At 39.3% G+C, this 144,179-nt stretch overlaps 1 protein-coding gene across 3 annotated transcripts; it reads right to left on the minus strand.

The window, feature by feature from the left end:
• Positions 1-2,357: 2,357 nt before the first annotated feature.
• RFX8 (regulatory factor X8) lies at positions 2,358-121,164 on the minus strand. Of its 3 annotated transcripts, XM_036758203.1 has the most exons (15): positions 121,048-121,164; positions 112,674-112,735; positions 109,628-109,714; positions 88,178-88,180; positions 71,591-71,653; positions 63,721-63,832; positions 63,025-63,102; positions 53,842-53,955; positions 52,788-52,938; positions 44,080-44,138; positions 42,442-42,598; positions 39,052-39,146; positions 21,106-21,220; positions 18,299-18,609; positions 2,358-2,534 (listed from the first exon to the last, which is right to left on the minus strand). In XM_036758203.1, the coding sequence occupies exons 1-15, from the start codon at positions 121,117-121,119 to the stop codon at positions 2,358-2,360; spliced, it is 1,656 nt and encodes a 551-aa protein (XP_036614098.1). In that variant the 5' UTR covers positions 121,120-121,164. The 3 variants fall into 3 exon arrangements, with proteins under 3 accessions (XP_036614098.1, XP_036614099.1, XP_036614097.1); XM_036758204.1 differs by lacking the exon at positions 88,178-88,180; XM_036758202.1 differs by lacking the exons at positions 71,591-71,653; positions 88,178-88,180; positions 109,628-109,714; positions 112,674-112,735 and adding an exon at positions 91,665-91,684 and having other exon boundaries at positions 63,049-63,102; positions 63,721-63,807; positions 121,044-121,119.
• Positions 121,165-144,179: the final 23,015 nt, after the last annotated feature.

Here is a 144,179-nt window from a genome sequence, read left to right on the forward strand (position 1 = left end):
GGTATCCCCAGCTTACTTACTAACTTAGTGATTTGGGGGAGTTTCCCCTTGGATGAAATCTGGGATACTCTTAGTTGAGCTAAGATAGTTCCCTCCCAGTGACAGAGGTCATTTATTCTGTATATTGTCTAGTATATGTTCTCAACCATATACTTTCTATAAATTCTATTTGTTATTGGCTTGGATAAATGTTTTTATTTGCTATTTGCAGTGTGTATTCATTGTGGAACTGGCATTTGGTGGGAAGGGAATAAAGCCTTGGATATAGAGCTTGGGCCAACCATTCCTCATTAAGGGATACTGATCAGGAGATCACTTTGAATTTAAAAATCATTTCCTCTAGACTAATGATATTTGGTGTAGGCGGCAGGTAGAGATAATTCTTGCCTAATACCCCCTAACTCTGAGGAGGGAATATTGGGAAGCATCTGATCTCATCCTCCTAGTTCCCTTCTTGGAAGGAGATCAGACTCCCTTGGAGAAGGGTGAGGAGATAGAGGTAGAGGTGGAAACTCTAGAGATATCTATTCATGCCTCTTTATGAGCCACATGTAAAGACCCCTATGTGGACACATATAACTGACATGGACAAAATATACCATGTACCAATCCTTACATATATAAAATGTACATACACTAAAATGTAAGCTCTTTTGAGGGCAGAAACTGTTTTATTTATCTTTGTATTCCCAGTGCTTAGTACAGTACAAGAATAAAGTAAGCAATGAACAAATGCTTAATTATTATAACTATCACCTTAACCTTTATAGAAACACGGCATTTTAGAAGTGGAAGAGTCCTTTGAGATCATCCAGTCCAATGCCCCCATTTACAGATGGTAAAACTGAGACCCAAAGAGGTAAAGAGATCTTGCCCAAGGTCACACAGCTATTGAATGGTAGAGATTCGACTAAAAACCTAATCTGATTACAGATTTTCTTCCATCTCTGCCACTGACTAGCTCTATGTCCTCTGATAAGCAATTCAACCTTTCTGACATGCATTATTGTGGCTAAAGATGGGACTACCAATGGTCTTGTTTGTAGTACTGAATCAAGTTAGGTTGTGAATCTTGATGTTGTTATGTGATGATTTAATGATCTTTAAAACAAATGAATTACTGAGGATAAACCCAATAACAACTGATTGGGCACATGGAAAAACCAGCATGCTCTAGAAAATTGGCAGCTGAGTTTGTAGTGAGGAAGACTTGGGTTCAAATCTCACTTTTGATACTTAGTAGTTGTGTGTGAGGATTCCTTCACACTTTAGGAGCTTGGTGAAGGAGCTGGCACCAAAGTTTCATATGTGATAGAGACTAGAGCTGTGATTTTTTTTTTTGGTGTAGAGACCCTCCAGATGAAAAAACTTGTTCTACTAATTTGGGTTGACCCTTTGATGAAATTTATGGTCTTAAAATGTTTCCTAGAGCACTGAGAAGTGAAATGAATATGTATCAGAGGTGGTACTTGAACCTGGGACTTCCTGGTTTGGAGATCAACATGCCACACTATTTAATATGCATTTTATCTTTGATAGCATTACAATTAAGGATTTATATAGGTTTAAAATGTAATTTTATGCATCACATGTGAAACAATTGAAATTATGCTTTAGACCTATATAAATCCTTAATTATAACATTAGCAGACATAAAAGCATATTCATTAAATTGTTCCCTTTAAGATCATGAGCCAGATACAGGGGAATTTGGACATTGACACACTTCTTGGTTTCAAATGGTTTTAATGCTTTGGCTATAGAGAAAAAAGAAACAGAGATAAAAGAGGCATCATTTGTTACAGATTTTTGCACTAAAGTCTACCTCATTTTCCCCCAAATTGTTACAGTAGAGAAAAAGAAGTTCTTTGATCCAGCGAGTCCCAAAGTGAGATCTGATTATTTTCTTGCCATTCTTTGATGGCTGAGAATCTCTTTCTACACATTCTGTCTACCTAATGAAACAATGCTGAGGAGAAGGATTTTTTTTCTTTTTACTCGGTTATACTCTTTAAAACAGTGATATCTCCCATGAGTTTTGTCTTGTATGTAGCTTGCTTCCTGGAAAGATGTTTTTGTTTCACAAGTTTCTCAGCTGTTGAGGACAAAAATAGAGTTTTCGGGAAAGACTATAAGAAATAGCAAGGAAGCAAAAATAATTGAAATTAGTTTATGAATTTAGTCAAAGCCAACCACTGGAAATACATCTAAACATAAAAAGTCAAACAATGCTACATCTACTATGTACAATACATCTACTATGTACAATAAAGCACCTCTCGTTTTCATTACAAAAGTTGTCCAGGTAGTATATTTTAAGAGTAAAAATACAGTTTCCCTGTGTGGTTTACACATTCTTATATATCAGCATTGGTTTCTGTGAAATAAACATCTTCAGGACTCTGTGGCACATCTGAGGTGTGAATGACAAACTTCTGTCCATCTTTTAAAGTTACAAGGGCTTCTTGCCCCACAGGAAGGTCTAGTTTAACTGTGCTTTTAGTGGCTTTGTCTTCCAGTAGTACCTGGATCAGCTGGAATGGAAAAAGAAATCAAGCTTAGTACAATGTTCTTTATTACACTGAGATCCTTCCTTTTTGCTAGAATGAAATTCCAAGAATATGTTTTTTGTATTAACCATTTAGTGAAGTCAAGTCAATAAATATTTATTAAGCATATACTATGTATAGTAGGGCTAAGCACTAGGGATACAAAGAAAGGGGGAAAATAATCCAGTCCAGTCTTGAGGAGCTCAGTCTAATGAAGGAGACAAAATGAAATGACTATTGCCTATGTTTGTGGAGGGAAGGTATTAGCATTAAGGGTTAAGACTTCTTCCAGAAGGTAGAATTTTAGCTGTGACTTGACAGAATCTGGGGAAACCAGATAATGGAGATGTATAGGGAGAACATTCCAGGCATTAGGGAGAGCCAGTGAAAATTGACCAGAGTTGGGAGATGGATGGTCAAGTGATGGTAACAGACAAGAGGCCAGTGTCACTGGTTGGCAGAGTCTCTGGTGGTAGCTATTAGTTTGGACTAAAGAACACTAATGGTAGACTGAACACTCTGAAGGACCAATCAGGGTCTGGTTGTTATTGTTCACCCTCCCTTTTCCAGAGGACCACTGACGTTATGGGGGGATGCTTTGACTGGCATGTGAATCAGATTTAAGTGAGGCAAAGGTGTCAGCTTCATTCTTTCTCCCAGTCATCAAAGTCAGGGTGAGGAGATGATGTAGCAAAAAGGAGAAGCTGAGGATTTTAGTTATGAGATAGGAACAAAAGGAAAAAGGATTGAAATCTACAATGAATTGTTAAGAAAGAGCTAAAGACATTGTGAAGATGAAGAAACCTTGGTTGTGGGACACAAGAGGAAGTGGATTAATGTAAAGTGCAAGTGATTCCATGAAATCCGTACTGTGTCTCTGTATGGCCACAGGTTATACCTACCATTTTGGTTGTCTTCATGATTAAGTGTAATTCCTATATTTGAGTTGATTTTGTGGCAGTCCACATCAAATTTAAAGCGAGTCAAAATGACTGGGCCATTCCATAGTCAGATAATTTTGCCCACAGAGTTCTGCCCTTTGTTAAATACAAGTGGTACCATTCGTTTTAAAATTTTGGGAACAGTTAGCACACAGGGGTTTTTATTACATATCAAAGAAGTTTAAAGACTTGTAGATTATGTTCTTGAGTTCAACTGTCAATTGACTAGATAGGAGAAGGGAGAAAAATAATCTTGGTAAATTCTTGGAAACTGAAATATTGTTCTTAGTCTAATTTAATCAAAAAATATGCATTATTGGTTATTGGTATTCTTTGTAGTCTACCTAATCCATATCTATGTTATTGTGGGCAGCTAGATTGAGCAGTGAATATAGCACCAGCCCTGAAAATAGGAGGACCTGAGGTCAAATCCAGCCTCAGATACTTACTAGCTGTGTGGTCCTGGGCAAGTCACTTAACCATGTTTGCCTCAGTTTCCTCATCTGTAAAATAAGCTGCAGAAGGAAATTGAAAACCACTCTAATATCTTTGCCAAGAAAATCTCAAATGGGGTCACAAAGAGTTGGACATGGCTGAAGCATGTCAACAATCCAATATTATTATTGAGAATAATAGTAACTGACATCTAGACCTTTAGGGTTCACAAAGTGTTTATATTTATTATGTCATTTGAACCTCACAATGACCCTGAGGAAGGCATTACAGGTATTAATTCACTAAGGATTTATTAAATACTTACTATATGACAGGCATTGTGTTAGGTGCTGGAAATAAAAAAAAAACAAAAACAAAATAGTTCCTGGCCTCAAGGAGCTTACCTTCTACTAAAAGGATACAACATATACACAGATAAGTAAAGAAACAGTATATAAAAATAAATAAATAAAAAGTCATATCTGGGAAAGGGGGATGCTCCCTTGTGATCTGCTCTATCCAACAGTATAGCTTGGGCTAGGCTTTTATGTTAATAACAATGCCTATTTCTATGGCACTTTGTTTGAAGAAGATCTTTCTTCCCAACAACCCTGTAAGATAGATAGTGCCAGCATTATCATCCTCATTTTATAGATCTTAATTATTTCTAAAAATTATTTATTTAATATTTTTAGTTTTCAGCTTTGATTTCCACAAGATTTTGAATCACAAATTTTCTCCCCATTTCTACCCTTTCCCCCACTCCAAGATGGCATATATTCTGATTGCCCCATCCCCCAGCCCTCCCTTCTGTTACTCCCCCCATCCCCTTTTCCCTTACTTTCTTGTAGGGCAAGATAGATTTCTATGCCCCATTGCCTGTATATCTTATTTCCCAGTTGCATGCAGAAATGACTTTTTTTTTGAACATCTGCTTTTAAAATTTTGAGTTCCAAATTCTCTCCCCTCTTCCCTCCCCACCCACCCTCCCTAAGAAGGCAAGCAATTCAACATAGGCCACACATGTATCATTATATAAAACCCTTCCACCATACTCATGTTGTGAAAGACTAACTATGTTTTCCTCCCTCCTATCCTGTCCCCCTTTATTCAATTTTCTCCCTTGACCCTGCCCCTTTTCAAAAGTGCTTGCTTTTGGGGCAGCTAGGTGGTGAAGTGAGTAGAGCACCAGCCCTGGAATCAGGAGGACCTGAGTTCAAATGTGGCCTCAGACAATTGACACATGTACTAGCTGTGTGACCTTGGACACTTAACTCCAATTGCCCTGCCAAAAAAAAAACAAAAAAAGTGTTTGCTTTTGATTACCTCCTCCCCCTATCTTCCCTCCCTTCTATCATCCCCCCTTTCATATCCCCTTCCTCCTTCTTTACTGGGGGGGGGGGGGTAGGATACCCAATTGAGTGTGTATGTTATTCCCTCCTCAAGTCAAATCTGATGAGAGCAAGATTCACTCATTCCCCCTCACCTGGTCCCTCATCCTTTCCAACAGAACTGCTTTTTCTTGCCAATTTTATGTGAGATAATTTACCCCATTTTATCTCTCCTTTTCTCCATCTCTCAATATATTCCTCTCTCATCCCTTAATTTGATTTTTTTTAAGATATCATCCCTTCATTTTCAACTCACCCTGTGCCATCTCTCTCTCTCTCTCTCTCTCTCTCTCTCTCTCTCTCTCTCTATATATATATATATATATATATATATGTATATACACATATATGTATGTGTGTGTGTGTGTGTGTGTGTGTGTGTATTCCCTTCAGCTACCTTAATACTGAGGTCTTATGAATTACACGCATCATCTTTCCATGTAGGAATGTAAACAAAACAGTTCAACATTAGCAAGTCCCTTATGATTTCTCTTTCTTGTTTACCTTTTCATGCTTCTCTTGATTGTTGTGATTGAAAGTCAAATTTTCTATTCAGCTCTGGTCTTTTCACTGAGAAAGCTTGAAAGTCCTCTATTTTATTGAAGATCCATATTTTGCCTTGGAGCATGATACTCAGTTTTGCTGGGTAGGTGATTCTTGGTTTTAATCCTAGCTCTATTGATCTCCAGAATATCATATTCCAAGCCCTTTCATCCCTTAATGTAGAAGCTGCTAGATCTTGTATTATCCTAATTGTGTTTCCACAATATTCAAATTGTTGTTTTCTGGCTGCTTGCAGTATTTCTCTTTGACCTGGGAGCTCTGGAATTTGGTGACAATATTCCTAGGAGTTTTCTTTTTGGGATCTTTTTCAGGAGGTGATTGGTGGATTCTTTTAATTTCTATTTTATCCTCTGGCTCTAGAATATCAGGCAGTTTTCCTTGATAATTTCTTGAAAGATGACATCTAGGATCTTTTTTTGCTCATGGCTTTCAGGTAGTCCAATAATTTTTAAATTATCTCTCCTGGATCTATTTTCCAGGTCAATGGTTTTTCAATGAGATATTTCACTTGGTCTTCCATTTTTTCATTCCTTTGGTTCTGTTTTATAGTATCTTCATTTCTCATAAAGTCACAAGCTTCCACTTGCTCCAATCTAATTTTTAAGGTAGTATTTTCTTCAGTGGTCTTTTGGACCTCCTTTTCCATTTGGCTAATTCTGCCTTTCAAGGCATTCTCCTCCTCATTGGCTTTTTGGAGCTCTTTTGCCATTTGAGTTAGTCTATTTTTTAAGGTGTTATTTTCTTCAGTATTTTTTTGGGTCTCCTTTAGCAAGTCATTGACTTGTTTTTCATGGTTTTCTTGCATCACTCTCATTTCTCTTCCCAATTTTTCCTCTACTTCTCTTACTTTCTTTTCCAAATCCTTGTTGAGGTCTTCCATGGCCTGAGACCAGTTCATGTTTTTCTTGGAGGCTTTTGATGTAGGCTCTTTGACCTTGTTGACTTCTTCTGGCTGTATGTTTTGATCTTCTTTGTCACCAAAAGACAATTCCAAAGTCTGAGTCTGAATCTGACTCTGCATTCTTTTTCACTGCCTGGCCATGTTTCTAGACAACTAATTTACCCTTGAGCTTTTTGTCGGGGTACAATTGCTTGTAGAGAGTACTTTGTCCCAAGCTTGAGGGGCTGTGCTGCTATTTTCAGAGCTACTTCTACACAGAAAGCTCTGCCACAGCAGCGCTCCTTCTCCTCTAAGAACTGCCAACCAGGATTGTGGCCCAGAACCAGACACGGCAAAGCAAGCTTTGCACTCCAGCTCTAATTTGCTGCTTAATTCCTCCCACCAGGTGGGCCTGGGGCTAGAAGCAACTGCAGCTGTAGCTCTGGAAGCAGCCTCAGAGCAGCACCACCTCTGCTGCCCCCAGGGTGGTGGCCTACCCCCGAACTCTTTTTACTCTGTCCCAGCAGCTTTTCCCACTAACTTTCTCTGTTGTCTTTGGTGTTTGTGGATTAAGAAGTCTGGTAACTGCCACAGCTCACTGATTTAGGGTGCTAGGGCCTGTTCTGCCCGGCTTCTGGTCTAGTCGGTCTGGGCATGGCCCATGCCGGGCTCTGCCCTGCTCTGCTCCCAGCTCCGTGGGATAGACCTTACCCAGCGACCATCCAGGCTGTCCTGGGCTGGAGCCCTGCTTCACTTTGCTATTTCATGGGTTTTGCAGTTCTAGAATTTGTTCAGAGTCATTTTTATAGGTGTTTGGAGGGACCTTGGGGGGAGCTTAAGCAAGTCCCTGTTTTCCAGCTGCTGTCTTGGCTCTGTCCCTCCACCCCCCCATCTTAATTATTTATAGATGATTTTTGTCATTTCCTTTTTATAGATAAGGAAACAGAGAGCCCCTAGGAAGTCAAGTAGCTACTTGGAGGTGAGATTCAAACCCAGGTTTCTCTTGCCTCTAAGGTCAAGAATCTTTCTACTGCATCATGGGCCTCCAAGTACTTTCCTCAAAATCACCTAGTGTGGAGGAAGATAACAGGTCTTATTGATCCCATTTTATAGAAAAGGAAACTGAGGCACAGATAAGTTAAATGACATTAAAGGTAGACTTGGAAAGAGCCCATGTCTTTGTATCAGAAAACAGGTTCAAGTCTTAGCTTTGCCACTTAATAGACAGTAAGGAAAGTCAGTTCACCTCCCTGAGTTTTCTTCATCTGTGAGAAAAGAATGAGAAGCAGGGTGGCCTAGTGGATAGAGAGCTGGCTCGGAAGTTAAGGTGACCTTAGTTTAAGCCCTACTTCTTACACATACAGGCTATTATCATAGGATCATATGTTTAGAGCTGAGAAGGGACCATCATATTACAGATGAGGTAACTGGGGCTTCCAGAGGTTAAGTGACTTACCCAGGACCCACACAAGAGGAAAGTGATGGAAAAGAAATTCCAGACTAGCTACTCTGTATCCAAATCCATCGCTCTTTCCAAAACTAGCCCTTGGCATGACGCCTCCATGGAGCCTCCTGGTGCTCCAGGCTACTGTCTGTCTATTAGGCGTAGAACAAATGCTCCATTTTTATTGGTAGAAAAAGTTTTCTCATTAGAGGGCTCCTGACACTAGTCAAACCCCATGTCAGGGCCAAAGAAGGTGAGGGAAAGGAAAAGGAGAGAGAGACAGAGACAAAAAGAGGAGAGAGACAGTGGAGACACAGAGGAGAGATAGTGGAGAGAGACAGAGAAGAGAAACACAGAAAAACATCTTTTTCACAGAATTTTGAGGGTTAAGTGAACTAATTTATGTAAAGTGCTCATAACAGTAAAACCCTACATAACGTATAATAGTATGTAATATATACATGTATATGATAGTAACATTTGTATGACCAAGGACGCAAGATCATTTTGAGAGAATTTCTCATGATGTAATGTTTCTTCCTTCTCCTTAAATTTGTATCATCATTATCTCCATCCTGGGAATACCGTGGTTGTCGTCCCTCTTAAAAAATAATCTTTAGTCAAAGTGCAAGTAATTTTTTATCATTTCTGTGCTTTAACCTTGGAGGACATGACCCAGAAGAACCAACATATCTGTCTTTCATTCTTTCTTTCTTCCTTCCCTTTTTCTCTCTTCCTTCTTTCCATTAATCCTTCCTTCCTTCCCCTTCCTTCCTTCCTTCCTTCCTTCCTTCCTTCCTTCCTTCCTTCTTCCCTCTCTTTCTCTCTTCTTTCTTGTTATTATAGGTCTCACCCTGTTCTGTCATGTTGGCCAATTACTTTGTCTTTTTCATATTTATAGAAAGAATATCTATATACAGAAACCCAAAGAGCACAACTGAAGCTGTAATGAAGGCATAACAGTAAGGTTAAACTATCTAGTGGATTTTTTTGAAGACTAAAGTTATTGTGTGTGCACTCAACCCAATGGAATGTTAATTGGGTCACCAGTGAACTTGGAGAGGAAGCAGAGTATGTTCTCTTGAAGAAAAGTTCAATGCTGAGTAATGAAAAGGAGCTAAACAGACAAGCAGAACTTCTGGGTGGTAGAATCTTGAAGACTTTGTAAGGAAGTTGGTTGCCTGAAATGATCGATGATATTGTTCAAGTTCATTATTATTTGAGTATTGCAGCAACCCTGTGATACGGATACTATGGGTATTGTTATCTCCACTTAAAAAATTAAGAAATAGGGACTCAGAGAGATTAAATTACTTGCCAATGGCGGGGGCAGAGAATAGGGAAAAGGATAAGCATTTATTAAGTAACTACTATGTGCCAGGCACTGTACAAGCACTTCACAAATATTGTCTCAGTTGTTCCTCACAACAATCCTGGAAAGTAGATGCTATGATTATTCTCATTTTGCAGTTGAGGAAACTGAGGCAGAATATATTTAAGCAACTCACTTGTCCAGGGTCACACAGATAGTAAGTGTCTGAGGCCACATTTGAACTCAGGTCTTCCTGACTCCAGGCCCAGCGCTGTATTCACTAAGCCACATAGCTGTTTTTAATCAATGACTTGGATAAAGGCAAAGATGGCTTGCAAACCTATGTGAAAGTGACACATAGCTGGAAGAGCTAGCTAACACAATGGATGGTGGAGCTCGGATTCAGAAAGACCTTGATGGCTAAGAGCAACGGGCTGGACGAAATAGGACAAAATTCAATAGAGATCAGTATAGATTATTTACGTAGATGTCAAATATAGAGAAATATAAAGCCTTAAATTTAGTTGGGTTTTAAAAAATCAACCTCACAAGCCAAAGGCATGGCTCACAGTTTGAAAAAGAACTGGGATTTTTAATGGACTCTAAGGGCAATATGAGTGGCAAGAACTGGAAGCCCCAAAAGCTAATGTAATTTTGTCCTGCATCGAATAGCTTCCAAGAATAATAAGAACCCCTCTGTATTCTGTCCTTGTCAGTTCACATCTGTAGTATTTTGTTTAATTCGTGGAGTTGTAGTTGAGGAAAGTGTCCACAAGACACAAAAGTGTCCACAAGAGGAAAAACAGAATGGTGAAGGCTTTTGAGTCCATGTTGTCTGAAAGAATTTTTTAAACTCTTGAAGCATGCCCCCATGGGTGGTGGGTGGGGGTGGGTGCTGAAGCAATGGCTGAAATTATTGGATATTTTCTGGAACAACTCCTACATAAATACATCCATTTTCCTCCCAATGAAAACAGAATTCAAATCAAACTAAATCAAAAGTGAAACTAACATGGAGAATTTGTTGTGACAGTGAATTATTTATTCATGGTGGTTATTTAATATGGTGCGCTCAACTATGGCCAAATTTGAGTAAGAGCAGATTGAATCTCAATGCTGTCATGATCTGCCACCATCACAATGAGTTGGTGCAGGTTCATGACTCAGAGGAATTGGTTTTTTCCACTTGTTGCTACATTTGAACATAAAATGTATATAATCTTTACATTAAAGTTAAACAATATTTGTGTTGAAGTTAAAATATTATAGTATCCATTATATTTCTTACTGTCATTCATTCTGCAAATACAAAATTATTAGCTAGTTTCTCAAAAAGCTATAACTTTTTTAAATTAAAAAATTTTGTTTCAGTTAACAAGCATTTATAATTTTTGCTCTCACTTCCCTCTTTCACCAGAAAAAAAGGAAAACAAAATCCTTGCAATGAAATAAGCTTAGTCAAGCAAGATAAATTCTCACAGTGGTCTTATCAGAAATGTGTGTCTCATTCTTCGAATTCAGTCTATCACTTCTGTTTCAGGAGGTGACTAGAATGCTTCATCACCAGTCCTTGGGAATCATGCCTGGTCACTGCACTGATAAGAATTCTTAAGGCGTTCAAAGCTGTTCTTTTTTTTTTTTGGAGGGAAGAAGGCAGGGCAATTTGGGGTTAAATGACTTGTCCAAGGTCACACAGCTAGTAAGTGTGTCAACTGGCTGAGGCTGGATTTGAACTCAGGTCCTCCTGACTCCAGGGCTGGCACTCTACTTACCGTGTCACCTAACTGCCTCTCTTTTTTTTTTTAAATGTTGTTGATATGGTATAAATTGTTCTCCTGTGTCTGCTCACTTCACTCTACATCAGCTCAGACTGGTCTTATTCGGGTTTCTCTGAAATTATTCCTTTTGTCAATTATTATGACACAATGATACGCTACAATTTGTTCAGCCATTTTGCAATTGATAGGCACCCTCTTAAGTTTCTAGTTATTTGACATGACAAAAAAGAACCACTACAAATATTTTTTGTACATATGGATCTTTTTGTTAGTATGTTTGAAGGTATAGGCCTAGCAGTAATATTTCTGGATCAAAGGGAATTTAGTGACTTGGGGGCTGTAGTTCCAAGTTAAAGATGAAAGTTTTTTTTTTAATTTAAAATCTTAAGAGCAATTGTAGAGAATGGTCTCAAATGTCCAAATTTACATTTAATTGTCTTAAACTTTTTATTTTCTGTAATTATTTAACCTGAAATAATGTCCCTGCTTCTTGGATAGAAATGTCACTGGTTTGAAGAGAGAATTCACTAAAGGAACCTAAAGTAGCTTAAGTCAAGACAACAGAGGTTAGTTTGAGTGGTGCAAACACAGAAACCTGAAGAAAGCAGCTCAAATTTAGCAAATCTAGTTCACTATATTTATCATTGGGATTCATTGATATTATTGTTGGTAGAAAGTAAAGACCACTGTGTTTGCTTTGTACAATAAGAAAGCATGAAACCCAAGAAGGTGAAATGACATTTTCAAAGTGTATGCACAGACTACATTGTCAAGACAACAGAATTTTTCTGGAGAAAATTAGATACTTTTAAGAAGCAAAGACAAACTTAAAAAAACAACCCATCTGTGACATCGAAAGGACTGCTAGCATTGCAGTACATTGTTTATAGGGCAGTAAATGCAAAAAGCTTCCTGTGATAGAAATATTGCTGCTATTAACATGGTCCAAATGATGCTTGATGAATCATATGTAAAGCAGCTTTGACTAATTCTGTTTTGCAGATAATATGATGGAAAGGAGAATTGACCAGACATCTGAAGATATTTGTGATCAATTAATTAAGAAACTTAAAATTTTCCTAGTTTGCATTACAAGAGGATTAAACAACAGATGTAGTTAAAAATACTCACTTGATTAATATGTATAATATTCTGAACAGACTAATCGGGAGGGAAGATTTGTTACTTTGCCTGTGGGAGAATTATATTGGACGCTGCACAGAGGGATCTTCACTAGTGTCAAACAAAATTCAGGCTTTTAAACACTAGTTTAAAATGTGGCATTTTGTGCTTTGTAGATAATCACTTGAATCAAGAAGTAGGAACCACCACATGCTACAAGAGTAATCAACTTTATGAAAGCTAATCCACTAAGAGAAAAAATCTTTGCAAATTGTGGGATGATATGAGGGCAGAGCATTGGGAATGTCTGTATTACTGTGAAGTATCCTGACCTTTTCAAGTCAAAGTACTTTGAAGGGTATTTTAGCTAAAAGAAGAAATGACCATTTTTCTTGTTGATAGGAATAAAAGAAGCACATTCATTTGAGAGTAAAACTTTCCCCCTGAGACATTTTTGAAAAACTGAGCATGCCAAATAAATCAATGCATTGTCCTCAAATTCATACTCTGATCCAGAAAGATAAAGCAACCATATTTATAACAAAGTTAGAACTATGGATAATAAATTTACAAAAAAATTTAAATATATTTCTCAATTCAAAAAAATGACATTGAAGAAAGGAAAGACTGGTCAAGGATTCTTGTGACTAATCTACAGAATCAATTTTCATCTGATCTTAAAGATTTCAGTATTTCTGAACATTAATAGACAAGGAGTCGAGCTCCCATGGACAAATATATTACATTTGGTCTTATTCCGGCTAAGCAAAACAATAGTTTATAGACTTGTCTTGAGATGGTGCATTGAAATAAGAATTTAATCCAGAAAATATTAGTGTTTTGTCTATGGGTGAATGAAGAGTTCTCTGGTTTAATAAACAGATATATATATATATTCCTACTGTTTCTAACATGTTCTAACATATAATATCTAACAGTTGAGTGAAATGGAGTTTTCATCTGTAGCTCTTCTGAAGTTAAAATATCTATCTCAGTTAGCAATAATATTCATGACAACACATTCTGAGAAACTTTGATCTAAGAACAAGACAAGACAAAACAGTGCACCCACTATAGGAGTATTATTCTTACTGTTATCACTTAAAAATTATAAATATGAAATCTTTGAAGGATTACAATAAATATTATTTGATTAAGATTTGGTTTTTGTTATAAACATTTTAGTAAGTTCCTAAATTTATTTGGATAAAATATGAGCCAAGAAAATTACCTGGATAGATTATTTTATGAAGCATGTAGGAGGGGAGCACAATCTATTTTTTTTTTTTGTAAAAAGTGTGGTTTCACTACGGAAAGTTTAAAACCACTCACATACAAGGATCAATCGAAGGAAATGAAGATGTTTAGCCTGAAGAAAAGAATTTGGCTGGGACATAGTAGCCATTTTCAAGTGTCACAGGAGAGAACAAAGCTACCACACTTCTAGTGTCACATTAGGGAGGGATTAGATTTGTATAGTTTGGCTCTAGCAGCAATGAGTGGAAGCTGTAGAAAGACTAATTTAGGTTTGAAATCAAGCAAATGTTCTTAATAAGTAGAGTTGTCTCATGAAACTGGTCAAATCCAATGATAATGGACTTCAAGAAAGACTTGAAGCAGAGTTGGGCTGGGGGGAGGTTTCCCAGATTACTCTGTTGTGCTGGAATTTTGTGGCATTCCTTGAAATATGTAGAGCAATAATTATGGTGTGGAAGACTAATTGCAGTAAGATGAAACCCTGGCTCTGTATGTATTTTGTACTGAGCATGTGCTGTTGCCTTTGTGAGCAGGAATGAGATGGGATCCTTACATTCTTTGTTTTTCTGTCCTTAGTCCATAGCACAGTGCCTGGCACATAGTAGGTCCTCAATTGGTTGATGGATTGACAAATTCATATTTGATTATATGAATATGGAAAAATCTAGATTTAGTTAAAAACTACATGCTGTAATGAGAATTCTATGGTAGTATCGTTGAACTTTTACCATAATTTCTCTCCCTACTTAGAACACCCTATCCTTCACAAGAGACAACAAAGCCACCAAACTTATAGAAGTACAGCATAAATTATGGAAAATGGATAAGCACCTAAAAGTAGATGAAAATCAAATTTGTTTTCATCGAGTCACATTTTAAGAGCACTTGGGGTCAGGGGTGGGGAGGATATAACTTAAAATTATTCCTGGGGTCTATTAATGCTCCTGTAAAGCAAAGAATCCATTTGCAAAGCAAATACTTACCACCTCAATTCTCTTTTTAAGTGTAGGGGGTTACAGTAAAAAGAGCACTGACTCTAAAGTCAGAGGACCTAGGTTCAAATTTCACCTTTGATACTACTCATTTGACCTTGGACAAATCACTTAACTTCTCTGGGCTCCAGTTGTCTCGTCTGTATAATGGAGGAGCTTGATTTGAATGGTCTCTGAGGTCCCTGCCTACTCCACCTGATTCAATGATATCTAGATTTTTAACATATAATATTAAAACCAGTTCCTGATTGTACATGTAAAGCATCCCTACAGATTTCATCCTAAAAGATTTGCAATAAGATGAAGCCCTAGGGGACTGTGCATGTGTCGTGTCCTATATATGGTTGCCTTTATCGGTTTGGCAGGATTCACTGAAGAAACATGTTGGGCCTGTTTCATTCTTTGTGCCTACTACACAGTGCCTGGCGCCTCGCAGGTGCCTAGTAAGTGTTTGTCTCTGGCTAATTGAAGGATGGGTGAAGTGACAAAGGCAGGAGAGTCTTTCCTAGACAAAATGATGAAACCAGGGAGCTTGACTGTGGTCTAGAGGAAAGAGCTCAGGAAGTTGTATACTTGAGTTAGACTCCTGACTCTGACAAATACTGATTGTGAGATATCAGCCAAATCATTTCATTTGTCTGAACGTCACTTTCCCTATCTACAAAATAGGAATGATTAAACTTGTGTTCCCTACAGGGTTATTTTAGGGGACAGAGGAGGCAATGCATAAGAAAGCATTTTGTAACCACAAAGCAAAATAAGCTATTCTTATTCAGGAATAGGAATGATAACGAACAAGTATTGATTAAATGGGATTTTCTTGACAGCAAGTATTATGTCCTCATGGCTGTGATATTTAGGGCCATCTCCAGTCATCCTGATCTATGTCTTGCCACTGGACCCAGATGACTCCAGAGGAGAAAGTGAGGCTGGTGACCTTGCACAGCCCTCCCTCGCTTAAATCCTATTCACTTGCATGCCATGGCATCACCTCCCTATTGTCATGGGCCTCTTTGAGAATGAAGGCCAAACAATGACAGCGATGCCATCGTTGGTAGACCTAGTTACCACATACACGAAGAGTTTCCTAAATTGATCTGAGAACATTGAGCAAACTCTTCAAATCACCAGATGTGTAAAGTCTCTTCAAATGTACAGTTATCCCTTTCACATCACAACTTTCCCTATCTGGTTTCCATATATCACAGGTCAGCATAAGGAATTAAATGGGAATTTTGGGGGAGTTTGGCCAAAGCCATAGATGACAAGCTAAGGCCAGCAGATGACACAGAAAAAGTTTAGAAATCAGAAATGCAGAAAATATATGTATAGTATTGCATGATATCAACATTTTATCTTTTGATACCATAAATATATACAATTTCTTCTCTGGCATGAAGGGAGAGCTAAAACATTTTACACAGATTTCTCAGATAGTGGCCCTGGGCCCCTAACTCCTGCAATGTAGAATGGCTAATTGTACTCTAATTCCCCCCTTCTGGCGCCAGGGTACGTATACACCAACATGAACCATGGATCAGGAGGGAGAGCAGCTTTGCTTTTTGTGCCTATTTAAGAAAGGCTGATTTTTAGCAAGAGCAGAAATGTCTTTGCTGGAGCTCTTCATTCACTTCCCTTTCTCACTCCCCAGTTGACAGGCTGGAGCTGTTGTTACCTGTGGTGTGGTGATGAACTAGACTTCTCTGAAGGCTCCCTCCTGTATTGGGAAGAGGTAGGAGGGACCCACTCGAGGGAAGGCAAAGGGGATCTTCCCTCTATGGGAAGCCTTCTCTCTGACCTTAGGGTTGAAAAATTGGCTTTAAAGTGAATTCCAGGCTTCCACAGGAGCCCAACCAAAACCAGTTCAACGTGTACTGTTGTGTCAGCATGTGAAAACCTCTCCTGGTCCTTTGAGTGCTTCATTTCCTTCTAAATGAGGGAACAGTTCATTCTCAGAAAGTAGGTTACTCATTGTGGGATTAGGCATAGGAGATCATCACTGCTGTAGCAAGACTGAGGGATCATTTGCCTAACAGGAACATCACAAAACTTTTTTTCCTTCCATTAATACAAATCTAGGTCCCTTCCTCCCTGCCCCTGTAAGGGCAAGTAAAGTGGGACTTTTCACTGTTTTTTCTTTTGGAGTGCTTCTCAGCACCAAGGCAATCAAGTGCCTTTGACTGAGTCTTGCCTTTGTCAGTAGGAAGGCCCACATCCTTTTGCTAATTAGGTCATGAGAGGTGTGAGGCCCTTGAGACGTGTGAAGCTCTCTGACCCTGAAAAAGGGTATATATATTCTGAAGATAGAATTTTGCTTTGGGGGCACACTCATTGGAAGAGCATTGGTGATTTGACCAGACAGGACTCTGGGTAGCCATTAAGGATCCCCCCCCCCCCGCCCCCACCTTTGAAAACCCAGATGTTGGTGCTTTTCTCTATGGTAACTATGCATGTATTGCTACGGTCAGAGAGAAGCCTGTTTGTTGATTTGTGTTATTTTCTCTGTTTGTAATTTCTGTTTGTATTTGCTCCGAAGTTCAGCGTGCTGACTTTTTCCCCTGAACTAAGTGAATGATACATGTATGTTTAATTAAAGTGAGATTGTTAACCCCTTAAAGTTTCTTTCCTTAGAAAAGCAGATCAAAGAACCAGTGCTAGCAGTCCTCCTGTGTGCTGGTGTTGTTGGTCTCACACAGGCACAGGAGTGGCAAGTAGCATTGTTCTTACAGTTCCCAACACACAGATGTCCCATCACTAAGACTCAGATGCATTTAATAATGTCCTTATCATCAAGAGTAAACAAAACCGCACACAGTGGTTTGTACAGGGCAAAGAGCAAGCTATAAAACCTCAGAGAGCACCTTTAGAACTTTATCTGGTCTTATCTGGATTTGTTCCATTCTGGTAGAGTTGAAAGAACACTGACTCGGGAGTCAGAGGAGCTGGGTTCAAATTCTGCCCCTGACCTTTATCTGTGTGACCTCGGGCAAGTCATTTCACTTATGTTTCCGTTTCCTCATCACTAAAAGGAGGGAAAAGGACTAGATGGACTCTAAGGTTTTTTCCAGCTCTAGGTCTAGGATCCTATATCTAACTACTTGTCCATAAATTGAAGAACCTAGAAAAGTCATAGAACACTTCCAGCCATGTGGGGGGCAGCAAAGTGGGGAAGGTTCTGGTTACAATTCTCCTTCTCCGGATGATGATGATTCTAGGTTAGAAGAGAATTAGTAAATTGCAGCCGGCCATTAGTGGTCTCATGTTACATTAAGAAAATATATTTTATTTGTGTCTTTTGTCTTTATATTACAATCATTTCTGCAAAAAAAAAATAACAAATAAAACCTCCCCCTCCAGACTGACCCCTCCCTTAATTTTAAATCCAAAGTACCATCTTGCTGAAAACAAATATGTCAATATACAAAGTACATTTATAGCAACATTACAAATTTGTATTAGAAACGGGCTATTCCACATGGAAGGAATTACAGGAAGGTTCTCCACTGCCTACTGTCTCGTTCTAGTTCTTCCCCTCCACCCACTACTCCTACTTCTGTCCTCCAGCGTATAGATTTTAATTCTCATAATCAGGCCATATGAATTCCTAGTAATGCCGTGCACGGGTGATTTTACCTTATTTCCTGTGGCAGTGTCCACCAGAAATCCCAGGACCTTAAGGATAACGCTGCTCACACAAACGTCGCTCTGGCTGATGTGTTTCATCAGAGTCACATGAGGGGGCTCATCATTTTGGCTTCCGTGTTGTTTGATTGGAGAATCAGCGCTTTGGAGAGGCTCCTGAGTGGACTGGGTGGGAGACTTGTGATTTGGCTGCATTTCCTTGAGATTGCCCCCATCTTCCTCTTCCTCTTCATCCTCTATGCATGACTGAAGTATATGAATCACATATTCCAAAAGTAGCAAATTAAACAGATGCCAGGAGCCTAAGTTTAAATAACCAAAAACAAAACAAAACCAGAAAGTCAGATCTGTAAAGCCAGCATACCAACTTTTTAAAGGTTTTGGCAGGCCTTGCTCACTAAATCTTCATTTGTACATTTGACCTGCAATTTTCACTGACTGGGTACCATCAGACTGGGACCTTTGATACCACCCCCACCTCGGGCGAGACCTAGCCCTTAAACAGAAAGTGACACTGAGTGACACATGAGGTATAGACAAACTGCATATGAGCACAAAACAATTCCACTTATTTAATCCAAGAGAGGAAACAACACTTAATCAAAACACAATCGCTGACCTCCTCCCCTCTTTCCTTCTCCCCCCACCTTTAAGGAGAGAACTATAGGGATAATCAGAGAGAAGCCTATTCTCTGAGGTCTCTCTGGCAGCTGAACAGAGATCTAGGAATAGAATGCGGGGAGGGGTGGGGAAAGGATCCCAGAAGGGATCCTGTTGCCATTTTATGATGCCTCAGATGCAGCCAGCCACCTCTCAAGTCCTTCGCTGGTTGTGTCGCTGCATATCCTTATGTGTTAAATGGGTAAGGGAAAAAGTCTGAAGCACATGACAAAATGAGGTTTATCTTATGCCAGAATCTTAAAGCTATAAATAGGGAGATTTGAGGAGGAAATGTGAAAAAAGCATTCACAACAGAGCTGAAAAACACTGGATTTGTGAGAAGATAGGACAGAAAATGACGAGGACTTCACTAGGAAATGGCTAGCTTATTGTAAATTCTCAGAGGACCCAAAGTTACAGGTATTCAGTGGCTGATAACCAGGGCTGCCCAGGGCAGGCCAGGTTGATCATAGCATCTTTGGGCCAATAACTACCGGCCCATTCAATTCGATGTATTAACTACTGTTTTTATTGATTTTAGTGTGGCATAGTGACTAGTGAGTCAATCCAAAGCCAAGAAGACCTGAGTTCAAATACCTCCTCTGACACATACTGCCTATGTGGCTATGGAGAGGTCATTTCACCTTTCAGTGTTCTGGGCAACTCTCTAAAACCGTAAGTTGCAAAGTGGTGCCAATCCGTATTGGTAGAAGAGATTTCGTCACCCAATAGTTCTTGATACCAATGACATTATATGTCTGGTCCCTGTCTCTACACATCCATGTGATGGGGGAATCTCTGATCAATATGATGTGCCCCTCAATGTACCTGAGATTACAGCATGTTGAGCTAAGAGAAGAAGAGAAAATAAATGTTTTTTAAGTAAAAAAAATTTTTAAAGGTTACAGGGTATGGACCTTTGTCAGAAGGGAATCCAAGAAAGTGAAAGGCTTAAGAAGGAGAGTGGAGCCATTTCTCTTTACTCTGATAGCCTTCTAATTGTTGAGGTTCCTCCAATGAGAGCAGAACTTCTCATCTGCCAAACATTTTAAGGCAGCCTCAATCACTGGGGACCAATCAGGAGTTCTCTGTGCCCTCTCAGCAAAGTGCATGACCTCTACAAGGGGCTTCAGCAGTGACCAGGAGTGGGAGATTCATCAAACTCCCCATGGATTCTCCTGAGCAATCTCTAATACGCAAATATATCCTGAGGGGAGAGTAGTCTGGTTAAAGGTAAACAGGTGTGGGCTCTTTCTTTATTTCTAGACTTGGACTGAAACACTGTTGTAACACTGTAGGGCAAATTTATGACTGTATATAGGCTAATCATCTTGGACACCATCCAAAGAAGTTGAATTACTGAAGTAAGCAAAGTAATTCATTTTAATCTACATAGCAATTCCTCATCACAAACTCTGAGAACAGCATTCAACTGAAACTCCAGTGTGTTTGTGAGACTGATCTAATAACTAGAGGAATAGGGAGGGGCAGCATTGGAAGGGACCCCAGAGGTCATCTAATCCAACACCTGCACTTTACAGATAAGGAAATAGGGCCAGGAAAGTTCATAGGATCATCGAATCATAGATCGAGAGAGGGAAGGGACCATAGCACGAAGTTCAACTCCCTCATTTTATACATGAGAAAACTGAGGCTAGAGTCTTGCCTAGGTCACATAGCTAGTAAGTGCATCAGATGGGATTTTAACCAAGGTCTTCTTGACTCCAAATCCTACATTCTACCTACTCTCTACTACATTCTATCTCCTTTATATTGCCTCTAAGGTTCAGTGACTTTGTCAAGGTCACACTGTTAGGTGAAGAGCAGGGATTCAAACTCCAGTCCTTACTCTGAAAGCAGGGCTTTTTCTACTGAGGCCCATATTATATTCTTTGAACCAAAAAATTGAACACTTAATCTTGTCCCTCTCCGTGATGCTCACTAGGGCCGTGCTGTATTACAATATGACTTCCTTATCAATTGTTCAGACTGAAATTCCCATTGGGATGTCCCAAGAACCACTACCCCTCCTTTCTTGCTAGAGTTATCTTGGCTATGCCTGTATCAAAATGCAAAACCACCTGTAATTCAAGAGTAGCTAACACTCAGTGACTTGGGGGCCCAGGAGGGTGCCTTACCAAAACTATCTGTGTGGCAGAGGGTCATGGCCTTGCTCACGGAAGTTAGGAGGAAGTTCCATCTCAGCTGGAAGCTAGCAGCCAATCTGATAAACTCTTCTTTGCTCCTGCTTGGCTAGTAAATTTTAGGAATGCATAACAAAGGATGTCCCGATTTAGGAAAAATCAAACAGAAAAATATGGCTCATACAATTTTACAAGTACACGTTTCCTGCAACATCCATTTTTAAAGGTATAAATGAGAAATTTACGAATTCTACTAAGGACTGGTGCTTTAATGAGTGCACACTGGGCTGGATTCTAGCTTTTGGCTACATCCCCTGTAGGGTTGATCCATGGTGCAGTGTTCTTTGAAGTTGAGAAAAAAGGAGGAGGAGATCAGATATTGGCCTATTTTTTTCATATACATATTTTTACAAAGAGGTCACTTGTAAAGTATGGCGGAGTAATACTGCAGGGGTAGCACCTATAAAGTCTATGTGGGGAATAAATTGAGAGTTTCTGATAGGCTATTTAAACCCCTAATGACATGTACTTTGATTGTCTTATCAGAGAAAAGCAGATCAGTTGTGGTGCTAAGTTTGATTATGGGGAGGAGCTCTGATTGGAATAATAATCACTCCAGGGCTGGATAGTTGTGCATTCAATAGTAATGAAAACATAATTGTGTTTAATTCAGGGAATATTCATAATCAGCTGTGTGTTAAAAATCACAGTTAGATGGTATCTTAAGAGGTCATCTACACAGCTTCCTGCTGTGAGCTAAGCATAGGCTATCTTCATAGCATTAAAGCTGCAGTTTGCAAAATGTGGTCTATGGACACTTGAGGTTTCCAAGACCCTTTCTGGGAGTTCACAAATTTGAAATTATATTCATAATAATTCTCTCTTATATAATATTTTATTTTCCCCCAATTACGTGTCAAAACATTTTCTCAACATTTTAAAAAAAGTTTTGAGTTCCAAATTCTATCCCTACCTCCTCCCCTCCCCTCCCCTGTCCCTGAGATGGTAAGCAGTCTTTATATAGTTTATGCATATTCATAATAATTCTAAGCTGTTATTTACCTATTAAAATCATCTTTGCTTTTCCAGTAACATATCTATGTGAGGCTAGATTTTCTTTGTATACTTCAACCAAGAATAATACATCACAACAGACTGAATGCAAAAGCAGATTAATGAGATTTGTAAAAATATGTAAAATAACACTGCTCACTTTTTTCTGTTTGTTTTTGACATTTCAAAAATGTTAACAAGCAATGGGTTGATTGTTATTTTAAAATGAATGACAAACATTTTACAATTTATTAGTTTTATTTCTAACATATATGGTAAATATGAAGAGATCTAATCCACATAAATAAAAGCTCTTTGGGTTCTCAATAATTTTTAAGTGTAAAGGATTACTGAGGAGGCAGGGAAAGGCTGGGAAACATTCCATTAAAGGATATCATAAGCCTCTATCCCAAGGAAGTCTAACAAAAAACTACAGAGACTCTATTTAAATGTATAAAACAATGGATGAGATATTTTTCTATTCTGAATTGTAAGCAGCCTTCGGCATTCTTTACATTTACTAGGAAACAATTTGGTTATGGAAAAAAGTGAGAAAAAATTTCTCTGTCCATCAATACAAAAGGTACCTCTGAATAATGGATGTTTTTAGGGTCAAAAGTACTTCTGTGAAAAGAAGATATATAATTAGATTTGTGTTTGTATTTATCCTAACCCATGGTTTCATCAATGTAAGGAGTTCTGGTGAGGGATTCCCTTTACCAATGCAGGTTAGCACCTTCTCTGTGACTTATAGTTCCTCAGCCACGATGGTAAAAGTAGGAAGGTTTGGAACTAATTGGATGTGCAGAGTGAGAATGAGCAGGTAGTCAGGAGACTGGAAAAACGGCAGTGCCTTCAAGTGGAATAGGGAGGTTTGGAAGAGGGGTGGGTTTAAGAGGAATGATAATGAATTCAGTTTAGGACTGTTAAGGTCAAGGGCAAGATGTCTCATATAGTTTGAGACCAAGAGGTTCAAGGGAAAGAGTGCGGCTGAATATAGAGATCAGGGAGATAGTCGTATAGAGAGAACTAAACCCACTGTAGATGATGAGGTTTTTCAAGAAAGAATGTAGAAAGAAAAGATAAGAGAGCCCAGGAGAGAGCTTTGGGGAATGCCCGCAGCGAGTGACTGTGACATTGGTGATTAGCCAGCAAAGGAGACTGAGAAAGAACAGTTAGACAGCTAGGAGGTGAACCAGGACAGCGTAGAGTCTTGATAACCAAAAGAGAAGAGCAAATCTCCTGGAGAAGAAGGTGGGGTCAACAGTGTCAAATGCATTAGTGTGGTCAAGAAGAATTAGGGCTAAGAGAAGGCCATCATATTTGGCAGTTAAGAGATCATTGGTAACTTTGCGGGGAGCAATTTCAGTTAAGTGATGAAGCCAGAATGCAAAGGGTTGATGAGAAAGGGGAGAAAAAGGGGGGACAGTGAATATGATAAACTTTTTTCAAGAGTATGGCTGAGAAAAGGAAGAATATAGGATAATAGCCTGAGGATAAGATAGGGACTAATGATTTTTTTTTAAGATGAGGGAAACTTTGACATGTTTGAAGGGCAGTAGAGAAGGAACTTATTGGTAGAGAGACGTTGAAAATTCAAGAGAGAGATGGGTGATGATTGAGGATGAAGATGGGAGGTCATTGGATCTTGTACATATATGGAAGGGTTGGCCTTGGCAAGAAGGGTCATCTTTTGTCAGAGATACTCGGGGGAAGGAGAGAGTAGGAGATGATGTTAAGGGTTTTTAAGATGGAGAGAATGGGAGAAAAGATTGATTGTTTTCAATACTATCAATATTCTCAGTAAAGCAAGAGGCAAGGTCCTCAACTGAGAGGAAAAGGCAAGTTGTGGGTGGATTAGGAGGCTTGAGGGAAGGGAAGGTTTGGAATGGCTTCTGGGAGGGGGGATAGAGAATTAATTAGGAAGGAACAAAACAACGACCCAGACACAGCGAGGGCACAGTTGAGGTTGGGTAACATCAATTTGTCATGCACTTAGCCAGTCTGGTTGTGAGATCTCCTCCAGCTAAATTCAGCAGCTTTTGAGAAGAGCCAGATGCTAGAAGTAATCAGTGTTATGGTTTAGCAAGAAAAGACCAGAGATAAGATGAGGGAGGGAAGGACAGTATCTACTTGAAATGGCTAACTGCTAGATGAAGGATGGAAAGAGAGGAAGTGCTAAGGCAATGACCTTAAAGTACTGAGAGGTGGTGAGGATGGAGGTCTTGATAAGAATAAAGAACAAGTGTAGGAGAGATGAACATGGGGAGAGGCAAGATGCTAAGAGGCTATAGTCAGATAGGGGAGGTTAAGGTTTCTAATGAGGGAAATGAAATAATCGTGGGTAATGGCAAGACCTAGTATGTGACCATCCCTATATGTGGCCTAGTCGAAGTGAAGAAGTAGGTCATGGGACCTAAGAACATTGAGGAAATGGGAGATTAGGAGCAATTGGGGGTTTAAGGGAGTATCTAAGTATACATTAAAATCCACTTGGATAAGGCTAGGAATTGATCAGTGAGGTGCTGAGTTCCTTGTGAAAAAAAGGAGAACGACCTGGTTGATGGTCAATATTCCATAGTTACACGGCAGCTAGGTGGTGCAGTGAGTAGAGCACTGGCCCTGGAGTCAGGAGGACCTGAGTTCAAATTCGGTCTCAGACACTTGACACACTTACTAGCTGTGTGACCTTGGGCAAGTCACTTAACCCCAATTGCCCTCCCTTCCCCTCTCCAAAATAAAAATATTCCATAGTTACTAAAATTTGGATTGGGTTGAAAATTTGGATTAAGTGGATTTCAGAGAAGGAAAGTTTATTGGGCAACATCTGGAAGTGACAGTGTGGAGTGATGTGCATTCCAACTTTCTCTTCCAAGACCAATGTTGGGGGAGGGGGGGTGAGAGAAGGTACACCTAGTGTTGGAGGCAATGTCATCAGAAGGGAGCCAAGGGAGCCAGGTCTCCAAGAAGGCTTTTAGCCTTTTTGGAAAGTGAAAGAAAGAGGTCCAGGATGACAAGGAGTTTGCTATGAAACAGGAAGTCTGGAGTGTAGTGAGAAAGTGAGAAGTCAGTTAGCAAGCATTTATTACTATGTGCCAAGCACTCAAGGGATACAAAGAAAGGCAAAAATCAGGTCCCTGCCCTCAAAGAGCTCACATTCTAATGAGGGAGAAAACTTGCAAATAACTTTGTACATACAGAATCTATACAGCACAAATGGAAGGTAATTGAGATGAAAACGGGTGGGCTAGGGTTGAGGAGGATGGAAATGAGAGAACCCTGGGGACAGGGATAGAAAAAGGAACAATAGAAACCATAGGGGGAGTAGTGGGGTAGCAGATAATAGAGAAACTCCGTTTCCAAGGGATATTGCAGAGGGGGCTGGGCCAGGCTTGGGTAGAGAGCGTTCTCGAACAATTCTCGAATGTAGAGAGATTTGGATTTGCATAATAATAAATAGTTGCCCAGCTAGGTGGTGCAGTGGCTAAAGCGCCAGCCCTGGAGTCAGGAGGATCTGAATTCAAAACTGGCCTCAGACACTTACTAGTTGTGTGACCCTGCGCAAGTCATTTAACCCTGTTTGCCTTAGTTTCCTCATCTGTAAAATGAGCTGGAGAAGGAAATGGCAAACCATTCTAGTATCTTTGCCAAGAAAACCCTAAATGGAGTCATGAAGTCAGACATGATTGAAATGACTCAATAATAATAACAGAACAATAGATTAATAGTTAAGATTTATAACACGCTTTAAGGTTTACACAATGCTATATATATATATATATATATAACTTCATCTGATTCTCATGGTAACCCTATGAGGTAGGTACTATTATCAATCCCATTTTACAAGCAAGGAAACTGAGACTGAGGGTGGATGATTGACTTGTCCAGGGTCATATCACTAGTCAGTATTTGAGGCAGGATTTGAAACCAGGTCTTCCTGATGCCAAATTCAGCTCTCTTTCAATGTACCAACTAGTTGCCTATATTAGAAGATGATTCTTTCATTGACATGAACATGATTTTGTATTTCCATGGATTTCCACGGTTCATCCTCTTGAATAAATCATAGGATGCTTGGAATCAACTTTTGTTGAGCAAGATTAATTTTTAAAATGAGTTTCATTTTATATCAACCCAATGGATTGATTGGGTGGGAGTACCATGAGATAAAGGACCATTCAAACCAAGTACTAGTAGAGCAGCCAAGTGAATGGGCAAATGCCATAAAAATTACCTATTACTCCTTTTATCAGTATGCCATGGCACTTTGTGTGTGTATGTATATGTGTGTATATATGTATATGCATATATAAGCATACACACAGATAGGTAAATAGATATATGGGTGGCAGGATGGGTAGATAGAATTATTTTTGGCTGCTTCCTGGATGAGAACAGTTAGCATAGAACACATGACCAAGTCTAACATTTCCTTCTCACTGCCAGATGCTAACAAGTGAAACCATTAGTCATCTCTGAGAAGCAGGAAAAACTGTGGTCTGACAGTCTATTTTATTGACAATCGTCTGTTTTTATCAGCTGAACTACCTTATAGAAAGAAGCCTTTCAAAGTCATTTGGTTACAAATCCACCATTTTTCTAGCATGTCTCATTTGTGAAGTCTGATGATATGAGGATTGAGATTTTGGAAACCCCAGATTTGGGTGCGGTTTAAGATGTAGTAGGAAAAGAATACCATGCTATTTCTAAAGAGGATTCATATTAATTATTCCACAAGAACGCTTTCATTAGATTTGGCCTGTTGACTCAGTGCTCCAAGCAGTGACTATTAAAATGTACTGAATAATAACCATGACAATTGTTGTGAGTTGTTATTCAGTCATCTTTTGGAGGTTCCACCAGCATCTCAAACTCAGTATATCTAAAACTGAATTTATCATCTTTCACCTCAAATGCCTTTCCCCCTAACTCTCCCATTTCTAATTAGGAGGCTTTCAGTTTCCTAGTAACCAAGGTTTGAAACTGCAGTCAGTCAATATTGACTCTTCCTACTCCCTCACCTTCCACATTCGATTAACTGCCAAGTCCTGTTGATTCTACCCCATCAAAATTCCAGCCCTTCTTCATTTGTTCTTTCCTTGGGATTCCTGCCACCACCAACCTGGTTCACACTCTCCTCGCTCCTCTCTTAGACAGAAGCTTTCTAACATTCTGTCTCCAGTCTTTACTGTCTATGATCTATCTTTCACATAGATGCCAAAATAACCTTTCTATGAGCTACTATCTTCCTCTAAACCTTCAGTGGCTCCCCATGCACAATGAAAAAAGGTCAGATTTCTTAGCCTGGCATTTAAAAGTCTTCACAGACAAGCTATGGCTGATCTTTCCCACCTTATTTCTGGGTACCCCTGTAAATATGGTCAACGCTTGAGCTAGACTAACCCGGTTCCTGATCTTCCATTTCTTCTGCCTCTGTACTCCTCTGTGCACATGCTCCCTGCCATGGATGGACACTTCCTCCTACCTCACTCCCCCATTTCTGTCTATTGAGAGCCTTTTTACCTGTGCTCAGATGTCATCTCTTCCATGAATCCTTCCCTGACCTCTAAGCTAAAAGAAATCAGTCATTCTTCGCATTACTTCAGTCATTCTATTTGACCTCTCCTTTCTACTTAACCATTCTATAACTCGTATGACAATTGTTCGTTCATTCACCCTTCTCCTCTACTGAATATTACAGTAGAGGTAGTGGAAGAGAACATCTCTATGCCAAGGCAGGAATAGGAATGTCATGAACAAAGGAAGGCACCTCGGTTGGTAGAAGGCCTTGAGCCCATGAAAATGGGTTAAAGGAACTGATAATGTCTAGCCTGGAAAAGAGAAGGGGGGCCATGATGCCTATGTTTAAGTATCTGATGTGCTGTTATGTGGAACAGAGATTAGATTTGTACTGTTTGTCTGACACAATGAGTAGAAGTTGCAAACAGGCAAATTTAAGTTTGATATTAAAAAAAAACTTCCTAACAGTTAGAAGTGATCAAACGTGAAATAGAGTGCCTGGAGAGATGGTATATTCTATATCCTTAGAGATCTTCAAGCAGAAGGTGGATGACTACTAGCCAAGAACCTTATAGGGGGGGATTCTTTTTGGGCATAGTTTACACTAGGGGGCTGTTCAGATAGCTTTTACCTCTCAAATACTGTAATTCTATAACCAGTTTAGCTAAGAACAGAGAGGTTCATCACCAATAGGCTGGTCATGTAATGATAAATTTTTTGACCATGGCAACCCCAGAGGCAGAGAAAAATGACAAAATTATCTCAGTCCCATGTGGGAGAGTAACAGAAAAGGGAGCAGAGGATGCTAAAGATCATGTCATTTTAAACTGGTTTGCAAATTAGCTGCTGTTGCTCTAAATGTGGGACATCCTTGTTCAATGATGAATGAGTGAACGTACTACTGGAGAAACAGAATCATATCAATTTTCAAATTCTTCCTTCTTCACCCCCCTCTCCCCACCCCATCCCCCAGGTCTTTCTGTCTCTGTCTTTCTCTCTTCCTTCCTTCCTTCTTTCTAAATTTCTCTATCTTATCCAGGCTAAAAGGGCCACTCACATGTCTAATCCCACTACCCCTATGCATGGGAACTTTGACTTCATTTTTTGTTGGCACCAGTTTATCCCTCCTTAGGAAGCATGATGGCCTCCTACTCCTGGGGACTTGCTATATTGGTGTTGGACTTAAGTGTGGACATCCAATCAGTTTAGTTCACTACAGCCCAGAAATCCAGTTTGTGATTCATCCACATCAGCCTCACAAGTGCCAGGAATTAGGCATTTGCCATTAACCCTAGTGCCTTTTTTGATGTAAATTAGGCCGGAAGACATAAGGAAGGTTTAGCTAAATGGAAGGATGGCTCGCAAGGTTTCCTTGGAGAGGTAAATAGTTGGTACAGTTAGTTTTATTAATCCAAAGTCAAGAGGAAACAAAATTTCATGGAACATAATGCAGAGGTAGACACAGGTGAGGATGGTGAAAAACATAGTAGAAAGTATAGATCAGGAGGAAAGGACAAGAGAGAACAAGGCCTTGTGCCTTGATGTAAAGAATACATTTTTGCAACAGCAACAAAAAGGGAAGGCATTGGATATGGCAATGCCTAAAAAATTGTTAAAATGAAATATTTTGGGAGACAGGCAACGATCACTGATCTGAGTCACTCCTCCATCAGTTTTCTGTAGACCTAGAAAGGTAAAAAAATGGAGCAAATCATGAGGCTAAACAATGACGGCATACATCTTATATCCTGAGAGAGACTAGTGTCCCTTCAGAAGCCATCAGCATCCATGGGCCAGTGGTAGAACAAAAACCTAACTAGGACTTGGGTCTTGTTTTTTTTTTAGGAAAACCCTAGGGATAGGGCAAGTGGCTGGAGGCTGGGGGCAGGGGGAGGGGGTGTTCTAATTCTTAACAAAGCAAAGGAGACAGGTGGTATAAATGATAAGAAAGATAATTCTGACTACATAAAGTAAGCTTTTACAATAACAAAATCAGTCTAGCTAGAATGAGAAGAGATGCTTTTAACTGTGAAAAATTTTTGTTGCAAACATATCTGGTTAAGGTTTGATATCCAAGATATACTAGAAATTGATTTAAATGTGTAAACAACATAGCTATTCCCAATAGGCAGGTGGTCAAAGGATATTAACAGTTTGAAAAATGTAAGATATCAACAACCAAATAAAAAATGCTCCAAATCACTGATGAGGGAAATACAAAGTGAAACTAGAATGCGAGTTCTGTCTTACATGTATTAGATTAACAAAAGATGACATGGTAAATATTGGAGCCAAAGGCACACTGATGTACTGGTTTGGGAGTTGTGAACTGATCCAGCTCTTCTGGGGGAGGGGGCAGGGGGAACTGAATTTTATCTCCACAATCATTAAATGGTATGTACTCTTTGATACCACTACTGGGTATATACTTGGAGATGATTAAATACATAAAGAAAAGCCTCAAATCTACCAAAATAGTTAGAGCAGTCATATTTGCAATAGCAAAGAACTAGAAGGAAAGTGGATGCCCGTCAACCGAGGAAAGCTTGCACGGATCATTGTACATAAATGGTGGAATATTATTGTGCTATAAAGATAAGTATAAAAATTCAGAGAAGCTTGAAAAGATTTATGTGAGACAAATAAGTAGAATCATGTGAAAAATAAACAACATGTAAAGACAGTAGAACTTTTTGTTAAAGTAGTGGTCAATGGGGATTTTAGAGGACTGGTGGTAAAGTATACCACTTTTCCTTGGACAAAGAAGTGGTAGAAAGCAGATGCAGGGAAGAACCCATGAAACAGCAGAGGGAAGCAGGGCTCCAGCTGAAGACAGCCTGGATGGTCACTGGGTAAGGTCTATCTTGCACGGAGCAGGGAGCGGAGCGGAGCAGAGCCCAGCGTGAACCGCACCCAGACCAACCAGACCGGGAGCCAGGCAGAACAGGCCCTAGTGCCCTGAATCAGTGAGCTGTGGCAATTACCAGACTTCTCAACCCACAAACACCAAAGACAACAGAGAAGGTTAGTGGGAAAAGCTGTGGGGACAGAGTGAAGGAGTTCGCGGTTTGGCCACCACTCTGGGGTCAGTGGGGATGGTGCAGCTACAGAACTACAGCTGCCGTTGCTTCAGGCCCCAGGCCCACCTGGTGGGAGGAATTAAGTGGTGGATCAGAGCAGGAGTGCGGAGCCTGCTTAGGATCTGAGTCACGATCCAGGTTGGCAGTTCTTGGGGGAGGAGGAATGCTGGTGTGGCACAGCTGGATGTATAGAAATGGCTCTGAAAACAATAGCATATCCCCTCAAGCTTGGGACAAAGTACTCTCTACTCTACAAGCAGTCATACCCTGACAAAAAGCTCAAGGGTCAAGTAGTTGGCTGGGAACATGGCCAGGCAGCAAAAATGGACTGAGATTCAGATTCAGACTTTGGAATCATTCTTTGGTGACAAAGAAGACCAAAACATACAGCAGAAGAAGTCAACAAAGTCAAAAAGCCTACATCAAAAGCCTCCAAGAAAAACATGAACTGGCCCCAGGCCATAGAAGAACTCAAAAAGGATTTGGAAAAGCAAGTTAGAGAAGTAGAGGAAAAATTGGGAAGAGAAATGAGAAGGATGCGAGAAAACCATGAAAAACAAGTCAATGACTTGCTAAAGGAGACCCAAAAAAATACTGAAAAATACACTGAAGAAAACAACACCTTAAAAAATAGACTAACCCAAATAGCAAAAGAGCTCCAAAAAGCCAATGAGGACAAGAATGCCTTGAAAGGCAGAATTAGCCAAATGGGAAAGGAGGTCCAAAAGACCACTGAAGAAAATACTACCTTAAAAATGAGACTGGAGCAAGTGGAAGCTAGTGACTTTATGAGAAATCAAGATATTATAAAACAGAACCAAAGGAATGAAAAAGTGGAAGACAATGTGAAATATCTCATTGGAAAAACCACTGACCTGGAAAATAGATCCAGGAGAGATAATTTAAAAATTATTGGACTACCTGAAAGCCATGATCAAAAATAGAGCCTAGATATTATCTTTCAAGACATTATCAAGGAGAACTGCCCTGATATTCTAGAGCCAATGGGTAAAATAGAAATTGAAAGAATCCACAGATCCCCTCCTCAAAAAGATCCCAAAAAGAAAACTCCTAGGAATATTGTTACCAAATTCCAGAGCTCCCAGATCAAGGAGAAATACTGCAAGCAGCCAGAAAGAAACAATTTGAGTATTGTGGAAACATAATCAGAATAACCCAAGATCTAGCAGCTTCTACATTAAGGGACCGAAGGGCTTGGAATATGATATTCCAGAGGTCAAAGGAGGTAGGATTAAAACCAAGAATCATCTGCCCAACAAAACTGAGTATCATGACCCAAGGCAAAATATGGATTTTCAATAAAATAGATGACTTTCAAACTTTCTCAATGAAAAGACCAGAGCTGAATAGAAAATTTGACTTTCAAACACAAGAATCAAGAGAAGCATGAAAAGGTAAACAAGAAAAAGAAATCACAAGGGACTTACTAAAGTTGAACTGTTTTGTTCACATTCATACATGGAAAGATGATCTCTATAATTCATGAGACCTAAGTGTTAGGGTAGCTGAAAGGAATATACATATATATGTATATGTATATATATGTGTGTGCATATATATATATATACACACACACACATATATATGTGTGTGTGTATATACATATATATACATATATATACACACACACATATATATGTGTATGTGTATATATACATACATATATATATATGTATATATATATATATATATATATATATATATATATATATACAGACAGAGGGCACAGGATGAGTTGAATATGAAGAGATGATATCTAAAAAATAAAACCAAATTAAGGGATGAGAGAGGAATATATTGAGAGAGGGAGAAAGGAAGAGATAGAATGGGGTAAATTATCTCACATAAAAGTGGCAAGAAAAAGTAGTCCTGTTTGGGAGGGAAGAGGGGGCAGGTGAGAGGGAATGAAAGAATCTTGCTCTCATTGGATTTGGCCTGAGGAGGGAATAACATACACACTTAATTGGGTATCTTACCCCACAGGAAAGAAGGAGGAAGGAGATAAAAAAGAGGGGACGATAGAAGGGAGGGCAGATAGGGGGAGGAGGTAATCAAAAGCAAACACTTTCTTTTTTTCACATTTAAGGCTTTTATTGTTTGTAGTTAAATACTTATTCATAGTTTACATAGTAAAATAGAAAGGACAAATGATATCTTCTGGATGAGGATTATTCATTTTTAAATGACTCAAATAAAGCAATAGTATGATGGATTATAAGTACTAACTTTTTTTTTAGTGTTTATATTTAAGAATATCCAGAGGCAAGTGATTTACATAGCAGTCGATGATTTCCCAGGAGTACAGCTTGTCTTCAAGGCATGCCTGCCATAACTATTCCTGAATTTATTTTTCTATAAAGTAACTTAACAGATATAAGTATGAAGTTAATTAAATAAATATACTTCAATTAATGCCAATCAACATAAAAGAAAGCAATTACAACATGGGAATTCAACTCTAGTCTATTTTTTGCGACTGATTTTCTAATATTTCCATAGGAAACAAGACAATTTTGGTGGTCTATTTCCAAAACTCTGGTTTATTAAAGTTACAATGTTTAAAAAGTTTCAGAGACACAGTTTCTAGCTAATAACCCAGATAATACTTGCATATTACCAATAAAATGGGTCAGTAACACTCTGGATTACCAAAGATGAAGAGTGGATGTTCTTGAGAGTAGCAATCAACTTTGATTGGTTAATTATTAAATGATAAGAATGAATATTACAATGAGAGGTGGACCTATTTTAATGAGGGGCTGGAGAATGTGACTTTGATTATGTCATTTACTTCTAAATTGCCCAGCCTTGAACAATCTTTCTTTTTTTTTTCCTTTTTTTTATTTAATATATTTAGTTTTCTGCATTGATTTTCACAAGAGTTTGAATTATAAATTTTCTCCCCATTTCTACTCTCCCCCCCACTCCAAGATGGTGTATATTCTTGTTGCCCTGTTCCCCAGTCAGCCCTCCCTTCTGTCACCCCACTCCCCTCTCATCCCCTTTTCCCTTCCTTTCTTGTAGGGCAAGATAAATTTCTACGCCCCATTGTCTGTGCATCTTATTTTCTAGTTGCATGCAAAAACTTTTTTTTTGTTTTCGAACATCTGTTTTTAAAAATTTGAGTTCCAAATTCTCTCCCCTCTTCCCTTCCCACCCACTCTCCCTAAGAAGTCAAGCAATTCAACATAGGCCACATGTGTATCATTATGTATAACCCTTCCACAATACTCATGTTGTGAAAGACCAACTATATTTTGCTCCTTCCTAACCTATCCCCATTTATTGAATTTCCTCCCTTGACCCTGTCCCCTTTCGAAAGTGTTTGTTTTTGATTACCTCCACCCCCATTTGCCCTCCCTTCTATCATCCTCCCCCCTTTTTTTATCTTCTTCCTTCTTCTTTCCTGTGGAGTAAGATACCCAATTGAGTATGTATGGTATTCCCTCCTCAGGTCAAATCTGATGAGAGCAAGATTCACTCTTTCCCCCTCACCTGCCTTCTCTTCTCTTCCTACAGAACTGCTTTTTCTTGCCACTTTTATGCGAGATAATTTACCCCATTCTATCTCTCCCTATCTCCCTCTCTCAGTGTGTTCCTCTCTCATCCCTTAATTTGATTTTGTTTCTTTTAGATATCTTCCCTTCATCTTCAACTCACCCTGTGCCCTCTCTCTCTCTCTCTCTATATATATATATATATGTATATATATATATATATATATACACACACACACACACACACACATATACATACATACACACTCACATATACATATATACATAAAGATATAGATATATATATATATATATATATATATATATATATATGCATATTCCCTTCAGCTACCCTAATACTGAGGTCTCATGAATCATACACATCATCTTTCCATGTAGGAATGTAAACAAAACAGTTCAACTTTAGTAAGTCCCTTGCAATTTCTTTTTCTTGTTCTTTTTCTTGATTACCTTTTCATGCTTCTCTTGATTCTTGTGTTTGAAAGTCAAATTTTATATTCAGCTCTGGTCTTTTCACTGAGAAAGCTTGAAAGTCATCTATTTTATTGATAATTCATATTTTGCCTTGGAGCATGATACTCAGTTTTGCTGGCAAGGTGATTCTTGGTTTTAATCCTAGCTCCATTGACCTCTGGAATATCATATTCCAAGCCCTTCAATCTCTTAATGTGGAAGCTGCTAGATCTTGGGTTATTCTGATTGTGTTTCCACAATACTCAAATTGTTTCTTTCTGGCTGCTTGCAATATTTTCTCCTTGATCTGGGAGCTCTGGAATTTGGCGACAATATTCCTAGGAGATTTCTTTTTGGGATCTATTTGAAGAGGCGATCGGTGGATTCTTTCAATTTCTATTTTGCCCTGTGGCTCTAGAATATCAGGGCAGTTCTCCTTCATAATTTCTTGAAAGATGATATCTAGGCTCTATTTTTGATCATGGCTTTCAGGTAGTCCAATAATTTTTAAATTATCTCTCCTGGATCTATTTTCCAGGTCAGTGGTTTTTCCAATGAGATATTTCACATTGTCTTCCACTTTTTCATTCCTTTGGTTCTGTTTTATAATATCTTTATTTCTTATAAAGTCACTAGCTTCCACTTGCTCCACTCTAATTTTTAAGGTAGTATTTTCTTCAGTGGTCTTTTGGATCTCCTTTTCCATTTGGCTAATTCTGCCTTTCAAGGCATTCTTCTCCTCATTGGCTTTTTGGAGCTCTTTTGCCATTTGAGTTAGTCTATTTTTTTAAGGTGTTGTTTTCTTCAGTATATTTTTCAGTATTTTTTTTGGGTCTCCTTTAGCAAGTCATTGACTTGTTTTTCATGGTTTTCTTGCATCCTTCTCATTTCTCTTCCCAATTTTTCCTCTACTTCTCTAACTTGCTTTTCCAAATGCTTTTGGAGCTCTTCCATGGCCTGAGAGCAGTTCATGTTTTTCTTGGAGGCTTTTGATGTAGGCTTTTTGACTTTGTTTACTTCTTCTGGCTGTATGTTTTGGTCTTCTTTGTTACCAAAGAAAGTTTCCAAAGTCTGAGACTGAATCGGGGTGTGTTTTTGCTGCCAGGCCATATTCCCAACCAACTAACTTGACCCTTGAGTTTTTCAGGGGGGGTATGACTGCTTGTAGAGTTAAGAGAACTATGTTCCAAGCTTGGGGGGATGCGCCAGCTCTGCCACACCAGCACTCCTCCTTCCCCAAGAACCCCCAACCCGGACTGGACTTAGATCTTCAGCAGTCTCTTCATTCCTGTTCTGATCCGCCACTTAATTCCTCCCACCAGGTGGGCCTGGGGCCAGAAGCAACTGCAGCTCTAGTTCTGTAACTGCCCCACCTCCGCTGCCCCCAGGGCAGTGGCTGAACCTCGAATTCTTTCCACTCCCGCAGCTTTTCCCACTAACCTTCTCTGTTGTCTTTGGTGTTTGTGGGTTGAGAAGTCTGGTAACTGCTGCAGCTCACTGATTCAGGGCGCTAGGGCACGCTCTACCTGGCTCCTGGTCTGGTTGGTCCGTGCCGCCCAGGCTGGGCTCTGCTCCACTCTCAGCTCCCTGTGGGATAGACCTCACCCAGAGACAATCTAGGCTGTCCTGGGCTGGAGCCCTGCTTCCCTCTGCTATTTTGTGGGTTCTGCGGTTCTAGAATTGGTTCAGAGTCATTTTTTATAGGTTTTTGGAAGGACTCAGCAGGGTGCTCCCGCTAGTCCCTGCTTTCCAGCCGCCATCTTGGCTCCACCCCCCACAGCAAACACTTTCGAAAAGGGACAGGGTCAAGGAAGAAAACTGAATAAAGGGGGATAGGATAGGAAGGAGCAAAATATAGTTAGTCTTTCACAACATGAGTATTGTGGAAGGGTTTTGCCTAATGATACAAATGTGGCCTGTGTTGAATTGCTTGCCTTCTTAGGGAGGGTGGCTGGGGAGGGAAGAGGGGAGAGAATTTGGAACTCAAAGTTTTGAAAGAAGATGTTCAAAAAAAAAAGTCATTTCTGCATGCAACTGGGAAATAAGATATACAGGCAATGGGGCATAGAAATCTATCTTGCCCTACAAGAAAGTAAGGGAAAAGGGGATGGAGGGAGTGGGGTGACAGAAGGGAGGGCTGAATGGAGAACGGGACAATTAGAATATATGCCATCTTGTAGTGGGGGGGAGGGTAGAAATGGGGAGAAAATTTGTAATTCAAACCCTTGTGAAAATTAATGCTGAAAGCTAAAAATATTAAATAAATAAATAATGATTAAAAAAATGTTTCTTGACCAGTCAAAAAAAAAAAAAAGAATACAGATGCAGGATTTAGACACAGACAACACATTCATTTTTTTTGTTTAAATGTACTTATATTTTACAAGGCATGGTTTTTGTTGGGGAGTAGTGTAAGTTACTGGCAAGTGACAACAATAAAGATAATTTATATTTTTAAAATTATGAGCAATATTTTCTCTTAGATCTGTGACAAGCAGTAGGAAGAAAAAACAAATTTAAAGAAATCTTGGTGAATGACCTAATAAGCAAAGTCATCCTGAGAATATTGCAGGAAGAAACTGGAAGAATAAGAAACAGATAAAATATGGAAAAGAGCTACCAAAATTTTTTAAAGAAAATTATTTTTACTATTAAGGATAGTGAAGCCTATTCACAGAGAAAGTAGAAACACTGAATAAAACAAATTGGGAAAAGGAGCTGGATTAGAACAAGATTCTGCAGAGGACTCTTGGGAATACAAATATCAAGGAGATAAAAGAAGCACTGGAAAATTGGAGTGGTAATAAAATAGCTCCCCTTTCTAGAAGGCTTTAGGTGATATATACATGTCTTTTCCCCCAAGCTCGGTTATAAACCCCTTAAAAGACGAACATCCTTTATGTCTACAACATGTAGCACGGAATTGGGATAATAATTGTTCATTGTTATTTTCTTTTGTTAATTTTTACTATGCCACTCCTCCTGGAACATTTTGGCTAATTGAAACATGTTTTCTGTTAAGATTAACATCACCTAGATAAAACCTGACTCATGGTATAATAATATTAAGGGGAGACTTTTTGGCATTCCTCAGATAAGGAGCCAAAGCGGAGTTTTGAACTTCCTAAGGTGACTTAGTTAACTATTTGTACAAAAAAAAATACTACTGGCTCTAAGTCTATATCTTTTAGGCAAATCTTTTGGGTAAATCTTTTCTCAATCAGCCATCTGTAGGTAGTTTAATCTGTAACCTGACTTAGTTTGTCCATGGAATCTGTTTAACTAGGTTTGTTCCTTAAAGGATGTATGAGATGATGATTCTGTTTAACTGTTTCAATTTATACGGCTTAAGAGGATGTACTAAATTGCTACATATTAAAAACTATTTCTCCATCTCTCTCATGTAATTTTGTCTATAAAAAGTCTCATTAGAATCCTAATTTTTGTTCAGGGTTATTTTTCTGACTCTTAAAGCTATGCTTAAGCATAATAAAAACCTAGGTTCTTAATCTCTAATTTCTGCAATGTGGTAAATTTATTTTGGCAGCAGTAACCTACCAAGTGAACTCAAAGAGAAGATATTTCTCTCACAACAGCATTCTAAAAACAAAGTAAAATCCTTGAAAGCAGGAACCGTTTTGTCATTGTCTTTGTGTCTCCTTTGTCTAGCATAGACAAAGACACTAAGTGTCTGACACACAGTGGGTGTTTTTACTAACTGCTTCTTCAGTTGAATTGCTTAATACAAGTTTACTGATAGAGGTGATAATAAAGGAGAGCAAACAGGGCCTACCGAAAGACTTGCCAATGGTAAAATGCCCCCATGGGCCAATTCAAACATAGTTATAATGTGATACATCTTGAATCTTTTAAATTAAATCAGATACTCTAGTGGTGCTTTCTTTAGGAAACACAAACAACTATTCTTTTTATGAAATATACCCCTTTCCCATCTGTCCCTTCCTATTCCCTCTATCACCCCAACCCCCACCCAAATTCTGCATGTATATACAATACAACAGTTCATTAAATCTTCACCGTGGTTTGGGTTTGTATTCCTTAAACGTTTCTCTATGTTCAAACAGTAGGTGTGTAGAATGGCCAAATGAGCAAGGCTCAGAAGCAGATGAAAACCTGTCCCACAGTTTTTAATACTAGTCCAAGCCTTGACATGCCCCAGACAACTCTGGGCAGCAGCCTCTCTTTCATACTCTTGGGGTAGGAACATTCAGTACATAATTTGTCTATGGCTGCCTACTTTCCTTCAAGAAAAAGCACAGTTAGCTTTGTACCTGGAAGACAAACGCCTGGAGATTTGAAGACACACAGTTCAGGAAGACACTGACGTCCGTTGAAGTTCCCAGCAAAGAAATCAAACTGTTTAAACCTGGGAAGAAAAAAGACACTAGGTGATGATGAAGCTTTTTGTTTAGACATTCATATTGACTTTAAAAATGGTTCTGAGACATCAATAGATCAGCAGGACTTCTTCCCCCCAAGGGCGGGGTTAGTCTTTAGCACAAATAAAGAATCCTTGGCCCGGATTTCTCACCAACTGTGCTGATCTACTTGTGAATCAGAAAGCCACCTGACCAACCACTTCTGTCACCTGTGGAGTTGGAAAGACACCTTTTAAAAGAACAATTGCACCTTGTAATTAGACAGAGCCTTTCTTCAAGTGAGCTCATCACACCTCACAGACGTGATCTCACCAAGGGTGCAGATTTCATGCAAGTTGTAGTTTATTACTGCCATTTAACTGAGAAGGAAAATCAAAGCATTTGAGAGAAGTTAAATGCTTTGCCTGGGGGCTAGAGCAAGCTGGTGAAGGATCTGAAGAACAGAAATCTGCTATCTTGACATTGCAGACCTTGGATCTTTCCACTGGAGCAGACAATGCTGCAGGCAAAAAGAAAAGGCCTTTCGACTTTCTGTATTTCTATACACACTGTGTTTGTCAGTGGCTCCAGAGGTGAGGAGGGTTGGCTTGAGCTTATGCTGAGGTTTTGTCAGTACTTAGTTGGGAAGAAAGCCAAATAAAGGCTACCAAGAAATTCAATAGAATTCCTTCTGGAAGCGCCGCAGAATCCAGAGCAAAGTGGGCACTTGTCCAGTGAACTACAAAAAAGAGGTATAGATTACCCTTATTCTGACAATGGCAGGAAGGTGGAAGAATGCACCAAATTAACTTAATCACATTTAACAGTATGAGAGAGTTTAACAGTATGACATAGTGGATAGAGAGCTTGATCTGCAAAAAAATAAGACCTATTTTCAAGTTAAACCAGAAATGATTACTATCTGTGTGAGTCTGGGCTGCATCACTTACCCTCTCTGAGCCTCAGTCTCTTTAGCTGTAAAACAGAACCTATGTTATAGGACTGTTAGTAGGACCAAATAAAATACTGCAAGTAAATCGCTTTGCAAACCTTCCAAGTGCTATATAAATGTGAACTATTATTGCTGTTCTTAATAGACAAGAATAAGAACAAGAACCCTGGAGTTGACATTTTCTGGTGGCTGTGCAGATCCCCCACCTGATAGAGACTTTCGCAGGGCTCTATCGAAGTACACTACTACGCTTTGATGAAAGGAGATTTTGGAATGAGCAGGGCTAATGACAAACACCCACAGTAACCCAGCAAGCTTGTGCATAGCCACCCACTGAACTAGTATTGATTATGTTAAATGCAATGAATTACAGAAAACATACCCAATTATTAAACATGGCACCATTGTAAATACTCTTTGATGAGGCTAAGAGTAACAATATTGGACTCTGTTTGGCTTCAGGCAAGTCAGTGAACGAATCAAATCCAATTTAGGCACAATAAGTGAAACAGTTTAAATGCTATGAGCAGCAAGTAGATAAAATAAAGACTTCATTTACTTTCCCCCTCCAAACCGGAATTAATGTTTGCTTTCTCATGGAGTAGTGCATATCCTCAGAAGATGATCAAAATCTTTTGATGACTGCTCATTATTTGGAAGAATAAATTTAATTTGTGCCATGATGGCAAGCACGAATACATATCACATAGGCCGGCATTGCAATAACAATGATAGCTAGCATTTATACAGGGCTTCTGAGGTTTGCAGAGTGCTTTACATATGTTACCTCATTTGATCTCTACACAGCCTGGTTGAAATGCTTATTGTCCAGTCATTTCAGCAGAGTTCGATTCAGCATGGCCCCTTTGGGATTTTTCTAGGCAAAGATTCTGGAGGGGTTTGCCATTTCCTTCTCCAGCTCATTTTACGGATGAGGAAACTGAGGCAAACAGGGTGAAGTGACTTGCTAGGGTCACACAGCTAAGAAGTATTTGAGGCTGGGTTTGAACTGAGATTTTCCTGATTCTGGGTCTAGTACTTCACCTACTGTTCCATTTGGCTAGCTAGCATTATGGCATTGGGCCCCAGAGAACTAGCCCTGTCAAATTCTGGTAAGAGACTCCACTAGCTCAGATCATCCCAGAACAGAGCACCATACCCAGAGTCAGAAGACCTTGGGTTGAGTCCTGGCTGCATTTCTTACTAGATATGGGACTCCACAAGTCACTTACCCCTCTGAATCTCACATGACACAAGGACAAAATGAAGCTTAAGCTTCACATCAAATGATAAAATGCAGGTGAAAGCATTTTGGAATCATTAAGTCTCATAGAAACACAAATGATGCAAACAGTGAGATGGCTTCACAGCCGGAGCCTTAAGCTCCCACTAAGGTCTGCTAATACTGCTTTATTGTAGCTGGGAGGTGACTTACGGTTCTTTTTTTTTTTTTGACTTATGGTTCTTAAAGGCAAAGTGAATGGAATGCAAACTGGCAGGGTCTGCCAAGCTCAGAATGCTTTGAGTAGAGGCAAAGTAACAGTCTGTGTATGTCTGTCAGTTGAGAGCCAGCCTTTTTCAGTTCAAAGAACCTCATCACTGGAATGGTTACTGTTGGACAATGAATCTTTTTGGATGAAGGAATTCACAAAGATCACTCTACTAATGTAAACAATGGTTGTGACCACATTGATGAAGGAAGGGCATGCACCAACCAAATTATGTATCCTTATGGTATTAAGTGGGGCAGCTAGGTGGTGGTGCTGGGCCTGGAGTCAGGAAGATTCATCTTCCTGAGTTCAAATCCAGCCTCAGACACTTACTAACTACGTGACCCTGGCTAAGTCACTTCACCCAGTTTGCCTCAATTTCTTCATCTGTAAAATGAGCTGGCTGGAGAAGAAACTGGCAAACCACTCTGGTATCTTTGCCACACAAAACTCCAAAAGGGTCACAAAGAGTCAGACACAACTCAACAAATAGTATTAAGTGAGGCCTGATGCATAATGTTTAAAAGCTATATTGACAATAATTTTAACTTAAAAAAACTATACTTAAGGAAAAAGTCAAAAGTTTGCTAGGATTTTTAGTCTGACATTTAAAACACATTGCTATTCTACTCCAATGTTAATCCCACAAGTCAGAACCAGATGCTAAAAAAACCACCATCCTTTCTATAGACTTTAAAAACTGTTTAATTGGCTAGCATACAACAATTAGCTTTATATAGAAATGAATATAATCCTTCCCACTGGGAGGGATAGCATAAGTAAACCCTTAAGGGAAAGACTCAGCCCAAACAGTTGACAAACACACTAATAAAGAAGAGAGTCATAGAGAAAACAAATTACATTTCAGTTCCATGTTGCTTTCCAATTCTTCCATACTTCTAAAATGATTCTGCAAGGGTTTCCTAGGAATATCCAACGCTCCTTGGTTGACAATCGCATGCAAGTCTGATTTTAAAATGTTGACTCTCCTGTTGTTATTTAATACCACTCTCATTGTCTAAAGATAATGAGATTGAAGAGTTAGTTAAAGCTTTTCATTTTATTCTTTCTACTCCCCTGGACAAAATCCCAATTTCACTGTCAGAGAAAGCAGAAATTAGGTTTAGATATTAACCATTAAATTAAAAACCTCACCGACCATCAGGATGTTAAAACTGTATGCAATATTTACATTGTTCCTTGAAGGAACACAATTAAATATTTAACACTGAAAGGGTTGAACCACCTCCATGGTTACCCAGAAAAATGCCCATGCCGACAGTCTGCTTTTCAAGGGCCACATCAAGGCCGGTGGACCTTCATTTCTGGGCTATGCCCCGACCCTCAGCCAAGGAAAAGTATAAAAGATATATAGGTTATCCTACAGACCAACTCTCAAATGCCTGACTGTCCTCAAACGAGATGTAGTTAGCATGCGTACGTCTAATATTCAACTTTAAAAAATCAGCAGACGTGGCCAATGTAAGACCTCAAGGACCTTATATATAGCTGTATGGCTGTCAAATGGGAGAAGGAATAGGTGGAGGGATGGGCCTATGTTTTAATAGATCCTGAGCATAGGTGTATCTTCTCACAAGTGAAACTGCGAAGTGGCTGATACAACCAGGACATTTCTGTCACATCTGAAGGTTCTCACTTTCAAGGGACTTCCAAACTAGATTTCACTGGTGCCCATATTTTTATGTTTTCTAACTTCCATTTCAAACCTTACTCTGACTTTCTTAGAAGGATAGCTATCTACCCTCCATTCAGAGTGAAAAGACGTATGACTAAACAACTAGGCAAGTTTTCCTGACTCTCTATATAAAACATATGATTATCTATCTATGTGCACACACATATATAACATTACCACATTATCATATTTAGTCAGGAACACCATGTTTGTAGACACATGCATACTTATCCATGTATATGCTTCATGGGTGTGAACATGCATATATATATATACACCTACCTGTATGTATATCTATATGTCTATATCTATCTATCTATCTATCTATCATCTCTCTGTCTATACTGTTGCCTGTTGTGTAAAGCAGATCAGACTCCGATTCTACCCGATGGAGTTTGTCATTAATACTATTCCAAAGATGTCATTAGCATTGTGCCTGTAATTCTGCCTTGTCCTTTCTCTTTCCCTCAACTTAAAAAGCAAGATAAGGGATTATGTAACAATAAAAGACGTTCTAAAGGGGTAGAAAGAAGAAAGTGGTTCCCACCAAACAAAAGAATTCATCGTTTGTAAAATGTTTATGGGGCTTACCAATTATAACCACACACCAATATGGCTCACAAGTTGTATATTTAGAAGGGGACTAGGTAGCCAGTGAAGTCCCTTCCAGCTCTGAAATCATGTGATCTTGTGGTTAATTTTTTCACTTCAAAGTGTAATTAGTGCTGGTTTTCCTGAGATACAGAACCCTCCGTTATTTTGGGGAATCGTCTTGCTCTCTGCCATGTTTGGGGAAAACATACCTTTGCCATGTTGGAAAGGTAAGTCTTCCTTCTTAGTCTTTTGACAAACACAGTAACTTCTGTTGAAACACAAAGAAACAGAAACTTCTGTTCAAACACAAAACAAACAAGTGAGTAGCATTTCTTATTTCATATTCTCAAATTTAAAAATCAAGGAAGATGGGAGCCAAGATGGTGGAATAAGCAGTAAATCGCTATGACTCTCTCATATTCACCTCCAAACAACCATAAAATAGCACCCCAAAACAACTCCCGGAACAATAGAACCAGCAAAAAGATAATCTTTGAGCCCAAGAAACTTGGGGGATTGGCAGGAAAGGTCAGTCTCACTTAGGTAAAAAGGGAGCACATTCCAGAATGGGAAGCATCCCAGCAAGCCAGCAGCAAGCCCCACCTCAGCAACCCAGCAGTAGTAGATCCTTAGCCCCAGTGTGGTAGAGCAGGCAAATGACAGCAACAGGACCCCCCAACATGCCTCAGTATAGCCAGGGGACTGGGAAGATTCCAGCTCTGAGAACCACCACTTGCTTTAGCATAGCCCTAGGTGAACAGGCAACCTCCAGTGGCCAGATCACCACGTGCTTCAGTGTAGCCCCAGAGAAACATGGAAATACCCCACCAGACTCAGCCCACATCAGACAACAGCACTAGGACCTCAGCTCAGCACCAGGTAAGCTACCAGACCCCTATGGCCTCCAACTGCATCAGTCACCCCTATCCCACCCCCTCAGTGCAGCACCAGACATGAGGGTCCCCCGTGGGCCTCAGGACAACATCAGAACAACACCAGGTAAATAGCCAGGACCTGCAGCCCTGGGCACAAGAAGCCTAAGACAGGGCCCCTTCCATCCCAGGAGGAGGGCTCAAATTTAAAAGAAAGGAAAAAGGTAAAAAAAAAAAAAGGATGAGCAATAAACAAACAAAAAAAGATAATCTGACCATAGAAAGTTATTATGGTGACAGGGAAGATCAAGACACAAACTAAGAAGAGGACAACAGTGTCAAAATACCTATGGGCAAACCTTCCCCCTCAAAAATGGGAAGTAGTCTCAGGCCCAGAAAAAACTCATGGAAGAGATCAAAAAGGAGCTTAAAAATCATATAAGAGAAGTGGAAGAAAAATTGGGAAAAGAGAGTGATGCAAAAGAATTATTAAAAAGAGTCTACCTCTTAGAAAAAGAAAACAACTGCTTAAAAAGCAGAATTGGCTAAATGGAAAAGGAGATATAAAAATCCACTGAAGAAAACAACTCCTGAAAAAGTAGAATTGGCCAAATAGAAAAGAAAGCACAAAAGCTAATGGAGGAAAACAGCTCCTTAAAAGTTAGAATTGGGCAAGTGGAAGCTAATGACTCTATGAGACATCAAAAATAAATCAAACATATTCAAAAGGATGAAAAAATAGAAGAAAATGTAAAACAACTCGTGGGAAAAACAACTGACCAGGAAAATACATCCAGGACAGATGTTAGAATAATTGGACTACCTGAAAGCCATAATCAAAAGGGGGACTTGGACAGCATCTTTCAAGAAATTTTCAAGAAAACTGTCCTGACATCCTGGAATCAGAGGGCAAAATAAGCATTGAAAAAAAAATCCACTGATCACCTCAGGAAAGAAAGCCCCAAGTAAAAACGCCAAGAAACACTATAGCCAACATTCAGAACTATCAGGTCAAGGAAAAAGTACCACGAATGGCCAGAAAGAAACAATCCCAATATCTGGGAGCCACAATCAGGATTACACAGGACTTAACAGCTGTAACATTAAAGGATCAGAGGTCACAGAACATCATGACATTCCAGAAGGTAAGGAAGTTAGGACTACAACCAAGAATCAACTATAAAGCAAAATGAAGCATAATATATCAAGGGGAAAAAATGGTCCCAAACCATTCTTCCCAAACAGGATACTGTTTATGGTAGGATCCTAGATTTAGGGCCAGAAGGGCCCTTAAAGATCATTTAGTCCAACACCCTCATTTTATAGATAAAGAAAGAAAGGAAGGTTCAATGTCTCGCCCAAAATCATACAAGTATTATTTGAACCCAGGGCCTCTGACTTTAGAGCCAGTGTCCTCTGACTATTGTCTTCTGGTCTTTCTTGTCTTTAAGAATAATTTCATTAAGTCAAACTTCACATAGAATCCTTAGGCTCTAGAAAAATTAGTTTTCTCTTCAAATGGGAGAAGAGAACTCTGAGCATTTTCCAATTCTGAACCCCCCTGACCTCCTTGTCAATTTACTACTCCATCTAGGATTGAGAAAAGGAGGAGAATTTTTTTTAAAAGTGTGTACTTCCGGGGCGGAGCCAAAATGGAGGCTGAAAAGCAGGTTCTAGCGTGAGCTCCCTGCCGAGTCCCTCCAAAAACTTATAAAAAATGGCTCTGAACCAATTCCATAACTGCAGAACCCACAAAAGAGCAGAGGGAAGCAGGGCTCCAGCCCAGGACAGCCTAGATGGTCTCTGGGTGAGGTCTATCCCTCATGGAGCTGGGAGCAGAGCAGAGCGGAGCAGAACAGAGCCCAGCATGAGCAGCGCCGGACCAACCAGACCAGGAGCCCACCCTCCCTAAGAAGGCAAGCAATTCAACACAGGCCACATTTGTATCATTAGGCAAAACCCTTCCACAATACTCATGTTGTGAAAGACTAACTATATTTTGCTCCTTCCTATCCTATCCCCCTTTATTCAGTTTTCTCCCTTGACCCTGTCCCTTTTCAAAAGTGTTTGCTGTGGGGGGTGGAGCCAAGATGGCAGCTGGAAAGCAGGGACTAGCGGGAGCTCCCTGCTGAGTCCTTCCAAAAACCTATCAAAAATGGCTCTGAACCAATTCTAGAACTGCAGAACCCACAAAATAGCAGAGGGAAGCAGGGCTCCAGCCCAGGACAGCCTAGATTGTCTCTGGGTGAGGTCTATCCCACAGGGAGCTGAGAGTGGAGCAGAGCCCAGCCTGGGCGGCACGGACCAACCAGACCAGGAGCCGGGTGGAGCGCGCCCTAGCGCCCTGAATCAGTGAGCTGCAGCAGTTACCAGACTTCTCAACCCACAAACACCAAAGACAACAGAGAAGGTTAGTGGGAAAAGCTGTGGGAGTGGAAAGAGTTCGAGGTTCAGCCACTGCCCTGGGGGCAGCGGAGGTGGGGCAGCTACAGAACTAGAGCTGCAGTTGCTTCTGGCCTCAGGCCCACCTGGTGGGAGGAATTAAGTGGCAGATCAGAGCAGGAGTTGCACAGCCTGCTGAAGATCTAAGCCCAGTCCGGGTTGGGGGTTCTTGGGGAAGGAGGAGTGCTGGTGTGGCAGAGCTGCCGCATCCCCCCAAGCTTGGAACATAGTTCTCTTAACTCTACAAGCAGTCATACCCCCCTGAAAAACTCAAGGGTCAAGTTAGTTGGTTGGGAATATGGCCAGGCAGCAAAAACGCACCCAGATTCAATCTCAGACTCTGGAATTCTTCTTTGGTGACAAAGAAGACCAACACATTCAGCCAGAAGAAGTCAACAAAGTCAAAGAGCCTACAACAAAAGCCTCCAAGAAAAACATGAACTGCTCTCAGGCCATGGAAGAGCTCCAAAAGCATTTGGAAAAGCAAGTTAGAGAAGTAGAGGAAAAATTGGGAAGAGAAATGAGAAGGATGCAAGAAAACCATGAAAAACAAGTCAATGACTTGCTAAAGGAGACCCAAAAAAATACTGAAAAATATACTGAAGAAAACAACACCTTAAAAAATAGACTAACTCAAATGGCAAAAGAGCTCCAAAAAGCCAATGAGGAGAAGAATGCCTTGAAAGGCAGAATTAGCCAAATGGAAAAGGAGATCCAAAAGACCACTGAAGAAAATACTACCTTAAAAATTAGAGTGGAGCAAGTGGAAGCTAGTGACTTGATGAGAAATCAAGATATTATAAAACAGAACCAAAGGAATGAAAAAAATGGAAGACAGTGTAAAATATCTCATTGGAAAAACCACTGACCTGGAAAATAGATCCAGGAGAGATAATTTAAAAATTATTGAACTACCTAAAAGCCATGATCAAAATAGAACCTAGATATTATCTTTCAAGACATTATCAAGGAGAACTGCCCTGATATTCTAGAGCCACATGGGTAAAATAGAAATTGAAAGAATCCACCGATCGCCTCTTCAAATAGATCCCAAAAAGAAATCTCCTAGGAATATTGTTGCCAAATTCCAGAGTTCCCAGATCAAGGAGAAAATATTGCAAGCAGCCAGAAAGAAACAATTTGAATATTGTGGAAACATAATCAGAATAACCCAAGATCTAGCAGCTTCTACATTAAGAGATCGAAGGGCTTAGAATACAATATTCTGGAGGTCAATGGAGCTAGGATTAAAACCAAGAATTACCTACCCAGCAAAACTGAGTATCATGCTCCAAGGCAAAATATGGATTTTCAATAAAATAGAGGACTTTCAAGCTTTCTCAGTGAAAACACCAGAGCTGAACAGAAAATTTGACTTTCAAACACAAGAATCAAGAGAAGCATGAAAAGGTAATCAAGAAAAAGAAATTGCAAGGGACTTACTAAAGTTGAACTGTTTTGTTTACATTCCTACATGGAAAGATGATGTGTATGATTCATGAGACCTCAGTGTTAGGGTAGCTGAAGGGAATATTCACATATATATATATATATGTTTATGTATATATATGTTTATGTATATATATATGTTTATGTATATATGTATATGTGAGTGTGTATGTATGTATATATGTATGTGTATGTGTATATATATATATATATATATATATATAGAGAGAGAGAGAGAGAGAGAGAGAGAGAGGGCACAGGGTGAGGTGAAGATGAAGGGAAGATATCTAAAAGAAATAAAATTAAGGGATGAGAGAGGAATATATCGAGGGAGGAAGATAGGGAGAGATAGAATGGGGTAAATTATCTTGCATAAAAGTGGCAAGAAAAAGCAGTTCTGTAGGAAGGGAAGAGAAGTCAGGTGAGGGGGAATGAGTGAATCTTGCTCTTATCAGATTTGACCTGAGGAGGGAATACCATACATACTCAATTGGGTATCTTACCCCACAGGAAAGAAGAAGGAAGAAGATAAAAAAGGGGGGATGATAGAAGGGAGGGCAGATGGGGGTGGAGGTAATCAAAAACAAACACTTTCAAAAGGGGACAGGGTCAAGGGAGAAAATTCAATAAATGGGGATAGGTTGGGAAGGAGCAAAATATAGTGAGTCTTTCACAACATGAGTATTGTGGAAGGGTTATACATAATGATACACATGTGGCCTATGTTGAATTGCTTGACTTCTTAGGGAGGATGGGTGGGAAGGGAAGAGGAGAGAGAATTTGGAAATCAAGGTTTTAAAAACAGACGTTCAAAAACAAACAAAAAAAGTTTTTGCATGCAACTAGAAAATAAGATACACAGGCAATGGGGCATAGAAATTTATCTTGCCCTACAAGAAAGAAAGGGAAAAGGGGATGGGAAGGGAGTGGGGTGACAGAAGGGAGGGCTGACTGGGGAACAGGGCAACCAGAATATATGCCATCTTGGAGTGGGGGGAGGGTAGAAATGGGGAGAAAATTTGTAATTCAAAATCATGTGAAAATCAGTGCCGAAAACTAAATATATTAAATAAAAAAAAAAATTAAAAATAAATAAATAAAAATTTAAAAAAATAGCTTATAACTGAAAAAAAAAAGTTTGTACTTCCTCTCTTAACCAAATTGTCCTCTTAGGTAGAAAAATAAGGTTAGTAATAGAATCTATGTCAAGGAGCTGTTGTACCTAAATAAATGATAGCTATTGTTACTTAATCTGTGTTATTCTTGATTCTTTATTCTTTTTTCCGTATTTCCAAACAGTTGCCAAATATCACTGTTTCTGCCTCCATAACATCTCTCACATCTTTCCCCTTCCCACCAGTCAACCACTATGTTAGTTCATGCCCTTGTCACCTTTCACCCGGACTATTGTAATAGCTTCCTAATTGGTATCCCGGCCTCAAGTTTCTCTCTACTTCAGTCCATCCACTACATTTTAGGAAGGATGCTGGCTCTAGAAAGTGTTAAGAGGAGAACAATCAGGATAATGGGAAGTTCTTTCAATCGTGCCATTTGAAGATTAGTTGAAGAAACTGGTGGTGTTTAGACTAAAGAAGAGACTTGGCTTGAATATGATACTTATGTGCAAGGATTTGGAGGTCTGCCATGTGGAAGACAGATTAAACTTGTTCTATTTTTTACCCAGAGATTTGAATTATGAACAATGGATAGAAATTGCAGAGAGGCAGATCTTAGTTTGGTGAAAGGAAAAACTTCCTAATAATTACAGCTGTAAAAAAAATAACATAAAATGAACTGCCTTGGGAAGTAATGGGTTGCCCTGACTGGAGATCTTCAAGCAAAGGCTGGATGATCATTTGTTGGGTATGTAGTGATCACTTGTTGGATATGTCGTAGAAGAAATTTATGGTCATGGATGGATTGGACTACCTGGTTCCTTTGGCTCCCTCCTACGCTGAGATTCTTGGCAAAATATCCCTACTAGGGAGAGGAAGAAAGACGAGCAGCTAATAAGCCAGTCAAAGAGTTATAGAGAGGAAAGAAAGGAACTATAACGGAGGAGTAAAAGCCAGTGCAGAAAAGAATTTAATGAAAAAGGAATGTTTAATAGAGGTCAAGGAGACTGAAGACTGAGGAAAAAAGGCAATGAATTTAGAAAGAAAGAGTTCACTGGTTTTCAGAAGGGTGGTGGGAATAAAAACCAGATTGTAGGGAGAGGACATTCATTGAAAATTTAATTTAATACCATAATGATTAACCATATTCCCTTGGATATCTTCCTCCCCCCCCCATCCCTTGTATTTCTCTTGTTAAGCAGGGAAAAGGAATTGAGAAAGAGGTAAGATAATTTGTTTCAGTAAGATTATTTAAACATTTACATTATGCAGCCAACCCCAGCTTGGCAAAATATTATTAGAATCATGGATAGGGCTTCCCCAACTGATCCCAACTCCCCTCACCTCCAAGGAATACATAAACACTTGATTCACCATCTTGGATTCCAACTTCACCAGTCAAATCCCTAAAGTCATAAAGGTCTCATTCAAGGATTAATGAAATGGGAAACCCTAACACCCTGTGAGTTGTTTCAGAGCTCTCCCAGCTTCCACCACTCTACTATAAGCTAATGATGGTTATTGTCTCTTCTATCTTAGAAAAAAATACAATGGTCAATTTCAGAAACCAGCAATATCGAGAGTATTGCTTCTACTCCATCCCCTGTGGTAACTTTCCCAGGGTCTTCTCCATGGGGGTAGCTGTTGGATGTCCACAGAAATCAGCCAATCAGCAACAGTTTATTAATCACTTACTATGTGCCACACATTGAGGCTACAAAGAAAGGAGAGAACATTTTCCCTCCAGGATCTCACATTCTAATTTATTCAAAAAGAATGAAACACTCCCTATTCTAAGAGATCTTACCTTCTAAGGTACTTCAGGCACAATCTGTGTATCTTACTCTTCCAGATTCTACCTGATCTAGAGTTGTGGCTGTCTTTCTCCTCCAGTAACTGTGTCACTGCTGCCACTATGGGGGAGTCCAAGAGGCTAACGAAATATGGATGATCCACATTATTGACTATCCCATGTGGTCCAGGAGCTATTTATGCAGCTTGGAATGAATGGAAGCTCTTAGAGGGCAGGTGCTGTCTCACTTGGGTTTCTATATATCCCCAATGCCTACCACAATGCCTGGCACATAGCAGGCACTTGATAGATGCTTGTTTGATTGCTTCTCCTTGTTTCCAGATGCAGCTGGGCTATAGGGACATTTGATGGAGAGTCCACAATGGCAGAAAATAGCACTGAAGCTCCCTGCTGGTCTAATGAGCCTGGGGCTAGGGCTATGGCAGTGGGGAGTAATAGCTCAGTAATGCTCCTTGCTCAGCAGCTTCCATTGATTTGGAAGGCTCCTGAAGGGGCCCTATCTATCATCCAATGCTCTGTCATCGGTACCCCTGCTCCCCTCCATTATTGGAGTTAACAGAGTTGATTGTATAGAGAAAACTTGACTGAGCAGGCAGAGCTGCACAGCTGCTACTTATCTCTGGGCTGAGCTGGCTTCATTGGCTAGAGGTCTGTGCTAATGAGGTCCCTGATGAAATGTCCAAGTAGGACAGTGAGCTGTAACTCTGTTTCATGGCACCAGATGCCTACCCAATTGGTGGCCATTTCACAAATTTCTGTTTCTGGGTCACAAGTGGAGTTGGGTGAGAAAATATCTAAGGGAATCCATCTCTCATGTTCCTCCATCCCCAAAAGGCCCTGCTGATGGTGAATAGTGTGACATAGTAGGAAGAGTACTGGATTTGGAGTAAGAAAACCTGAGTTGGAATCTTGGCGATGACTCTTACCAGCCATGTGACTTTGGGAAAGTCGCTTTGCCTCTCTGGGCCTCAGTTTCCTCGTCTGTAAAAGTGAGGGACTGAATGAGATGGCCACTGAGGCCTGCTGTAGTAGCACAGTGCCTGGCATATAGGAAGCTCTTAATAAATGCTTCTTGACTGACTGACTGATCTAGGGATTAATAAGTACTGGTACCTACCCAAATGAAAAGTGATACAACTACAGAACAGTTGTAATTTACTGACCCAGTTTAAAAGAACAGGCATTCTATGCATTTCTATATAATGACTATTCTTGTTGGAATGTACCTTTGGTCTTGGAGATCCGTAAGAGGGGTGGAAAATCTTCCAAGGCATTAAGGAGCCAGAGTTTAAATTTTTTACTAAACAACCTGACTGATTTCAGGTACTGAATAGAGACATCTTCCAGGAAATCATGAAGCAGAATGTCCTCAATTTCCTATAACAAAAGTTTCATGTTATTGCGATTCTCCCTGCAACAAGGAATTCCTACAGCTCCTTGGTGACCAAAGGGTCTTCATTCAGTAGCAAGATTCAAAGCCCTTAGAAATCACCATGCGGATTGTTTCCTGAAGGGTGATGGAGTAAAGCATTAGCTGAAGAGGTCCAACCACAGACATGACAAAGAAGCCTTGGCAAAAATAGAAATTAAGCTTTTTAAAAATTAGAGGCAAAATAATGACTGATTTTTTGTTGTTTGGGGGGGAGTGGAAGTGCAGAACTGTGATCTGTCTTATTATCACAGGGAGCTCCTGGTATGGGAATTCTTTCCACTGCTGCAAATTAACAATTCATCTGAATCTTAGAGAGTTATTTGGGGCACTGAGATGTTAAGTGACTTTGCCCGTGACCCCACTGCTAATACACGTCAGTGGCCAGATATGAACCCAGGTCTTCCTGACTCTAAGGCCATCTACTATGTCATGCTGCTCCTCTTTAAGGTTGTGACTTTAAAAATGCTAACAATTAATTAAACTTTCATGATTTAAATGATCTCCAAAGTCAAGGAGAAAGCTGAGACGATTATTCTGACGACTCTTCCCACCTTCCACCCCCATCACCTCCATTTTGTCATAATTGACCTAAGAAAAGACTTTTCTGTAGTTAAAGGACTCACTAGAGCTCTAGGATCATTCTGAACTGGGGTTTGCTAACTGAGGGAGGACAAACCAAATCTTGGGCAGAGGCTGGGACACTCCTGTTTCATTAACCCCATCACTCTTCAGTGAGCCTGAAGGCAATGGGAGTTAAGGGAAAGGGAGAAGTGGGCTTGTGATCCCAACATTTGGTATCAATTCTCATAGAGGATATGAATCAGAAATTCAACCAAATGTCTGCATACCTTGTACATCTGGGCATCATAGCATTTAAAGAGCTGGCAAACGTCAGGTGATGACATGAGCGTTATGGTATCATGTTGCAGAGACTTCCAAAAGAAAGTCAGCAAGTCTTCAACCTATTGTAAGTAAGAGATGACATGACTCAAAGTTCATTTTAAGTCCATTATGACGAAGCCTCCATGTATATTTAATCAGCTCTAAGAGTTGTAATGGGATAAATTGTTTTCCAATTAATTTAAAAATTTGGCTACAGACCATGACTATCGACTTCACAAAGCTGCTCGCTAAAGTATTCCTTGAGGAAACCTGTCAGGAAGTGTGTGCCAGATGAGTGGGATAATATAGAACATATGTTCTGAATGGGGAGTGGGTGGCCCATGCAGGGAGTTAAGCAAAGTTGCTCCTTGAACACAAGGGCACCCTTATTGGGCACAAGGTGATAAGAGATTTCCTAGCCCACAGCTCTTTTGTTGATTGGCTAAATTACTGAGTAGCCTGATCAGTCAATAATTCTTTATCCAGAATTGAAAGAATTAATATCAGTATTCATGTTAGAAAGGATCTTAAAATAAATTTGGTTGGAATAAACATGATCATACTTGCGAAGAGATTAATGTTAACCCATGAGACTGAAAAAGTCTCAGATAGCAACTTCATGCCAATGATTTATCCTTTGGAAAAACTAATACCTCTCCCTCATCCAGAAAAGTTAAGAATTACGTAGCCAAGAAATCCACTTTTTTTTTGGCCTGAGTGACTTTTTAAACTCCATTTTTATACAGGGCAGGAAATACGAGTCATAGAATTATAGGATTTTAAAACTAGAGGATAGGTCAGAGGTTGATCCATCCAACTCTCTCTCTCTCTCTCTCTCTCTCTCTCTCTCTCTCTCTCTCTCTCTCTCTCTCTCTCTCCCTCTCTCTCTCCCTGGTGATTTCATCAGTATAGGGAACTACCTCAAGCATTCAGCCAGTAGCATCAAAGGCAGGACCTGAACTCAGGTTATCTTGACTCAGAGTCGAGCTCTCTATTCACTGAGCCACAGTGATACTCATTTTAGAGTTGAAGAGAATGAAGTCCCAAAAAGTGATGTTTCAGTCATACATCCAGCAAGGGAATAGGTCTCTGGTAACCAAGTCTCACCTTCTTTTCAAGGGGACCTTGATCTCTGGGATCGTTTGCATTACCAGAAAGGGGCAGGAGGTGCTATCATAAGAATCTGATTTACCAAAGTCAGTGCTGTCACCATCCCTGGTAAGTAGTTATCTTTGGGAACAAGTGGGTAAGTATTAATACAGTTATCCATTCCACATAGCTGGGGTTAGGGGTGCAGAGTGCCCACAGTCTGGAAAATCTGTGTAAAATTTTTTGGCCCTTCCTTCATACCAGAGAAGAAGTCTGAATCTTTTCTTTTTTTATGGGATGTTTACAGTACCTTATTATAAAATTTGGGTTAGGCATTTGGTCATAGCCTCTGTGTCATCTGCTGGCTTTCATGTGTAGTCTGAGGCTTCTACAAAACTCCCCCAAAATTCCCACTTAATTGCTTATGCTGATCCATGATATATTGAAACCATGATGGGGAAAGTTGCAATGTGAAAGGGATAGCTACAGTCACATTTCAACTTTAATAGAAACTATAGCTAATCTAGCATTACCTGGGAAATGAATAGTATGTTGGTCCAAATATAGGTCATGACCCTAAAATAAAATGGCTTTGAAAAGAAAATTCAGGTAGACAGCAAAAAATAATTACAAAAAAAATTCTACCATTTGAAAAAGTCTGATTATCCATTTAAGAGATATCTTTTTCCCCTAAAATTAAATAAATAGGTAATTGCCTTATTTATTTGACAAAGCATATACTCAGGAAGTGAAGAAATCTTTGTTGTTGTTCAGTTGTTTTCAGCTGTGTCCAACTCTTCATGACACCATTTGGGGTTTTCTTGTCAGAGATGCCAGAGTGGTTTGCCATTTCCTTTTCTAGTTCGTTTTATAGATGAGGAAACTGAGGCAAACAGGGTTCAGTGACTTGCCCAGGATCGCGCTGCTAGTAAGTATCTGAGGCCAGATTTGAACCCAGGAGGATGAGTCTGACTGAGTCCAGGACCAGCACCCATCTAATAGATCATGACTAGACTGGTCACTTTCACTGACTTTTCTTGAACACAAATCTGGTCATGCCATTCTTCCATTCAAAAATCTTCAGCAGTTTCCTACTGCTTTCTGAGTAAAGCTCAACATTTTTTTCCTGAGTGACTCTACAATTTCCAGGGTTGTCTCATCTCACTTCCTCTCATTTACTCCACGGCTTAGTCAGTAGTCAATAACATTTATCAGGCTAACACGCCAGGCACTGTGCTAACCCCAAAGTGAACTTTGCTCACTAGAACCCATCCCTCACCCTACCACCTTTCTGAGTTTTCTGAGGCTACTCTTCATTCCTGTAATACCCTCTCTCCTTCTGTTTGATTAAGTACTACCCATAGTTTAAATTTGGATTCAACTGTCTCTTCCTCTAAGAAGCTTTCCTTGGTCCCTCCCATCATACAATAACCTTTCATCTTGGACCTCATATAAAGTTCTTCTTCTTTAAAAAAATAAACTATTTATTTACTTTTAACATTCTTTTTAAAAATGTTCTCCCTTCCTTACACATTTCTCCCAGCCACTGAGAAAGCAAGCAAATGATATCAATTGTACATGTGAAATCATGCAAAACATATTCCCATATTAGCTATATATTTAAAAAAGCAAAAAAAATAAAGAAAGCCACAAAATTATAGTTCAATTTGCATTCAGAGATCATCAGTTCTCTCTCTGGAGGTGGACAACACTTTTCCATCATGAATCCTTTAGAATTATCTTGGATCACTATAATGATTGGAGTAGACAAATCAGTCATCATTACAGTATTGCTGTGATCTCCCAGTTCTTCTTGCTTTACATTTCATCAGTTCATATAAGTTTCACCATATTTTTTTTCCTGAAACCACATGCCTCATTATATCTTATAGTGCAACAGTACTCTATTAAAATCATATGCCACAACTTGTCGAGCCATTCCCCTATTGATGAGCATCCTCTCAATTTCCCATTCTTGGTTACCACAAAGAGCTGCTATAAATATTTTTATACCTATAGGTTCTTTCCTTTTTCTTTAACCTCTCTGGGATATAGACCTAGTAATGATATTGCTGGATCAAAGGGTATGCACTGTTTTATAGTCCTTTGGGTGTAGTTTCAAATTGTTCTCCTGAATGTTTCAACTAGTTTGCAACTCCATCAGGAGTTCATCAGTGTACCTATTTTCCCTTATCCTCTCCAGCATTTGTCATTTCTGATAGGTGTGAGGTGCTACCTCAGACTCATTTTAATTTGCATTTCTCTAATCAATAATGATTTAGACCTTTTTTTTCACATGACTAAAGTTAGCTTTGATTTCTTCTTCTAAAAATGCCTGTTCGTATCTTTTGACCATTGACTAACTGGGCAATGGCTCTTATTTTTAAAAATTTTACTCAGATCCCTACATAATTGAGAAATGAAGCTTTTATCAGAGAAACTTATTGTAAAATTTTTTTATATTGCTTCATTATCTATGGTGCCTTTTAGCAAAATGTAGTTATCTCTTTTAATTAAATATCTTTGCTTTTGCTTTGTCTGAGATCATGATTTGCTATGCCTGAATATTTTTTTTACTTCAACTGAAGCATAATAGATTCTCATTCAGCCTTTTATTTTAACTGTGTGTGTGTGTGTGTGTGTGTGTGTGTGTGTGTGTGTGTGTGTGTTTCAAGTGTGTGTGTCTTGTAAATAACATATTGTTAGATTCTGGTTTCTGATCCATTTTGTTATCCACTTCCATTTTATGGGTGAGCTCATCTCATTCATATTCACAGCTGTTATTGCTAACTGTGTGTTTCCCTCCATCCTATACTTTCCTTATTAATCCTTCTCTCTCTTTTTATCCTGTTTAGATCTTTATATGGGAAGATGATACATGTAACCCTGAGAATGTTATTATTACTAAGGCTGTTAGAGGGAGCAGAAGGCATGTGTGTAATTCAATTATGTGTGATGTTCTCAGAAGGATGGGTGGGAGCAGCAATACTCTAATGCCACTCTCATTTGAAGTAGTCCAAGGAGGGAAGAATATGCACACACACAGCTGGGTATAGAAATTCATCTTAACAAGGAAGTAGGAAATGAATTAAGAGAAAGGGGTCAGGGATAAGAGGGAAGATACATTAAAGAAGACAGTGGTCAGAAGCAATAGAGATTCCTGAGGAGGGAACAGGATAAAAAAGGGAAGGACAGGAGAATAATATGAAGGGAAATACCTAGTAAGCGATCATAACTGTGAATGTGAATGGAATAAATGCATCCATAAAATGAAACAGGACAGCAAAATGGATTAGAAACTGGAATCTAACAATATGTTGTTTACAAGAAACACACTTGAAACAGAAAGATACACACAGAGGTAAAATAAGGGGCCAGAGAAGAATCTATCATGCTTAAGCTGAAGTAAAAGAAGACAGGGGTAGATATCATGATCTTAGATAAAGCAAAAGCAAAAATAGGCCTAAGTAAAAGAGATAAGCAGGGAAACTATATTTTGCTAAATGGTACCATGCATAATGAATTAATATCAATACATATGTGTGCCAAATGGGATAGCATCAAATTCTTGAAGGAAAAGTTAAATAAGTTAAAGGGGGAAAATATAAAATAAAACTTTTACACTTTTGCAAGACCTCAACTTAACCCTCTCTGACCTAGATAAATTTAACCATAAAATAAACAAGACGCAAATTAAGGAGATGAATAGATTTTTAGAAAAGTTAGATACACTAGACCTCTGGAGAATGCTGAAAAGGAATAGAAAGAAATATGCTTATTTTGCATCTGGGTATGGCATCTTCACAAAAATTGACCATATATTGGGGCATAAAAACATCACAAATAAATGAAGAAAGGCAGATATAGTAAATGCATCTTTTTCTGGTGCTAATATAATAAAGATTATAATCAATAAAGGGCTTTTGAAATATAGATTAAAATTAATTAGAAATTAACTAACCAAATCCTAAAGAAAGAGTAGGTCAAAGAACAAAACATAAAAATAATCAATAATTTCATTATGGATAATGATAATGACAAGACAACATGCCAAAATTTGTGAGATGCAGCCAAAGCAGTACTGAGGGAAAAATTTATATCTCTAAATGCTTATATCAATAAAAGAGAGAATGACTAGATCAACAGACTGGGCATGCAACTAAATAAAATTAGAAAAACAACAAATTAAAAATTTCCGATTAAATATCAAAATAGAAATCCTGAAAATCAAAGAAGAGGTTAATAAAACTGAAAGTTAAAAAAAGTAAACTAACAAACAAAACTATGAGCTGTTTTTATTTTAAATATATAAATTATTGGCTAATTTGAATTTTATTTTTAGTTTTCTTACCTAATTTGATTTTAGAAATGAGGAAAACCAAATCACCAGTATCACAAATGAAAAGAGTGCATTCACAACAAATGAAGATGAAATAAAAGCAATTATTAGGAACTATTTTATTCAACTACATGCAAATAAAACTAACAATCTAAATGAAATATAAATTGCCCAGATGAACAGAACAGGAAATAGAAAAAGAAAGTGAACAAGCTATATAAACCTCTCTAAGGGAAAAACAAAACAAAACAAAACAGGACCAGATGTATTTAGAAGAGAATTCTACCAAACATTTAAAGAACAATTGATTCCAATACTATATGAACTGTTTGAAAAAAATAAAATGTAAAAGGAGTTCTACCCCAAATTCCTTCTGTGAAATAAATATGGTCATGATACCTAAACCAGGTAGAGCAAAAACAGAGAAAGAAAACTATAGCCCAATTACCCCAACAAATGTTAATTTAAAAATTATAAATAAAATACTAGCAAGAAGATTATAATAATATATTACAAAGACTATTGCTATGACCAGGTTGGATTTACACCAGGACTTCAGAGTTAGTTCAATATTAAGAAAACTATAAGCAATAATTTACCATATGAATAATAAAAACAACAAAAATCATATGATTATTTCACTAGATGCAGAAAAAGGTTTTTGACAAAATATGCCTATTCCTGTTTAAACAAAAACACTAGAAAGCATAGGAATAAATCAATTTTTTTCTTAAAATGATAAGTAATATCTATCTAAAACCAAGAGCAAGCATCATCATTAGTGGGGATAAACTAGAAGTCTTCCTGATAAGATTAGGGATAAAGCAAGAATTACTATTATCACTATTATTATTTGATATTGTACTAGAAATGCTAGTTCTAACAGTAAGACAAGAAAAAGAAATCAAAAGGATAAGCATAGACAATGAGGAAACAAAACTATCACTTTTTGTAGATGATGTGATGGTTTTACTCAGAGAACCCTAGAGAGTCATCTAAAAAACCAGTCAAAACAAATTAACAATTTCAGCAAAGTTGCCGGCTACAAAATAAATCTACACAAGCCATCAGTATTTCTATATATTACCAACAAAACCCAGCAGGAAGAGATAGGAAGACAAACTCTATTTAACATCACTTCAGACTACTAGTATAAAATATTTGGGAATGTACTCGCCAGGTGACAGGCAGAATCTATATGAACACAACCACAAAACATTCTTCACACAAATAAAGACAGATCCAAATAATTGGAGAAATGTTCATTGCTGACAGAGGCAATACAATAAAAATAATGCATAGGATTGCAGTGGAAACCAATTATATAGCTATATCTACATATCAATATCAGGGGCAGGGGCAGATAAGTGGCACAGTAGATCAAGCACTGGGCCCGGAGTTGGGAGTTCAAAACTGGCCTCAGATACTTAACTAGCTGTGTGACCCTGGGCAATTTACTCAACCCCGATTTGCCTCAGTTCTTTATCTTTAAAATGGGGACACATTTGTAGCCAGAATGGCCTTTGTTTTCTTTGAATGACTCAGTTTACCTCATTGAGCTTCCCTGGACGCTGGGGCTTGCTCTTCCGGGGCAGGACCAGAACTTCCTGTGTGATGAGTCATGGGGCTGGCTGAGGGGAGGTGTTAATGTCTATGCTAGGGGGAGGGGCCAACTCAGGAACCAATCGGCCCTGGTCATTCGGGCGGAGCTTGATGATGTCAAAAGCCCTATAAGAGGGGAGAGGACAGCTTGAAGAGCTTCTTTTCCTTTTCCGGTTGGAGCCAGCGACAGTTACGACAGTTACGTCAGTTACAGCGACCGTTACATCATCAGTTTCAGTTGCAGCTTCAGTTACAGACACAGACACAGCTGAGGCAGGAGCTGCCAGTAGCAGAGCTGATCTACGGGAGGAAGCTGAACAAAGACTTCAGTCCAGTGGGTAATCTTATTACCATAAAAGGGGGAAACATGATTTTGCTTTACGCAATCATGTTTCTCTGTAGCCTCCTGGTTACTCTTTCAAGGCGTACTTATTGGGCCTGGAAGATTATGATCAACATATCAAAATGGGGCTTCTGGTTCATGGGTTGGTTACTGTTGAGCCTAAATAAATGTTTTGATTCTTCTGCCTTCTACTTTGAGAGTTTCTTATATCCGGCGATTCCGAACCTTTCAGACATGTTTATGATCCTCTTTGAGATTATAAACTCTGCCCTCCCTCCTGATACATTTGGCGTCACGAACAGGATTCGAACCTGTGCGGGGAAACCCCATTGGATTTCGATGTATCAGGAGGGCAGAGTTTATAATCTCAAAGAGGATCATAAACATGTCTGAAAGGTTCGGAATCGCCGGATATAAGAAACTCTCAAAGTAGAAGGCAGAAGAATCAAAACATTTATTTAGGCTCAACAGTAACCAACCCATGAACCAGAAGCCCCATTTTGATATGTTGATCATAATCTTCCAGGCCCAATAAGTACGCCTTGAAAGAGTAACCAGGAGGCTACAGAGAAACATGATTGCGTAAAGCAAAATCATGTTTCCCCCTTTTATGGTAATAAGATTACCCACTGGACTGAAGTCTTTGTTCAGCTTCCTCCCGTAGATCAGCTCTGCTACTGGCAGCTCCTGCCTCAGCTGTGTCTGTGTCTGTAACTGAAGCTGCAACTGAAACTGACGATGTAACGGTCGCTGTAACTGACGTAACTGTCGTAACTGTCGCTGGCTCCAACCGGAAAAGGAAAAGAAGCTCTTCAAGCTGTCCTCTCCCCTCTTATAGGGCTTTTGACATCATCAAGCTCCGCCCGAATGACCAGGGCCGATTGGTTCCTGAGTTGGCCCCTCCCCCTAGCATAGACATTAACACCTCCCCTCAGCCAGCCCCATGACTCATCACACAGGAAGTTCTGGTCCTGCCCCGGAAGAGCAAGCCCCAGCGTCCAGGGAAGCTCAATGAGGTAAACTGAGTCATTCAAAGAAAACAAAGGCCATTCTGGCTACAACATTGGAGAAGAAAATGACAATAGTTAGTGGCCAAGGAACTGTCCTTTCTTTCTTCTTTCTTTTCTTCCCTTTTCCTCAGTTCTGTGATTTTTTGTTTGTTTTTTCTTTTTTTTTTTTTGGAGGTAATAGGGGTTAAGTAACTTGCCCAGGGTCACACAGCTAGGAAGTGTCTGAGGCTGGATTTGAACTCAGGTCCTCCTGACTCCAGGGCTGATGGTCTATCCACTGTGCTACCTAACTGCTCCCAGTGGTGGGGGGAGGGAGAGGGGGGAGAATTTCCAGTGTAAACTCCTTTCAATGCAGATTGGCCACTAATTGGCAATTTATCTTAGAGAGATGTCTTGCTCTCTAATGAGAAGTTAAATTACTTTTTTATAGTCACATTGGTATTATTTTCAGAGGCTGAACTGAAGCCCAGGCCTTTCTGACTCCAAAGTTGGCTCTTTATCCACTAAAACACACTGCCTCTCTTAATTATCTTTATCTCATACCATGTTTAAATTGTATATTAAATGGACATATATGAACTTATACCTATTAACTAGCCAAATGACATGGTTATTCATTAAATATCACTTCTGTGATTTATTAAAATAAAATCATTAATAAGTGTGGCCCATGTTGAGAGGAGGAATGCCCATACCCATGAAACCACAGGTGTTTCAAAGTACTATGGCACCATTAATAACTTCATTCTGATGCATAAAATCCTACCCTGTCAAGTTCCTGATTCCTCACATTTTGTAAAATATCTTGACAGTAGTTGCAATATTCATCAGCAAGAAATGCAACCTAGGTCAGAGAAGAATAATGATTTCAGTTCAGTCAGTTCACTCTCTAGGGGCCTGCCCCCACAGCTGGAGTCCTTAGATTAAGACCTTTCAAGCCTGGGCCTTAAAAACAATAAATGATACTTTACATGTGCACAGCTCCATTGGGTCTCATTTCCTATCTGAACAAACCCAATCTTTCCCACCTCTAATCCTCTCATTCTAAATACCCACCAAATTTTGCTCTTCTTTAAGTCACTAACTCTTCATTCCTTTTCTTTCATTGCTCTTCAGTCCCAACTCCTCCTCTTCAGTCTGATTCACTTTCCTTTCACATTGATGCAGCCCCAAACTGGGAGCTGCCCAAAGCACCCCAATTTAGGGACAGCCCTTGGCAAGCGATGGAGGCCGATGAAGCCCCCCGCCACCACTACACCCTCTGAAGGGTAGAGGGCCTCCTTTCTCAACCTGAACCCTCACGGGTTTCATCCCTGGGAAGAGACCTTCCCAGGATCCCAAGATTCAGGAAAGCAAAAGTGAATCTTGCTCGTCTCCATCTGAGGAATAATCAACAGAACTTTACTGCCTGAAGGAGCACACAAAATGAAAATATAATTTCTTTCCAGAAGTTCAAACTTACCATTTTATAAGAGTATTTTTTTGCCAGTTCTTGCTCCCAAAAAGGAAATCTCCTGAATTCACACAAAGGAGATCCAACTGTGTCTGTCTTTGTCTGTGAATTAACATCAAGTTAGAGAAAGTTTAGAAAATATCTTACTTCCTTCATAAAAAAATATTTATTATCCTGTAACAAACTATATGAATAGAAAGTAAACAAACACTATTTTGTCAACAGATTCCATTGCTTTAATCATCTGCCAGAAGGCCAAGACATAGGACTGTTCCAAGGAGGACAACAGCATATCTCACCTCAAATAAACCTAAACTTCTCTATATTGCTGTGATCTGTAGTTATTAGTGCAAGGTTATAGATTTAATATCCTGTGAAAGTAATTTGTGAATCTGGAGCCAGAATTTCTACTCTTGAGATAATCAGCGAAAGCATGCTGAAGGTGAAAACAGTTACACTGTGTTGGAACGTGCACACTATTTGGGGATATATAAATATGCGGAGTTTTCCAAATTTTTTTCTATCCTATGTACATTTTCTTTTTGCATTTTTGATCATCTATAAATCCTATAACTTAAATTCACTTGTATAAATAATTGCAGGTCCAACTGCTTTATATTACAAATGCCATAAAAAGGATTACTTGAAAATATTTCCAGGCTTCAGCTGATTATGCACTATATGAATGCTTTCATTGATGGTTTCCTAAAAAACCTTACAAATATGAATAATTCAGTACAATTATAGGTCTATCCACAATAGGTACTTACTGTGATAAAAGCCTCAAAGATTCTCCTCTACCAAGGAGTTCCTCTTACATATGTAAAGATCATACACAATACCCAACAAATACAATAACAAGGAACACTGTTCAAGAACCATCTGATTAGTAACATCTACATTCCAACCATTTCTCTGTGCCTTTTCACTGGCTGTTCCCCATGTCTGGGATGGACTCCCTCTACACCTCTGCTTTTTAGAATAATAACAATAATGAGGATAATGATGACTAGAGATGATAGCTAACATTTATATAGCATTATAAGGTTTATAAAACACTTTACAAATATTATCTCGCCTCATCCTTACAATAACCTTGGGTGGTAGGTGCTATTATTATCTGCATTTTACAATGAGGACACCAGGGCAGACAGAAATTAAGTGGCTTGCTCAGGGTCACACAGCTAGTGAGTATCTGAGACTGGATTTGCACATCGGTCTTCCTGACTCCAGGTCTAGTGCTTTATCCACTGTGCCGCCTACTTCAATTCAAAATCCATTTCAGCTAGCAATTCACACATTTGGCTTTTCCTGATGCTCTCAAATGCTGCCACATTCACCTTGTCTATATTTTGTATTTAGCTATACGTGTAAATATTATTTCCACAAACTGAATGTAAACTCTTTGAGAGAAGGGGCATTTCATTTTTGCCTTTGTATCCCCTGTATCTAGTACAGTGACCAGAATATCTATTATTATTATATATTATATTATAATCAAGGCTTCTTAATTCATATGTGTGTCTACCAAAGGTGTTCGTCACTAAAAAGGGGAGATATCGTCAAGAGATTAAAAAAAAGAAAAGGGATTCCCCATAGATGGTAAAATATTTCAAATTCTCCTGTTGGTGTTTTGATGTCATGCTGACTACTCAAACCAAAGAGGGTTATGGGGTCATCTCCATTATTGCTTGCTTGAGAGAAATGAATGACTGCTTCACTGGTTTGTCCATCAGGACTTCTGAAAGCACAGATATGGCAGGTACTGGGAATGGTGGAAGGACTATAGTAAGATGTTTTGTTGCTAAAACTCTAACTCCCCCAAATGCATCCATCCATTTTCTCTACAATAACATTGCATCCATCTAAGTCTATTAATCATCTGTTGGTACCTCTGTGGTTAACTAGGACATTTGCCTTATAATTATGTAGAAATCTGTAAAGCTCAAAAATGTATCAAGTTCATCCTAACTAGTCATATTCAAAAGAGGTCAATTGATGGAATTCACCATCAGGAAATGTGAGAAACCAATAACTAAGAGAATGAAAAATCCACTAGTGTAGAAAAAGATTCAAAAGTTCCTGAATTCAATTCCTACAGAGGCCAGGCCACAGAAACTATTTATAAGAAAATCTTTTCATTATAAACAGTAAAAGGAAGTAATCTCAGGAGTTGCATGAAAGCTTATGAATTATCTTTCCTACACTATTTTTCTTAATCAGAAACTTGCAGTAAAATTTCTAAAGAATAAGTAGGTAACTAATTAATTGGTATTAATGGTATTTGTTTTCTAATTTAATCAGTCCATAGCAATTATCCTTCCGGAAAAGCAAAGAAAAAAGTTCAAAAGGCAATTATTTTCTAATGTTATTTGTCAAAGAGAAAAGGAATATTTAAAATGTTGATAAGATTTTAAATTACATCATAGTAATTTTTTAAACTGAAATTTACTAGAATGTCCTTAATTCAATTCAGTTTAACAAGCATTTATTAAGTGTCTATTATGTGCTAGGCACTGGGCTAGGCCCTGTGGATACAAGACAGAAAAAAGTGTCTGCCCTCAAGCAGCACACATTCTTTAGGGGGAAATAAATATTACTCCAAAATAAAGTTATGGAGGTTTCTCTGACTCTCCTTAATATTTAAGAGGAAGCATCATGGTACAATCAACTCAAAGGGCAGTATATTTCCATATAAATTGTGTATATCAAAAATTCATTTGCTGGATTAAAAATCAGAGGAAACCCAGGCTGGAAGGGCCATTTTAAAAACTTACTCCTACAAAGAGGGAACCCCTGAAAATTTAAATGACCTATAATAATTAAACATACAATGTGAGGGTCTATGAGTAGAAAAAACCCCAAATTTATTTTCTACTCTTTAGCTTTCTAGCAATGATAATTTCTGAGATAATGCTCACATATTTCCAATTTACTTTGTAATTTAGATATTAGATCTTTTTCTTCAGTGAAACTAAGGTATTCTCTAAAGGGCTTCAAACTGGAAGAGCTGAATCACACAGAACATAACACTCTTGCTAAATGAAACTAAAAAAAAAGAAGAAAGTTAAATGAAAAGCAGTTAAATGAAAGGATGGTTTCATGGGTATTCATTAGAGAGGCAGAATTGGGAAAAGTGGGTTTTATTGTACATGCAAAAGTAAAAGATCCCACTCAATCGTGGGATCATGTTTAACAAAACTAAAAATAGAAGAGTTATTTGCAGAAAGACCATCATGAAAATAATTACAATATGTGTACCAACATCAGCTGTTGTGGATAAAGTGGTAAAGAAATTCTATAAAAGACTTGATAAGATTCTCATAATTAAATTAACATAAAATCTGATACATGATGACTTCATTCCAAAAGATGAAGATAGGGAGAAATGTATGGGAAAGCATGGTTCAGGAAGAAGTGAAAGATACCAAAGACTGAGACTCAGAGATTATATAAGAGTCTCAGGCCTCTATATTGTGAACAATTTCTTTGAAAAAAAAAAGAATTGGTGGGTTCTAGATGTTTGGAACATCAAATAACACTAAAATATATTTTGCCTGATGAAGACATTATTGATGTGGAAATTATCCTTGATTCAACTGTTTGTACACTATCCAACCATCAACTCATCAGTGCTAAGATCAGAATTATCAAAATTACTTTTAAAAAATAAGAATGAGGGAAATATAGTGTACAATTGAAACAAATTAAGTCTGAAAGATTTAAATAAGTAATAAAAATGAAAAAATGGGAAATGGACAACAGAAATGACATCAATACTGATTATATTAATTTTATCAAGAAATTAAACCAATGTAAATTAATTGCCTCTACAACAAGGGGGCAGAAAGTATCTTGATCAGAAAATATCTGCCTTATTTGCCAAAAAAGTATGGAGAATACAAAATACCATTATGATGATTATTTATTGATTATAAATAAGTATTTGATTTCATAGAACAAATTTTTCTTTACAAGCTCTTTTTCAAGAAGGTGTCTCCTGTCCAAACATCAAACTCAGTCAAGAGTCCTTGAAAGATTTGTATCTAACAGGACTACCACTGTTCAGTGACTCTCTAGTCATAAACATCAGGTAGAGCATGAAACAGGGTTAAATGCTTGCCAAAGCTGTTCACACCTATGATAGAGGAGATCCAATGCTGAATTCAGGATAAAGAGTGAGTCCCTGTGGATGAGAGTCCTCTCAATGCTCTTGTTTGTAGATGACATCATGCTGATTGCATCAAGCTCCAGAATATTACAGAGCCTTCTGGAAGCAATCGTTAAAAGGAATTCGACCATATCTTTTCACATAGGAAAGACTAAGTGGATGAAGTAGATGGAGAATGTTTATTGTACAGATTTCAACATGTGTATGGAACGTATGAATGGATTTTTTAAAATGTATTAGGTAGTCATGTTTCAAACACTGTGCTAAGCACTGGCAACACAAATGCAAAAGTGAGAGTCCCTGTCCTCAGACGCTCACATTCTAAGGGAGGAGGAAACCTCCACAGGAGAATGGTGGGCCCAAGAAGGAGGTTATGAATGGTTAAGTGAAAAAATAAGGCAGTCCATTAACATCCTTTCCAGAGGCAATAGTAAAGGTATTTCGATCAGAGATCTTAGTGAAAGAGATAGAAAGTGTGGGGCAGGAAGGAAGGAAGCAGCAGCAGTGACAGGATGGAAAATGGTTGGGGTAAAAGGATTGCAGAGTCCAGTAGCTAAGCTCCTCCAAGGCACATTCTCTGGCGATAGGGTTTAGTGTGGGGAGCCAGCTATATACTGTTTAGGCCTCATTAGACCTCTGCGAAGCAGTCTCTTAGATCTTTGCACAGCAAGGTCAATTGAGAATGGGTCTATGCATGGCAAGCCCAGTTTCAGGATAAGAAGACATGGCAAAGAAAACCCGCCTTTGTAGCTGATTATTTATATGAGAGATGACAGAAATGTTTCAGTCTGGTTATCTATATAGGAAAGAACATAAATGTTTCAGTTTGGTTAGCCTTGAGGAAAAATAGTGTCTCACTCCCAGGAACAAGGAGATAAAAAACTTCACCAATGCTTTATTGTTCTCTTCTTTGAAGTCAGGATGACTCAGCAATTAACCTGCATAAAATACTTTTAGGAACTCTATTAAAATTAGTCCATAGTTTGACTATACGACTCGCCTCGCTCCATGTCTTTGTCTTTTTGCATCAATTACTTCATCATATATTCGTGCCACTGCAGGCAGTTTAGAAAGTGAAAGTTAACACTGATTTAATCATCTAGCCTTAAGTAGCTTTTAGAAGGGGGTATTTTGTTGTTGTGTCATTTCAGTCATGTCCCCATTTGGGATTTTCTTGGCAAAGATGCTGGTGTGGTTCGCCATTTCCTTCTCCAACAGAAGCTTTTTTTTTTTAAAGAAGATGCTCCAACAGCAGCAGCAGGAACTGAAGTATGGAAAATGGCCAAGGTGAAGATGAGGATGCCACGGATGATTTTAAAAATTTGTCCCATCAGTACGTCTATCTGGGCAGGTATATACTGAGTCAGGCTAAAAGCTGACCAGGAGGAAGATAGCAGCCTGGATTGTGTTTGGGAAATTTAAAAGCTTTGCTGACTCCGATCTTCCCAGGAAAGCAAAGACCCATCTTTTCAAAACTAATATTCTATAAGGACTGCTCTATGACACAGAGATACGGAACACAATAGCCTCTGAAGAATTAAAAATGAGTCTCCTAAAGAGAGCAAAGGAAGGACAGGCATATGGTAGGCATGAATAGACTAAAGTATATAATTAATGAAGAACTCCGAAAAACAAGAGTAAAAGATATTTTTAAGGAATTAGAAGATAGGGAGGGAACATGTATTGGTCACATGACACGAATGAGAATTGATGGGTAAATAGTGAGAGTGCTCCTCTGGAATCCTTGCCACGTCAGAAGAAAGCAAGGAACGTTGCCATCATGTTGGGTAGACTATCTGAGGTGAATTTGTAGGAGGACACAAACAAGAGTGGCACAGGATAGGCAAGCTTGAAGAGGGCACAATCTATAGCATCAGAAGGAACTTCAGAACTGAGGTTACTCACCTATTTTAGGATCTGAATATTTGAGGTGTCAAGCTGCTTCTACGCTAGAATTTTAATTGAACAATATAGTAATGACACTATTGAAATTACTGTACTAGTCAACTAGGTAAAAGAGTGGATAAAGTGGCTGACCTGGGTCTTACCCAAATCAGGAACTTACCACTTGTGTGAGTGAGCCTGGGCAAGTCACTTGACTTTTATCAGCTTCCCTGTCCTCATTTATAAAATGGCACTTGTAGCACTTTGAAGGTCAAATGAAATAATGTGTATAGAGCACCATGGCAACCTTCAAATGCCACCCAAATATTAGTTATTATTGCCTTTCCCGGTGGGAAACTTTGGCACTATCTCTGTTTTCTCTGTCTCCTTTGGTCTTTCTTTATATCCTCAGTCACCAGATCTTACTGATTCTGCCTTCTAGAGGGTTCATTCTTCTAAGGGGACTGGTCCTTTCTCCTCCATTCCCTGGGCCACCATTCTATTCTAGGCACCTTGTCTTAAGCTACTCTAGGAATTTCTTCCTTGATCTTCCTGCCTCCTGTTTCTCTTGTATCCAATCCCTCCCACACAGTGCCACAGATGACACTCCTCAAAATATCAATTTCACCACATTATTTATCTACCGCAGATCCTTCAATGCCCTCTCACTGTCAGTGAATCAAATCCTAATCTCTCAGGCTAGCATTTTAAGTCCCTCCATGTTGGGGACTCTCCACCTACCCAGCCTTCTCTCTATCACTAACACAGGGTTCTCACAGGCTCCCACAAGCTCATTTTTACCTCCAAAATTATGGTCATGCTTTTGGCCCCTTTTCCCCACTTCTCAATATGGACTGTGTTCCTCTCTGCCAATGCAAATCCCACCCATCCTTCCTCCAGGTTGAGGTCTTCCTCCTCTATTCAATATTCTCTGAGCATTCCAGATCATTGTGATATTTTCTTCTTTAGAGTTCTTATTGTACTTAGAATGTGTATTATATGGTTTCTCTATTGTCTCATTTTGTTTCCTAAGAATTTAATGAATATCTTATCCGAGAGGCACCTTGGTGCTGCAGAAAAAATACAAACCGTTGGAATTGGAATCTGAGGACCGGGGTTCAAATCCCTACTCTGCTACTAGCTAGCTGTGTGACTGTGGGCAAGACAAATTACTTCCCTGGGTCCCAGATTTCTCATATGTAAAATGAGGAGATTGGACAAGATGGTCCCTTCTAACTCTAAATCTATGACCCTAGGTGCCATAGGGTCAGGGACTTTCACTTTTTCTACTTTAACTTTATCCCCAACGGAGCTTAGGGCAGTATTAGTCCCATGTTTAGGACCTATTCATTAAACACTTGTGTATTCAAGAATATTCATTGCTGACACATAATCCAAATACTGTACTATCTTGGACACCTTGGACAAAATTCAACTTGCATTTGCACAGACTAAGCTATTAATTAATAGTTACGTTTCCTCTTGTGTTAAAATGAAATGGTTGGACCAGGTGACCTGCAGAGTCTCTTCTAGCTTTAAATCCATGATATGATGAGGTATGAATAATAACTCAAACTTTACAGCAATTGTGGATGGGGAGGAAGAAGACTCTGGAGGTATCTTCTTATAAACCTATCATTGCTAATACATTCCCTTTGTCATTTAAAGGAACACTACAATTAAGCTGTTAATGAGAACACCAATGCAGTGATAACACATAAATGTTTCTAAGACATCAAAACAGGTTCATTGAATTATATAATCATTGATACCCTGCCCCCCCCAGATTTATATTAGTAAATCTATTTTTTTCTGACACTCACTGTTCCTTTTCTTTGGATGAGGCTGTCATAATTAGTTGATTTTTCCAATCCAGACACATCCCCGCTGTTGTAGAACAGATAACAGAAACATTATTTTTCAACCAGACATTTGTCTCTTTCTTAGCATAAGAATGATCTTTCCTTCATGGCTACGTTGTTTGAATGGAATACAACACCTATTTAAAAATACTCCCCTGAGTCATCTGTTCATAACTGGTAGGTAACACCTGCACAGTCAGTTTAAAAAAATGCATTTCTGTAACCGAACATCATTTTCTTTTATCTTTTTAGACTCCCTAGAAGGAAGGTTATGGTGTCATCTGTACAATAAACTCCTAGTGGTGTGGGTTATGGGAACAGTTGCTTTTTGTTTCCTGACTTCTGAACATTAAAATATCAAATCAGAAAAAGCATCAGCATACCAGTGGCCATTTTGAGTAAGACAGAGATAAAACCCTCCAGAGAGTAAGAAATCTGGTAATAAAAAATCAGCATGCACATTTTCTCATACCCTCCATGTTTATGCTTCATAACCTTCATTTATTAATTCATCAGTCATTTGCTAAGTGGCTGCTCTGTAAAAGGCACTGGGATACATAGCATCGTATTCACAAAAATACACCTACAAGACAGGCATATTGCCTTTCCTGCGCAGATTTACACATAATGTATGATCATTCTTTACTAATGGGTTCTAGAGCATTTGAAAAACTCACTCTTCGTGCCAGTGGATAAAGACAGAAGTTTTGGGGTCCTGTCTTCCATATTTTGTCCTGAAGCTGACCTGAGCCTAGCCTGAACTTTGGGAAAGATTCCCTGGATCCATTCTAGCAACTTATATAGCTATTGGCTGTACTTCTTTTAATGCATGTCTGAGGGAGAAGAAAAAAGTAAAGCAGTAGGTTCTTGGGGCCATTGCTATTCTCCAAGAGAAGCCTGGGACCCTGTGTCACTCCCTGGAGCAAGGAAAACATGGAAATAGCTCTCATATAGGAGAATTTCTGCAATTACTTCCTGTGTCAACAAAACTACAGAACTGAATCAAAAAAGTTTTACTTCCTGTGCACAGAAAGCTAACCTCTGATGGTTCACCATAACTGTTTCTCTGATCCTGGTGCTATCTAATTGGGCAGAATAATTGATACCCACAGTTTGGATAGATTTAGCATTCCAGAAATGCTAACTCACCATAAAATTGTTATGCTCATTTCATCATCACATTCTCCCTTCAGTATTTTTTACCTGCCAGTCATATTATCTGGGACTTTATCATGGAAAAGGGGTGTAATGGGAAGTGAGAACAGTGAGGAGTAGAGGAGACAACAGTAACATCTAGGTTTTGTCGGTGAAAAAAAATGTATACTGCTGAGATGAGGAGGACTATAATAGACAGGCAGACCAGAAACGCAAGAATTTCAAATAATTTAGGAAATATATTTGTCATCTTCAAATGACATCTTGGCAGGGTGGGATAACAATTGAGTTTCTCCAGGTAGTATTTATAAACCGCCCATTGCCACTACATCTGGGACACTGCATAAATAAAGACAGAATAAATCGAAGTAGGCATAATGCCTAGAACACATCAAGAAGGCAAAACAGTGCCAAGGAAAAGAAAGTTCTGAAAATGAAAGGCTGGTGAAAAGTGAAACCTAATCCTAAAAATATTTATAAACTTCTAAAGAGGGTACTTAAAAATCTCACTGCCTCCAGGAAGCCTTCCCGAGGCAGCAACTTTGTCACCACAACTCAACTTTGTACAAACGTGCAGTTTACAAAATACCCATACTCCTTTGCTCAACCACAATATAAATACTTATATATACAGTGACCATATTTTCCAAACACCAAATCAGAACACATGATCTAAGAAAGGATAATCCTTTTGCAAACTTTCTTAAAAACATACTTTTTTCTTGTAATTGGGATTGTTCTGAATCATCTGGGATATATACCAGTCCCATCACCAAGCTTTAACAAGCACCTACTCTGTGCCAGGCACTATTCTACATGATAGATAGATAGATAGATAGACAAACAGATAGATAGACAGATAATAGCTGGTAGCACAATGGATAGAACACTGGGCCTGAAGTGAGAAAGACCTAAGTTCAAATCAAACCCCAGACACTTGCCCTGGGTGACCCAGGGCAAGTCATTTAACTTCTGTTTGCCTCAGTTTCCTCATCTGTAAAATGAGCTGGAAAAGGAAATGGCAAACCACTCTGGTAAGAAAACCCCAAATGTGGTTACAAAGAGTCAGACATTGGTACATGGCACATACTCAAAAATTGACCATGTACTAGGGCATAAAAACCTCACAATCCAGTGCAGAAGGGCAGAAGTAGTCAAAGCATACTTTTCAGATCATGATGCAATAAGAATTATTTGTAACAAAGAACTATGGAAAAATAAGCTAAAAATTAATTGGAAACTAAATAATCTAATTCTAAAGAATGAGTGGGCCAAAGAACAAATCAGAGAAACAATTAATAACTTCATTCAAGAGAATGACAATAATGAAACAACATACCAAAACTTATGGGATGCAGCAAAAGCAGTTCTTAGGGGAAGTTTTATATCTCTAAACGCTTACATGAATAAAATAGGGAAAAAGGAGATCAATGATCTGGGCATACAACTGAAAAAGCTAGAAAAAGAGCAAATTGAAAATCCCCAATTAAATACCAAATTAGAAATACTCAAAATCAAAGGAGAGATTAATAAAATCGAAACCAAGAAAACTATTGAATTAATAAATAAAACAAAGAGCTGGTTTTATGAAAAAACTAATAAAATTGATAAACCTTTGGTCAATTTGATCTAAAAAAAGAAAGAAGAAAATCAAATTACCAGTATCAAAAATGAAAAGGGTGAGTTCACCTCTAATGAAGAGGAAATCAAAACAATAATTAGGAATTATTTTGCCCAATTGTATACCCATAAATTTGACAACCTTAGAGATATGGATGAATATCTACAAAAACATAAACTGCCCAGGCTAACAGAAAAGGAAGTGAAATTTCTTAATAACCCCATCTCAGAAAAAGAAATTGAGCATGCCATCAATGAAATCCCTAGGAAAAAATCTCCAGGACCAGATGGTTTTACATGTGAATTCTATCAAACATTTAAAGAACAACTAATTCCTATACTTTGTAGACTGTTTGAGAAAATAGGTGAAGAAGGAGTCCTACCTAATTCTTTTTATGACACAAATATGGTACTTATACCCAAACCAGGTAGATTCAAAACAGAGAAAGAAAATTATAGACCAATTTCCCTAATGAATATTGATGCAAAAATTTTAAATAAAATATTAGCAAAAAGATTGCAGCAACTTATCACCAGAATAATACACTATGACCAGGTAGGATTTATTCCAGGAATGCAAGGCTGGTTCAATATTAGGAAAACGATTAGCATAATTGACCACATCAACAACAAAACTAGCAGAAACCATATGATCATCTCAATAGATGCAGAAAAAGCCTTTGACAAAATACAAAATACAAAACACTAGAAAGCATAGGAATAAATGGAACCCTCCTTAAAGTTATAAATAGCATCTACCTAAAACCATCAACAAGCATTATTTGTAATGGGGATAAGCTAGATGCATTCCCAATAAGATCAGGGGTGAAACAAGGATGTCCATTATCACCCTTACTATTCAATTTGGTACTAGAAACGTTATCTGTAGCAATAAGAGAAGAAAAAGAAATTGAAGGAATTAGAATAGGAAAAGAAGAAACTAAATTATCACTTTTTGCAGATGGTATGATGATTTATTTAGAGAATCCTAGAGAATCAAGTAAAAAACTACTTGAAATAATAAACAACTTTAGCAAAGTTGCAGGATATAAAATAAACCCACATAAATCCTCAGCATTCTTATACATTAGTAACAAAGCCCAACAGCAAGAGGTAGAAAGAGAAATTCCATTCAAAGTTACTGTAGACACTATAAAATATTTGGAAGTCTATCTGCCAAGACAAACCCAGGGCCTATATGAACATAATTATGAAGCACTTTTCACACGAATAAAGTCAGATCTAAATAAATGGGAAAATATCAGTTGCTCATGGTTAGGCCAAGCTAATATAATAAAAATGACAATTTTACCTAAATTAATCTATCTATTCAGTGCCATACCAATTGAACTACCAAAAATTATTTTACAGTGTTGGACAAAATAATAACAAAATTCATCTGGAAGAACAAGAGAATATATAGGATATTAATGAAAAGAAATGCTAGAGAAGGTGGCCTAGCCATACCAGATATTAAACTATACTATAGAGCAGCAGTCATCAAAACTACCAGGTACTGGCTAAGAAACAGAGTTGTGGATCAGTGGAATAAGATAGGAACACAAGATGGAGAAGTCAACAACTATAGCAATCCACTCTTTGATAAACCCAAAGAGGCCAGCTTCTGGGCTAATAATTCACTATTTCACAAAAACTGTTGGGAAAATTGGAAAATGGTACGGCAGAAACTGGGCATAGACCAATATCTTACACCACATACCAAAATAAAGTCAAAATGGGTTCATGATTTAGGAGTAAAGGCTGATACTGTAAGTAATTTGGGAGAGCAAGGAATAGGGAAAGGGAAAGGGAATGAGCATTTATAAAGCACTTAGTACATTGCCTGGCATACAATAGGTGCTTAATAGGTATTTGCTTATTCCTTTCCTTATGTGCCACATATATACACATCTGTGTGTGTGTGTGTGTGTATAAATGTATATAACATATATGTGTGTGTGTATATATATGTATATATATACATATATACATATATATACATATATACATATATGTATATATATATGGAGAATGGAAGGAATAGTTTACTTATCAGATTTATGGAAAAGAAAAGAATTCATGACCCAACAAGAGATAGAGAACATTACAAAATGCAAAATGGATAATTTTGATTATGTTAATTTGAAATGTTTTTGTACAAAAAAAGCCAATGCAACAAAAATTAGGAGGGAAGCAGAAAACTGGGAGAAAATCTTTACAACTAGTGTCTCTGATAAAGGCCTCATTTCTGAAATATACAGGGAACTGAGCCAAATATGTAGGAATACAAGCCATTTCCCAATTGAGAAATGGTCAAAGGATATGAACAGGCAGTTTTCAGAGGAAGAAATTAAAGATATCTGTAGGCATATGAAAAAATGCTCTAAATCACTACTGATTAGAGAAATGCAAATTAAAACAACTCTTAGATACCACATCCCTCCTGTCAGATTGGCTAAAATAACAAAACAGGAAAATGATAAATGCTGGAGAAGATGTGGGAAAATTGGAACGTTGTTACATTGCTGGTGGAGTTGTGAGATGATCCAGCCATTTTGGAGAGCAATTTGGAACTACACCCAAAGGGCTATGAAAATGTTCATACCCTTTGACCCAGCAATACCACTTCTAGGGTTGTATCCCAAAGAAATCACACAAGCGGGAAAAGGACCCATATGTACCAAAATATTTATAGCGGCTCTTTTTGTGGTAGCTAAGAATTGGAAATCAAAGGGATGCCCATCAATTGGGGAATGGCTGATCAAGCTGTGGTATACGAAGGTAATGGAATACTATTGTGCCAAAAGAAATGGGGATGATACGGACTTCATAACAACCTGGAAAAACCTACACGACATAATACTGAGTGAGCGGAGCAGAGCCAGAAGAACATTATACACAACCACAGATATATGGATTCTGTGAGGACCAACCCTGACAGACTTCACTCTTCTCAGCAACACAAGGTACAAAGACAACTCCAAAGGACTCACTATGGAGAATGCTATCTACATCCAGAGAAAGAACTATGAAGTATGAATGCAGATTGAGGCACACTTCATGCTAGCCTTCCCCCCCCTTTTTTTTTGTTTCCTTTTCTCTCTTTTGTTTTTCTTTTGGGTTGGTTTTTTTTTTGGTCCTGTTTCTTCTCTCGCATGATTCATTTCATTGATCACAGTTCTTCTCCATAACTTGACTAGTGTGTAAATTAATTCAATGCGAAGTTACGCATGGAAGCTATATGGGACTCCATGCCTTCTTGGGGAGGGGGGGAGGGAGGGAAGAAAATCTGGAACTCAAAATTATGTAGAACTGAATGTTGTAAACTAAAAATAAAAATTTAAATTAAAAAAGGGTCAGACATGACTGAAGAACAATAAAAATTTTGTGTTTTCTAATCTCTCCTGTTCCATGTGTGGTTACACATTCTTTTTCTATTCATAGCTATGAAAGACAAAACCTTCCATTCTCCTCAAATATATATATATATATATACACACACACACACACATATATGTTATATACATTTATACACACACGTAGATGTGTATATATGTGGCACATAAGGAAAGGAATAAGCAAATACCTATTAAGCACCTATTATATGCCAGGCAATGCACGAAGTACTTTATAAATGCTCATTCCTTTTCCCTTTCCTTTCCTTTTCTTTACTATGTACTAGCTATTGTGTTAAGCATTAGGAACACAAGTATAAAAATGAAATGGTCTCTGCCCTCAGCAAGATTCCATTCTACTAGGATGTAATATGTTCATGGACAAGCAAATTCAAGATATTACAAAATAAATACCAAGTGATCATGTGACCGTGTCAACATGATGCTGGACCACTTATTGTTGGTTCAGAGGCCTATATGTCTTCAATACGCCTAAGTCAGCATAATCTGTTTTCCAGTGTACTCTGGAATGCATGCCCTCCTCACCTCTATCTCATAGAATTTCTTCCTTCAAGATTCAGCTCAACCATGACCTTCCTCACGAAGCCTTTCCTACTCTTCCCAGCTGCTTTTGACTCCCTTCACAAGCTCCCCTGTATTCATTTTGTATGAATTTTGTATATTCTTATTTAACAAGGGTTTTGTGGTTAGGTCACACTCACATGTAGCCTACATGGGGTGGTCACTGTAACTTAAATCATGACTACCATATTGATTCTCACTATCCTTCTTATAAGGTAATCTCAGGGTTTGTTTGGATATTTCTTAATTACCAAAATTGTAACCACTCTCATTAATTAATCAATTAGCTCATTTCTGCCCCACTTCCTTTAAAATTCAATATTTAATAAACTATAGAAACCTCTTTTCCCATAAGAAGCTGCTCATCTCTTTCTCTATACCAAAACCTTTAATCTCTTTAGCTTAAATAAAAATAAAGGTTACTATGTACACAATTTATGAAACTTGTAATAAATAATAACACAGAAACATAAGCAATTGTTTACAACACTATAATTATAATTATTTCAGCTTTGAGAAAGATCGCAACCAGAGTCATCTCTCTATATTGACTCCTCCTCACTTCTGGAACAGCCTCAATTTTCAATTCAGTCAGGATACCAATTAAAGTCTCTTCTCAAGAATTGTCTTCATCTTCTTTGCAATTTAATCGTTATCACTTGTTGTGAGAAATGGTGGGAGGAATTTATCCATAGGATAGTGATAGCAGATTGTAAGTCAGGTGACTGGTTCTAATCAGAGCTGTGATCTAGCAGAGATCGGGCTTCTGATCAAGTGAAAGTTTGGAGGCTTGTATGCATGTTTAACAAGACATTTGAGGAGGGCATGATGTAGGCATTCAGGGGTTTGCATCTGGCCAATGAAGGGCCAGGTGGAAGATCCGAATTGGGAATCAATAAAAGGACTGACATTTGTCTGAGTCCTTGTACTCTCCTGTACTCTGTTCAGGGGAGGTACCCATTTATTCAGAAGGAATAAATGTACACTATAATGAAAACCTTCCTGGCTTCCCAACAAGTAGTGTTTATTCCTAGACAGCTTGAGAAGAGGGACTGTTTCATTTTTGTCTTTGTATCCTCTGCACATAGTAGGTGCTTAAAAAATCTCATTGATTTACTGATTCTACTTAAACTAGAGACTAAGACCTGCAACTACTTAACTTGCTACCTCTAGAACCTAACATAACAAACCCAGGCACTCACTGGGCCATTCTAACAACATTGGTGGCTGAGTTTCCATCAACGTCCAGAAATGGGGATTCTAGTGATAAGACCCTGTCATTGTCTAGTTTAGGTATAAAAGCAAAGACAAGAGACTCTCACTCCTTTTCCTCCCCACACTGACCCCTGTTCAACTCCAATAGCTTTGGAGGTGTGTGGTCATTCAGCTATTTGGACCTCAACCTTATGCCACTGGTTCAACACAATCCATTCCCTTCCATCCAGCCACGCATCAACTCATTCCTTAGATATTTTTTTTAATATGCAAATCACTGTGTTGGACGCTGGGGGAGATATAAAAGTTAAAAAGACACGATTTGTTTGGAGGGGTTTTTTTTACCCACAAAATTTACAATTAACTAAAAGTGCATTGCTGTCCCTTTCCCCTCTGTAGCCAGTTCAATCCAATAAACATAAATTAAAAGCCTACTATGCGCAAAGTGCTGTCCTAGATGCTTAAGATAAGTAACAAGAATCACTGCTGAATTATTTGCTAGTTTTATCTAAATTGGGGGGAAACTATAATATTCGATTTAATTTGGGATTTCATCCATCAAAATGTCCATGTAGCATGAGTAGAAAAATATTTCATAGTTGCTAGGATAGAGGATAGAGAGAATTAAATGCATAGCCTTATCTAAACTTACAAAAGCAAAACTTAGAGAAGCTGTCAGCTGTCAGCTGTCTTGTACATCCATTACAATGCTATAGTTCTAAAGTAAATGCTTAGTAACGGGTCAAAAGGTGGTTTTGCCGGGAGCGGCTAAGTACCTTAAAATGAATTTGTGTCATCTAAAGACTGCTGAAAGGGAAGCAATGTGGCATAGTGGAAAGAATTATCCAGACATCTGCTGGAGCTCTCTCTCTCTGACAAAAGCCGAACAGCTAATAACTTCTTGACTTGCTATAGTGATAATTTCATTCTTCAAAAGATGGAGGGACAAATAAGGGGAAATCATATTCTGGATCTGAATCTCCCTAACTGGGATAGAAATTATGGTATTCCAAAAAGAAAGATCCCTTCCATCTTATAATTTATGATAAAGGAGAGAAATTTTGAGCATAATCTTCCTTGTACCTCCCTTCCTCCTTCCCTCTCTCCCTATCTTTCTTTGTCTCTGTTTATGTCTGTCTGCCTGTCTGTCTGTCTCTCTCTCTTTCTCTCTTGTCTCTCTCTTGACTGCCTGTCTTCCCCCCCCCCCCCGCCCTTCTTCCTCTCTTGCCTCTCCAAAATATAGATACAGAAGCAGGATACACAAAATGGCCCCCTGTGTAGTATTGCTCACTTACATGGCTCTAGCCTGATAAGCTAGCAGCTGGTTTAATAAAAGGATTTGTTCTGTGAAGTTTGGATTTGGTCAAAGGGCCACACTTGAGGACTGAGAGGGCCATGTGCGGCCTCGGAGTCACAGGTTCCCTACCCCTAAGCTAGATGAATGCAATGATTTCCCCATAAGTGACACTACCATTTAGATTCTCCCACCAGGGGTTTACATAAGAGAAAGAACATTGTTTTTGAACAACAACAGAAAAAAAAAAACCATGGCTGTACTTAATTAGTTTTGCTGAAGGAGGGAGATGGGGAAAAGGGCATAGCCACAGAATTTCTGTAGCCTGGAAAGTGATGTGGATTACAAAGGGTTCTGAGGAAAGATGGGAAGGATCCCAAGGAATAAAAGGCTTCAGGGGAAGTTTAGCCTAGGGAAGATGGAAATGCACAAGAACAAAATTCTGAAGACACAAAGGGAAACAAATGAGACTTGTCTAAAGAAACCGACATGTACGCATAAGAAATTCACCAACTTAGAATGTTACAAGAATGTGTAGAATATGGAAGGAAGATTGTAATAGACAATTAACTTAAATGTGGCACAGCCCTGTTGGAGTGTCAGCTATCGAGGGGATTTGTTTTGCTTGACTGTGCATGTGTTTTATAAGAAATTTTTTTTCCCAATGGAATGAGGGTAGTAGTGGTGGGGAAAAAATACATTTCTATTAATTTAAAACAGTAGAATGTGAGCAGTGCTAAAGGTGTGAAATGCTGCATGTATTTTCATATGAGGCCACCGTCAGGTCATTCATTGTCGAAAAGCAGTTAGCTTTAACTGTTTTACTTCATTATAAGAGACCTTTCACAAAGTGGGAATAATCTGGAAATGCTTGTCATCTGAAAACAAAACACATCCATAAAACTGAATGTGACAAAAAATAGAAATAATGTCAGGAATCTAAAGTTCAGAATAAGCTGAGGCTAGTGAGGGAATCTAAGGACAAGCAAAAGGGGATTTGAAAAAGTTATATTGGGAGAAAAGGGAGAATCAAAGAAGGTGGGTGATAGGCTGATGACAACAGAAAAATGCTGGAGCTGCTCAAGTCTTATCTTGCTTCTGTTTTCTCTACAAAGAACAGTGGTTTTTACCCCAGAAATGACAAAAATGACTATCTTGAAGTTGATATCTAAAGATAAGTACATTCCAGCAGTGGTGTCAAACTCAACTAATCTATATGAGGATTCCTTCAGGTCACATGTTGATTTAGTTTTAAAATGTGAAATTATCCAGGTTTTAGTAGATTTTTATTTATTTTGTTAAATATTTCTCAATTACATTTTAATCTGGTTCTGGTTATACTTAGGTGTGTTACCTGTGGCCAGCTCCCAGCTCCTAGCACTAATTTAACACCAATGAACCACATCCTTGGATCTAAAAAAAAAAAACCCTGGCAGATGTGATTGCTGAGCAACTGTCAAAGATACTTTTAACATTAATACATTGTTGGTGGAGTTGTGAACAGATCCAACCATTCTGGAGAGCAATTTGGAACTATGCCCAAAGAGCTATAATAATGTAATATAATATATATATATATGTATATATATATGTATATATACATATATATATACATATATATATATGTATATATACATATATATATACATATATATATATATATATATATATATTTAATAACCCTTTGACCCAGCAATACCACTTCTAGGGCTCTATCCCAAAGAAATCACCCAAGTGGGAAATGGACCCGTATGTAGGAAAATATTTATAGCAGCTCTTTTTGTGGTGGCAAAGAATTGGAAATCAAGGGGATGCCTATCAACTGGGAAGTGGCTGAACAAGTTATGGTATATGAATGTAATGGAATATTATTGTGCTATAAGAAATGGGGAAGATTTGGACTTCATAATAACCTGGAAAGACCTACATGATCTGATGCTGAGTGAGTGGAGCAGAACCAGGAGAGCATTATACATAACCACAAACATATTGATTCTGTGCTGACTAACTTTGATAGACATGACTCTCCTCAGCAATACGAGGTTTAAAGACAGCTGCAAAGGACTCACTATGGAAGGAGCTATCTACACCCAGAGAAAGAACTGTGGAGGCTGAATGCAGACCAAGGCAAACTATTTGCTCTCTTTTTTTTTCTTCTTTTTTGGTTTTGTTTCTTCTCTCATGATTCATTCCTTTGGTCATAATTCTTCTTTGCACCTTGACTATTGTGAAAATAAGTTTAATGCAAAAGTTTATGTAGAATCTATATCAGACTGCATGCCATCTTGGGGGGAAGGAGGGAGGGGAGGGAAGGGAAGAAAATTTGAAATTCAAGAAAATGTAAAACTAAGTGTTGTAAACTAAAAATAAAAAATCTAATTAAAAAAAAGACAAAACCAAAACAATTTCTGCCACCAAGAACCTTTTGTTGTTGTTCAGCCGCATCTGACTCTTTATGACTCTTCATTTAAGGGTTTTCTTGGCAAAGACATTGGAGTAATTTGTCATTTCATTCTCCAGTTCATTTTACAGATGAGGAAACTGAGTGAAGTGACACACAGATAGTAGGTATCTGAGGCTTAATTTGAACTCATGAAGCTGAGTCTTCCCAACTCCAAGCCCATTATTTCACTATCCACTGTGATACCTAGCTGCTCCCACTTTTTGTGGTAGCCGAGTATTAGAAATGAAATGAGTGGCCGTTAATTGGGGGATGACAGAACAAAATTTGTTTGGATGGATTCCACATAACGGAATATCGTTGCATTGTAAAACAAACAACAACAAAAAAAAACCAAGTGTGAAGAATTTGGAGACACTTGAAAAGAATTATGTGAAATGACATGAAGCAAAATAAGCAGAACCAAGAATGCAGTTTATGAACTGATGACAATAACTGAAAAGAAAACAACCCTGAGAGACTTAGAGACCTCTGATCACCGCAATGACAAATCTTGTCACCAGAGGCCTGAGGATGAAATAAACCTGCTGACTCAGCAGAGAGGCGGTAGATCATAGGTGGAAAATGAGATTTACGTTGTCGGACATGACCAATGCAATGGCTTTGTTTTCACTATGTCTCCTTGTTTCAAGGGAGTAGTCTATTTTGGGCAGTGGTTATTAGGAAGTAATAGTAATGCTTAAAAACGTTAAAATAATTACTTTTTAAAATGAAATATATTTTCAAAACCTTAAAGAGTTATATAACTATCACTATCCATGTACATAGAATCACAGCTCTAGAGCTAGAAGGCACCTTGTAGGTCATCTAGGCCTCCTTCCTCATTTATTTTTAGATGAGGACACTGAGGCCTAGTGACAACAAATGTAAGTAGCAGAGTCAGGATTAACTTCAGGTCAGCTTACACCAAGGTCAGGGCTCCAAACAGGGCACGCTTTCTATCATACCAGTTTGGGTTCCCTTGTGAGAGATGTGTTCCTAAAATCCCCAGATTTCTCAATGTAAATGGCAAAGTTAAACTTAGAACTACAAATCCTGTGAATAGATAATATCTGCAGGATAATACAGCTTGCACCATAATGAGAAGTTGGTCAGCGTTGCAAACCCTTAGAGAATTCTTAGCTTAGCTGGCAAAACTAGATGCAGCAGAAATACTTCAGGGGTCAGCTGCATTTGCGTTTTGCCCACTAAACTGGATTGCGGCAGAAGGCATGGGGATTGGTCTATATGTGTTTTGCTGGTAAAGGAAACATTACACTGACAGAGGCCTCCCACAATGTCTGACCACCCAAGAGAAGATGTGAGCAAGGGTGAGCTCAATATAGGATTTGGGAGGGAAAACACCAGGATCTCTGGCGTAGCAGTAGCAGATGGAGGCAATCAGAAGGCCAGACAGGAAAGCCTCTAGCATGTGTTGAAGGGGTAGTGTTTGCCCATTCCTACATTACTTCTATTAGTAATAGAAGCTCATATGTATATTACATTTTTTGAAAATAAATTTTCATCGATCTTTATTTTTACATTGCCTGAATTTCTCCCTGCATTTTTCACCTTCCTCTCCTTCCAGAGTTGTCTTATAAAATAGAAAATATAGAAAAAGAGAAAGAATAGAAAAAAAAACCAGTTAAACCAATCGGTACACCCAAAAATCTGAAAACATATTCAGTGTTTCACATTTGAGGACCTCTGACCTCTGCAAAGGGGTGGAAAGGGAAATATCTTCTCATTTCTCTTCTTTGGAGCCATGCTTATACTGTGTAGTTTTACCAAATTCACTTTTGATTATTTAGCAGTGTTTGTTCTTTCAGTTTACGTTGTTGTAGCCCCTATGTATGCTCTTTTCTTGGCTCTGCTCACCTCGCTCTGCATCAGTTCCTGTAAGTCTTTCCATGCTTCTCTGCGTTCATTATCTTCATTGTTTCGCACATTACATTAATACTCTATCTCTTTAGCCATTGTCCAATTGATGGGCATCCACTTTGTTTTTTGCTACCACAAAAAGTATTGCAAAAAAATATTTTGGTCTCTATGGAGGCTTTCTTCTTATCAATAATATCCTTGGAATATATGACTAGTAGTGGTATTTCTGGTCAAAGGTTATGGACATTTTAGTTAACTTTATTCGCATAACTGCAAACTGCTTTCCAAAATGGTTGCACCAATTCGTAACAATGCACTTATATGGTATATAACACTTTATAGTTTACAAAATGTTTTCCTCACCACAACTCACTAAGATAGCAGTATAAATATCTTATCTGATCTTTATATCTCCTCAGGACCTAGCGCAATGCTCTGGATAATTGGAGTTTAGCCAGCATTTAATGAATTAAATAAAATTGATCCTGGAGAGAGGTCTCCACAGCTGTTTTGCAGGTATCTGTTCTGGGTCCTGTCCTGTTCAATCTTTTTATCAATGACATGGATGGCATACTTGTCAAATTTTATGTGACATGAAGCTAGGAAAGAAAGCTAATGACACATGTAATGATGGAATCAGAATTCAAAAAGGCTAGAATGATAAACCAATCCTACAAGATGAAGTCTGCTGTTGTGTTTAAACTAGACCTCTAAATTAATCAGTTTAGGGAGCTCCTGGTGAAGATATTCCTTTATCAACGCATACCAATACCTGCATAACCCTGGGTAAATCACCTAACTTGGGCCTCAAACAACTCTATGGTTTTAAGAAGTCTAATTTGTATAAATGTAAAGTCCTGCAAATGGACCAAAAAAATCAACTGCCCAAGTACAGGTTGGGGAAGATATAGCTAATGAAGTTCAAGTGAAGAAGGGTTTTTAGGGAGCTGCAATCTTCGTATGAGTTAATGGTATGACGTAGCAGTCAAAAGAGCTTGTGTGGTCTTAGGATACTACGTTGTTAGAAGCATAATACCTTAAATGATGCAGGTAGCATCAATCCTATAAATCTAGTGCACCACATTGAGGTCTGGACACCCCATTTTAGAAAGGATATTTGTAAGCTGGAGGATATCCAAAGAAAGTTGACCAGGATAGTAAGGGGACCAGAAACCATGTTACACAAGGATCAAATTAAATAAATGGGTATATTTAATGTGGAAAATCTCCATCGACCTAAATATATTAAGTACTTACTATGGGTCAGGAAGGGTATTAAATCCTGGAGGCACAAAGCCAAAAGTGAAACAGATCCTGACTTCAAGAAGCTTATGAGAAGCCTTCTAATGGGAGAGTTAGGATCTGCACCTACATATGTGTGTGCATATGTATACATACACACATACATATATACATACATTTGTACATGCATGCATGTGGGCAGGGGTCGGATTGCTGAATGTACAAAATGAGTTTAGGACAGTTTTGGGAGATAGTGCGCTAGCTGCCAGGAGAGGGGTGGTTCAGGAAAGTCTTCAAACAGAAAGTGGCCCCTTAGCTGAATCTTGAAGAAAACTGAGGATTCTGAGAGGCAGAGATGAGGCAGAAGGGCATTCCAGGTAGAGAACAACTAGGGCTAATGGGAGATGGAGAAGATTTAAGGAGATATGATAGTTGTCTTTAGGTATTTGAAGGTCTGTCATGTGAAAGAAGTATTAGATTTTTTTTCTTGGTCCTAGAGGCTGCAGTTGTCAGGAGCTGCATGCAGACTAGGGGATTTCAGTTTGATAGAAGGAAAACCTTCCTACCAAACAGAGTTGTTCAAAAGTGGAATGTGCTGCCTCAGGAGATAGTTTTTCCCTTTCATTGTAACCACAGCACTTAAGCACACAGTGCCAGCGATATAGTAGGCTATTAAGAAATGTTTGTTGATTGACTGATGGAGGTGAGGTGCTACCCATAACTATAGGGCTTCCATTGGAGGCTTGATGACTGGCATCACATTCGATTTTGCAGAAGGGATTTCTGCTTCTGGTATTGGTTGCACTTGATGCCCTCTGAGACCCCTTCCAACTCAGAAGCTGGATTTTAAGTTCATTTTACAGCCAAGTAATTAACCAGCATGTATTTATTAAATGCCTATTATGTGCCAGGCAATGAACTGGTTCCTGAGATTATAGAGACAATAAAGAAAGAGTTCTTACCCTCGCAGAGCTTGCATTCTATTAGGGGAAAGAACTTATACACATGTAAGTAGGTACAATTATACAGATTAATAAACTGAAGCTCAGAAGTTGAGCTTTACAAGGTAGGAAATGGAAGACTCAGGACCTGACCCAGGTTTTCTGCTTGCCAGGCCAGAGACTTTCTCAGTGCACTGCTTCTTAATATGTGGATATTATTGAACACAAAAACACTCTGTTGGAACACTTATAAGCCTGTGATTAAAACCATAGGCACTGCTAAAAATATGGAGAGCCCTTACAAAATATGGTAGAGATGACAGTTAAGAACCAGTCTTTTGCAAAGGACAGACCACTCCCTCCTTCCCCAGCAAACTGTCTCCCACCTGCACATTGCTCCAGGGAACTCATTTGACAGGGGAACAAAGGCTTCCATTTCTCAATTACAGATCAAAGTCTTAGGTCTCCAGGCATCCAATGAAAACTGGCACAGGGGATGGGCACATGAAGGTGACATGGAGACAAATACAGATGGGAGGGAGTGTTGAAATAACGCCCACGTTCCTCAAATCCTCCCCACTAACCCTGTTTGGTTTTTTTTAACTTAACAGAAATGGTGGAGAGGAGAGGAACAGAAAGAGAAGGGATGGGAGAAGGATTGAGAAGGCAAGTGGACAAGGGAAACAGTGTATGGGGACAGTTGATTGTTTGCCTTTGTTTCGAAGAGGACCAAAAATGACCTCATTATGTTAGTGTGTTGGACTGTGGCTGATCAGACCAATACGAGCTCAGAATGTTCTACCATAGGTCAGGCACAAATAGTCCATGTGAACATTTGGGGTGGATTCTCTAAATTTGCACATCTCACATTTCTTTTGAGCTGCTTCAATTATGCTTTGCTCATAGAGCACGGCCTCTTCTCTGATGAGGGCACACTATCCTGGGCGGTCCTGTGCCAATGTCTGCCATGTCACACGATTGATTCCAAAGGAGAAAAGAAAGAGAGACTCCTCTTCACCCCCTCTTTCTCCACCTTCTTAGGCCTCTCAGTCAACACTAGTTTAATTAATGAGCATCATATAGTAGAAGTATAGAAGATGAGGTAGAGGATGCATTATAGCTCTAGCCTAGCTGGGCACCATTAGGAAACAAGGAAGGAAGGAAACACTCATTTATTAAGAATCTACTACATGTTTTAGGCACTGTGCTAAGAACTTTACAAATCATATCTTATCCTCACAACAACCTGGGGAGTTGCGTGCTACAGTTGAGGAAACCAAGGCTGACAGCAATTAAATGAGTTACCCAGGGTCACATAGCTAGTAAGGGTCTACGGTCATATTTGAATTTAAGTTTTCCTCATTCTAGACCCACCCCTCTACCCACTGTAGCTATCACTAACCCTCTCTGGTCCTCATTTTCCTCATCCATTCATTGTAATAAAAGGATTTGACTCAGTGACTAAGGTTCCTGCTATTACCCTAGGAATAGACATTATCTTAAATTCACACTAAGGTGTAAACTGAACATGACTTCAATACCTAACTCTGACACTTACTAGCTAGATGACCCTAGGCAAATTCTTTGATTCTCAGTTTCCTCCTCTAAAACTGGGGTTAATAATAACACCTCCATCACCATGTGGTTGGGAGGGTCAAGAGAGAAAACGTACACAAACTGTTATGTAAAACCTTAAGAAGCTCTGTGGATAGGAGTTATTATTATTACAAAGAGCCTTTCCTGAGGTAGGTTCTGATGGGTGCCACAGGAAAAGAATACAAGGAAAGAAAGGTGCCTCCAAGGTATGGGTGTACCAACAGCATAGGGTGGGGTATGGAATGAGAAGGTGCATCATTCTAGTATATAGATGCCGAGTTCAGATGCTACAGGAAACAAAGCAGAATTGCCTCCACAAAATGTCTCCAAATAGTGTTAGCTTGGTGTGCTTTCTCATGGTTAACTTCCCTTTGTTCTAACTATAATTTGCATTAACATTCTCTTGTTTGACATCATTCATCATTTGTCCAGACTTTCATTTACATCATTTTGGCATCATAATTTACCCTCACAAATCACACTAACAGAACTGCAACAACTTGAAGCAATTACAAAGGCAGGAGGATAACAATGCAATAAAGTGGAATTCAAGCGCTGTACTTGCTCGGTGTCCAATTTCATAGTCTCAGGTTCTTCATTTCCCTATATAGCCAAAATGTCTGATTTCCATCTTTAGGCAAAGCACTTGAAATAATTATTTCTGTTGAATTTTTTTTCCTTAAAACCTCCACTAAATGATTCCTTTTAAACACAAATCATAGCTTTTGAGTCGGAAGGGATCTTAGAGGTCACCAAGTCCAACTTCTAATGTAAGAAAACTTTAAGAACAGGGGGAGGGGGTGAAGGGGGAAGGAAGAGGGAATAAATCCACTTTGTCATAAAGATTTTTTCAAAACATTACACAAAATTGCATAATTTAGTGATTGTGACTACATGAAAGTATGACCTCAAGTAATAAGTATTATAGCTTATGTTATATTTTATTTCAAATAATAGTAGTAAAAAAGTAAATTTAAAATAGTAGTAGTAAAACAGTAGTAGCAAACTTTAAAAATTTAAAATAGTAGTAGTAAAAATCCTACAGTCTAGGACAGGGATTCTTAACCATTTTTTGTGTCCTAGAATCCTAGTGAGGCCTGTAGATCTGTTCACAGAATGCTTTTAAACATCATTACAAGAAAGTCAATGTACTGAAATACAAATATCACTTTTTTTAAAGTTTACAGACCTGAGGTTAAGAACCCTTGGTCTTATTTTAAAATTTCTTTGTATAATTTTACTATTTATGACCTGTACTACATCTTGTTTTTGTACTATATAATTAGAGCTTGAGATAACTAGAGTTTTGGTTAATCCAGTGACCAATACTCATACACAATTTAGCATCATAGATGTAAAGTTGAAAAGAATCTCAGATGTCATCTGATCTACCCCAAGTCCTGTAGTTGCTCTGGGCAAGTCATCTAACTTTTCTGGGCTTTATTCCCCCCATCAGTAAAAAGCGGGGATTGGACTAAATGGTTACTGAGTAAGTTCTTTTCCAGCTCTAAATCTATAATCTATAAGTTTTCCAATATGGAAATCAAGGGCCAGCAAGATGAATGGTCTAATAAGTAGTAAGTAGCAATAAGGAAGGAAGGAAGCAGCAGAGTTGTAAGTAGCAGAGTTAGGATTTGAATCTAGGTCCTCAGGTACTTCAGCCCTGCACTACCAACTGCCTATTGGACATTTTCAAACCAAATGTTCCCTAGACATCCAAAACTCAACATGTCAGTCAACAAGAATTTATTAAGTGCTCACTGGGCCAAACATTGCACTAAGCTCTGGGGACACAAAGAACGGCAAAACTACGATCTCGGCCCTTAAAGAGCTCATATATTAATGGAAGAGAGAGCGCACAAAAAATTGTATGAAATAAATGGAAAGTAACTTGAAAAGAAAGCAGGGGGACAGGGGAGATCTGGAAATGCCTCCTGAAGTCTTGAAGAATTTCAGGAAGTGCAGTTGAGGAGGGAGAGCATTACAGATGTGGGGGACAGCCTCACTGGCAAGGAATGGGGAGATGAATTGTCATGTTTGAAGAACAGCCAGGAGGCCAATGTTACTAGATCATAGAGTACACAGAGGGGAGTGAAACATAAGAAGACTGGACAGATAGGAAGACAGCTGGTTGTGAAGGGCTTTAAAAAGCAAACAGAGGATTTTATATTTTATCTTGCAAGTAAGAGGGAGTTACTGAGAAGTATTGGTGATAACATGGTGAGTCCTGCATTTTAAGAAAATCACTTTGGTAGCAGCATATAGTGTGTCTAAAATAAAATCCGTTGTCTTTTCTCCCACATCCACCTCTCATCTAATCATCCCTATTTCTTTAAAAACCAAATAGAAGACTTTATATTTTATCTTGCAGGTTTCTGGGAGCCACTGAAGATTATTGAACAAGGGGGTGACGTGGTGAGTCCTGCATTTTAGAAAAATCACTTTGACAGTAGAACATAACATGTCCAAATAAAATTCATTGTCTTTTCTCCCAAATCCCCCCTTCTTCCAATCATCCCTTATTTCTGAGGAGGACACATCTTTCCTTCTAGTTTCCCACTGTCACAACCTCAGTGTTTAACCTCCACTCTTCACCCCATACATTCAATACTTGCCCAATCTTGCCTCAACAGCATCTCTCACATCTGTCTCTTCACTATTCACAAAGCCACCACCTTAGCCGGGCTCTTATCACCTCTTGCCTGGGTTACTGAGATAACTTCTCTCTCCCATCCAGTCCATGCTCCACAGAGCTGCCAAAGTGATTTTCCTAAAGTACATTAGTGACCATGTTGCTCCATTATTCAATAAATTCCAGTCATTCCCTATCTCCCATAAGAACAAATAAAAATTCTTTGGTTTGGCTTTTAGAGCCCTTCATAATTTGGCCCCAACTCACCTTTCTGACATTTTTCATTGTTCCCTCTATGTCTCATGTTCACCACCTTCTTATTCACTGTCTGGAATGCTCTCCCTTCTTCCTTCTGCCTCGCAGAATCCCCTGCTCCCTTCAAGACTCAACTTAAGCACCACCTTTACAGGAAGCCTTTCCTGGTTCTCTAGCTTCCCTGAACTAGCTTGGATTTGCTTTATATTGATTCTGCATAGATAGTCAGCTTCTCAGGAGCAAGAATGCTTTCATTTTTTATCTTTGGATGCGAAGGGCTTAGCCCAGTGCTGGGCACATAGTAGATACTTCTTGATCGATGAACTTCAGATCCAGCATTGCTTCTACCATTCCACTGCTGAGGGTCTTAGGAGAAGTCTTAAGAAAGCTGGAAGGTGTAAATGGTTTATATTCACTGCTCCACCTCTGATACATACTGGCTGTGTGACCCTGGGCAAGTCCCTAACCTCCTAATGCTTTACATAAGTCTCTGAGACTATTAGTTTCAGAGAAGGTGCTGATCTTTATTGAGAGATGGAGTTTCTTCAGCCTGTACCAATGGAATCACAGTTCAAATCCCCATTTCTATCCATTCCTGAGACTGAATATTAAAATTCTGAATGAGGTGAGATTCACCTACAGGCAGACACATTGAAATATAATGGGTACCTCTAAAACAGTTATGGTGAAATCAAGTCCCCATTATTAACAGTTCCTAAGCCCTTTGCCTGTTTTTCCAGCCATCCCCAAATACAGGTTGCAGCCTCAGTTCTTGTCCACACATATTTTTTAAAAATTGCTGTGAGACAACTATCTAACACGGGTTTGGAAGATTTTTTTTTCCTTTTTAAATCTCCCAACAAGTTTGAACAACCTTGGAAACAATAGGGTGGACAGGGCCAACAAACCCGTTGAAACTTGGTCACCTCATTAGGATTCAAGAGCTAACCTCATCAGAACCCCGGTAGCAGCATGGCCCCAGTTTGCAGCCTGTGTCCTTCTCTCTCTTCCTCCTCCCTTCTACCTTCCTATGGGAAAACCTTGAGATTTCCTCAAGAGCCATTTGGTACTGAAAGGAGGCTGATTTTTCTTCCTGCTTTGTGCCTGCAAATTGCCCTGCTGTGCACCCACAGCTCTTGATACCATAGGCCTGAGGCCTTGCGAGGGCAGCCCCTGTGAGATCATGCTTTGGCAAAGGAAAAAAGGAATTAAAGAACAAAGTAACAGAACACAGGTCTCGATCATCTGGAGGCAAGGTTTGAAAACTGGAAGAAAGGTCTTTAACAAGCCAAGTTACAGAAAGAGTACTTTTTTTAAAGGCAACTAGATTAGGGAAGAGGGGAGGCTAGTGAGATTCCAGGTGTTCTGAGAAGAAACATGAATTCCTATATACATTACTGTAGGATCAATATGGGGCAGAGTAAAAGCAGTTAATCTATTCAGAGTAACTGATAGGCAAGGCTTGTTTTGCAAAATGTTAACTGGAAATTTTGGTTAACCAGAAGTTTAATAAATTTTAATAATTAAATAAATAATGAGATTTAATAAAACTGTTATAGATGTGCTCTCTATCCAAGACACAATTTTAAAAAAGAAAAGAAACAAGACTACTTTGATGGATTGTAATAGACTATTTGACACTTTGGCCTCAATTCTTCAGTTAGTTTCCAGTCCATTGGCAATCCTAATATTGGAATTTGGGTACCTCTTTTTTGAACAAATGAATACAGGAAGAGAAATGTTCTTTTTAAAAAAAAAAGATGGGTCTGTTTAAGGTGAAGCAATCAAATTGGGTTGAATCAAATAGAATAAGATAGAATGAAATCATTTATTTAGGACTAAAAGGGTCCTTAGAGATGATCCAGTCAAATCCCCCCATTTTACAGATGATAGAACAGAATGTTACAGATATGATAGAACAAAACAGAATAGAACAGAATTGAATAGAATAGAATTTTAATACTAGAATGACATCAGAGATCATCTAGCCCAGGTTCCTCATTTTACCGATTAGGAAACCAAGGCCTACTAGGTCATGATGAAATGATTTGCCCAAGGATCACACAGCTAGTTAGTGGCAGAAGGGGGAAAAGGGACTAGAACCTGGCCTTCTAATGCCCAATCTACTATTCTTTTGGTAATACCATGTTGCACCTGGACGCTGTGATTTTTATTTAAAACAAACGTAACTGCCTCGAACTTCAGGGTGATTTTTTTTGTCCTAAAGACTACTAGACGTATGATTAACTGGTGTGTGTATAGGGAGGAAACAGTCTATTCTTGGCCTACCAGGGCATTTTTGATAAAGGAACAATGGCATCCTCACTTTGACTAAGATGAATCTTTTTCCTTTTTTAGGGGCTAGTTGGAGAATCGTCATCACTTTGGTCCCAGGGTTCCAAAGAGGCCTATTCACTGAATGGGAGTTACGTCACTCAAAGTGAGAACCTGAAAAAACCTTAGCCTGAAAGGGCCAGGGTCTCCCAGTGCATCCTGGGTCATCTCCAGTCATCCCGATGAATATCTGGTCACTGGACCCACATGGCTCTGGAGGAGAAAGTGAGGCTGGTGACCTTGCACAGCCCTCCTTCACTCAAATCAAAGTCAATTGCAAGTCATGTCATCATTTCCTTGATGCCATGGTCCTTTTCAAAAATGAAGGACAAACACAACAACTCTTCGTCACTCTATTTAGGAGTTAAGACTATTTTATATGAGTTCTCTTTCTCCTTCACTGTAAAATAGATTTGAAATAGCCTTGTAGACAGTATGGAGAAATGGGGATTTGGCATGAAAGTATTCAGAACTGCTTAAACAACTAAACCCAAAGAGGGTTATTAAATGGGTGATATTAACCTAGAGGGGGGTGTCTAGTGAAGTATTTCATGACTCTTGCTTGGCCTCGTTTTGTTCAACTTTTGTGCCAGTGATCTTGATTGATAGAGGAAAGGATGGCATGACTCAAATTTGCAGATAAAGGTAGGCGGCTTAGCAGATAGAGCACTGGGTCTGTAGTCAGGAAGGTCTGAGTTCAAATCTTGCCTCAGAAACTTACTAGCTATGTGACCAAACTGTTTGCCTCAGTTTCCTCATCTGTAAAATAAACTGGAGAAGGAAATGACAAACTATTCCAATATCTTTGCCAAGAAAACCCCCCAAAATGAAGTCATGAAGATTTGGACACAAATGAAACAACTCAACAACAAAAAATAAAGCCAGGAGGGATAGCTAATAATGGATGACAGAATTTTCACTAGAAGGAATGAAGGGGCGAGGTTTATAAGATGGAATCCAATAGTGGTAAATGTAAAGTTTTGCCCCTAGTTTAAAAAATCAATTGCCTAAGTACAAATTGGGAGAAATGGGAATTGAAAATTGTTCACGTGAAAAACACATGGGGATTTTTAGTGAATTGTACACTAGAAATGAGTCAACTGTGTGTCTAGTGATGACAAGTCAACTTTCCAAGTTGATGCCAAGAAGTCTAATGCGATACTAGGCTGCTATAAGAGACATAAATAAGAGACAAAATAGTGTCTGAAACAAAGGAATGGATAGTCTACTGTATTCTGTTCTAGTCAGACTACATCTGTATTACTAAGGCCAGATCTGAGCAAAATCTTTTTTTCCCCTTAACAATTATTTCATTATTTAATATTTTAGTTTTCAACATTGATTTCCACAGGATTTTGAATTACAAATTTTCTCCCCATTTCTACCCTCCCCCCACTCCAAGATGGCATATATTCTGATTGTCCTGTTCCCCAGTTATCTCTCCCTTCTGTCACCCCACTCCCCCCCCCGCCCATCCCCTTCCCCCTTACTTTCTTGTAGGGCAAGGTAGATTTCTATGCCTCATTGCCTATATATCTTATTTCTCGGTTGCATGCAAAAACAACTTTTTTTGAGCATCTTTAAAGAGCATTTTAAAACTTTGAGTTCCAAATTCTCTCCCCTCTTCCCTTCACACCCACCCCCCCCAAGAAGGCAAGCAATTCAACATAGGCCACACATGTATCAATATTAAAACACTTCTACAATATTCATGTTGTGAAAGACTAACTATATTTCCCTCCATCCTATCCTTTCCCCCTTTATTCAGTTTTCTCCCTTGACCCTGTCCCTTTTCAAAAGTGTTTGCTTTTGATTACCTCCTACCTCATCTGCCCTCCCTTCTATTTTGAGCATAATCTTTTAAGGGAGGCATTGACAAACAAGAATGTTTCCCAAGGACAGCAGGATGGTGAGGGATCTGAAAGTGTGTCATATGAGAATTGGTGAAAGGAAGTAGGGATATTTAATTGGGATAGAGGTGACTTCAGGGCAACAGGAAGATATTATTGAAGTCTCAAATATTTGAAAATACAGAAGAACTAGTATTGTCTGATGTCAGAGAGTCCTAGTAGGACTAATGGATGGAAAATGCATGGAGGCATAAAACCATTCAATATAAGGAGAAACTGTCTCACAATTAAAACTGCTCCCAAAATGAAATGGGTTGCCTCATGATATAGTGTGCTCTCTGGACCTGGGTGTCTCCAGCCAGAGATTGGATGAACTTGTTGAGAATAGTGTAGAAGGAATTCATGTTTCAGGAAGGAGTGCAACAAGACAATACTCTTCCCAACTCTAAGGTTATTGGATTCTAGAGTTTTATTTTGCAAGTATTTAGTGCTAAACTTAACACCCTTCTTTAAGTGCTTAAATCTTAGTAGAAAGAACATAGTATTTCATATTAAAAAAATCAGGATTCAACTTCAGGACTGACTACTACTTGCTGGAGTCTGAACAAATCATTTAAGCTCTGCAATCGTTGGTTTTCTTATCTATAAAATGGAGATATTGATTCTTGCACTGCCTACCTCTTACACAATGCTACCATGAGATAATGTAAAAACACCTCGTAACTTTGTAATTGCACAATGTACAATATAATTTTTTAAGAACAATGTAACATAATGAAAAAAGCAGTAGTGCAGGAGTCAAGAGACCTTGTACCACTTACTGGCCCTATGACCATGGCCAATTACTTAATCTTTCTGAGTCTCTGTTTTCAAATCTGAAAAATACGGATGGTAATTTATTTGGATTACCTGTAAATTATAAAGTACTATTCACCCATGAGTCTAGGAGCTAAGTAAACAATACTAATTAAAATTATATTCTCTATTTATACAGTTACGGTGAAAATAAGTTTTATTACCTTAAGAAGATAGCAGGAATAAGTGTGTCAACTTAGCAACAACTCCCCTGAGTCCATTTTTTAACCCTCCATTTTGTGATCAAGTTGCTGAGAGTGATATGTTATTCTGTAAGTTGGTTTTTGCAATAATAAGAAAAGCACTTATGTGATATGACCTAGTAAACAATATACCGTAATAATTGTAAACAATTGATAAGCATATGTGAACCATCGATGAAAAAATATTATAAACAACTTTTAAAAAAAATAAACTACCAATCAAATTATGTGGTAAACGAATTAAGCACACCCATAGTTAGAACCATAAGAAACCCACCAGAGACCCTAGGGTGTTAAGTGAGGTCCCCACATTTAAGACTCAAGTAGTCCATTTTCACTTGAAGACAGTGATGACAGGCTTGCCACAGGACCAATTTAGAGGGAAACACAGGGCTTCCTAGTGGGCAGAGAGGGGACCTTGTCCAGAGGGAACTTCATCATGAGTCCATATAAAAGCCACTTATTGGGACCTCTAAGACACAGGTCGACAGTTTCTTCTTAGAGGGATTAATATTTGTATTGTTTACACATATCGACTAATAATGTTTGACTGCATGCATCGAGAAGTTTAAATCTAATTTTTTCTGTAACAGTAGTTAGCTAGCATATAAGGGTAAGCAAGCACCATAATTTACAATAATGCTTGGTAGTTCACAAAGTGTTTTCATATATGTTATCTCATTTGATTTTCATAACAACCTCATAACCTGGGTGGGGCAGTTATGGTTTCCCTTTTACAGACAAAGGAAACAGGCTCTGACAGACTGACTTGTTTAGGGTCCAATAGTGTGCAGTCAGCAGAGATAACACTTGGACCCAGGTCTTTTGACTCAAAATCTGAGGTTCATTCTACTACACCTTGCTGCTTTAGGTATAGAGATTCCTAAGATGTATTCAGTAAGACAATCTGCACACCTTGGTTAAGGTCAATTGATACTGGGTGTTGTTAGCAGATTCTTACACAAGAAAAACATTTAGTAAAGTTTTCATCTAAAAATAGAGTCCTTTATTATTCTAACCTAGTTGAATATTATAACAGAACATTTAAAAATAAAATTGTAATTTCTACGCATGGCAAAATAGTGCCTTTTTAAGGCAATTTTGGGGAATTTTAAAAGATCCTTATCTGTAAGTTTATTGGCATCTGGGTTTTATTCACACAATAGGTTTCATGCTCTTAAGTGCTATTCATTAAAATTATTTCTGGGAAAGTACAGCTGCCTACCCAATTGGGCAGACAATGACTAGTTCTAGGTGTACGACTCGTGTTCAACTTTTGGCAAATGTACTTCTTTATGCTAATGAGTCCCACTCCATTTCTTGTTAATGACTTACATGATTTTTATTTGCAGGAAAGACAATTGTGCTACCACTTCAATGTAACAAGTGGGATATGGATGTTTTCATATAAGAATTATTGAATGAATGTACTTCTAATTAAAAACAAACCATGGAAGCAAACTGAGAAAAGTAGAATAGATCCAGACAAAAGAATCAATATAAAATGAAGAACTGACTTGCACAAATTTTCTTTAGCTCTTCTGTTGGCAGGAAAAGTATCCTTAAAATTATTTGTTTTTCCATTTTTAATTCTAACAAATCAAGAACTGTCTGCTTCCATGTAAACACCAGGAAGCTCTCTGCACCAGTTTCTTATCCTTTTCAGTGGTGAAAGCACAGGTGCTGGAAATCCCATGCTTGCCCTAAGTGGGAGTGGTGGGGACACCCACAGGGAGAATGCCAATTTCACTATAGTTTGCTAAATGATGCAAAAAAGTGTAGGACTTTTACTACTCGTTTCCACCAGCTAATTCTTGTTTCTCCAAAGGATTGTATTCAGTGCGAATCTATGCAATTACAATATTAGTTCAAGCCCCCATACACTGGGACAACTATGATCCAGCCTTTATTATTCTCCATACATCAATAAACTCTAATTCCATGACTCTAGTGTAATGTAGTCTACCACAAACAGGGCTTAACTCCATACAGACTTTACTCATGACCAAGGAAATAAAATAAATAAAACCAAAGTACATTAAACAAACTACCACAGGAGCTAGGTATCTACAGCTCCACCAAGGCAGCTCTTAACAAGTCTGTAGGCTTGCCCTAATTTAGGGACATAGTTTTTGTGCTTTGACTTACCACTCTAGTTGGTTGCTGCATGCATTTTAAATCCTGGATTTGGGAAACATCTCTAAACTCTTCCCACTCACAGCCTAAGCATTGCCCCATGGATTTTCTCATCCATATGCTCCAGGGGTGTCGTGTTCAATTCGGTGGAGGAACTTAGAAACTGGCTCCTGATGCTGCTGCTTTTCTATCCATTTCTATTCATAGTTCTGTTGCTGGCAGCATCCTGTTCTCTGACTTGGTACACCTACCATCCCCTGGGCTGCTCACGATTGCAGTTTTTCCTTGCAGCTTATAGTCAAAAGTGGCGCAGGTAGGGAGATACTTCTTTGGCCACCAAACCTTTTGTCCCTTCTCAAGTGTGTGCAGTGGTATGGGGGAAATCATTTCTGTCCCTGAGATCTTCAGCTCTTTTTGTTTGAGCAGGGCTGGTCTAAGACACCAAGATGGAGGTACTCTAGGGGGAAAACTGAAATCCTAAAAACCTTAGCAACTCTTGCTCAATTATCATCTTCTCACAAGTCTATACTGTAATCATCATTTCTCATGTCAAGAAGGACTTAGAGAATTATACCGCCTAGGGGAAGGTAGACTTTTGCTTGAATTTTTCAGTATGCCATCTAGAAACTTAGAAATAAAATAAAAGTGGGGACTATCAAGCTTTTGCCTGTTCTATTTTGGGGGGAACTAAAAAGAAATCTATTCAATGATAGAAAAAATGTGGTATTGAGCAAAGTACACTAAAGAGGAGTAAATACAGCCCACTTTGATATCATCGAGCAGATGAACACTGGACACATAGCTGAAGTCAGGCTGTTGACAGAGCCGTGCCACATCGACATCCACAAAGACAGCTGACAAAGGGATACAAACTTGGCAAATCACAGGAACATTGGGGATGTTCTAGCATCTTGACTAGAAAATCAGAAATTCTGATTGATGGCAAACATTTCACAGGTTTGCCTTTGCTGCTGGTGAAAATGTGCCCTAAGAAACGCTACAATGGATTTTATGCTATTAGGCATCATTGGTAAAAACGGCATCTGCGAATCCCTGCTAACTGGCTTAGAGATGAACCAAAGGGGATATGAAATCAATGGTACTTGTCAAGGATGGTATTTATAAATAGTTTAGATTGGGGCAGCTAGGTGGCGCAGTCAGTAGAGCACCGGCCCTGGAGTCAGGAGGACCTGAGTTCAATTCCGGCCTCAGACACTTGACACAAGTACTAGCTGTGTGACCTTGGGCAAGTCACTTAACCCCAGTTGCCCTGCCAAAAAGCAAAAAAAAAAAAAAAAAAATAGTTTAGATATTAGGAATGTAGACTATCTCGCGAACTTGGGCAAAGTTTCATTAAAAGTATCTTCAAATTCACAAGATCATGGAACTATAATGAACGTGGAAATCTCTCTTTTTTTACCACACAGATTTTATTCCACATCATAGACTGCTTAAGGTTAAAGAAACACCAAAATCATGAAGACCGTGGAAGGGCCTTACTGAACACTGAGCAGGTTGGACTTAAGGTTCCTCTTAACTCTAAATCTATGAGCTTCTGATCAATGAACCAGTCGCCATCACAACAGAACACAACGGATAAAGATTGGATTCCAAGATGTAAAGTGTCCTCTGGATTAGTTTCATCCATATCTACAAAGAAGATGGATGAGAAGTGCCCATAAAATTAGGGCTGATGTATTTAATCTCACAACACTTCCTACAGTGATCTATATGTGTGTGTGTTTGTGTGGGTATATTTATACATGTATATGCATGTGCATATATGTGTTTATACACATACATACACAGATATGGATATTCAAATGCTGGAGCAAATAAATATGAAATGGAAAGAAATGTTAAAAATTTCTCTGCAGAAATACATGATTAATTAGGAATTCCACAGTTGAACAATAATGATGGCAGCATTGGAGGCAATCTCCCACGCAAAAAGATATTAGGTACGACATGTAGCAAAGATGACAGCCACCGCATGTTGATGTCCACTAAGTGGATGAACCACTTGACTAATAGCCTGGATCCCACAGAACTCAAAGCAATTGATTTGTGGGTGAAAACTTGAAGCAATAGGCCAAGGATTCATATTTTTAGACAAAGATGAAAATAGGGAATGTAGACTTTTCAGTTCTGGTATGCAATGGTACCGTAATCTCATCAGGACAAGAAATGTCAGATTCAGATGTGAGTACGAATTCTCCCAAACTTAAAGGCTTTTCAGTGATTTATCCAGTCAATAAATATGCTGAATTCCTACTTTGTGCAAGGGATTACAGCAGGTTGTCCTCCAAACACATCCACTTCATGGAATCATAGAGTTGGAAGAGCCCTTGGGGATTACTTAAGGCAGCATTTATAAATCATAGATTCCATCTATTTTATTTTCTATTTTCAACAAACAGTCTGCTTCAAGAGCCCCACTGATGGGGAATTTATTGATCCATGATACAATTCACTCAATTTTTCAATAGCTGTAATTATTAGGAAGCTTTTGTTTACAGTGATCAGAAATCTGCTTTTCTGTACCTCCTATCTATTGGTCCTAGCTCTTCTTCTTGGACCAACCAGAACAAGTTTAATTCCTCTTCCAGTGTCTGAAGATGGTTATCATCCCCCACTCCCACTAAATATTATTTTCTCTGGACTAAATATCTCCCGTTCTTTCAACTATTCCTCATATGTCATCCTCATCATCCTTCTGTTGGATACCCTCCAGTTTGTCAATATACTTTCTGAAATATGGTACACAAAGCTAGACGTAATAATGCCACGGAGAGGGCAAATACAAAGGGACTATTGCTACCTCAGTCTAGGCATTATACCGCTATTAATTTAGCCTAAGATTATATTGTCTTTGTCTGCCAAACCACACAGTTGACTCCTATTGTAAATGAATTTCCCAATCTTTGTCTGACTACATTTCTTCCATTCTATATTGGTGCCTAGTACTGATTCACCAATAAAAACAATAACTTTGTAACATAAAGGAAGAACTTTTTGTTTATTCCTATTAAATGTCAGCTTGTTAGCTCCAGTCTACCCTTTTTGACTGTTAAGATCTTTTTGGAACCCAATTCTGCCAACTAAGCTATTCTTTCAGCTTTTTCACATCCGTAACTTCACCAAATGTGCCATGTCTATAATATGGTGTCCATGCCACATAACCTCTTTCTATTTTCTGCATGCTGTTACTCTACCTCTCTGACTACACTTTTTAATTTCCATCCTTCGTCATATCCCCTGATCTCTGTCAGCAGCATGTTTCCCAAGGGCCTTAACTCTTTTATTCTCACCCTACCTTCTCCTTTGGTCATCTCATCTGCTCCCATGGGTTCAGTCATCATCTTCATGCAGATGCGATATGTCTGAAACATAATTAATCATCTTTCTCCCTACTTTCAACCCTACACCAAAATTCCCATTTTCTGTCAAGATCTCTATTCCACTTTCCTATTACATAGCTTGATGACCTTGGAATAGTCTTTGACTCCCTGTATCTAATCAGCAGTCAAGTCTTGTTGATTCTACCTCCAGAGAGTTTTTGTACATCCTTTCCCTTTTCCTCATTCTTAAGGCCACTATCTTATTGCAGGTTTTCATCACTTCTCACCTGGACTATTACAATAGCTTCCTAAGTTTTCCCCTGCTTTCAGTTTCCTTCATGCCCAATCCATTCTCCATTTAAGCAGCCAAATCTTCTTCCCAAAGCAGAGGTCTAACCACAACACTTCTCTGCTCAAAAATCTTTTTTTTTTCCTTCAAAGTTTGACTCAGTTATCACTTCCATGAATCCTTCCTTAATCTTCCTAGGTATTATTGCTTTCTTTTTCCTCAAATGACTTTCTATTTACTTATGTATTTATATGCTGTAGCCAGTATAACATAAGATTCTTTTTTCCCTTTGTCTCCCCATTGCCTAGCACTGTGCCTTGCACACAGTAGGCACTTAATAAATATGTATTGAACTGAATTGAGTCCCAAACTCTAGGATGGCAGAGTCACTACCTCCAAAGGGCTAGTCAATTCTATTTTACCAATTAGTACTTCCTTAGTAGTCACAATTGGATCCAGAATAACAGTTGCCTGTGCTACTTTCTTGGCCTTTTGAAAGATGAAAGCAAGGCAAGTCACGAATGTTTCAGCTGCTCCGCCCTTAGTGGAGAGAAAGCTCGAGCGGCTATCTTCAGAGTTAAAGTGCCGTCGCAAGGATCTCCTCCTCTTTGCCAGTTTTGTGATCTGTATTTGGAACTCATCATCCGAATTCTCTGCCTGGTAGGAGACTTCCACCATTATGCAGTTTGTTTCTCCCTCCTTTGACCCTTAACTCAAACGTTTTCCACCATAACTTCCTTCCTCAAGTTTATGGATTTCTAGCCATGCAAATATTTTCTTGATGTACAAGGGTAGCCTGATTTCCCTTTAATTTTTTTCCTGCTCCTTCAGAACAGGATGAGCCCTTCCATTGACACAGTCCAGGCTTGAATCATCTACAAAGTCTCAGTAATTCCTGGGTGCGTACTGATTACTCCACACTAAAATTTCCAGTTCACTAAGTTTGTTATACGCATTCTGTGCTTTCGTGTATAATGAAATTTAACAAAATATATTAAATCCTCCAAACATTCATCAAGCACATACTACACGCCAGGTACTATGCTTTGCACTGCGGACGGAAAGACGAAAACAAAACCATTTCTGCCCTCAAGTACCTTTTGCTGTTCAGTCACGTCCGTCTCTTTATGACTCCATTTTAGGGGTTTCTCAGCAAGGGTACCGGAGTAGTTTGCCATTTTGTTCTCCAGCTCATTTTACAGATGAGGAACTAAGGCAAAGGGCATTAAGTGACTTGCCCAGGGTCACACAGCTAGTGAGTGTCTGAAGCTGGATTTGAACTCATGAAGATGAGTCTTTCTGATTCTAAGCTCTCTACACTGTGCCACCTAGCTGCAAGAACCTTATATACTGATAGTCGAATAGGCCAATGTCTCCTATGTGTTACTACTTACTCCTCTTGTTGTATCTGTTTCCCTCTGCAGTATCTGATTTGGAATCTATCTTAGTGTTTTCCTCTTTCTTCCTCTGTTCTTAGTTTAAAGCCCTCTAAGTTAAATTACCCAATCTCTAAGCAAATACATTCATCCAGGTATTCATTGGGCTTATTCCCTTCCTGGCCAAAAGTCCTTCAGATCTTTTGCTTGGGTCCAAAAAGCCAAATCCCATTTCTAACACCAACTTAGCCAGTTGTTCATTTACCATGCTCTATTTTATTTTCTAAGGTCCTTATCTTGGCAGTAGTGATGAAACTATCTGCTCTCTTAAGTCTTTCGGATTCCTATCTAGTATTTCATAACCCTTAGAGATTCTGTCTAGGAGTATTACTTGGTCCTGCAGGGATCACCAGCAGCGGATACTGGCGATAATCAGCCTTAAAGAAATTTGACAAGGCTCTCTGTCACATCCTCAAATGCATGTCCCAGGAACCTAGTCCAGTTATGTATGTAAGGGCAACATGTAGCTAACTTCTAGCCCAACATACCTCTTTTTTCCTAAGTTCAGTAGCAGGTGACAATTTCCGCCTTTCTCTGTCCTAGAAAACCTTTCCCCTTCCTCTCTGATAATCAAAATCATACTCATTCTTCATTCAAATGCCAATGCAAGCTCCATCTTCTCTGTGAAATCTTTCCTGATCACCCAAGCCCACAATGAGCTCTCCCTTTCTTCTAGAACTAATGCCTTCTGTGACCTTGGATGACTTCAAGTCAACTTGACATCAGTTTTCTCATCTGTAAAATGGGAGGGTAGACTAGATAACCTTTAAATCCCCTTCTAACTCTAAATCTATGACTTAATGAATATTTACCCTTGGCACTCACTTGCCACTTAGTACGTTATTATTAATTTTTAATGTATGTGTCATTTCTCTCCAATCAAATTGACAATTCTTTTACCACAGGGACTGTCTTCTTCTTCTTTATATCCATGGTGCAATGTACATAAGTGTCAGGCTTCTGGGCCATACCAGGCTTAGAGCAATTTAAGACAGTTCCAATAGGCACATAGTTTCAGCTAAACCTGAAGTCAGGGTCATCACAGACTATTACTAAATAGCTGTTCTGTTAGCTATGTCTAGATCGAAAGTTGTATCAGCTCAACTAAAGCACATGAGAAACCCTAGAAGAGAAAACACCCACCCTCCACTGTCCTGTTTGCTTTCTACAAGTGTTGGTGCTTTAGCAGAGTACAATGGCATACGCAGAATAAAACACCCAAGACCACCTTAGTCACATGCTTTTCTATCACCAGAATTCCACTGTTCTCTTCACCTTCTCCCCAGATTGTGGTTCTCTGCATGATAGTTCGAAGGGGCCAATCATATATTCACTGGTAATAATTCCATTGTCTCTCCAACTTAAATACACCAACTAAACACAGTTTCACCATACCAGGCAGAAATTAAATTCCACTTAATTCAACTTAACAAGCATTTATTAAACAAAGATAGTGTGAGATTTTAGGGATAAAAAGATACAAATGAAACAGTCCCTGCCTTCAAGAAGCTTATATTCTCCTGAGAGAATACAACAGGAGCGGAGTAGATTAGTAGATGACCTCTAAGGTCCCTCTAAGCTCTAAATGTACATTCCTATCATCCCATGAATATGTGGACAGATGTGTACAGAATTCAAAGTATATATAAGGTAAATTCAAAGAACATCTAGGGAGTGGTCTCAAGCTGGTGAGAGGACTAACAACTGGTTGATCTGAAAATAAAAAGTGGCATTTAAGCGGAAGCTCAAGGGAAACTAGGGATTCCAAAAGGCAGAGGTGGGTAGGGAGAGCATTCAGGCCATAAAAGATACCCTGTACAAATGTATGGGGGTAAGGGAAGGAATGTCTTGAGTGGGGAATAACAATCAGCCCAGTTTATCTGGAACATAGAGTACATTGAGGGGAAAGAGTAGAAAATAAGTTTGAAAAGATAGGTTGGCACCAGATTGTGAAGGATTTAAATTCCAAGGTCAGGGCTTTGTGTTTTATACTAGAGGTAATAGGGAGTCATTGAAGCTTCTGGATCAGAGAAGTTATAGGCTCAGACCTGTGCTATAAGAACACCAATTTGGTAGTCATTTGGACAGTAGGTTGAAGAGGGAAGATACTAAAAGCAAAGAGAATTAGGAGGCTTTTGCCATAGCCCAGGTGAGAGGCAATAAAGCCCTAAACTAAGATGATGGCTATGTGAATGAAGAGAAGGGAATGGATATCAGAGTGGCTGTAAATTGACAAGACATCTATGGACTATATGGGAGTCTGGGGGAGACTATATAGATGTATGTAAGAGCATGTGATGACTTTAAGGTGGAAAACATGGTTGACTGGGAGGATGGTGATACTCTCAATAGAAATAAGGAAGTTAAGAAGAGAGTTCGGTTGAGGCAGAGACAAAATGATTTTGTTTTTGGATATACTGAGTTTGAAATGCTTATGCGACATGTGGGCAGAGACGTCCAGCAGGCAGTTGACACGTCAGTATAGGAATTCAGGAGAGAGATGAGTTCTGGGTAGATAGATTTTAGAGCAGCCTACTTAGGGATTATAATTAAAATCAAGGGACCAAGTGACAATACAGAGAGAAAAGAAAATAAGGTCTAGTACAAAGGCCTGGGGGTATACCGTGTAACAGTTAAATTTGGCCCCTTCGTGCTTCTGGGTCTCAGCTTCATTGCCTTTCCTATGTTGTTAATATTATGTGTTCAAGAAATATTGCTGATTCATTAATTACAAGGCAGTTTGGGAGAGACAGACAAGTAAAAGTCACAGACTCTGGTCTCAAGGAACTACAGCTGGAGTGATAATATAGACAACATAGTATGATTATCATACGTTATAATATAACAATACAATAACTGTATATTACATGATGTGTGTGACATATAACATATAATAGTGATAATAATGGGCAGAATAAGAGATAGAGAGCCAACTTTGCAGTAAGGAATTAAGGAAGATTTAAGCTTAAATATCGTCTCTGACCCCGTTGATCCTAGGCCTCTCAGGCCCCAGAAACTTTATTAGACCATAGTGTGCTGATGCTCATTGGTAGGAGGGGTTTCCTCACTGAGAATTCCCTGCACTGGTGAGATTAAGCACCCAGAGAAGAGACAATAAGAAAAACACTTCACATTTATAGAAAACGGGGTGCCCTTGAATGTCATGGCGAGCCAACTGGCCTAGACCATATCAGTTACCTGGTCAATTATGGCTCCGTAATATGAAAAAATTGATGCATGTGGTGATTTTTTTTAGATTTTGTTCAACTGTCCTTTGTATAAGACTATGAGAAAATGAACAGGAATGTGACAAAAATCAGGGGTAGAATGAAAACATAGCACAAATGGTTCCCAAGAATATTAAAAAAGATTATTTTCTCTTTAAAAAAAGAAAATGGTATACAATAAGTACCAGTGGTATAAAGTTCTTTAATTCATTTAAAAACTATTTATTAAGTATCTACTATGTGAAGAGCGCCATAGGAAACACAAATCTAATTGGGACACACTATCTACTCTATTGGAGCTTCCAGTCTAGTGTAAGAATCTGGAGAAGGGAGCTATCACTTTGGGAAGACTTCAAGAGGATGTGGCAATTAAGCCAGGCCATGAAACATGACTGTCATCTGGAAAGGGAAGAGCATTCACAAAGAGATAGGAATGCATGTGACCTATATTGAGATAGGAGGAAATCGAAGCTCACAGACTTCTAAGTCTCTGAAGTAACTTATCTATGGTTGTGCTGCTATTAATTGTTGGAGGCTGAATTTGAACTCAAGTCTTTCTTGACTTCAAGTCCATTAGTCTTTTCATTACAACATATCACTGTACATATGAGGGATAACAGAAGTCCTGGGAGTGAATTCAATCTCCAAGAAGGAGGTGAAATTGCCAGGGAGAGAACCTTGGGATGCACACAAATTTAAGAGTCAAGATGCAAAAGGGGGCCATCACGTGAGAAAGAAAAGGAGCAATCAGGGAGGGGAGGAGTTGGATAAAGTATATCACATAGGGCACAGAGGGAAACAGTTTTAGAAATTTGTAGAGAGTAAGCTCTTTGAAGGCAGCGGCTATCTCACTTTTGTCTCTATATCCCCACAAAATACACATAGAGCACAGCGTAGTGCCTGGCAAACAGTAGGTATTAAATAAATGCTTATCAATTGATTGTTTATAAAGGAAGGAGTAATTGGCTAACATCCTCAAATTCTATTGGGATATCAAAAAGAATGAAGACTGAGAAAAGGCTTTGTTGTTCAGGAAACTAATGGTGACTTTTGATAGTCACAAGGGAGCTTTACAAGTGGTATTCTTGGGAAATTCTTTGGGAAAAGTATAAACTATCAGGTTGAAGATCTTCTCTAGAGTTAAGGTAGGTAGAATCACTGAGTAGGAAAGATAGTACTAAGATTATAGGATTTAGAGCCAGAAAGAATCTTACTGGTCATCTAGATGAGAGGTTCTTAATATGGAGTCCATGGATCCTGAAGGGGTTCACAGATGGATGTCAGAGGGTCTATGAACTTGGATTAGAACACCCCTACTTGCACCTTTATTTTTCACTAACTTCTCTCTTTTGGGGGGGGCAGGGAAGGCGGGGCAATTGGGGTTAAGTGACTTGCCCAAGGTCACACAGCTAGTAAGTATGTCAAGTGTCTGAGGTGGGATTTGAACTCTGGTCCTCCTGACTTCAGGGCCAGTGTGTTACTCATTGCGCCACCTAGTTGCCCCAATTTTTCGCTGACTTCTATTGCTTAAAAACATTATTCGGAGAAGGGGTCTATAACCTTCACCAGACTGTGAAAGTGGGGGCCATGGTACAAAAACGTTAAGAACCTCTGATCTAGACTAGTCCCTTCATTTTTACAGAAGATGAAACAGATTTTTTAAAGGTTAAATGGACTGTTGTAAGTTACAGGATTGTAAGTAATAAAGTTACGTGGGACATGAACACAGAACGTTTGACTCCAAATCCAGGCTTCTATTCACTACACTAGGGTTGAGTGAGGGTTTTGTAAACTGAGTAGGTACAGTGGCTAAGTATAGGACATTTAAACTGAGCTCTAAAATTAGCTATAATCATAATCTTTCTGAGTGGTTCTCATCATAAGGGTGGGATTCATTTAAGGGGACAGGAGAAAGGAGGACATGCCAGGTGAGGGAACAGTGTGAGCAAAGGCAGAGAGGTAGGCTTGCATATGATATGTTTGGATTGAAGCAGCTAGCTGATGCTCAGGCAGAGTGGGAGATGAGGTTGGAAAAGGAGCTTCGGAGTTCCGACAGGACCAGAGGAACCCAAACACTGACCTGTGATACTTTTTTTCACTCAGCAAATAGCAATATTGTCCATAGAAGTAGGAACCTTTCTTGATGCAGATTCCATCATAATGGTACCTGAAAAAAATGTTAAAAGAGGTCTTCTGAAAGGCAGACTCTTTGCAGTGCCAAATTAAAAGTACCTTTTACTGGCAGAAAGAGTTTTCTCATTGGGAGTTTTCTACACCAATGAAATCAAAGTCCAGAAAGAAGAAAATAAAACAGTGATTCCTACTAATGGAAAAGTGACGTACACTACGTGCCAATCAATGGTACACCATGAAAAGTGTCATAGTTAATTTATTCACTCAACAACCACTTCTTAAGTATCTACCAATGTGATATAACCTATATCAAATTGTTTAGGGAGGGAGGGAGAAAAATTTGAACTCAAAAATGTTTTTAAATGAATGTTCAAAATTGACTTGCATGTAATTGGAAAAAATAATTTTTTTTAAAAAAGTATCTGCCATGTGCAGTACACTGTGGCAAATAATTAAGACATAGCTTCTACTCCCCTGGAGCTTACAATCTGGTACAAGAATTTGGAGGACAGAGACATCACTAAGAGGCTGGGAGGTCAGAAAAGGACTTAAGAGGAGGTGGTAATTCAGTCAAGCCTTGAAGAACAAATATTATTTGAAAAAGTAACTTAACTACAGTTTTGGAGCCCTTTTCTTAATTTTGTCACTCACTGTATTTGTGATTTAAAAACAAAACCAAACCTAGAAAGGTTTAGGTCACTTGAGCTTGGGAGTTCTGAGGGATAGTAGGGTTAAAACCAACTGGGTGTGCACACTAGGTCCAAAGCAAAATTGTGAGTCCCGAGGGGCCCAGAGGGCCAGCAGGCTGCCCAACGAGAGGCAAGTGGCCCAGGATGGATCTGGAGCAGGTGAAATGCTCTCATGTCAATTAGCAGTAGTCTTAGACCCACACTTCCAGCCAGGGTGATATAGGGGACCTAGTCTCAAGAAATATACAAACATAAAACACAAAGGTCGTAATTCAGCCCTATCTCAACCTTTGTATTAGGGACAAACAACACTGGATCATGTTACCTTATGGACCTCAAGAAATTCATATTCTACCCTACCTCTCTAACTCTTCCCCCAGAGATCTGGAGATCTAGAGAGAAGTCAGGAGAGGAAGGGAGGCCCTCGGTTTGCCATTGCCCCTGTTCTTTGGAGGGAAGCTGGAACGGCACCGAGCAGATTTCCTGAACTAGTAATGGTTTGTGGCCTTCCAAATGCTTTTCAGAAAATGTGGTTCTTTTTCTTCCAGGCTGGGTCAGGGTTCTGTTGTAATTTCTGCACCTTGTAGGGATTTGGAAAATGGACTATTTAAGGCAGAACCAAAACAATATATGCCCCATGACTACAGCAGCACAAATGAAAAGATCACAAAAAAGGAAGACTGACACTAAGTGAAAAATCAGTAACTGCCTCATAGGACCGATCATGAAGCAGACCTACCTATTCTCAAGGAGCCTGGGTGACCAGCAGAACAGTAGGACTAGCAACAGAAAGGCAGATTTAGCACGATTTCATGATTGGTTTACCCGTCAGCTACGAGTGCCCTCCCTTCCTCTCAACTACCTTGCATTTAACTTCTCCCTCTCTCTTCCCCTACATATTTTATTAGTTATGTTTATATTTCTTCACTTCATATTCATGCTATGAGTAGTTCTACAGGCATTTGTTGTTCCACCATTAGAATGTTAAGTCACTTTGGAATAGAGATTGTTTCTTTCCTTGTGCTTGTATCTCCCGTGCTTTGCCCAATAGCTGGTGCAAAGCAAGCATATAAATACTGTTTCTTTGATACCTTATCCTTTTGACAGAGTGACATGACACTACCAGTACATTATGTTGTATATACTAACTGTGGTCACTATGTGTTTTTGCTTAACTGTTTTTGTTACAAGAGAAAGTTCAATTTCTAGGTATGGAAAGGAGGTATTTTGGGAAATGTCTGTGATGTAAAGAAAAAAAGTATTAATAAAACTTTGTTTTTGAAGAGAATAAGAAATAGGAAGGAAAGAGGGGAAGGAAGGAGGGAGGGAGAAAAAGAAGAAAAGAAAGAAGGAAGGGAAGAAGGAAGGAAAAAAGGGAGGGAGGAAAGAAGGAAGGAAAGATGGATGGATGAAAGGAAAGAAGAAAGAAAGAGAAAAAGGAAAGATGGATGGATGGATAAAAGAAGGAAGAAAGAGAAGAAAGAAAGAGAAGGATGGATGGAAGGAAAGAAGGAAGGGAGAGAAGGAAGGAAGGAATGAAAAAAACTGTCTACTCAGATTAGGTATCAATAAGACGAAAACATTTCACATTATTAATGCTGTTTCTTTGCCCAGCATTTGACTCCCAACTCCTGTTTTCCTGTGTTAGAAGGGGACACATTCCTTTTTTTTACCTCAGACCTTTTTTACTATCCTCCTTTCATTGTTGATTTGAAACAACCAATAAGTAATACTTGTGAAACCTCACATTCCATGATTCATAAGATAACATCTGAATTTCCTTTTGTGCTTAGCAATAAAGATTTGAGCCTAGAAACCCAGGTTCAAAAACTTCTGGTTCTATTCAAATATGCCAATAAATTGAGCATTTTGGAACTATGCCAATTACCTCAAATAATACTCTGGTTCTAAGGATATTAAAACAATTCGATTTTTCTTTGAATGGGTTTAAATATTTAAATAAACTATAGGATTTACATGTGTACATGTTTAATATACTGAAACCTCTGAAAATTTTAATGCTTTTGTACCTGTAGCAAAAAAAAAAAATTCCCTCTCTCAAACAAAATTAAAATAAAAAACAACAATCCTAAGAAATTGAAGGCTGTCAATTGAATACGTAATAAATCTTCAGTTCTGGAGAAAGACTACATTTCTTGAAGTCACCTTTAAGTCATCTAAGACTGAATTGGCATTAAATTTTAAAAATATTTCTCTTTGATAAGTGTTTTCTTCTTCATTCATAACCATTCTGGGGTTTCCCAAAGCCCTATATTTTATGATTTTTAAAGAAAGCAACACTACCTGGCACTTCCTCTTGTGCCCAGCCTCCTGGTGCCAAGATCCGGAAAAACCAAGCGCACAAGCTAAAAAGAAGGAGAAATGTAAAGTTGGTTGTCAGGAAATTCATCAAACACCCCCAGAGCCCGTTCTTATCTAACATTTGTTTTTGTACTCTGCCGCATCTCATGACGATACTGACAATTTCAGTCCTAAATAGAACTACCGTTCTCCCCTTCGGGTCCTCTCAGCTGTTCTTTGCCCTTAAATTCTGTTTGACGTGCCGCTGTTACTAAGCAAAAGGATCCATTTAAGGAACAACAATACCAGCCGCCCAGAAAACCCTCAGTTTGCTCTAGTTTTCTAGTTAGAAGAGGAGCTTACTGCCAAGTGTATGGGAAATGAAGAACCTGGAGTGGGGCAGGGAGGGTAGGGATGGGGAGGGTGGCTTTAAGGGGGGAGGAGAGGAAGATCAAAATAAAAGAAAGCATCAAAGGAAGGCCATGAAAAACTATGCAAAGGGGACCGCGTTTCTGGTTTCTTCTGCAATCCCTTCTATGCTCATGCAACATTCCCTTCTGTTTAGTTTCATGTTGCCTGGCCTTTTTTTCAATAACGCTCCAAACTGCTAGCTTTGACAAACGCGCTGTGCATTCTATTCGCCCTCATCTGGCTCGTGTAAGCACCTGAAGCATCACCATAAGGAAACTGGTTGTAAGCCAGGGTAAACGCTGTTGTGTAGTGAGGGGTAAACGAAAGGGGTAAAGGGCATTCAGGGATCATTTGTTTTTGTTTTTGTTTTTTAATGAGTAATAAGCTTCTAGAAGAAAACAAACGAAGTATAAAAAGGAGAGGAGAAAAATTAGGAGACTAGAAAAAGAGAAGAATCAGCCAGGTCTGAATGCAGAATTCTTCCCAGATAGTTCAGAAAGTGCCTAAATATGGAAAGATTCATTCATCACCAGAGACTGAGTCACCAAACAAAAGATTTGTTTTGGCCACAGTGATGCATTAAGCAGTCAAAAATACAAAAGAGCCGTTGGTCCTTCCACTGCCACAAAGACAGTGATGGAATGGTGGAAAGGATTTGCGTTCTTAAACACCTGAAAACACAAATTTAACTGTTGGTACTTTTTTTGAGTTTGGGTTTTTGGTCTTTTGTTTTTTTAGATAATGGGTGTTAAGTGACTTGCCCAAGGTCACACAGCTAGTAAGTGTCTGAGGCTACATTTGAATTTAGGTCCTTCCTGACTCCAGGCCCAGCACTCTAACCACTGTGCCACCTAGCTGCTCCTGTTGCTCTTAACATGCTATTTTTGTCCATGACCAAGGGAAGCTATATTATGGTGGGGATTCTTTTTTTAGACTAAATGTCTGCTTTAAATCCAAATTTAAGTTTTGCTATTCTATGAAGTGAACACCATCTATAGTAATGTTCTATTAATGAAATGAAACCAGAAGGCACGAATGTTATGATTAAACATAAGGATGACTGATGGCTCCTTGGAGAAGAAAATAAAATATTTGGTAGAAATAGTTTCATTTTGCACCTAAAGGTAACAAGACAGATCATTTCATGGGATCCTTAGTCATCTCTCCCTCCTGTGCTCACAACGAGCACAAAGTAATCTATCACTGTAGAGATAACTGCAGTTTCTGCCCTGAAACCCACTGCAGGGTCAAAGAAGTAGAGATAATATGTGAAGAACTGGACAATATCTTCCAAAGTAAGTTAATATATATGTTGAGACTCAGTGACTTCAATGTCAAATGGGTGCAGGGAGGGATAGTGTCTTATCTTTACCCACAGCTGTTGGAAAATATTCATTCAATGTCAGGATAAAGAAATCAAAGAAACCAAAAGTTAAGATTACTAATTATTACTAATTATCATGTCTGTAGATTATAGACTCAGAAACCACTGTATGTGGCAGGAACTGATCATCACAAAAAAAAAGAAATTGACTATATTTTAGTAAGCAAGCAATGCCTGGCTAGAGAGATAGTAGTCATTTCAGAATTAGCTCTCTGTCTTTAGACAGATTTTGTAGTAGTTGGACCAAATGTCAAAGTAAATATCAAATCAGAAGGCTAAATATGAGAAGACATCATAATTTCAGTCTAATCTTATCACTTTGAAAAATAGGAAATCAACAAGATTAAAGACATCGGTTCTAATACCCTTTTCTTTCTTATCTGCTTGTCCACAGAATTTTTACAACGGGTTCCTTTTCAGATCAAGGCCAACAAATAGAAAATCCCCCTTGGGATGGGCATAGGGAGAATCGAACGTATATCTGTCAAATCCAGGACTTTATAAAAATCAACAACCAACACACATTTATTAAGTGCACATTATGTGCCAGGCACTGTGCCAGGCACAGCAGATACAAATACAAAAAATGAAATACTCCGTACTGGCAAGAAGTTTATGGGACTAAGGACAGAAGAGGGAAAGACATGTTTAGGCATTAGCAATACCAAGTTTGTGGTGAACATCCACCCTGTGGTACCCTCAGCTACTGTACTTGATGTGTGAACCACGTATTTTAATGGGAAAGTTGCCAGCAGAGAAGGGTCTAAACAGCTTCACAGAAGACTGTTTTGTCTGGGGCGGAGTTGAGGGTGGGGAGGTGGGGGATTCAGGAGCAAGAGAATTTCTCTTTGTGCCTGGACTGAGTTGCTTTTATTTTCTTACACTTCCAGTGTATACCATAGACTAAAGACAAAATCTATTTTAAAATGGACACAATCCTCTCTAATAGGGGAGACAAGTACATTTTGTTAATGTTCCGTTGTTCAGTTGGATCCAACTTTTCATCATCCCATAGACCATAGCACACCAGGCCCTTTTGCCCTCCATTATCTCCCAAAGTCTGTCCAAGTTCATGTTTCTTGCTTCCATGAACAGATTTATCCATCTCATCCTCTACCATTCCTTTCTCCTTTTGCCCTCAATCTTTCCAAACATCAGAGTCTTTTCTAATGAATCCTGTCTTCTCATTATGTGGCCAAAATATTTAAGCTTCAGCTTCAGTATTTGTCTTTCCAATGAATAATCAGAATTAATTTCCTTAAGTATTAATTGATTTGATCTCCAATAAGTACATTCACAAATATATACAAATATAGAATTAAAATGAAGATAAATACAAAGTAGCTAAATACATGATGGTTTGGCAGGTCAGGTTCCAGAAGTTGGGGGTGGATCAAGAAAGGTTTCATGCAGAAGGTGGTGTATAAATTGCATTGTAATCCCTGTCCCAATGCCCGTTGGTATGGCCGCCCTCCTCATTGGCCACCCCTCCTGTTTGAGGGATGGGATGGAATTGTCAAGGCAGGAGAGTCCCAGATCTCTTCAGTCCTCTTTGAGACTCTTCAAGTTCCATTTTTCTTCAGCACTCTTCGGGCTTTGAGTTATTTCGGGAGCTTCTGGCTTCCAGATTCAAAGAAGATAGGAGAGGCCAACCTCACTTTAAGTTGTTGAAATAAAAGACTCTGGGAAAACATGAGAGGAACCGGTGATTTCCATCACACCCAACCTCCAGCTTACTGCACTAGAGACTTTGGAGAGTTCCCCTTCTCGGTTAAATGGGAACTATCTCACTCTCAAGGGGTATTGTCTGGTATACATTCTCCGATGTATTCCTTCTCTTATTTCTGTTTTGCTATGATTTGAATAAATGGGTTTCTTTGCTATTCACTATGTTCACTATGGAATTGCTATTCAGCAGGGAAGGGACACAGCCTTGGATATAAAGCTTGTGTTCCTTCTACTGGTCTCATTAATGACAAAGTGATCAGAAGTTAGATGGAACCCAGTCATATCCCCTAGACTAACAACATTTAAGGGAGCAGATAGATGTGCTTCTAATCTGGTACCCTCTCTCTCTGAGGTGTACAGAATGGCCACTGGTCCTAACCTCCTATTTCTCCTCCTGGCAAGAATCACAATCTCCCTTGGAGTAGGGTAGGGAGAGAACAGGCTAGAAATGTCTATTCTGCCTTCCTTCAAGACCTCTCTACACCTGGGGTCATCCCTACAGCATCTTAAAGGAAGAGAAGGATGGGAGAAAACCAGTGAAAAGACATGGAGATATAAGATGGAAAGTTTTATGTAAGGAACAGAGATGAGACCAGTTGGGCCAGATCACAGATGGCAAGGTGGAGAGTAATGTCCACTGGAGCTGGAAGAACGGGCTAAGGCCAGGCTATGGAGGGTTTTAAAAGCTTAAGAGAGGTATCAAATTTTATCCTAGCAGCAAAAGGGAGTCACTGGAGCTAAATGGGGAATAATGTGATCAGATTTTAAAACCTAAAAGAAGAGAGAAATGTTTATTGCTTGCTCTCTCGCTCCCAAGGTCTATAAAGGTCTACATCTTTTTCCTGCAGGCAGAGCGGAGTGTGATGTATACCATCTTTCATTCAACAAGCATTTATTAAGCATCTACTAGGGCAGTATTTTCAGCACTAGTGATAAAGATTAAAAAAAAGAAAAAGAAACTTTGCTTGTCTGCAAAGAAGTTTATATTCCATTAAGGAAAACTACATGTACTTAGAAAATCAAGTATATACAAAGTATATATACAAATAAATATTAAGTATACATACAAGCATATAGAAAATGAAGTATATATACAAAGTAATTTTCAAAGAGAGGGCACTAGCAACTGGAATGAATTGGTGTAGGGATAGGAAGGCTAGGCTTCCTGAAAGAAGTAATAATAGCTATAATAGAGAGCTAATGTTATACTCTGAGGTTTGCAAAGACCTTTGAAATATCATTACACCCACAACTGTTAGGTTAGAAAGTTGGGTGTGATTGCCACCCTCATTTTATAGATGAGAAAACTGAGGCAGGCAGACTTCAGTTGACTTGCCCACAGTCACACAGCTCCTAAGTGTCTGAGGCTAGATTTGAATTTAAGTCTTCCTGACTCCAGGCCCCGTGATCTAGCCTAGACACTGAGCCTTGAAAGAAACTAGAGATATACTATGAAGCAGATGTGAGTAGGAACCTGGGGGGGAGAGTCTGTGCAAAGGCATTGAAAAGGGGATGGATTGCCGTGTACGGAGAACAGCAAACAGGCTATTTTGTCTAGAATACGGAATGCATAAAAGAGAGAAAACTGCAATCAGACTAGAAAAGTAGGCTAACACCCAATTATGAAGGGTTTGAACAACCAAAAGGAGGAAACACTGTATCCTGATAGGAAGAGGGAGACACTGGAGGTTTCTGAGCAGGAAAGTGATGTGGTCAGCCCTGTGCATTAGGAATATCAATTCCGTTATCAGTGTGGAGGGGAGAAATTGGATGTAATGGCAGCTGCAAACCAGTAGGGGGCAACAATGAACCACGTTTAGCGACATGTTGGAGAAGGACTAGAGTGGCTTCTTCGTGTGGGGTCTTGGGCATAGACTGCCTGTAGCCATCCAGGACGAGAGTTGACTTAATTTAATTGCGGTTGGTACGAAGGGAGTTGAGGGAGTCAAGGTCATACGGTGGAAAGAGATTTGGAATCAGAGAATAGGGGTTCAAATCCCAGGGCTGCTCCTCACTACCTGTGTGATCCTGGGAAAAATCATTTCACCTCAATGGGCCTCAGTTTCCTTATCTGTGAAATGAGAGGGCTGTGTTAGATGAGCTATAAAGTCCTTTCTAACTCTAAATCTATGATCCTATGATCTAAGAGAGCATCAATTTTTTTTAACTGTACGGAACAGAAATTAGAGAAGAAAGACAGTAGGCAGGGAGTCACGTTAGGAGGCTATTAAAATCTTGCAGGTTTGGATAGATGAGAACTTGGACTAGGATGGTTGTAGTCTGACTGGGGAGAAGGGGATGGGCATGATAGATGTTAATGAGGTAAAATAGACTTAGCAACTGACTAAGTAAGATGTGTGTATGGTGGGGTGTGATTGAGAGTAAAGAGGTGAGAGTCACTTCAAGTTGCAAAAAGCTCAACAGAAACAGGGTGCTTAGGTTGGGGGTTGGGTTTAGGCAGAAAGAAAATTAGACACATTGAGTTTGACGTGCCTATGACTCTTTCCAAGAGGAGATGCCCAACGGGCAGTTGGTGATTCAGGAGTGGGGGTCAGGGGAAAATGATGAAGTGCTGGATGGTAGATTTGGGAGAAGTTGGCATAGAGTTGATAATTTAACTATGGAGAGTTAATGAGATAACCAATTCAGAAAGTTGAAGGAGAAAAGAGAAGAGGGTTCCCCCCCCCCACAGAGCCCAGGCAAAGCATCCTGTTTAAAAAAATGTGTGAATGAAGATTAGTTATTCACATATTAATATAAAATTAACTGGGTTAAATTACTTTACTCATAGCTAAGGAAACAGGATTTTTGCCTGGGGAGAAAGGATCTAAGTTTGAATCCCAGCTCCACTTCTTTATAATGTCAGACCTGGAGTCAGGAAGACCTGAGTTCAAATTCAACCTCAGACATTTACTAGCCGTGTGATCCTGGGCAAGTCACTTAACCCTGTTTGCCTCAGTTTCCTCATCTGTAAAATGAGCTAGAGAAGGAAATGGCAATCCACTCCAGTATCTTTGCCAAGAAAATCCCAAATGGGGTGTTCATGACTGAACAACAAAAAATCTGTTCCTTTTAAGTACATGTAACTTTGGGCAAAGCACTTCATTCCCTTCCTCGTCTGTAAAATGAAGGAGCTGGATTTATGTGATCTTCAAAGTGTCTTCTAGTTCTAAAACCTATAATCTTGTGATTTAATTGATGTGAATATTCCTTCCAGTGGTACAGATCACGGTCCATCCCTGCCTTCTCATTCTCTGCAATTCGTGCCTGTATCTTAGAGGTTAACAGTAGAGACATCATAGCTATGGCTCCCTTGACTCCCATCCTTTTCTCTTCTCTATGAAGACAAAGGGTGTCTGTGAATTTGGAGGGCACAGTTGTGACAGGCTACATTAATTTGGTCAAGGTAAATAGTCTGACTTTGGGTGAGTGGTTATAGAAGAGTGTGTGAATACTGGCAGGGCCAGGGGTGGATCGGGTACATTTTACCAATTATTGGGATCAGTGCCCTACTGATTGCAAACCTACCAATTGGCCAAACACATAGAATTGCAATCATGCCAAGCCGAAGCTCACATATAGCACCCTGGGCCAATGGCGTCATTCTAGGCTGGGGGAGCCCCAGGTAGCTCTGATTCTGGTTAGATCAGATTTGAGGCCAGAAGGCATTACGCCCAGTCAGACAATGAGTACTGGTTGTCACACATAAAGCCACTCTAATGGCAGTAGTGGACAAGCCTTAATCGGTACTTAGTGCCCACTGAACCCAAAGATCAAAAGTCATCACAGACTTCCCAATTGGTACTACATATGCTAGGACACTGGGGAACTGAATGAACTTGGACACAGAAAGGCTAACAGAGGGTGTGTGTGTATGTGTGTGTATGTGTGTGTGTGTGTGTGTGTGTGTGTGTGTGTGTGGTGGGGGAGGGTAGTATCCAGACACCACCTGTTCTCCTGGCTGCCTTCCCAAGAGGGTGAACACACCAGCAGAGCACCCTGACATGCAGAGAGAAAGGCAGACCACCAGGGATTGGGGCTGACTGGCTACAGCCAGAATCCTGTCTCCTTCACATTCTCTTTTCATAATGATTGCTCTGTGCTTGCTTGCAGCAGGGTGAGGGGCTAGTCATTCTCTTTCTCCTTAAATACCCTGACTGAATGCAGCTGTGGCACTCACCCAGCAAAATAACCCCACCTGCTGCCTTCCCAACAGCTGCCTTTTCCCTTTGTTCTAACATAGACTCTGGGAGCTGAGAGCTGCCCATTTCCTATGAAAACACTTCGTTAGAACTCTCGTTTTCTTATATCCCACTGACATGTTGGAAACTTGACTCTCCCTTATAAATAAATACTCTGCGTGAAACTTTAAGGCAGCTCAGATTTAGAAAAGGGTAGGTGTTCCAGAGGCCTGGCATAATGACAGAGTCTTTGGGGGAGAGGGGAAAATTCATGGGGAGACTTGTAGGGCAGGACTAGTTGAAACAATTGACCTGTATAAGCCAGTAAAGTGTTAAAGCAGCACAAGTGGGCCTGGGGCACAGATGGATTACTGAAATTTATGAGCCACTGGCCAGTGGTGAAAGTAGATCTCCATTTCACATTCTCAGCTCTGTCCCCAAAGCGGCCTCTCTGTGCACATTCCAAGGTGGCAAAAATCATTTACCATCTCCAGCCTTTAACTATGTAAATTTTCCCAGTGGGTGATGAACCGGACTCACCAAAGGCAAACTAAACTTATCAGGCTAGTAACAAGTATAAATTCTCATGTAAATCCTGGGGGAAAAAGCAAACCAAAAATACCCCCTCTTTTTCCTCCTAGGGAATTGTCTGTTTCTCAACTTTACAACCTACCTTCCCAAATGTAGCTGGGTTCACTTGATTCTGAGCATTTTGTCCGCAGGTCTCCACATATATCTCATACATTAGACAACGGGGAACACTGTAACCTTCGCAAATGCAGAAATTATCAACTAACCTTGAGAAGGGGAGGGTACAAGAAAGAAGACAATGACATCAGTTTCTCTAAAGAAGGAGGTCGCATTAGACATAAGCAAGCGGGATCCAAAGTGCCTGTCTATGTCTCAGCCAATATATTATGTGGGCTTCAGCTAATATCCACCAAACAATGAAGTGAATTAAATTGAACTAGCTCATGTTACTATTTATATTAAGCCACCTAATGTTTGCAGAGCACCAGGCTAGCAGCTGGGAAAGAGGTCCTCGTCCTCACACAGCTTGAGCTTATTAAATTAACACTTCTGTCCCCAAGTAAATTAGTGTGAAAAACAAATCCTGTGTGCCTGAACTCTCACTATTTGAGGTTATAATTACGTAAAACATGGTCAGAGTTCCAGCCCAATGGAAATATTAGAGTCTTTCAAAATATGCATATGTACACATAGTAAAGATTTTAAAACCCTTTGAAAATTAGTATGTGGGAGGAAGAAGTAATACTAAAGAGAGGCACAATTAATTTATCACTGCCACGTTTAGCAAATACCATTTTCATATGCCCCAATAAAGACAACAGCCATCCGTTAAATCGTAAAATTGATAACTGAATCTACTAATGGATATTAGCCACAATATTAAATGCAATTACTAATTACCCACTAGTAGAGATCTGCCAAGCAGATTGTATGCTGTCCCAAGTTACATTTCCCTTGTTCTGCCCGATTCATACTCTTGGATAGTTTGTACTGTGACCCAAAAGGGTCCAGGATGCTTCTACAACGAAGCATTTGAAGTTGCCCTCCCTGCAGTTTCTCAGCCCGTGCTGTAACAAGATGCTTTAGAATGTGGTTGCACTATTTACACTGTAGTGGAAAAACTGTTTGACTAATACCTGAAAACTGGCTAATGTCTTGGGGGGCTGGGGGGTGGGGGGTGGGGCGGTGAGTGGCCAATTCATGAACCACTGTTCTGTTTGCATTTCTTTTGAAAATGATAATCGCTTGTTAATCTTAGAAAGATCTCATGCCTTGAATTCAGTTCTGGAAAACTCTTATCCTAAGGCCTGAGCTGTGAAATGCAGCATGTGAAGAGTTCAAATACACTTGCAAAAATTCAAACACAATTTCATTTTTCATGTGTGCTACTGGTTTTAATCAAAGCAAACGTCTCAATAATTTGCCTTAGCAACAGAAATGTGAACAGGATTCTCATTAATTTGTTAATTTTTCTTCTTTCCTATCTATGAACATCAGCTAGCATTGAGTCTATGATATATTTTGTGGTTCTTCATATTCAAACATATCATAATTTTAACAAAGAAGATCACATTTTGGGTGTTCAGGGATGGATGAAAAGCCTATTTTAGGAATAATAATAAGAGATAATAGTTTCTGTATCAGCTGTGAATGACTTAGCTATTCTCAACAATACAATGATCCAAGACCATTCCGAAGGACTTATGATGAAAACTGTTTCCATCCCTAGAGAAAGACCTAATGATGTCTGAATACAGAATGAAGTATACTTTATACTTTCTCTTGAGATTTTTTTTTTGGTCTATGTTTTTTTTTTCACAACGTGACTATTATGGAAATGTTTTGCATGACTACACAACCTATATCGAATTGCTTACCTTCTTTAATAAGGGAGTGGGGGTGGGAGGAAGGGAGAGAATTTGGAACTCAAAATTTTAAAAACAAATGTTAAAAATTGTTTTTATATATAACTGAGAAAAACAAAATACTAGATCAGAAAAAAAACCAGTTTCTGTAATGGACATATAATAGGATCATCCTACAAGGTGCAGGAGATCTTGGCATATTTGGTGACTGCATCTTTGTAGTATATTTACCTTGAAAGGGTCATCCTCTTCCCAACTGCTGCCCTCGGATGGTAAACTCTTGGATCCTAGTGACTATGTCTGTCTGTGTCTGTTCAGTGACTCCCACATTTACAACAGTGCCTTTCTCATATTAGGCACTTAGGAAGTGTTGCTGAAGGAAGAAATGAGTTCACCTGCCCTTGATATTTACAAACTCTTGGAGACCAGTGGCTGTATCTGCATCCATTCAGTAAATCCCACAACCCTTATAATATTGCCTCTATTAGGCATTTAATGGATTCCTTGAATGAAAAGGGCAGCTAGGTGGCCAAGTGGAACTGGGCTTGGAACCAGAAAGACTCATGAGTTTAAATCTCGCCTCAGACATTTACTAGCTATCTGACCCTGGGCAAGTCACTTAGCCCTCAGTTTTCTCATCTATAAAATGAGCTGGAGAAGAAAACTGCAAACCACTCCAGTATCTTTGCTAAGAAAATCCCAAATGGGGTCACAGAGAGTCAGATATGACTGAAATGACTCAACAACAAGTTGAATGAAGGAATGAGTTTGCTGTTAATATCTTTTTTTTTCCTTTTTTTAATTTAATATATTTAGTTTTCAGCATCGATTTTCACAAGACTTTGAATTACAAATTTTCTCCCCATTTCTACCCTCCCCCCACTCCAAGATGGCATATATTCTGGTTGCCCTGTTCCCCAGTCAGCCCTCCCTTCTGTCACCCCACTCCCCTCCCAACCCCTTTTCCCTTCCTTTCTTGTAGGGCAAGATAAATTTCTACGCCCTATTGCCTGTGTATCTTACTTTCTAGTTGCATGCAAAAACTATTTTTTTTTGTTTTTGAACATCTGTTTTTAAAACTTTGAGTTCCAAATTCTCTCCCCTCTTCCCTTCCCACCCACCCTCCCTAAGAAGTCAAGCAATTCAACACAGGCCACATGTGTATCATTGTGTAAAACCCTTCCACAATACTCATGTTGTGAAAGACTAACTATATTTTGCTCCTTCCTAACCTATCCCCCTTTATTGAATTTTCTCCTTGACCCTGTCCCCTTTCAAAAGTGTTTGTTTTTGATTACCTCCTCCCCCTATCTGCCCTCCCTTCTATCATTCCCCCTTTTTTATCTTCTTCCTTCTTCTTTCCTGTGGGGTAAGTTACCCAATTGAGTATGTATGGTATTCCCTTCTTAGGTCAAATCTGATGAGAGCAAGATTCACTCATTCCCCCCTCACCTGCCCCCTCTTCCCTTCCTACAGAACTGCTTTTTCTTGCCACTTTATGCGAGATAATTTACCCCATTCTACCTCTCCTTATCTCCCTCTCTCAATATATTCCTCTCTCATCCCTTAATTTGATTTTGAATCTTTTAGATATCTTCCCTTCATCTTCAGTTCACCCTGTGCCCTCTCTCTCTCTCTCTCTCTCTCTCTCTCTCTCTCTCTCTCCATATATATATATATATGTATATATATATATATACACACACATATATATACACATACATACACATTCACTTATACATATATATATACATAAACAAATATATATATATATATATGCATATTCCCTTCAGCTACCCTAATACTGAGGTCTCATGAATCATACACATCATCTTTCCATGTAGGAATGTCAACAAAACAGTTCAACTTTAGTAAGTCCCTTGCAATTTCTTTTTCTTGTTCTTTTTCTTGTTTACCTTTGCATGCTTCTCTTAATTCTTGGGTTTGAAAGTCAAATTTTCTATTCAGCTCTGGTCTTTTCACTGAGAAAGCTTGAAAGTCTTCTATTTTATTGAAAATCCATATTTTGCCTTGGAGCATGATACTCATTTTTGCCGGGTAGGTGATTCTTGGTTTTAATCCTAGCTCCATTGACCTCTGGAATATCGTATTCTAAGCCCTTCGATCTCTTAATGTAGAAGCTGCCAGATCTTAGGTTATTCTGATTGTGTTTCCACAATACTCAAATTGTTTCTTTCTGACTGCTTACAGTATTTTCTCCTTGATCTGGGAGCTCTGGAATTTGGCAACAATATTCCTAGGAGATTTCTTTTTGGGATCTATTTGAGGAGGGGATCAGTGGATTCTTTCCATTTCTATTTTGCCCTGTGGCTCTAGAATATCAGGGTGGTTCTTCTTGATAATTTCTTGAAAGATGATATCTAGGCTCTTTTTTTGATCATGGCTTTCAGGTAGTCCAATAATTTTTAAATTATCTCTCCTGGATCTATTTTCCAGGTCAGTGGTTTTTCCAATGAGATATTTCACATTGTCTTCCATTTTTTCATTCCTTTGCTTCTGTTTTATAATATCTTGATTTCTCATCAAGTCACTAGCTTCCACTTGCTCCAGTCTAATTTTTAAGGTAGTATTTTCTTCAGTGGTCTTTTGGACCTCCTTTCCCATTTGGCTAATTCTGCCTTTCAAGGCATTCTTCTCCTCATTGGCTTTTTGGAGTTCTTTTGCCATTTGAGTTAGTCTATTTTTTAAGGCGTTGTTTTATTCAGCATATTTTTCAGTATTTTTTTGGGTTTCCTTTAGCAAGTCATTGACTTGTTTTTCATGGTTTTCTAGCATCCTTCTCATTTCTCTTCCTAATTTTTCCTCTACTTCTCTAACTTGCTTTTCCAAATCCTTTTTGAGCTCTTCCATGGCCTGGGACCAGTTCATGTTTTTCTTGGAGGCTTTTGTTGTAGGCTCTTTGACTTTTTTAACTTCTTCTGGCTGCATGTTTTGGTCTTCTTTGTCAGCAAAGAAAGAATGCAAAGTCTGAGACTGAATCTGGGTGCATTTTCGCTGCCTGGCCATATTCCCAGCCAACTAACTTGACCCTTGAGTTTTTCAGGGGGGTATGACTGCTTGTAGAGTTTGGAGAACTATGTTCCATGCTTGGGGGGGGGATGTGCCAGCTCTGCCACACCAGCACTCCTCCTTTTCCAAGAACCCCCAACCCGGACTGGACTTAGATCTTCAGCAGGCTCTTCACTCCTGCTCTGATCCACCACTTAATTCCTCCCACCAGGTAGGCCTGAGGCCAGAAGCAACTGCAGCTGTACTTCTGTAGCTGCCCCACTTCTGCTGCCCCTGGGGCGGTAGCTGAACAGTGAAGTCCTTCCACTCCCGCAGCTTTTCCCACTAACCTTCTCTGTTGTCTTTGGTGTTTGTGGGTTGAGAAGTCTGGTAACTGCTGCAGCTCACAGATTCAGGGTGCTAGGGCACGCTCCCCCCGGCTCCTGGTCTGGTTGGTCCGCCCCGCTCGTGCTGGGCTCTGCTCCACTCCACGCTGCTCCGCTCCCAGCTCCGTGCGGGATAGACCTTACCCAGAGACCATCCAGGCTGTCCTGGGCTAGAGCCCTGCTTCCCTCTGCTAATTTGTGGGTTCTGCAGTTCTAGAATTGGTTCAGAGCCATTTTTATAGGTTTTTGGAGGGACTCGGTAGGGAGCTCACACTAGTCCCTGCTTTCAAGCCGCCATCTTGGCTCCACCGCACTTAATATCTCTTAATGGTTCACAGGTAGGGTCACAATGTCTTTCATCACCAGGTGTTCAATAAACATTTGTCTAACAAATATATTAATGGCCTAAAATCGTGCTTGTCTATCCTTAATAAACTTTTTTTCAGCTCTTTCGTTCTCTCATCCCATTTGATCTGTGCCATCGAGCAGCATCTTGGGTTTATGGTGATTATGCTTTTTCTGTACACATCCAGCCATCGATGGTCATACTTACTTTTGTCCTGTCACTGGACTCATATGATTCTGGAGGGGAGAGTGAGGCTGATCACTTGGAGCAGCTCTGTCTCACTGCAATCCAAGTCACAGGCAAGTTAAGACATCACCCTCATGATGTTATCGATCCTCTTGGAAGGACAAACAACAGCAGCAATATGTCCTGCCCATGAGGAAGTGAGGAAGTAGCACGAATTACTCCAATGCTAGAAGTCTGGACTATTAAGCTGGAGGTAAACTGTCTTGCCACTTAATGTTAAATATGGCTCAACTATGCTCAAGCAGCCTCATGGGGAGCACTTAGGCAGGAATGCTAAGATGTGACAATCATTCAATCCAACAGGACTTCCTGCAGATGTCATCATCTACAGGAGTTTGACACTGAACTCTCCGGAGCCATCTGGAGAGGAAGTGTGTTGCAGTGGGAAGAACGCTGGACTTGGGGTCAGATGATTCGGGATGGAGTATCCTTAGCACCTGGCCACCTTCTTCTCAACTGTAAAACTGAACTCATAATTGCATTACTTACCTCGCAGGGCTCTTTTGTGGATCAAATAAAACAATGCATATAAAATGTCTTTTTTCCTCCTCCTCTGGATCCGTGATTTTATAGGTGTAGATCTAAGGAACTCCCACAGGATGAAACTCTTTTTAAGAATGCAAATTGGTGACTTTTCTAAAGTTGCCAGGAGCCATCAAGAAGTTAAATGTCTTATCCATGGTCACATCATCTATGTGACAAGAGTAGGATTTTGAACCCAAACGTTTCTGATACTGTATCTAGATAATCTGATAATGTATCTAGATACTGTGCCACTCTATCATACACTATAAAATAACTGCTGAGCATTATTATTAGACTATTTTACGATATGTTGACTCTGTTCCTTATAATAGCTGGCATTAATATATACCAGTTTGTCTGCAAACACTTTACACGTGTTAACTCACTTGATTTCAATTCAACAACCACCTGTTGAAATACCTGCTTTTATTATCCCTATTTTACAAAAATCCCAATTTTCAAATGAAACTTGCTCTTAGAGTTAGAATGTGTTTGAGGCCAGATACAAACTCAGTTTTTCCTCATTCCAAGTCCAGGGTTCTAATCACTACACCATCAAGCTGCTTCAAGAGCTTAGAAGGACAGAACTTATCATTCAATTCCGTGCATAGTTGCATAAAGTAAGTATCTTTCGAGTTCCACTGTCAGACAATGCTATTATCAGTAAGATGACATCGCTGAGAACCGAGATGCATTCATGAGCTCTTCATCTTCTTTTTGGTAGGTGAGACACATGTTGATGTTTGCTAATGTCTGGCACATGCTCCCTAAGTCAGACTAGACCATTAGCAGTTCACACCTCCCTAATCCCAGGAGATCTGAATGACTCTTCTACACATTGCCTCCACATGCAGTGAAATCCCCATCATGCTCAGTTGGTGCCAGACATTGGCCCTGTTATAATGAGACTGTCCAGATCTCTGAAGAATCCATATTACTCCTTGCCATAATTCAATGTTGAAGGGGGTATGTGGGCTGATAACAGTGGCCTAAAGTCATCAGATGTTCATTAATATCTCTAAGCCAATTTGAGAGCCTTGAGACAAGTGACTGTCTAATTAACAAACTAGCCCCTGCTAGTTATAATTCCAAATATGGAAGAGCTCTCCTAATCAGCCTGTCACTTCCCTTCATTCCTTCCAACAGAAGTCTGGTTTTACTCAGAGATTCGGTGTCTGGACAGTTTACAATTCAAGTATTGCCATTCTTTCTAGATGCTTGCTCTTGTCATCTGTAGCATCCTCCATGACACAGCAGCTTTCTTCCCTTACCATTAGATAAGTTGGTACTAGTTTCATAGCCCCTGGATTAAATGTACAGCATAAGCAAACACACTCTGTTATCAAAGACTGATGGCCCAAAGAATAGCTGTCTATTACAGAACCATTTTCTCCCATTTGAAAATGGGCAAATAATATAACACTGAGGAGGAGGGCAGGTGCTGAGACGTTAGAAGGCATGAGATCTTTCACATGAATACTGCATCACCTCTGATCATGCCACAAATTACCCCAAAGGCAGAGCACGTCGTCATCATTGTTCAGCCATTTCAGTCATGTCCAACTCCTCGGGACCCCGTTGGGGGTTTTCTTGGCAAAGATACTGGAGTTTTTTGCCATATCCTTCTCCACTGTCATCATTACGCATTGTTAGTTCACTTGTGAAGAGACTTGTGGTTCCATCAATGGAGGTAGCTTCCTGCCAGGAACCACCTTTCTACCAATAAAGAGCAGCCCTTTCTTTTCAACTCAAAGTTGCCCCAGGGGCACTGAGGGATGAAATGAATTGTTCAGGGTCACCAAGTACAAGTGGCAAAAGCCAGACTTGAGCCCAAAGACCTTCTATGCACTACACCATGTTGTCTCTCATCGGAATCTGCCAGCTAAATTTGCTTCCTCTAAAGCAGTTGCTGCAGGTGGTGGCAGCAGCACGGGATATTTCTAATTCAGACATCACCTATGACAGATGTGGGACTTGAATCCGGGTCTTCCCCACTTTAGGGCTATGCAACGTTCTCTCATGGTTATTCACACCTACATGATATGACTGTATTAATTCCAAAACAGGCTATACTTCCCCCAAATCTGGCTGGTATAAAATCTGAGTCACATGATCATCTTCTGAGTGCCACGGGCTCTGGCCTACAGAGTCCATTGGACTCCAATACACAAATGCTGATTGTTGATTGCAGTGAATTGTCAACTGGTATTTTATTATTAAAGAAAGTCTCATGAAAGACAAATGGAAGGTTCACTCACTCAGAAAGGTAATTTTTATATAAATCAACCAATGATTCATATAGCTGTCTTCTTCCTCCCGCCCCCCATCAATGCAGCTTATATTTGGTGTTCAGACCAATGTGATACCCTCTAAAGCATTAACTCTTTCAAGCCCTCAGAGCATGACTACTCTGAAAGAGTTCTTCATAAATGGTGCCTTTGTGACTGGAAAAGAATTAACATAACATTCACAGGTTAGAATCCCAAGAAATAGCTGACCACAAACTGTGCTCGCAATTTTAGGTCAGGACAGGGTTTCCCAAACTAATTTGGTCCCAGGGGAACAGATGGAGAGCCTGTAAATGCTGGTCACAGGGGCCAGAGAGGGTAGGGAATTATCCCGTGGACAAAGGAAAGGTCATCATTATAATGTCACAGTATTATAGGACCAGACTTGGAAGGGCCTTTAGAAGTTACCCCGTCGAATATGCCCATTTTAAACAAGTGAAAACCAAAGGCAAGTTAAGTAACTTACCCAAGTTCACAATGCATTTAAGAGTTGAAGGAAGGATGTGAACCTAGAAGGTCCTTTGACTCCAGTCTGTGCTCCTTCCATTGTAGGAGGGAATCAGAGAAATTTTAGCACACAATAATAGAGGGAAATCTATTTTCATAATACATAACTTCATATTTTAAAGGGGAAAATATCATCAGTTTCAATATTTTCTCATGGATCCCGTATTCACACAGTGTTCCACAGAATCATTTGGGAAATGTTGAGGTAAGTAAGTACACAGTGCCTGGCATATAGTAGGTCCTTACCAATGTTTATTGATTGATTGCAGGAGTGCTCTGTGATGCTACACTGCACTAGTTCTTTTTCTGATGAAATTTCATCAAAAGGAGGCAGCATGGTGTTACACTGGAGAGAGATCCTGGTCCTGTCATTTACTAGCCACAGGACCATGGGCAACTCATTAGACTTCCTCAGGCCTGTTTACTCACTGGTAAAGCAGGGATGATAGTATTCAAACTACCTACTTCACCGGATTGTTTTTGAGGCAAGTGCTCTGTCAGTGTTAAGGGGCTATATAAATGTAATTACTGTCATTTTTTTTCTCTTTGATCTCAGATAAGATGAAATTTTCTTTTTTTAAACTTGAGGGATGGTAAAAGACCTTTTGGTCATTCCAAAATTAGTCTCTGGCACATGTACTTCTGTCTTTCATCCAAAGATTTTTTTTCTTCACAAAATGAGCTTAAGAAGCTGTGACAGGTCAGTTTTCTCAAAGGAATACGTCTCCTGACTATTTTTTAAAATATAGCGAACTCTTTATTCACATGAGAAATACACACTAAAGTTTTTGAGCTGGTTTCAATTATTTTCTATTTATATAAGAGCTATACAGCTCAGAATTGTGGATTAGTCCCACTGAAACTTGTTTTTCTTTTTTTAGAGCTTTTTCTGACTCCGATTGAATTTCAAAAGGCAGAAATGAATTTGAAAAACTATTTGTAATACGCCATTAAAGCTAAAAAAAACTATTATGCTGAAGTTAGAAAATACTCATTTAAAGATTTTATACTGCTGAGGCCACATTACTTTCCCACATTGCAAGACAAACCTATACGTATATGCAAAAATAAGTAATCCTCCTCTTAACCCCAATCCTACCCCACACTGGGTTGTTTGGGATCACTTTCCCTTGGAGATGCTACCTTTGGGGAAACACTGTATTTTTATATAGGGTGTCCCAAAAGTGTTAGTGCAGACTTAGTCATTGTGGCTCGATACATTGCTTGATTTTTGTTGTTAATGAATGGGCCCTAAATTTTTTGAATTCTCTCTTGTTAATACCAAGCTATTCTACAGAGGACTGGGGAAGCTGTGAGGACTAGGTGGGAATCTTTTCCTCTTTCCCTCCCCAACTCCCTCTTAAAATAAATACATAATATTCCAACAAACGTTAGGAACTAGGCAGTCTCAGGGGTCACCACGTATTCACAACACCCTCGAGAACAGAAGTATAGCTAGGATTCTGCAGGACCCAGCGACCTGGGGTAAATCTGAGCTTGGCACAGCTGTGGCCACCGCTAGGCAGCTGCGCTCCCGCTCACCACTGGACGATGCTGCTATGCAGGCTTCTGCTGTTGCTGCTGCTACCGCTGCTGCTGCTGCCACAGCTGCCACTGGACGGAGTGCCCCGCACACCTTCCGCCATGCCCCGCGGCTCCCGGGGCGGAGGGAGGAAAGGAGAGAAGGGGGCAGGAGTGGCAGCGCTTCTGCTTTCACCAAGCCTGCACCCGGCTGGAGCGGCCGGCCCCGCGGGTGTTTACTTTAGAGTGGCGCGCGTGGGAGTGGGGGGTGGGGCAGAACGTGGTCTCGAGGTGCCCCCAGGTCTCGGCCGCTCCATCAGTGAGCAGCCAGCCTCCCTCTCCTCTCCCTGCAGGATTTCTTTCGGGGTACTTGTCACAGACTCCCAGAAAGGGCTGGAAGACTGGATATAGCTGTTAGTCAGTCTCTCCTGGGTAACACCCCTACCATTCCACAATTCAACTCAATCTGCACTTTGAGAAAAAGAAAAACACATTTACATACTAATAGAAGATTGCATTCTTTTAGCCTAAATGATCTGGGGAGCAGATACAGATGAAGAGAAAGGAACTATGGGGGAAGTAGAATTAAGATAATGAGACCTTAAATTAGGTATGTTTAGTGTAAAATGCGCCATATAGTGAATATGTATATATATGTGTGTACGTATATATGTGTGTGTATATGTATATGTATATATACATATACACACATATATATGGATAAGTACACACATAAATATGTGGTTAAAGAAAACAGAATAAAAAACAAAAGCTTTTGCTTTAAAAAAAATGAGCTCAACAAAACACTGGGGAAAAAACAGGCAGAAAATCAATCCCTGCTCTCAAAAGAGCTTCGAAACACAAGAAAGAAAAACTCCTCTCTTGCAAACTCTGAAACCATGCTTCAGTGATTCATGGAAGCCAATATGACCTAGTCCCTGCTTCTCAGTGTTGGACAATCAGCAAAAGTTTATTAAGCTTTACAATGTGCCAGGTACTGTACTAAGCTAGGAGGCTGCCGCTTTTGCACCTTTCAAATGTACCTAGCCTGAATCACTGAAAGGTTTTTGTCTCGGACAAACTGAGACCTGGGAAAGACCTTAGCTTAAAAAGGCCAAGGTCTCCCACTGCATTCAGGGCCATCTCCGACCTGATTTATGTCTTGCCACTGGACCCAAATGGCCTTGGAGGAGAGAGTGAGGCTGGTGGTGACTTTGCACAACCCTGCCTCACTTAAATCCAATTCACTTGCAAGTCAAAACATCACCTCGCTGACATCATCAGTCCTCTTCCAGAATGAAGGCCAAACAACAACAACCTTCCAATACTATTTAGACCAGAATGTGTGCTTCCCTGTCATTCATGTCTCTACTGACAGTGCCTTTCTTTCTGTATATTTATTTTGTATAAAATTCTGTATGTACTTACATACTGATAGCAGCAAGATGGCATACTGACTGTTAAGGTGAGCTCAAAATCTAAGACCTGGATTCAACTTGCACCTATGATTTCGTGACCCTGGGCAAGTCACTGAGCCTCATCAATCTCTAAAGCTTAGAGTCTATGAATTTTCTAAGACCATTAAGCTGCAAATAAGGTGTCCATTTGCATCGGTAACAGTTTCCTTACCTAGGATTTCCTACAGCAGCTGTTTTCAAGTTTTTAGTCTCAGAACTCCTTTATACTGTGAAAAATTATTGAAGACCCCCAAAAGAGCTTTTGTTTATCTGGTTTATATACATATGCATGTGTGCGTGCGTGTGCATGTGCATGTGCGTGTGCGTGTGCGTGTGTGTTTATGGAAAGCTAGGTGACACAGTGAATAGAATGCTTGGCCTGGAATTAAAATCTGACCTCATACCCTTATTTGCTGTGTGACCCTGGGCAAATCACATAACCCTGTTTGCTCAATTTCCTCATCTGTAAGATCAGTTGGAGAAGAAAATAACAAACCATTCCAGTATCTTTGCCAAGAAAACCCTAAATGGGGTCACAAAGAGTCAGACACAACTGAACGACAACAACAACAAAATGTGTATGTATTTACTCTATTAGAAATTAAAATATTTCAGTATTATTAGGAAAATAGTTTGGACCTTGGAAAGGATAGACTCCATGAAAGGGAACTCTCAGAGGTTATTGGACCATCCCTTGAGAACCATTGCCCTATGCCAATGAAATCACTGGTCCAGTTCCCATACCTATAATATTTATGTATGCACCTGCTTTCTTCCCCCAATAAAATGCAAATGCCTTAAGAGTAAGGACTGTTGCATTTTGTCTGTATCTCCAGAGCCTTACACAGTACATAGTAGAACTTAATAAATGGGTGATGACTCATTCATTTTGTATTTGTTTAGATTGGGCCTTCTACTTTTCAGAGTTATTTTCATATCCCTAGCTGATGTTATCTATCCAACAAATATTTTTTGTAAGCATCTATGTCTTGCTTCTGACACATTCTCCCAACGTGACCTGGGCAAGTCACTTAACCTCTAAGTGCCTCCAAGCTTCTATGAATTCCTCACAAGTATTAAATCACATGTCTAAAACTTCACTCCTCCTCAAGTGTTTAAGGTATCTTGCTGTTGTGCCGAAAAAAGGCAAGCGAGACCCGGATATAAATTTAGATGTGGATTTATTGAAGCGCTTGCAAGTAATTACTCAAATCGAACAGCCCTGAGCACAGGGAGAGAAAGAGTATTTAAAGGGAAAGAACACAATTAGATTTCCGTGGAGATGGGGACACAAACAGTGGGACAAGCTGAGGCAGGATTATTTCAGTGGAGAAGGGAACACAAACAGTGGGGTCTGCGGAGATGGGAGTACAAACAGTGTGGAGAGCTGGGGCAAGATGGAGAAACTGGAGGGGGGGCGGCAGGGCATAACATTGCTAGACAGTAAGTAGGGAGAATTCAAAAATAAGAAAGCTGATTCCTGCCCTCAAGAAACTTATAATCTAGTAGAAGAAGTGAGACTTATACAAATAGTTGTAATACAAAAGCATGTAAGTAATGATAATAACTAGGATTTATTTAATGTTTGACAGAACTTAAAAAATAGTGGTGGGCTTATAGTCAAGAAGACAAGGGTTTGAGTCCTGCCTTTGAAATATTGAATCACCAAGGCAATATTCACAGCGGCTGCTATTGCTACGAATATGCCGGCATGGTTCTGAATCTCAAAATATAACACTCTCCACATAGAAGACAGAAGCAAACATTTATTCAGACACCAGAAAACCAAATCCCAACACCAGTAAACCAAACCCATCATAGCAACAAAGAAGTTAATATACATTATCACTACAGGGAGTGCCACCATCCCAAAGCCATCCCCTCTGCTGAGGCCTTCCCACAAACAAAAATTCACGGCACAGCCAGCTGCCTGCTTGCTCTCTCTCCCTCAGCTCTAACTGCTCTGACCTCACTTCCTGTCCATTCTGCTTCACCCTTTCTGCATCACCTGTCCAGCAAGCTCCTCCTGCCACATGTGACTTGGGTTTCCATGCAATTTAAGCAGGTCACACGGGCCTATTAATGGATGGGAAAGATCTTCCCATTAAGCAAAAATACATTAACAATACAAACATATTAGCTCTACAGCTATGGACAAGTCATTCAACCTTTTGGTGCTTCAGGCAACTCTAAGAATGTAAGTTACCAAAAAGCTGCCATTTCTATAGAGGGGACTTATAAGGAGATGGTACTCAAGGTGCTGGTGGAAGTTTGACTTGCCTGGTCACTGTCATTGCATTGTCAGATAATAAGTTCATAAGAAAGATTTATAAAGGGATATAGTAATTAAATTGAGGCAAGAAGCTTCCAATTGAGGGAATTAAGGAAAGCTTCATGAAAGATGGGGCATTTCAGCAGGACCTTGGAAGAGGAACAAGATCTTAAGAAAGAGATGGCTGGGGAAGCAAGGGGATCGAGAGAGAGAATTACAGCCAATTTCAGGCGTTGAGACTCATGAGAAAAAGTAGAAAGTAGAAAGACGGGAAATGTCAGTGAACGGCAAATATTCCAATTTGGCCAGAACATAAAGAATATGAAAAAGAGCAGCATGGAAGTTACAAAGGTAAGTAGGAGCCATATTATCTAGGGCTTTGAATGCCAAGCTAACGTATTAGGACTTTTTAAAATATATGATGGGAATCACTGAAAGGCTTTCATTAATGAAGTAACATGAACAGAGCTAGAGATGAGGAAGATAAACTTGGCAGCAGTGCGTAGGATAGATTGGGACTGGCAGAGACTCAGGAGGTTATCAGAATCATCAGAAAGAGATTATCAGATAGCAATCTACTCTTTGATAAACCCAAAGAGGCCAGCTTCCGGGCTAAGAATTCACTATTTCACAAAAACTGCTGGGAAAATTGGAAAATGGTAGGGCAGAAACTGGGCATAGACCAATATCTTACACCATATACCAAAATAAAGTCAAAATGGGTTCATGATTTAGGAATAAAGGCTGATATTATAAGCAATTTGGGAGAGCAAGGAATCGTTTACCTATCAGATTTATGGAAAAGAAGAGAATTCATGACCCAACAAGAGATAGAGAGCATTACAAAATGCAAAATGGATAATTTTGATTATGTTAAATTGAAATGTTTTTGTACAAAAAAAGCCAATGCAACAAAGATTAGGAGGGAAGCAGAAAATTGGGAGAAAATATTTACAACTAGTGTCTCTGATAAAGGCCTCATTTCTAAAATATACAGGGAACTGAGCCAAATATATAGGAATACAAATAATTCCCCAATTGAGAAATGGCCAAAGGACACGAACAGGCAGTTTTCAGAGGAAGAAATCAAAGATATCTATAGGCATATGAAAAAATGCTCGAAATCACTACTGATTAGAGAAATGCAAATCAAAACATCTCTTAGATACCACATCTCTCCTGTCAGATTGGCTAAAATAACAAAACAGGAAAATGATAAATGCTGGAGAGGATGTGGGAAAATTGGAACATTGTTGCATTGCTGGTGGAGTTGTGAACTGATCCAGCCATTTTGGAGAGCAATTTGGAACTATGCCCAAAGGGCTATAAAAATGTTCATACCCTTTGACCCAGCTTCTAGGGTTGTATCCCAAAGAGATCACACAAGTGGGAAAAGGACCCATATGTACCAAAATATTTATAGCGGCTCTTTTTGTGGTGGCTAAGAATTGGAAATCAAAGGGATGCCCATCAATTGGGGAATGGCTGAACAAGCTGTGGTATATGAAGGTAATGGAATACTATTGTGCTATAAGAAATGGGGATAATATGGACTTCATAATGTGAGACAAGTGGTTTTGGGGATCACTGGACTTCCCCAAATTGTGAGAAAACACGGTTTTGGGAATCAATGGACTTCCTAGGCAGGGCCAAAGTCCTGAGGAAGAACCCTGTGATAATCCCTAAGGAAGGCTGTGCAGGAAGGCAGTGGTAGCCCCCCCCCCTTAATCTGTGGGGATCACAGGGCTTCCTAGGGTCAGACCCTAGGAGGACCCAAGTGATAGCCCCTTAAGAAGGCTGTGCAGACCACAGGGTTCCCCAAGGGAATCCAGACTGGTAGCTCTCTTAACACCAAAGTGGGGATCAGAGGACACCCCAAGGCAAGATCCAGGAGTAAGCCCAAGATGAGCTTCCACTGCTCACTGCTCACTGCTTCCCTTCCCTTGACCTTAGGAAGATCCATGTGATTTGCCCATTCTCACCCAAAGAACTCAGGACCAGAGTGGGCAGAGGAAGGCATTTTATTACGCTCCTCTGCTCCTCGAGAGGGTGGGGGTAGTACTCACTGGAACACTCAGACAGATATAGCTGCAGAAGCAGGGGTAACCATTCCCTCCACTCCTGCTAGAGTTATGGTTAGTTTTTATTTTTTACATAGTTTTCCTAAGTTATACAGTTTATATAAATAGGCTAATAAGGATACAGAAGCAAAAGTGAAGTTAATTAGATTTTCCTTGTCTTAGTTTAGGATTAAACTACATTCTTTTACTTCCCCTACTTTCCCTCTTTAACATATGCAAATTATGCAAATCAGTAGGCCTGGATTCTTGACCAAGACCAGACCCTAGATAAGCTTGAACTGGTTCAACCTGGTTTGGCCTCTCTAATTCCCCAGACTGCCTTCTCAAAAAGCATGCGCATGTGTACAAGCCTCTGACCTCTCACCTGACCGACCTTGAGGCCTGGTTTCTGCTAAAGCTGGGGTGGGGGTGGGGGGGAATACACCTTTAGTTCTGTGGAAACAAAACTCCTCCTCCCATTTCTTACAATAACAACCTGGAAAAACCTACACGACATAATGCTGAGTGAGTGAAGCAGAGCCAGGAGAACATTATACACAACCACAGATATATGGATTCTGTGATGACTAACCCTGACAGACTTTGCTCTTCTCAGCAACACGAGGTGCAGAGACAACTCCAAAGGATTCACCATGGAGAATGCTGTCTACATCCAGAGAAAGAACTATGAAGTATGAATGCAGATTGAGGCACACTTCATGCTCGCCTTTTTTTCCCCCTTTTTTTCTCTCTCTTTGGGGTTTTTTTTCTTTTGGTTCTGTTTCTTCTTTCTCATGATTCATTCCATTGGTCATAATTCTTTTCCGCAATTTGACTAGTGTGTAAATTAATTCAATGTGAAGTTATACGTGGAAGTTATATGGGATTCCATACCATCTTGGGGAGGGAGGGGGAAAGGGAGGGAGGGAAGAAAATCTGGAACTCAAAATTATGTAGAACCGTGTCATATAAACTAAAAATAAAAATAAATTTAAAAAATGCTATTAGAAAAATACTTTTCTTAGATGTACTTCAAATGTGGAAATAAAATGTTTACCCTCATGGTAAAAAAAAAAAGAAAGAGATTGTCAGGGTGGAAGAGGTGGGGATGTCAAGGAAGGGATCGCCCCAAAAGCCATCATGGTCATAAGAACTTAGTAAATTAGAACTCTAAAAGTCCCTCCCACCCTGGCCCCCAGAAGGAGAAGCAAGAGCGGAGAATGGTTCTAAAGTTTATGGCCTGGAAGACAAAAGTGATGGAGGTGCCGTGAGGAGAATGGCGGGGCTGGGTACAAAAATAGGCAATTCAAGAGGGGCAATTTGGGAGGAAAAAGTCAAGCTTTGGATAGACTTTGTTTGTCTTCCCATTATCCATCAATCAACAATCAACAGGGATTATTTATTAAGTACCTATTATGTACGTATCAGGCCCTGTGATAAATACTAAGGCAAAAAAACATGAAACAATCTCTTCTGTCAAGGATCTTCCATGGTAATTGAGCACACAGTAAATACAAACCTAAGTATTTATAGTAAATATAAAGAGAATAAATACAAACAAATAAAAGAGAATAGGGAGGGAGAAAGCCAGCAGTTGGCGGGTGGGAAGGAGGCAGTGGAATCTGTAAAGGCTTCCTGGAGAATCTGTTGCTGGAATTGTCCCTTGAAAGAACAGAGATTCCATGACGTGGAGGAAAGATAGATGTGCACTTCAGGCAAGGAAGATGACCAGAGCAAAGGCAGTGAGTTGATTTGCAAGAGAATGGAATTTGAGTGAGGCAGAGCTGTGAAAGTCATCAGCCTCACTCTCTCCTCCAGAATCATCAGAATCCAGTGGCAAGACATAGGTCAGGATGACTGGTGATGGCCCCAGATGCTGCGGTCGACCTTGACCTTTTTAAGCTAGGTCTTTCCGGGTCTTAGTTTGTCTTTGGCAACACCCATTCAGTAATTAAAGGCTAGGTAAAAATGTAAGCAGAGGATGGCCTAGTCTGCCTTCACAAAAGAATCAGTCTGGAAAGGAAAATCTGGAAACCCTCAGAGTTTTCCTGTCAGCCTAGATTTTCAGCTTCTATCAGTCTCCTCCTACAATGGACCCTGGAAAGAATGAATGAATGAATGAATGAAGCATTTATTAAGTGCTTAGTGTGTGCAAAGCACTGTGCTTAGTTCTGAGGATACAAATAGAAAAATAAGACAGTCCCTGATCTCAAGGAGTTCACATTCTAATAGGGGAGACACTGCATACAGAAAGTTTCAGTGGCAGTTCAGATGGAAAAGTCCCATGGTCCTTAGGCTGTAGTAGCAAAGCAGAAGGTAATGCCTTTCCTTGTGTCATTTGCACTGATAAAATATCAGTTTCCAATGTTGACCCCTTTGATGGTGCAAGGATCTTTGATGGGCCTTCAGAAGCCACAGAGAGAAGGATTGGCTTCTTTCTCCTTTCTCCTTCAATCACGTGTACTGCGTAATCTTGGGCAAATTGCTTAACCATTCTCAGTCTTAGTTTTTCCATCTGTAAAATTAGACAGTTGGGGCAGATGTTCTCTGATTTCCCTTCTGGCTTTATCAGTGATCCACCTTCTCTCCCACTGGAACCAAGAAGGGACCTGTGATTCCTAGACAGCCTTCCTTTCATGGTCCACTCAGTAAGCTGAAAGCAAAGAGTTGGATTTGGAGAAATTAAAAGAGATCCATTCCTCTGGAACTGTTCTTGTTGCTTTATTTGTCTGTTTTGGATTTCTTTTTAAGAGCTGGTCAAGGAAGTTCAAGTATTCAAGCAGCTTCTTCTTATCTCTCTCTGTCTCTCGGTTTGAATCAGCCTTGATCGGTTTGGTACCACAGTAGAGGGGCAGGTGAGTGGTGAAGTGGACAGACTGCCGGGCCTGGAGTCAGACAAGAAAGGAAAAGTTCCACCGACGTTTTGTTTAAAGTGAGAGAATCTACTTTTCCATAGAGCTTGAGAAATATTCATCGAGGGTGCGAGTGCTCCAAAATCCATGACACATAAGTTTAAAAAGAAGGTTGAGAACCACTACTCTATATTCAGAGATGCAATACCCCACTGTCCTGGGAACTGTTTGGAGAGGAATGCCAGATGGAGAGAAAAACCAATTGACTGTAATCATGTGAGATGTAGTTCTATTTATTAAACGAAACAATTATAATCTCCTACAAATTTGCTTCAGTACAAAATGGTTCTAAAACTACAGAACCAACTGAATCCTTTGTTTAAGCTATGAGCGTTCCACATGCCACTGCCATCCATATAGACTATTTTGTGGCTTTTGTTGTACAGCTGCCTCATGCTCAGATGTCAGCTGTATCAGTTGCTAGGTGTACTTTAGAGATATAAAGATCCTGGTACATAGTAAGTACTTAACAAAAGCTTTTAAAATTCATTCATCCTCATAAATAGAACTGTAACTGGTAATTTTGTACCTGGGGCAAATCATAGTAAATGGGTCCTCAGTTGAGTGATGGGAGGTGTGGGGGGCCTACACAGAAGAAAGCCTATTAATAAATCTCGAGCTCAGCTGTCTCTGTACTTCTGAAGGGTTACAAAGGCTGTAAGCCCCCTCTGAATTTCACTGCTCTGGGACAAAATTCCATTACCCTGTCCTAGTTTCAACCCTGAGAATTAGGTCTCTGGTGAATTAACAGAGCTGGGTAGAATGCCGTTCTCCAGCAGGGGCGTGCTGAAGCTGGTTATTTAATAGACTGCAGAGAGGTGATTGTTAAAATTTCAGTATGAGCATTTATACTCCAGAAATCAGAAAACACTACAAATCTGAAGTTTATTTGTTGTATTGTGTCGCTTAGACTTAAAAAACTGATGGAAAAATGTTAATTTGGATCAAACTTAAGTATCACACACATGCATATACATACATATATACATGTATGTGTGTATATATGCATGCATGTGTACATGTGCATACTATTTAAATATTTACCGGCACATCCCTAGTACTATGCAAATCAGGCCCTGCATTTAATTGTCCCTAAACTGGCAAGTTTACTTCACTCTGTTCCTTGATCATATTACACAGTCTGTCTGGCTCTCTCGTCTAGCAAATATGGACAGGGTACACACCTACCAAAAAGTGGTCTAGCTGACAGCTGTGCACACAACTGTTGTCCAATCAGACCAGTACAATAGTGTGAATGCCACATAAGGTCATGTGGAGTACTGATAATTTAAATTAAAGTTGCTGCTGGTCCAGTGAAAATTTTATCACTACTACTAGGGAAAAAAAAGTAATTTATAGGATCGTAAAATCCAGCTTTAGAGCTGGAATGGACCTTAGAAGTCATCTAGTCCCGGATCTTTGACAGATAAGAAAATCGAAGCCAAAAAAGGTTAAGTGATCTTTTCATAAAGTCACCTAGGATTTGAAAGAAGATCTTCTGATTTTCGATCCATGGGATTTCCCCTTGATGACCGCCTTATTGTTGACAAATTGGCAGCAGCATCTTCATATATAAAGGCACTGCATTGACTTCAATGTAGATAGCTTTTGTCAAAGCTTTAGTCTGGGAGCAGTGAGTTCCATATTCTGAAACTTCATCCATAATACTGTAATATATGTCATAAAGTGGAAATATTTACTGTATAGTGTACAAAGAACCTCTTGAATGTCATAAAAGGGAACTGAGTCACTAATGCATAACACAGGCCTCCTTACAAGACAGTTTTATCACCTATAAGGCAGTTCTCTCCACCTACTTTCATTGATTTTCTGCATCTATTCTCATTGTAAAGAACCTTTAGCATATTTATTTTTCAGGGCCTGGTATCTCATCTCTTCTTTCCCCCTCTATATTCCAGAATTTTAACCCTCAATGTCCAATAACCCACAGTGGGGCAAAATAAATGCTTGAGTCTTAGGAGATTTAAAACCCTGACTCCTCACTCTCATACTGTGCACATTGGACTTTGCTTCTGCCAGAGAGTACATCTCATTCCAGATAAAGAGTGTCTCTCTGCCTACTTAAGACTAATTGGTTGCCAGATTAGCCAATTAGTCTCATTTCACCTTCTAAAAAGGCACCAGCTGTGCCTTATCTTTGCCCAGAACATCTCCTGGTGCTTAGGGTTCAGCTCTCATTCAATTTTTGCAATTTTCCATTTCTGTGGATGCACCCAGGTGCCTTGAGGCAGTAGACATCTTTTTAATAAGTCTAATGAGTACAAACAAAGAGCTCCAGGTCCAGATAATGCCATTAAGCCAAGAATGCCCAACGTAAACGTATATTCTCCTTTAATTAGCATTCTCATGGACAGTGCATTATATATCACACACTCAAAAGGCTTTGCCTTTAGTTTTAAGCACAAAATAGAGCGCACTCAAGCAATTAAGATTTTAACTCAGTAAGTTACAGAGATGTTCAAACTGTACTGAAGCAAAAGGAATTTGGTGGAGTGGTGCCAGATTGCTATCATATGTTCAAATGTTCTGTGGCCTGGATTCTCCTTCTGCGCCCCTATCTGTCCCATGCTTCATTTGAATTCAATGGAAATGCCACATTGAAGAGGATGGATATAACAGGAAAATCCTTTTAGAATAGCATATTCCTTTGAAGAGACCCCTCACGTCACCAAAGCCACACCAACATCCCCCTTTACCATATCCTAGATTGGAATACTCTGTTTTAGAGACACTAGGAAACAAATCATTGATCACACATTTGCTTCTTCTCCCCTTTTCTCTAGAGGTCATTTGGAAGGTGGGCCACACGTGGTATAACAAACATTATCTGCCCGTGGAACTCCAAGTATGTGTGGAATGAAAGGACTAGCCTTAATTCTCCATGGTGGACTTGGAAATGGTATTTGGTAAAGTAAGTAAAACACTTTAGTTTTTTCCCCATATAGAACACTAGGACCTGACCCTAGTCTGGCAGGAGATCATATCTGGAGTCATGGAGCTAGAAAGGACCTCAGAGACTGTCAAGCCTAACCTCCCTCGTTCTGTAGATGAAGAAACTGAATCCCAAGGAGGTTAAGTGACTTGGCTAAGGTCACATAGGTATTGTGTGTCAAGGATAGGATTCGAACCCAGGTCCTCTGATTTCCCGGTCAATACTCTTTCTACCCTGCCCCATTGCCTTTTAAGGTCTAGCTGAAATGACATGGGGTGAAGAAATGATACTCTTTTTGTGAAGAAACTATCAGGGATGTTTTTGAGGGAGCTAAAGTTTTGCAATACTCACATTATGTTAATTCAACAAGCATTTATTAATACTGCTTCCTATGTACACTGTGTAAGATGCTGAGGATACTGTAACAAAAAACCAGCCCAAACCAAAAAACCTGCTAATCTTAAGACGGGAACGATATTATGAACAGAAGGAATCCAAGTCTTAGTTATGTACGAATTGCACAATCTGAGTTGAACTCTTTCTAAAAGGTTTGGTAAAGGCATAAGACAACAATAGCTTCAAATTTGTGAAAAATTATGTTTTTAAAGTTTGTCTTTTTTTCTCCCTCCCCTCTTTGGTTTGTTTTCAGCTGATGAATGCAGGGCTTTCTGACTTTTCATGGGAGAATGCCTTCATCTTTCATTAGGGTTCAAATTCATCTTTTTGGTCAAAACATGCCTACAAAATTGCTTACTGCACTATTTTAGCATGAAATTGCAAGCCCCACTATGCAAAATGAGGCTTACTATGGAATGCCCAACCAAAATAAATTATATACGTTTGAAGCATTCCCCAGTGGCCAGCACTAGATGACATCAGACTCCTTTTCAAAGGGGCATATGACCTCTTACTACTAATTAGCTATTG

The sequence above is a fragment of the Trichosurus vulpecula genome, chromosome 4 (assembly GCF_011100635.1).
Source record: "Trichosurus vulpecula isolate mTriVul1 chromosome 4, mTriVul1.pri, whole genome shotgun sequence".
Lineage (NCBI taxonomy): Eukaryota > Metazoa > Chordata > Mammalia > Diprotodontia > Phalangeridae > Trichosurus > Trichosurus vulpecula.

Bases quoted from the DNA above. Each gene is read 5' to 3' on its own strand.
- RFX8 (XM_036758203.1), bottom strand. From the start codon at position 121,119: ATGTATGAGATATATGTGGAGACCTGCGGACAAAATGCTCAGAATCAA. The intron at 109,715-112,673 runs GTAGTGTTGCTT...CATTTTTTTCAG, and splicing joins GGCACAAGAGGAAGTGCCAG to GTACCATTATGATGGAATCT. The intron at 63,103-63,720 runs GTAAGTTTGAAC...TCTCTGACCTAG, and splicing joins AAAAATACTCTTATAAAATG to GTTGCATTTCTTGCTGATGA.